The sequence below is a fragment of the Rhinoraja longicauda genome, chromosome 13 (assembly GCF_053455715.1).
Source record: "Rhinoraja longicauda isolate Sanriku21f chromosome 13, sRhiLon1.1, whole genome shotgun sequence".
Lineage (NCBI taxonomy): Eukaryota > Metazoa > Chordata > Chondrichthyes > Rajiformes > Arhynchobatidae > Rhinoraja > Rhinoraja longicauda.
In genome coordinates, this window is record NC_135965.1 from 31,346,837 (window position 1) to 31,467,926 (window position 121,090).

At 44.1% G+C, this 121,090-nt stretch overlaps 1 protein-coding gene across 1 annotated transcript; it reads right to left on the bottom strand.

Annotated features, from left to right (window-relative positions):
- Positions 1 to 9,434: 9,434 nt before the first annotated feature.
- Positions 9,435 to 107,836, bottom strand: inpp5d (inositol polyphosphate-5-phosphatase D). The gene is made up of 27 exons (XM_078410727.1): positions 107,616 to 107,836; positions 90,705 to 90,768; positions 71,385 to 71,529; positions 70,131 to 70,245; positions 68,587 to 68,727; positions 66,999 to 67,086; positions 57,221 to 57,301; positions 54,253 to 54,330; positions 53,860 to 53,983; positions 51,976 to 52,082; positions 50,729 to 50,831; positions 48,358 to 48,554; positions 47,283 to 47,400; positions 46,095 to 46,191; positions 44,395 to 44,533; positions 42,689 to 42,797; positions 41,560 to 41,648; positions 40,390 to 40,471; positions 39,311 to 39,400; positions 37,827 to 37,940; positions 36,241 to 36,320; positions 34,890 to 34,977; positions 31,235 to 31,378; positions 30,627 to 30,723; positions 26,639 to 26,758; positions 12,797 to 13,358; positions 9,435 to 10,544 (listed from the first exon to the last, which is right to left on the bottom strand). The coding sequence occupies exons 1-27, from the start codon at positions 107,771 to 107,773 to the stop codon at positions 10,542 to 10,544; spliced, it is 3,333 nt and encodes a 1,110-aa protein (XP_078266853.1). The 5' UTR covers positions 107,774 to 107,836; the 3' UTR covers positions 9,435 to 10,541.
- Positions 107,837 to 121,090: the final 13,254 nt, after the last annotated feature.

Sequence of the window (121,090 nt, forward strand, 5' to 3'; positions counted from 1 at the left end):
CTCTTTCCAGCTTAACAGCAGTGCAGTGGCAGAGTTGCTGCATTACAGTGGCAGAGATAGGAGTTTGATCCTGACCAGTGGTGTTCTACAGGGATCTGTGCCAGGACCTCTGTAGTCTGTGATATATGTTAGTGACATGGATTTAAATGTAGACGCATCGGTTCGTAAGTTTGCACCAACGATAATAACAAAACTGGTGGAGTTGCAGACAGTGAGGAAGGCTGTCAAAGGATGCAGTGGGATATAGATCAGTTGCAGATATGGGCAGAGAAATAGCAGATGGAGTTTAATCCAAACAAGTGTGAAGAGGTGCACTTTGGGAGGTCGAATGTAAGGGAAAATTATACAGTTAACGGCAAGACCCTTAACAGCATTGAAAGTACAGAGGAATCTTGGGGTCCAAGTCCATAACTCCCTGAAAGTGGTAGCACAAGTAGGGTGGTAAAGAAGGTGTATGGTATGCTTGCCTTCATCGGCTGAGGCATTGAGTATAAGAGTCAGGAAGTCATGCTGCAGCTTTATAAAATGTGGTTAGGCCTTATTTGGAGTATTGTATACAGTTCTGGTTGCTGTGTTACAGAAAGGATGTGGAGGCTTTGGAGAGAATGCATGAGAGTTTTATTAGAATAGAGTAGAGGATTAGAGGCTATCAGCTCTAAGGAGAGGTTGGACAAACTTGGATTGTTTTCCCAAGAGCGTTGGAGATTGAAGAAAGATCTAACAGAAATATATAAAATTAAGAGGCATAGAATAGACAGTCAGAACTTTTGTCCTCGGGTGTGTTGTGATATTGCTGGGACTACTTTGTGTATCCAAGAACTACTTTGTATGGCTGTGTATATAAGTGATGGGTGTGATTAGGCGGTCACTCTGGATGCAGGTGGCCACGGAATAAACAGCCTGGAGTTGAGCTCCAGCAATGTAACCTTTTTATACACGTGTACTTGTGGTCCTTCCAGAGTCACTAAAGGTACAACAGGTACCGGACCACGAAGTACAACAGGGTGGAAATGTCAAAGACTAGAGGTCATTGCTTTAAGGTCAGAGGGTGGCGCCGCGATGGCAGCCTCGCCAACAGTCTGTTTTTAAAAAACGTTTTTGTTATTTTTAGTGTGTTTTAAAAGTATGTGTTAATGTTCTCTGGTTTGTTTTATGTGGGGGGTGGGGGAGGGGGTCGGGGGAAACTTTTTTTCAATCTCTTACCTTGCTGGATATGCGATTGTTTTCCGGATCGTATCTCCGGTCGCTCTGTGGCCTAACATCATGGAGCTGGAGGCCTCGCTCGGGACTGACTTTGAGCCCCACTGCGTGACTGTGGACTTACCATCAGAGTGTGTGATCCCTTGCCTGGGATCGACGCTCCAATCGCGGCCTGCGGACTTCAGCACCGAGGAGCTCGCAGCCTCGGGTAGAGACCGATGTCGGGAAGCTTCAAAGAACGCGGAAGTTTCGACCAGCCCGACCCGGGGTAGATCACCCGGCGTGGGGACGTTGAGATTCCCCCCGATGCAGGAGCTTGATTGCCCCGAAGCGAGGGCCTGACCGCCGGTTTTGGGAGTATGATCGTCCCATCAACGGAAGGCTCGAAGCCCCCAACCGCGGGAGTACAAAGAAGGGAAGAGATTGAACTTTTTTTCGCCTTCCATCACAGTGAGGAATGTAGAGGAGTCACTGTGGTGGATGTTCATGGTAAAATGTATTTTGTGTGTTCTGGTGCTTTTTATTGGTATGACTGTATGGCAAATGAAATTCCTCATATGTTGCAAAACATACTTGGCTAATAAAGTATGATTATGATTATGAAATTTAAAGGATATGTGCAGGACATTTTTACACAGAGAATGATGGGTGCTTGGAACATGCTGCCAGGATGGAAGCAGTTACGATAGTGGCATTTAGGAGGCTTTTAGATAGGCACATAGATATGCAGTTAATGGAGGGACATTGATCACATGTAGACAGAGAAGATTAACTTGACATCTTGTTCGGCATAGATATTGTGAGCTAAAGGGCCAACACCTATGCAGTACAGTTCTATATTCAGTTGTGGAGAAAGTTGATGGAAACTACAGGAGCCAAAAAAAGCTTTCACTTTGAAAAACATGGGCTGATCAAGGAGAGCTAGCAAATATTCTGAACAAATCATATTGCACATGACTGAACTATTTGAGATACCAAAAACGTTTGATTGAGATACTGCAGCAGACAGTTGTGCAGTGTTATAGATTTGAACAATTCATCAAGGTGTTAGACAGGAAGCCTGTGACAAAAGAGGAAGGTTATAAATTTAAGGAAGAAGGTGGTGGCACAAATGCAGATTTGATTCAGTGATAGGAAGCAGGTGGTGGTGGCCTAGTATTTTTTTTTCAGGAAGTGCTTTGTGGCAGTGTACCACAAGGGTTAGGTTTGGTTTTATTACTCTTCAGTTTTGTATTAGCTCCAAACTTTGTAATGGTGCCACCAAATCCTGGAGAATCGTAAAGTTTATAAACAAAACAGAACTTGGCAGCATGGTAATGCTGAAATTGCAGGCTTCAGGATGACAGAGTGGAGTGGACAGAAATGTGGCAGATGGATCTGAATGTGAAGAAGTGTGAAATGATGGACATTGGAAGGACCACTATGTGCACTGCAAGACATGCAAAAATCTTAAATTTAGCAGAACAGAGTTCTTCCACAAGTGTTAACTTCCACAAACAAAAGTTACAGGACATGTTTAAGCAAAGTAATAGTTTGGTTAATTGCATTTCTAAAGGAGGAACTGAATATAAAAGTGTTTCTGTTAGGGCTCAGCTGGTTGACTGCAATATATGGGAGCAAATATCTGGAAATCTGAAAAGCTCTTAGAAAGCCTGGGTGATTAGTTTACTAGAGAAGAGGAGCTAGGTATGAAGAAAGATTCTAAAGTTTAGCTCCATATCTCTTGGAAAACCTTTGAGAGATGATCTAATAGATGTCTATGAAATAATGAGAGGTACATAGTACACGGCAGAAATACTGAGTGTACATAGTAAAAAAACATTCCTTCTGGCTAACTGGTTGTAAAATTAAAATTGAACAAAACCAAACTGAGAAATAAAGTGAAGCTTTCAGATCAGAGATCTTTACCTGGAAAGAAAGTAGGATCTACTCTGAAAAAGTGGATAGGTTCTTGACAACAATAAACTTTCAGGGTTTCTGACAAGAACTCACACATGTGGGACCAAGCATAACTATTCTTGAAAGAGCTAGCACATGATAATGGGCCAACCGAGCTTTCCCTGAGCCACAATTTTTTAATGTTTCTGTGAAACAAATCTTTTATACAATTTAACGCCACATGAAACAGCTATTTGTTTGCAGGTGTTCAAGTGGTTCTGTTTGAATTTTAATTCTCACTTCCTCAAGTCTTAAACCGTTCTTATATAGTGGTAATAAATGTGTGGTGCGTTCCGAACTTCAGAAGTCATCTTAATTTTTGCTGTGATCCAGACAACACCAAACATCTCGACCTACCATGGTGCAATTTTATCTCGCACCAGGTGAGAGTGTTCCCTGCATTTCTTAGGTGTAATACTGTCACTGTTTCCGCTGTGGCCTTATCGTGTAGTTATATTGTGCTTTTTGTTGTGGCATACAATCTGAGAGTGAACACACACATAAGTATTCAGAATTTAGTTGACTTGCTTGACTCTGCATCTTTGGCCAGGTCTTTTTGCTATAATTGGCTACCGAGTTCATTCATGCTCTATGTTAGCTCAACAAAAGAAAAAGGGGGAAAATGCAATGATATGATTCAAAAGCTTCTATCAGTTGCAAATGTTGAACTACTGAAATAAATCTGACCATCCCTGCTTAATCTTTAATATCGATGTAACAATACCTAAACAAATTGAAACCACAAAGATTTAAACTGCAAGTTTCCACACTAATTGTCATGTCTAGTTGAGATGATCAAGTCCTTGAGTTAATAGGAGCTAATACAAAACAGCAGGACAGGAACATGCAGGCATACATCTATGTATGTATGTATGCATGCATGTATGTGTGTTCCCAAATTACAGCCAAAACGGTGCCAGATAGTGCAACAATTTTAGGCCCACCTTACTCATCATTCGCCTGCGGTGTGCATTGATCAAGTTTCGTTACATTTAAAAGTAATTAACTTAATAAACTTTAATAAATGCGCAGCCCCCCCCCCCCCCCCCCCTCGCACAGCAGCGCCGGGAGGACCGGCTCCCATCCCGGTGTGCCCCCTGCCTGATCTTCCTCCCGTGGTGAAGCGCAGCGGCAGAGGGTCAAGGAAGATGGCCGCCGGCAGGACGAACAGGCGGCAGCGCCCTGCGGCCGCTCTCTATTTGGATAGCAGTAACAGGATCGGTCCGAGTTAGCATGGATTTACGAAGGGGAAATCATGCTTGACAAATCTTCTGGAATTTTTTGAGGATGTAAGTAGGAAAATGGACAAGGGAGAGCCAGTAGATGTAGTGTTCCTGGACTTTTAGAAGGCCTTTGATAAGGTCCCACATTGGAGATTAGTGGGCAAAATTAGAGCACATGGTATTGGGGTTAGGGTACTGACATGGATAGAAAATTGGTTGGCAGACAGGAAACAAAGAGCAGGGATTAGCGGGTCACTTTCACAATAGACAATAGACAATAGGTGCAGGAGTAGGCCATTCGGCCCTTTGAGCCAGCACCACCATTCAATGTGATCATGGCAGATCAGTTCTCAATCTCAATCAGTCAGTTCAATCAGTCAATCAATCAGTTCCTGCCTTCTCCCCATACCCCCTGACTCCGCTATCCTTAAGAGCTCTATCTAGCTCTCTCTTGAACGCATTCAGAGAATTGGCCTCCACTGCCTTCTGAGGCAAAGAATTCCACAGATTTACAACTCTCTGACTGAAATATTTTTTCCTCATCTCCATTCTAAATGGCCTATTCCTTATTCTTAAACTGTGGCCCCTGGTTCTGGACTCCCCCAACATTGGGAACATGTTTCCTGCCTCTAACGTGTCCAGCCCCTTAATAATCTTATATGTTTCGATAAGATCCCCTCTCATCCTTCTAAATTCCAGTGTATACAAGCCTAGTCGCGCCAGTCTTTCAACATATGACAGTCCCGCCATTCCGGGAATTAACGTAGTAAACCTACGCTGCACGCCCTCAATAGCAAGAATATCCTTCCTCAAATTTGGAGACCACAACTGCACACAGTACTCCAGGTGCGGTCTCACTAGGGCCCTGTACAACTGCAGAAGGACCTCTTTGCTCCTATACTCAACTCCTCTTGTTATGAAGGCCAACATTCCATTGGGTTTCTTCACTGCCTGCTGTACCTGCATGCTTCCTTTCAGTGACTGATGCACTAGGACACCCAGTTCTCGTTGTATGTCCCCTTTTCCTAACTTGACACCATTCAGATAATAATCTGCCTTCCTATTCTTACCACCAAAGTGGATAACCTCACACTTATCCACATTAAACTGCATCTGCCATGCACCCGCCCACTCACACAACCTGTCCAAGTCACCCTGCAACCTCATAGCATCTTCCTCACAGTTCACATTGCCACCCAGCTTTGTATCATCTGCAAATTTGCTAATGGTACTTTTAATCCCTTCATCCAATGGAAGGCAGTGACTAGTGGGGTACCGCAAGGCTCGGTGCTGGGACCGCAGCTATTAACAATATACATTCAAGTCTTAGATGAAGGGATTAAAAGTAACATTAGCAAATTTGCAGATGATACAAAGCTGGGTGGCAGTGAACTGTCAGGAGGATGCTATGAGGATGCAGGGTGACTTGGACAGGTTATGTGAGTGGGCAGATGCATGGCAAATAGAGTTTAATGTGGATAAATGTGAGGTTATCCACTTTGGTGGCAAGAACAGGAAAGCAGATTATTATCGGAATGGTGTCAAGTTAGGAAAAGGGGAAGTACAACGAGATCTGGGTGTTCATCAGTCACTGAAAGTAAGCATGCAGGTACAGCAGGCAGTGAGGAAAGCTAATGGCATGTTGGCCTTCATAACAAGAGGAGTTGAGTATAGGAACAGAGGTCCTTCCGCAATTGTACAGGGCCCTAGTGAGACCACGAGGTTAATTCCCGGGATGGCGGGACTGTCGTTTGTTGAAAGAATGGAGCGACTGGGCTTGTGTACACTGGAATTTGGAAGGATGAGAGGGTATCTTATTGAAATATATATTATTAAGGGATTGGACACGCTAGAGGCAGGAAATATGTTCATGATGTTGGGGGAGTCCAGAAACAGGGGCCACAGTTTAAGAATAAGGGGTAAGCCATTTAGAACGGAGATGAGGAAAACCTTTTTAACGCAGAGAGTTGTGAATCTGTGGAATTCTGTGCCTCGGAAGGCAATGGAGGCCAATTCTCTGGATGCTTTCAAGAGAGAGTTAGATGGAGCTCTTAAAAATAGTAGAGTCAAGGGATATGGGGAGAAGGCAGGAATGGGATACTGATTGTGGACGATCAGCCATGATCACAGTGAATGGCGGTGCTGGCTTGAAGGGCCAAATAGCCTACTCCTGCATCTATTGTCTATTGTCTGTCTATTGTCCTGCTGCTGGCCGCCGTGATGGCCTCCAGGGCCGGGGTGAGTGGCTCCCTCTCCCCTTTCCTCTCCCCCCTCGCCAGCCCCCGGCCCCGGGGGAGACTCCCCGGCTGGCAACGGGTCCACGGGTCGTCAGTTGGGGAGGGTTGCCGGGCCCGCAGGAGAAGTTTGGACCCAACGGCTCCACGGGTCATCTAGTTTAACATAATTCTAGATGATGGCTCTCTGTCCATTGAAGATCATCTGTCCATTGAAGATCATCCTGGCCCATTATCTCGGGTGTTCTTCAATTAGGTTGAACCACAGGAGATACTCTCCCCATCCACTGCAACAGGGTTAACTGGGAGTAACAGCCAGTTTTGTTGCTTTGTTATCTGGAGAATGTCCATTCGGTGGCGCCACCACAATGGCTGCCTTGCCACCAGTCTGTCTGTCCTTTCTACTGTTTTATTATTTTACGTATGTGTTAAAAATATGTTTCAGTGTTTCTTGGTTTGTTTTATGTGGGGGGGGGAGGGATTGGGGGAAACTTTGTTTTCAATCTCTTATCTCGACGGAGATGCGATTTTTCTCTGTCATATCTCCGTCCCCCCTGCAGCCTAACATTGGGAGGGGTGCGACCTTTCCTGGAGACCGGCCCGGCGCTTCGAACCATGGGCACGGCGCGGACTTTAACATTGGAGCTTGCGATCCTTTGTCAAGGATCGACTGTGGAGGGCTCCAACCGCGGGGCCTGTGGACTTTAACACCATGAAACCCGTGGTCTCTGGTAAGAAGAGGCCGATTCGGGAGCCCCAATGCCGCGGAGAGGTTTTTCAACCGTCCCGACGCAGTGAGTTTCGATTATCCTGACGCGAGGGCTTGCACATCGGACCGTCGGGAGAACAAAGAGGAAGTTAATTGAACTTTATTACCTTCCATCACAGTGAGGAATGTGGAATCCGTTGTGGTAGATGTTTATGTTAAATTTTATTTTATGTGGCTGTGTGTCTTGTTGCTTTTCACTTAGTATGGCTGTATGGTAACTCAAATTTCACTGTACCTTAATTGGTACATGTGACAATAAATTGATCTTGAATCTTGAATTAAAGAGAGGAAGTTAATGATGAACCACTCTCCTGTTTTGAAGTTCTGGGAGAGGAAGATTAAAAGGAGCCATAGTCTTTTTTTAAACAAAGTGATTGAGAGAGAGAAGGACATCTACAAATAGACTAGAATTTAGTGATACAGCATGGAAACAGGCTCTTCAACCTACCTAGTGAGCGCCAACCAGCAATCACCTCATACACTAGCATTATCCTACACACTAGGGACAATTTACCAGTTTTACTGAAGCCAATTAACCTATAAACCTGTACGTCTTTGGAATGGGGGAGGAAACCAGAGCACCCAGAGAAAACCCATGCGGTCACAGGGAGAACGCACAAACTCCATACAGACAGCACCCATAGTCAGGATCGAGCCTAGGTCTCTGGCACTGTACCAACTGGTAGCAACTCTACCACTATGCCACCGTGCCACAGAATACAGAATAGCTTTATTTGTCATCCGTTTTACCGAACGAGATTACTTTGCCAGCAGTACAAAAAACAAAAAAACACAAGACACACAACCCCAGCACAAACATCCACCACAGTGACTCCAAACACCCCCTCACTGTGATGGAGGCAAAAAAACTTCCTCTCTCTTCCCCCATGCCTCTCCCACGGACAGACAGCTAGACCCCTACCGAGGCGACCGACCCGCACAGCCCCCGCAAGGAGATGGAAAGTCCCCGCGGCCAAGCCGCGCCGGCACTGTTAAGTCCCGCGGCCGAGCCGCACCGGCGATGGAAGGCCCCGCGGCCGAGCCGCACCTGCGATGGAAGGCCCCGCGGCCGAGCCGCACCGGGAGCCAGGTTTCCTGTGGAGCCAGGTTTCAGTTGAATTTTTTCCACCTAAATATTACTGGAAAGACATCCATGAATAGGATTGGGCTCATTGCTGCTTTATATATATAGAGAGGAGCTAGAATCTGGGATTTCCCTGGACTACCCCTCTGTGCTCACATTATCGTTGAAGTACAGCAGCCTAATAATTCACCTTGGTCTCTGTTCCGCCAACGCTTTCAGTCTGCCTTTCAGAAAGGTTAGAGCGCATATTCAAGGATATGTAAAGGTGTTTTAATCCAGCAAGTAGTTGTGCACTTACAATTGCAATTTACTACACAAAAGTTCTCAGGAGTTCTGCTGGATGCAAACTCAGCAGGTTCTGTCCTTGCACTGCAATGTTTTACCAGTGAGAAAGGCTGCCTTGACTGGAGCATGTTATTCTGGATCACATGATCCAACTGGATGAGATGGGATCAAAGACAAAATGGAAATGCTTGATACAAGAGTACTTTATTTCATCCATGTTCTCTTCCATGCTGCTGTCATTGTACATTTAATACCATATCGACAGGCCAGCATTGAACCATCACAAAAAATGTCAAAATGTTGAAAAACATTATGGTATTGAAGAGAGGAAAGTATTGAAAGTCATCCATGAGGCTTATATTGGCTGCTGTTGGCAAATCCCCTGAAACATGAGACCACACAGGGACCAATACATCACAGACCGCTGACAGCCTCAGAGACTTACTAGGAAAATGAAAGATGCAGCAGAAGTAAAAGTGCTTCTTTCCATATTCAGCTGTTAATGCGACATCGGCAACACTCAAGAGTGTGAAGCCTCTAGACATGGATTGGCAGAGAGAAGCATGTGCTGGGACATGTGGGCATGTGCCAGGTTTTGAGGGGTAGGGCTGAGGGCATGGTAGGGCAATGTGAACAATGCCACTTGGGGAGATAAGGCACCCCCCAGCTCACCCCCCCCCACCCCCACCCCCATGCACTAATATGACAGAATGGACAGGAGGCTCAACATAGCTCATGTGGTGTTTCACGCTGGGCATCTCCCTTGCCTTGCTGACCTCCAGGCCTGAGGGGAGGAACTTCCAGGGTGATTTGTAAACCAGTCACAAAATGTGTAGGTACACTAGTATCATTATATGGTCTTTCTCTTTGGCACATAAATCTAACAGCTCCCCCAACCCCCGCCACTCCTTCCTTCTCCCCACACATTGGTTTTTGCGCTGGGGCCCCTCTTGCTGTGGCGCAGTGGGTATTGTTCTTATCTCTGAGGTTCAAGCCTCCTTGCAGTGCACTTGAGCAGTAGGGCAGATGGAGTCCTGAACTATCAGCCGTGGCCAACAAGATTTTAAACCAAAGTTCTGCGTGTCCATCTTGTGATGATGAAAAGTCTCCTGATAATATTTTGAAGAGAAGGGGTCTTCTTTATAATATTCGATCTCATATTTATTCCACAAGCGATACCTGAGATTGATTATTGCTGTTCCTGAGAATCTGCGATATGCAGTTTGTGTGCCAAATTTCCTTCATTATAATAGCGACTGCATTTCTCGATGTTCTTAAATTGTAAAAGGAGTCGTCAAGAAGAGTTCTTTCTTCTACTCTTAATGCATTCCAAACTGGCAGACTATTCTGCTGTCACAATGCACATTAATAGTGTGGTCGCGTGGCTGAGTTGAAAGGTGTGATTATCAGTGTTAATATGTGGCTCTCATGATGTTCTGGCTGGCTGTTCAGCAAACCAGGCAGAGTGGGGAAGTTGCAATAGACTTAGTTTGGATCCAATTGAAATGCTTGACATATCCCATGAATGAATTCCTGTTGTCCATTAAAAATAAATGCATGTTGAAGGTGGGAGAGTTGAGTGATTGGCTGTCTTAAACTGTAATCGAGTGCTTGGGCATCCTCACTCCAGGTTCTTGGCATCAGCACTGAATTCAGTCACACATATCTCAGGCATTCAGCTTGCTGTGAGAAGTCTTCTCAACAAAGAACCATAGCTTACATCTGTCAATGGAGTACGTGCAAACAGGAAAATGAAAACGCTTCACTTTTCTGAAAATTCCCGACAAGGATCACAAGCCGAATCTTGATCACTGCCAAAGAGAGCAAAAAAAAGCAAGGGAGTTGAGATCAGGCTTTCAATTCAATTCAATATTGATCTATTCTTTAGCTTCAAAGACCTTTGAAGACCAGTGGGGTTAGGAATTGGGAGAACAGCAGAACTTAACAGAAGATAAATACCTTCCTTAAGGAAAAGCTACCTTAACCAGCCTGAGCATATCTTTAGGTCATGTAAAAGTGAATCTCATACATGAGCTGTGCAGTGAAAGAGTCTTTCACAGTGTAAGCAAAGGACTGGACTACACTTCTTCCCACCCGGTCCCCTGCAAAACGTCTATCCCCTACTGCCAATTCCTACGTCTACGCCGCATCTGCACCCGGGATGAGGTGTTTCACACTAGGGCTTCCGAGATGTCCTCGTTCTTCAGGAAACGGGGCTTCCCCTCCTCCATTATAGATGAGGCTCTCACTAGGGTCTCTTCTATGTCCCGCAGCTCCACTCTTACTCCCCCTCCCCCCACTCGCAACAAGGACAGAATCCCCCTCGTTCTCACCTTCCACCCCACCAGCCAGCGTATCCAACATATCATCCACCAACATTTCCGTCACCTACAACGGGACCCCACCACTGGCCATATCTTCCCATCCCCTCCCCTCTCTGCGTTCCGCAGAGACCGTTCCCTCCGTAACTCCCTGGTCCACTCGTCCCTTCCTACCCAAACCACCCCAACCCCGGGCACTTTCCCCTGCAACCGCACGAGATGCAACACCTGTCCCTTTACCTCTCCCCTCAACTCCATCCAAGGACCCAAACAGTCTTTCCAGGTGAGACAAAGGTTCACCTGCATCTCCTCCAACCTCATCTATTGCATCCGCTGCTCTAGATGTCAACTCATTTACATCGGCGAAACCAAGCGCAGGCTCGGCGATCGCTTCGCTGAACACCTGCGCTCGGTCCGCATTAACAAAACTGATCTCCCGGTGGCCGAGCACTTCAACTCCCCCTCCCATTCCCAGTCTGACCTTTCTGTCATGGGCCTCCTCCAGTGCCATAGTGAGGCCCACCGGAAATTGGAGGAACAGCACCTCATATTTCGCCTGGGCAGTTTGCAGCCCAGTGGTATGAATGTCGACTTCTCCAACTTTAGATAGTCCCTCTGTCCCTCCCTTCCCCTCCCCCTTCCCAGATCTCCCTCTATCTTCCTGTCTCCACCTATATCCTTCCTTTGTCCCGCCCCCCTGACATCAGTCTGAAGAAGGGTCTCGACCCGAAACGTCACCCATTCCTTCTCTCCCGAGATGCTGCCTGACCTGCTGAGTTACTCCAGCATTTTGTGAATAAATCGATTTGTACCAGCATCTGCAGTTATTTTCTTATATATATATATAAGCAAAGGTATGTTCTCTTGCGATACAGAAAGAGGGAATATGATCCATCGAGCTAAACTGGTTCACAGAGCAATCCCATCAGTCCCATCCCCCCACCCTTTCCCTAAAGCCTGTTGTCTTTCACAGGCTCATTAACTCACACCTACCCTCCACCCTCCAAATCACCTGCCACCTACAACACTTTACATAACAACTTAACATACCAGTAAGTCTTTGACATGTGGGTGAAACTTTCAACATTCAGGGAAACCCACACAGTCACAGGGAGAACCTGCAAACTCCATACAGATAGCTCCCCAGTTCAGTGTTGAACTTGGATTCCTGGAGCTGTGAGGTAGCAGGACTAACTGCTGTGTCACCATGCTATTTATGACTGAAAGTCATGGACATGGCATCCACTGGTCATTGTTGAACACCATTGCATATGTCCTGCATCCTCCACTCTTCAACATATCAGATGCATGGAGAATTCAGAGCATAAATCCCTTATTTTCTTGCAACTCACAAGAGGGCCCTGATTTTCAGTTACATTTGATTTTAAGTTGTGCATTGCAGAAAAGATAAGGTTTCTAGGCCAGGGTTTCTTCAACCAACCCACATCCCAAACTGTAGGCATGTTGAAGAGTGGAGTCGAGGCCAGTGCTGTTAATACCTTGATTATAGGCCAGCATCAGGACATCCCAATAGAAATGGCATAGAAAGAGCAGGGATCTTGCGCAGAATTTCCAGCAATGAAATCAGCCATTCAGCTCAACTGGTCAATGCTAGTTCAGTGCTTCACCTACTCTACTTGCCATTTATGCTAGTTCTCAGGTAAAATAAAATATTCTTTTGAATACCACATGAGAGTCATGAGGGGACGGTTTTACATTTATGGAAGCCATATCGTACTCACCGACACGCTTGTCTGTTGTCCTACACCCGGGTTGCTACTTTTTTTGGTTTGAGTTGTGATCTCTGCGCTTTCCCTGTAGTCTTTCAGAGCATGCTGTTGCTCCAGCACCTTTGAGCTCTTGGCTGGCAGTGGGGGCCTGCTGTGTACGGGTGACCGGGCACTAGGCTGGCAGGCACCTGACCTGGAAGGGTCAACCGTGATCGCCGTTGGTTTGATGTGTGGCTTCTCCTGGGCTGAGCTCTTCATCGAGTCAGTGTAGGAGCGATTGCGGTTTGGCGGTGCTTGGGGGAGTACATGCCAGCTCGACTTTGGCACTGATTGCGGCACTTTACTGGTGGGGGGCTGGAATGAAGTGGAGACCTTCTCCACAGTCACTGAGGTCTCTTTCCTCAAGCCCCAGTGAGACCCTTGTTCTTTCTTCAAATCAGCGCTCAGCCTCGGTTCAAATGTTTCATACAAGGGATTATTGATCATCTCCATTGAACTCTGTTCACTTGGTGGGATCTCTAGCCTCTTTTGGCTTATTGGTGATGTTTTGTTCCGGGAATTTTCAGGAATGCTGCTGCTTGGTCAAGAAATAAAGAAGAGGACATTACAACATGGATCAAAGATAACATTGGTACATATAGACTGCTACAGGTGTTTGGTTTGCACACCACGCGTGTAGAATGCAATGCAGTACCTATGCATTTAATACAAGAAGAACAAATGTAGTGTACACCCATGCAGCATAATGATCACAGTTGAAATGCAATATGCAATAAAATGCAGCACAGTCTGCAAAGATATATAAAACACAGGTAAATGGTTCAGTGTGCACAGGTGTATTTGGCATATGTATAGATTGGGGTTTTGTGTACACAATAACATCTGTACAAGGCAAGATATGCACAGGTATGGTATACTATATACACAACTATGTAGTACAGTTTGTACAGACATTACACAGACACTATGCTCAGGTATATAGTAGCTTCCATTATTTGGTCAGGTATATAGAGCTTACGACCAAATAACGTAAGCTATTGCGTTTGGATCCTGTGGCTGAAAAAGCCAGCACTCCATATTATCCGAGCCACACTTTGTGTCTGCATCTTGGCACCTCCACTCTTTAGACACGTGGCTTCCTGACTAACTCTGAAACACAAGCATTCCTTCCTACCATCTCTCTTCACCTCCAAATTCTGTAATGTTTTACACATCACCTTTAACCTAGGAAACCATTCAAAAGTTTTATAAGAAGTGGGAAACAGACAAAAAAAAGTGACATTCTCAGGGTTTGGAGCAATCCTGGGGATTACGGAAGTTCAGCGACTTATTGAGAATCTTTCACAGAAACGTTAGTGTTCTTTCTGTAACTGCCTTTATTTCTCCTTCTGGTCAGCTCATCACCAAGATGTTGGGAACCTCAAGACCATGCATCAAGGACACACGGAAGCCCTGCTGACGACAAACTACTGATTGTATATTATGCTGATTCACTTCTTCGAAATTATGCCATGTGACATGCCATATGCTACCGTGCCAACAGGTGGCAACCTCTGCCAGCCCATGCTTCAATGGGTTGGATTGAGTAGTTGTGACTGGCTCCATCGGAGCTGCCAGCTTTCAGTCACTGCCAGGTAACTACGTCCTGGGCTTATGAAGATCTAACATAAACCCTGGATGTGGGCCTATCCCTTACACCACCAAGTGGAGTCTGGAGGTACGCCCCTCCCTCCTCCTCTCCCCCTCTCCTTTCTCCCTCCTCCCCTCCCTCCACCCCCCCTCCCTCCCCCTCCCCCTCCCTCACTCCCTCCTCCCACCCTCCTCCCCTCCCCCTTCCCCTCCCCCCATTCCCCTCCCCCCCCACTCCATTCCCCTCAACCCCCCTTATCCTCCCTCCTCCCCCCCACTCTCCCTCCCCCCCTCCCTCCCTCCCTCCCCCCTCCCTCCTTAGGAAATAGATCTAAACTTTAAAATGTGAATAACTTTAAAAATATAACACCGATTTCAATGAAACTTCTTCCATTAGCACCAAAGGCACGAAGGTGAGTAAGGTGGGCCTAAAATTGTCATACTATCGTGTACCGTTTTGGCTGTAGTTCAGGAATAAACAAATAAACAAACAAGAGTTTTAGTATATAGATAGTTGGGAGAGTTATTTATCTACTATTCACTGCATGGAGAGTCATTAGACAATAGACAATAGACAATAGGTGCAGGAGTAGTCCATTCGGCCCTTTGAGCCAGCACCACCATTCAATGTGATCATGGCTGATCATTCTCAATCTCTAGCAGACTACAGAGAGAGCTATTGATAGACTGATACAGGCATATGGTCCAGAATACCAAATTCATATTGATAGATATTGATATGAGGGGTTATCAATCAACTAAAGGTTGAATTATCAACAAATTACATGGAGAGTTATGAATGGACCTTGGGGAGGATTGATACACAGGAGGAATAACTGTTAAGGAAAAGCCAGCATGTAGTCACATGTAGGTAATTAATGGACTATATAGAGTGTTATTAATGAGATGCAGATGTCACCCTGCTATAGAAATGATGCCATTAAGCTGAAAAGAGAACAGAGAAGATTTATGAGGATGTTTCCAGGACTCAAGACCTGGGCTTTAGGGAGAGGTTGGGCAGGCTAGGACCTTATTTCTTGGAGCACAGGACACTGAGGGGTGATTTTATAGAGGTGTGTGAAATCATGATGGTAATAGATAGTGCAAGTGCACAGAGTCTGTCTAGAGTAGGGGAATCATGAATTAGAGGGCATGGGATTAAGGATTTAGAAGGAGAGAGAAAAGATTTAATAGGAATCTAAGGGGCAATTTTTTCACACAGTGGTAGTAGGTATATGGAACGAGCTGGTAGAGGAAGTAGTGGGGGCAGGAACAATACCAATATTCAATAGACATTTGGACTGGATATGAAAGGTTTAGAGGGATATGGGCCAAACGTGAGAAAATGGGACTATTTTAGATGGACTATCTTGGCCGACATGGACAAGGTGGAATGAAGGTCCTGTTTCCATGCTGACTCGAATAGACTATATGAACACGTATTAACCAACTTCATAAAGTTTTATTAATGGATTGGAAGGATAAATATTAATATGCATATGGAGAGTTATTGATGGGTTCCAGCGAGAGTTAGTAACTGACTACATTAGGAGCTATTAATTAACTATGTGGAAGATTATTTGTAAATTAATTGGATAGCTATTGGGAGGGTTATTTATGGATGACAGAGAGAACTATCAAATGAGTCACAGGGATAGTTATGAAGGGAATACATGGTGAGTTATGAATGGACAGTGGAGAGGGACATTAATTTACTGTAGGAAAGTGATTCATGGATTAATTGGAGCGTATGTAATATTATTATAGAGCTATACAGCAAGGAAATGGGCTCTTCAGCCCACTGTCTATGCCTACCAATTTGGTATTCTGGACCATATTCATGTAGTTGGCCCAATTCCCTCTAAACCCTTCCTATAAAATATATCTGTCAGGTTGACTATTGACTAAAGTCTCTTGACTTTAATAGATTGCGATGAGAATTATTAATAGACTAGAGAGATTAATGGATTGCATGGCGAGTTAGTAACCAACAATGGAAATTTATTGATGGATTTTTGGAACATTCATAATACACTATGAAGGTATATTAATGAGTTAAACAATGGCATTAATGAAATACATAAAAGGTTGTCATCAGTGGGGGTGAATGGACTGCAGACTGTTATTTATGGACTTCTTGGGTTTTGGTCGACCACAGGGAAAGTTATCAAAAGATCTCATGAAGGGCTATTAATAGATTGGAGGATTTTTGTTAAAGCTTCCTTCAGTCCATTAATAACTCATCAGGTTCATTTATAATATGCTGTGGCCTGTTGGTATTTCAGATGATGGCTTGGGTGGCATGGTGGTGCAGGGGCAGGGCTGAAGCCTTACAGCGCCAGACACCCAAGTTTAATCCTGACTTCGGGTGCTGTCTGTACAGAGTTTGTACATTCTCCCCGTGGGTTTTCCCCGGGTGCTCCGGTTTCCTCCCACACTCCAGACGTAAAGGTTTGTAGGTTAATTTGGCCTTTGTAAATTGTCCCTTGTGTGTAGGATATTGTTAGTGTATGGGGATCACTGGTTGGCGCGGATTCAGTGGGCCGAAGGGCTTGTGTCCGCGCTATATCTCCGAACTAATTACATGAACTGTTAAAGAACTGTAGGGACCTGTTAAGGTGAGTTAATTGAGCAAGGAGATGGGTATACAAGGACACAATAAGAGTTATTAATGGAGTGCAGGAAATGTTATTAACAAACTACATTAGGATTATATTATTCAACCACATTAATTATCTACATGGAAAGCTATATATGGATGACAGTTAGGTATTAGTGGACTACCAGAATAGGTATTACTGTCTACATGGAGATTTATTAGTAAACTACAGGCAACAGGGGGAATTAATGGTCCCTGGAGAATTATTCATGGATTTATGAAACTTATGGATCAAAGGAAGGCTGATAATTAATTATTAAAGGATTACCTGTTGAATTATTGCTGGACTATAGAGAGTGTTATTAATGGATGATAGGGGCAGTTTATAATGGTATATATATAAAGTTACTAATTGATTAAAAAAAGGGTTATTAATGGGATATGGGAAGCTATTAATGAGCTAGATGAAGGGTTATTAATGAAAAAAATGGAGAATTATTAATAGTCTTTGAGAAGAATGATTAATGATCAAAAGAGGGATTTTGTTAACAGATTATATTTTGGGTTATGAAGGCATTACAGCATTCAGTAGATTCTAGGCAGAATTATCAATGATATGAATAACTGGCTAAGCAGAGAGTTATGAATGTGCTTTATTAAGAATTATTATTGTCTGCAGAGTAACATTGACTGACTATAGAGTAATTAATGGGCTACTGGAGAAATTATTAAATTATGATTGGCGACTGGGGTAGTTATTAATGACTAACAGGGAGAATTATTAATTGAGTACTTGGATAGTTATTTGTATGCTACAGTGGGATTTATTAATGAAAGACCTGCAGAGTAAATGGAATACAGGTAGGAATTAATGGACCCATATAGTGTTTGAATATTCACCTATATGTAAGACTATTAACATGTTAACAGACTACATGGAGAGGTATTGACAAGCTACAGGAAAGGGTTATTAATGGAAACATGGAGATTCATTGATGGGTTGCAGGTAGTGTTATTAACAGATCACATCAGGAATTCTTAATGTTTTTTAAGAACCATTTAGCTGAAAACTTGCACTTGATCCACCAAGTCCTACTGGATCTCCTAGTTGCTAACCATTTTAACTCCCCTTCCCATTCCCATACTGACCTTTCCACCCTGGGCCTCCTCTAATGCCAGAGTGAGGCCACACACACAAACTGAAGGAACAGCACCTCATATTCCACTTGGGTAATTTACAACCCCCAATGATATCAACATCGAATTCTCTAATTTTAGGTAACCTCTATCAAACCCCTCCTTCTCCCTTCCCCTCCCCTGTGCCCCCCTCTGTGCTTGCACCTAATCCTCTTCTCTCTCTCCCCCCCCCCCCAGATTCCTTCCTCAGGCTTCACAATTTGCAACTCTTCAATCCTTTTGTCTCACACTCTCTATTTTAATCTCTACCCTTTGTTCCAACCATCTGTCTAACAAACCCCCCCCCCCCCACAGTTGTGTCTATGCTTTGCCGTTCCTCTCCTCTCTCCCAGCTTTCTTTCCCCCCCCTCCCTCCCCCCCCTCCCCGTCCCTCCCACCACCACCACCGCAATATATCTAAAGAAAGGTTCCAACCAAAACATCATCTATCCATGTTCTGCAGGAATGCTGCCTGACCCGCTGAGTTACTCCAGCGCCTTGTGTTCTAGCCTTATTAAAAGACCAGGGAAGGTTCTTATGGTAGTTCCCTGAGGGTCGCCACCAAGACGCTTGTGTATGTATAAGATCCTGAGAGCTAAAGCATCTGGAGCTATGCTTCTGGCAGGGTCACCCTTTGGGTGCAGGTCGAGGGGAAGGTTCCTGTCAAAGCTCGGCCCAAGATCTCAGTGATGAAATGGTGGCTGGCCAGCAGGTGGAGCACCACAACAGCTGAGAAGGCTGCAACAGGGAGAAATTCCCAATCATCGCGGAGTTAATCCCAGGTCTATTTCTGTCAAGGACTGGTGGCTGGCTATCTGTTCATCAGTCTCCCCACTTTCAAAGGTGTCACGTGCAGATGTCAACCTGGAGGGACATAACTAAGTCTGTAGCTCCAGGCTCATCCTCTTCCGCCATCTCAAGATCCACCGAAAGGACTCACACACTCGACTTCAGGTGACCTTTGATGACAATGGCATATGGGATAGAAGGAAAAGTGTTAATGAACTAAAAGGGGAATTACATTTTACTATATGGAGAATTTTTAAGGATCATAGTTAAGTTTAGTAATAAGAGTTTTGGTTGCAATATGTGTGGAGTAATTAATAAATCAAAAGGAGAGTTATTGGTGGACTACAGCAAGAGTTATTAATGGTCTATAGAGAGAATATTTGATGAACTAAAATCATGAATGGACAAGGATGATAGTTATTAATATTCAAGAGAAAGTTATTAATGGACTATAGGAAAGGATATTGATGGACAAAAGGGGGAGTTTTGATGAACTGTAGGGAGTGCTACTAATATATGTTGTTGATGGATTTGGAGAGCTATTAGTGAACCACATGGAGAATAATTGAAGAACAATGGGAGTAGTTATTAATATGGTTATTGAGTTAATGAATTATTAATAAATGAATTATTAATAGACTATCAGCAGAGTTATTGAGGGATTATCGGGAGTGCTATTAACAGACGCCCTCCTCACTGTGAGGGCAGCACAGTGGCCCAGCGTTAGAGTTGCTGCCTTACAGCGCCAGACATTGGGTTCGATCGGACCATAGGTGTTGTCTGTACAGAGTTTGTACATTCTCCCTATGACCACATGGTTTTCTCCCCACATTCCAAGGACGTGCAGGTTTGTAGGTTAATTGGCTTCTGTAAATTGTCCCTCGAGTGTAGGCTAGAACTAGTTTACGGGTGATCGTTGGTCAGCGCAGACTCAGTGAGCCGAAGGGCATGTTTCCACGCTGTATCTCCAAACTAAACTAAACTCCTCAGTTCATGAATCCCTTCCCACAAAAAAACACCCTTTTCCACAACCACAGCAGATGGAACAACTGCCCCTACTCCTACAACTCCTCTCTCACCTCCATCTAGGAACTCCAACAGCCCTTCCACGTGAGACAGACGTTTCTTCTCCCCCTCCCCCCCTATTTCCTGGTCCCGGTGCTCACCCATTCTCTCACTATCCTAGGTCCCCCCCCTCCCCAAAACCAGAGCTATTGATGGACAGCAAGAGCAGTCAGCAAGAAAGTCAGAGGGTGGTGAATCTGTGGAATTCATTGCCACAGGAGCCTGTGGAGGCCAAGTCAATGGATATTTTTAAGGCAGAGAGAGATAGATTCATGTTTCGTACTGGTGTCAGGGGTTATGGGGGAGAATGCAGGAGAATGGGGTTAGGTGGAAAAGATAGATCAGCCATGATTGAATTGACCGAATGGCCAAATTCTGCTCCTATCACTTTTGAACAATGGAGTAAAGGGGAATGGATTGACGGATGGTTTGTTATTAATGGACTGCAGATAGGCTAGTAATTGACTACGGGGGAAAATGAATGAATGAATGGGAGAATATTAATAGACTAATGCTCGGCATGGTGACGCAGCGGTAGAGTTGCTGCCTCACAGCGAATGCAGCGCCGGACATCAGGGTTCAATCCTGACTACAGGTGCTGTCTGTACGGAGTTTGTACATTCTCCCCGTGACCTGCGTGGGTTTTCTCCGAGATCTTTGGTTTCCTCCCACACTCCAAAGACGTAGAGGTATGTAGGTTAATTGGCTTGATAAATGTGAAAATTGTCCCTAGTGTGTAGGATAGTGTTAATAGGCGGGGATCGCTGGTCGGCACGGACCTGGTGGGCCAATGGGCCTGTTTCCGCGTTGTATCTCTAAACTAAACTAAACACGAAACTAATGGGGATTCAGTTGACAAACTATAATGTGAGATATTAATGCATTACACAAAGACTTTAAAGGGCTAAACCTAATTATTGCCAGATACAGTGAACTTTATAATGGCTACAGGGAGAGATGTTAATGTATAATATGGTTTAATGGGTTTAATGGAGAATTTTTAAAAGGCTTCAAGGAGAGCTATGATTGTAACAGTAAGTGTCAGTAATGGACTACATTTTGGTTATTAATATATTATACAGAGAGTTATTAGTGGGATTTGGGGGAGAGTTTTTAATGGACTAGGGTACTTTTAATAAGCTCCTTATTGTCATTATTCATGGCCTAAACAGAGTGATGTTAATGGAATACTTGGAAATTGATCAATAGGTAATAGGAAGAATTATTAATATGGGTAATGGGATTATTGCAATGCACTACAGTCAGTATTGTTTTATCAAAGAGTAATTATCAATGAGTGTGCAGGAATCATTTCATTTTGTTGCAAAAAAAGATAAAAACCAGAAAGTTTATATTAATGGAATACAGAAATAATTGTTAATAAGCTACTGGGAAAATTATTGATGTGCTAATTAGTTTTGTTAAAAGATTTTCGGGAGTGGCACTGGAGGTCAATAGACTGTTAGGTGGGTCATTAGTGGATACATAGGGAGGGTTATTTGCGCTGATATCTTGAACATAAATTTATTGAGCTCTTGGTCAGTCTTTGTCCCTCAGGCAGCATTACCACATATCAAGGTGCTCTTTGTCTCTGGGACCTATTGTGTGCAAGATGACTGTTGCATTGCATTATTGATTTTGTTCTGTTGCTGGTAATTGGTGGTAAAGATCTTTGAAAGAGATGGAAGACTCTAAATGTCTGTATGGTCTTTCTTTTGTAGATCCAGATACTGCTGTTTTGAGCAGAAACTCTGAGCATGATGAATCCCATTGCCCCGATTAATAATCATTCCTTTTACCTATCGATAAACGTCCATGCCTGAAGAAGGGTCTCAACCCAAAATGTCACCCATTCCTTCTCTCCAGAGACGTTGCCTGTCCTGCTGAGTTACTCCAGGATTTTGTGTCTAACTTTGAACATTTACAGTTTTCTCCGTCAGCCGTGTAAAATTCAAACTCTCTGCTGTGAAATCATTGCCCTGACTCTAGCTCACTTGTGGGTACCTCGGCTATGCTTCACATCACTCAGAACTGCGAATACATGGTATGAAGGGGATCCAAGAGCAGATCAAAAGATTGAGTCATGAGGCTTGAGGTTATGTTGTCCTTTTCGTTTGCTATATACCAAATGATTTGTGCCATTTTACAATGTTTAAGACAGGTTTTTTGTTGTTGTTTGGGCTTTGAGGAGGAGAACCCTGGTACGTTCCTCATTTGCTTTTCAAGTACGCACTTCAGGTAGACACAACCATGAATCCTACCCTTAAGAGGAAAAGAAGTAGGACCAGGAATAAACCTTTTACACCTTCTCTGTCATTTAATGAGATTATAATTAGTCTAATACCTGTGCATTATACTGCAGTCTTTTCATAAATCTTGATTTTCTTGGTAAAATTCCACCGTTGGGTTGTAAGCTACCCAAGCGGAATATGAGCTGCTGTTCCTCCAGTTTGCATGTGGGCTCACCCTGCCAATGGAGGTCCAGGCCAGAAAGGTCAATATGGGAACGGGAAGAGGCGCTAATATGGTTAACAGCCGGGAGATGCAGTGGACCTTTGTGGACCAAGTGCAAGTGTTTGGTGAAATGGTCGCCGAGTTTAGGCTTGGTCTCTCTGGTGTAAATGGGGCCACATTGGGATCACTAGATGCAGATGGTGAGGTTGGCCTTCTGTCTCAACTGGAATGACAGCTGGGTTTCCTGGATGGATGTGAGGGAAGAGGTACAGATACAGGTGTTACATCTCCTGCGCTTGATGGGGAGGAGGTGGTTTGGGTGGGAAGTGATGAATGAACCAAGGAGTTGCAGAGGGAGTGGTCTCTGCAGAAGGTGGAAAGGGGTGGGGATAGGAAAATATGACTGGTGGCGGGGTTGGAAGTGGAAAAAATGTTTCAGAATGATTTGTTGGATGTGGAGGCTCGTGAGGTGAAAGGTGACAAGCAGGGGAAACCTATTCTTCTTCTGTCTGTGGGGAGGGGGAGCAAGAGCAGAACTACAGACCATAACCCCCCCCACCCACCCTCCCCCACAATCAGTCTAATGAATGGTCCCGGCCCAAAGTGTCATCTATCCATGTTCTCAAGATATGCTGCCTGACCTGCTGAGTTATTCCAGAACTTTGTGTCTTTTGTAGTTTATTTTGTTCCGATATACTAAATATAACTAAATTACTCTAGAATTTGTGTCTTATTTCAGTTTTTCTTCCCTCGTGACTCCTTTTCATCAAAAATATTAACATTAAAGTTTGCCTTTTTATCTCAAATTGAGTAGTTTTGATGAATTAAATTTTTTAGGTATATTGAAAAAAAAATTCCAGTAATTTAGCAAGTGTCATGTTTTACATGATTCTCCTTCAATACACTTCTGAGTATCAGATTCACCCTCAAACTGACCTGTTTATTTTCTCCACTGTCTTAAGTTGTCAGTTGTTCTGGGACACATACATACATAAACTGCATATTTGCAGCTATCCCACCACTTAAAATGGCCTCTCCGGCTACCGACTGTCATCATCACTGCTAGCAGTTCCATTTGAGGAGGTTTCAGAGTGCTCCCCTCTCATTCCTCATCACACCTGTGGGACTGCCATCATACTCAAGGCTAGTCCTTTCTGCCTGATGGAGATCTTCCTGTTCACTGCTGCAGCCTTTCCTTATGCTTGAAGTTTCTTGGTGTGATTGAACCCCTCTATGCACTGCTGGGAAACCTGCCAGTACCTCCATTTGCCTCTGGCTGCAGCCGCTGTGTGCCTCCTGATGTGGTTGTGTGGGCACGGAACACATTGAACACATCAGTTTGTGAAAATGAAGGTTGCAAACCACACACCACATTGGTGTACATTGACAGTGACGCAGAGTGAAACATCATTTAAGGATGGCATGTATAAATTTAACGTACAATAATAAAGAGTCTGAGACACAAGTGTATTGTAGAATTGCAGTGCACAGTATTACAGTACAGGGGAATGAGGAGACTGAAACAAATATGTACAAACAGGAAGGAAGGGTCTGAGATCGAAATATAATACACACACATAACATACATTATATAAAAATGAAAAGCAAAAAACTGCACATGCTGGAAGTTTGAAATAAGGATCCAAAATGCTGGGAACACACAGCAGGGCAGATGGAGATAAAAATGGAGGTAACCTTTTGAGTCAGTAATCATCATTGGAACTGATGAAAGGCCATAAATCCAAGAGGTTAACTCTGTTCCTCTCTTCACAGATGCTGCCTGACCTGCTAAGCATTTTAAGCATTTTTTCTTCTTACAATACATAGACATCAAATTGCATAGATTCCTCAGACCAAGTAATATGGCCTAGTTGTTTCACAGGAGTCTCTGCTCACTCTACATGAGCAGCATCTTTTGTTTCTCCTTCCTGAGATTATCCAAATTTGAGGAAGGATATTCTTGCTATGGAGGGCGTGCAGCGTAGGTTCACTAGGTTAATTCCCGGAATGGCGGGACTGTCGTATGTTGAAAGGCTGGAGCGATTGGGCTTGTATACACTGGAATTTAGAAGGATGAAGGGGGGATCTTATTGAAACATATAAGATAATTAGGGGATTGGACACATTAGAGGCAGGAAACATGTTCCCAATGTTGGGGGAGTCCAGAACAAGGGGCCACAGTTTAAGAATAAGGGGTAGGCCATTTAGAACGGAGATGAGGAAGAACTTTTTCAGTCAGAGAGTGGTGAAGGTGTGGAATTCTCTGCCTCAGAAGGCAGTGGAGGCCAGTTCGTTGGATGCTTTCAAGAGAGAGCTGGATAGAGCTCTTAAGGATAGCGGAGTGAGGGGGTATGGGGAGAAGGCAGGAACGGGGTACTGATTGGGAGTGATCAGCCATGATCGCATTGAATGGCGGTGCTGGCTCGAAGGGCTGAATGGCCTTCTCCTGCACCTATTGTCTATTGTCTATTGTCTATTGAAATATCACGTTGTTATTTCCCTCGACAACTTGCAGGAATAAGTTCCATATAATCAGGGTGAAGGGGATTCTCCCAAATTACCTAATGCCTTAAACGTTCACGACCTAATATTCATAGCCCTTGTTTTTGTCTCCATGAGGGGATGCATTTTCTCCACTGAAAGTACTGAAAATGTGGTGACATTGAAAAAAGGCTCCAAGACATTGATACAGTATGCAAGCATTGCACATACAAAATAAATATTAAAAGCAATTATATACAAACAGAAAGTGAAGCGTAGAGAGTACACATACAAATTGAAGCTGAAACAAAACGTACAATGATAAATACTGCAAATGATATGAAACTAATAAATATAAATACACCAGTAAATACAATAACATCTGAGACAATCAATAGGGTTGAAATGTGGGTCTGCATTGGGACTGAGATACAAATAAACAGGGTGATATGACCCGAGGAATAGCCCTCTTTTGAGCCTATATAATAAATAAAATTATATAAATAAAACAGAACATCATAAATTATATTTTCATATAAAACAAACAGAATAGAATAAATGTTAAAAGGACAGAAATAAATAAGTTTTTGGTCAATTGCACTAAATGCTGGTGATATTCTCTCCCACTGGCCAATGAGTCTGATGGAACCGGATGTTTGAGAAGCAAATACAACTAATGGCCGATACTCTTGCACAAGTCACACAACTGCCCATAGTTGAATTTCATCCTCAAAATGAAGGGCTCAGAACAGGGACACAATGGATGTAAGATATATCCATCTCCAATGAAGGATCTGTTTCAAGAGAGAAAGCAGACCCGGGAAAATTGCAATCATAACTAAACAAGCACATTTTTCATGATGGGTGGCGTGTGAGACAGAGGTGCTTCCAGCTGCACTCTGGGTGAATTCCCAAGAGAGGGGAGGGTGAGCAAAGTAAAGGTACAGCTCGCTGAGTAACTTGAAAGGACTTGTGCAGTTGTGGGAAGAGGGCAAGGTTGTGCAAAGTGCTGGATTAATCTTGCATGCATCTTGCATCTGGATTAATCTTGAATATCCTCCTTCTGTGCGATGGGTATTTTGTAATTTTGATATAAATCTTATCTACCCCTCTGCTTCTTATCACACAATTCTCAATTCATCTGGAAACCATATTTGTCCCACATCCATAGTGCAACTGAAGATTAACTGGTTGATTAAAAATTGATCCTACTTCCACGCTGTCAAAATAAATCCAAAGCAAAACTCTGTCTACTATTATAATATTGCCAGAAAGTGGATTTATGCTACATAACCAGAAAATTTCCAGAAATTGGACTAATGTGCCTTTGTACATGATGGGTCTATAAAGAAGGCGTTCTGAGATTGTGAGTTGTTTTTGTTTGACACCAACTAGTTTCGGCTCTTTTTCTTAGCTACCTTGGCATGAAAATAGGACAGTGTGTGCAATGAGTGTTGACAGGAGATAGGCTGCACTGTTCTGTTCCATGCCTTCATGCCTGGCTATAGCTGGGCTAACCTAGCTCAGAGTATGGTTTTAATAAGACCCTAAACAAGTGTTGGGCCTTTCATCATTTGAATTTTATCCTAATCCAGGGTTCAAAAGTGAAAGGCTGATGTCAGCTAATGCCTTGGCTCCGTGTGGCTTCTCAGTTATAGTACCTTGAGGGCTTGCCATCATCCTTGGAACTGATCTCTGGAAGGCTTGGCAATGGGACTCGGACTCGGGCCTTGGCTGCTGCCTCTTCTGCCACCAGATTGGAGGAGGTTTTTGCGGCTAACCTGGTGCAAAGACGAAAGAACATGTTATTTCATGGAAAGGGATCAATTCCGGTTCACACTAATTTGAAATCAATTGAATCCATTGTCTGTGATGAAAACCCCTTAATCAAAATGTTTAGGACATCTTACACCTGCCTGACCTGGCAGCAGGGGTAGCTGTTCAAGATTTCTTCAGCAATTTCATTTGCAGATGGGTGCCATGCAGATATTCCCATCATTCCCTGCATATCCAGTGCCTATCAAAAAAGCCTCTTAAGTGCCACTATAGTATCTGCATCCACAACCACCTTTGACAGCACGCTTTAGCCACCCATCACTCTATGTCCTATAACATATAGTATAGGAATTTACTGTAATTCTATCTGCAGCGTAGTCTTGAAACCCTGGATCAACCGGTAGCGGAAAATGTGGTCACTTACGGAAAGCAATTAAGGACAATGGTACAATTGGAAAAACAACTAAATAAAGGGTTAACACAAATAAATGGACACCTTTTATTGAGAGAGAAGCAATGGAATGAAAGGTTGGACCAAGAGAGGTAAAGAAATTCCACAACCCCGTAGTGAGAGAGTGAGTGTGATTGAGCTTGAGAGCGAGTGAAAGCGAGAGTGGGAGAGTGGGAGAGTGGGAGAGTGGGAGAGTGGGAGAGTGGGAGAGTGGGAGAGTGGGAGAGTGGGAGAGTGGGAGAGAGGGAGAGAGGGAGAGAGGGAGAGAGGGAGAGAGGGAGAGAGGGAGAGAGGGAGAGAGGGAGAGAGGGAGAGAGGGAGAGAGGGAGAGAGGGAGAGAGGGAGAGAGGGAGAGTGGGAGAGAGGGAGAGAGGGAGAGAGGGAGAGAGTAAGTGTGAGAGTGTGAGTGTGAGAGTGAGAGTGATTTAGGGAACAAACTGAGTAGGAAAGAACTGCAGATATTGATTTAGTTCAAAGACGGACACAAAATGCTGGAGTAGCTCAGCTAGTCAGTCTGAAAAAGGGTTCCGACCCAAAACATCACTCAGTCAATAGACAATAGACAATAGGTGCAGGAGGAGGCCATTCGGCCCTTCGAGCCAGCACCGCCATTCAATGTGATCATGGCTGATCATTCTCAATCAGTACCCCGTTCCCGCCTTCTCCCCATACCCCCTGACTCCGCTATCCTTAAGAGCTCTATCCAGCTCTCTCTTGAATGCATTCAGAGAATTGGCCTCCACTGCCTTCTGAGGCAGATAATTCCACAGATTCACAACTCTCTGACTGAAAAAGTTTTTCCTCATCTCCGTTCTAAATGGCCTACCCCTTATTCTTAAACTGTGGCCCCTTGTTCTGGCCTCCCCCAACATTGGGAACATGTTTCCTGCCTCTAACGTGTCCAACCCCTTAATAATCTTATATGTTTCGATAAGATCCCCTCTCATCCTTCTAAATTCCAGTGTATATAAATCTTTCCAGTCGTTCCAGTCTTTCAACATATGACAGTCCCGCCATTCCGGGAATTAACCTAGTAAACCTACGCTGCACGCCTTCAATAGCAAGAATATCCTTCCTCAAATTTGGAGACTAAAACTGCACACAGTACTCCAGGTGCGGTCTCACTAGGGCCCTGTACAACTGCAGAAGGACCTCTTTGCTCCTATACTCAACTCCTCATGTTATGAAGGCCAACATTCCATTGGGTTTCTTCACTGCCTGCTGTACCTGCATGCTTCCTTTCAGTGACTGATGCACTAGGACACCCAGATCTCGTTGTACGTCCCCTGTTCTTAACTTGACACCATTCAGATAATACTCTGCCTTCCTATTCTTACCACCAAAGTGGATAACCTCACACTTATCCACATTAAACTGCATCTGCCATGCATCCGCCCACTCACACAACCTGTCCAAGTCACCCTGCAACCTCATAGCATCTTCCTCACAGTTCACACTACCACCCAGCTTTGTATCATCTGCAAATTTGCTAATGGTACTTTTAATCCCTTCATCCAAGTCATTAATGTATATTGTAAATAGCTGCGGTCCCAGCACCGAGCCTTGCGGTACCCCACTTGTTACTGCCTGCCATTCTGAAAGGGACCCATTTATCCCCACTCTTTGCTTTCTGTCTGTCAACCAATTTTCTATCCATGTCAGTACCCTACCTCCAATACCATGTGCTCTAATTTTGCCCACTAATCTCCTATGTGGAACCTTGTCAAAGAATTTCTGAAAGTCAAGGTACACCACATCCACTGGCTCTCCCCTGTCAATTTTCCTGGTTACATCCTCAAAGAATTCCAGAAGATCAGTCAAGTATGATTTCCCCTTCGTAAATCCATGCTGACTCGGAACAGTCCTTTTCTCCAGAGATGTGGCCTGACCCGCTAAGTTACTCCAGCACGTTGTGTTTATCTTTTTGTCTTTGATGACTAACCTTGACCAATTACTGTTTTCCTTTCTGCATTTTGTGGAAACGTTACTCAGAGGTGTGATCAAAGTTGTAAAGACAGCAATTGCATACCTCATTGATATAATCCCTTCAAGGTAGATTTTGACATTTTCACCCAACAAACAGCGAACAATAGCCTGTTTCTTTTCTTATCATTACTTTTTTGCATATCTTTCATTCATTGTTCTTTATCTCTCTACATCGTCATCTATATCCTTCATTTCTCTTATCCCTAACCAGTCTGAAGAAGAGTCTCGACCTGAAACGTCACCCATTCCTTCTCTCCAGAAATGCTGCCTGTCCCACTGAGTTAATCCAGCTTTTTGTGTCTATCTTAGATTTTGTCATTATTGGGACACTGTGGGTGTTGAAAGAAGCAAGTGCTTGTTGTGGGCAGAACAATTCTTACTGAAAGTGTTCTTCATGGTTTTGTGTCAAAGGAAACCTAAAAACCTCACCAACAGGCCAACTGTGGCAAAAAGATTCAACAAAATCTGAAGTATTAACACTGTTTTGCCAACAAGGGTGGGCTGACTTTTAGGAATTCAAATGAATTAATCAGTGGGCCCCCTCCATACTGACCCCTTTGAAACACATTGTCCTGATCAAAGTGAGGAAAGGTCAGTATAATAGTTTAACAAAGCCTTCCTCTGTTTACGAATATGCAGTAAAATAATCATGGTGAAGACACTATCTCATCATTCTTTTGGCTCTGCCATCTTGTCCATCTAAAAAGGGAAGATTGTTAAAACTGCTGATGTAGGCAGTGTCCTCATCTGTTGTAATGCACGGAGGCTGTTTGTCCATTACATTTCACCCAATGGAATATTGTGACGTGCCATTCAAGAGAGAGCTGGATAGAGCTCTTAAGGATAGCGGAGTCAGGGGGTATGGGGAGAAGGCAGGAACGGGGTACTGATTGAGAATGATCAGCCATGATCACATTGAATGGCGGTGCTGGCTCGAAGGGCCGAATGGCCTCCTCCTGCACCTATTGTCTATTGTCTATTGAAACAATAAAGATCTTAAGGTCAAGGAACAAATTCCAGACACATGCCTATTACCAAACACAGCTTTAGCCTCAATGCCAATGCCACATCAAAATGACCTCAATTGCGATCCCACATCTACTAGTACCCAACCTCGAGGCCAAATTCACTTTCATCATAATTTTAACTGAAACCTCAATACCAACACTGCAAACTGAACCTGAATCACAACCCCAAATCTACGTCAACATGAAGATAGGCACAAAAAGCTGGAGTAAATCAGCGGGTCAGGCAGCATCTCTGGAGAAAAGAAATAAGTGATGTTTCGGGTCGAGACCCTTCTTCTGACTCTACTTCGACATGTCCTGATTCAAAACCTCAAACCCGTCATTGCTCAATGCTTAAGCTTACATCCATCCTAACCCCAACTCAAATTCAAATAAAATCCCATCTTCCATTAACCGTATCGATCTTACCATCCCGAACGGTCCCCGGTTTTTTGAGGTTCCGTATGAGTATTTGTTTTGCTTTGTTTAATTGAAATCATCTCATCTTTTTCCAACTGTATAAAATCTGCAATTACAAAGCAAATTAAATTAAACACCAGAAAGAAATATAAAAATAAGGTTAATGTTAAACCTATTTAGAGAATGTCGTGCTTAATTGAGAAGATATTCTAAATGTAACTTCATTCCTGTACAGTACTGGGTCACAGAACCAGATTCAGTGTGTGGCCTTAGATGGGTAGTAGTGGGATCGGTAGAGAGGTAATGCAGTCTGTGCATTGCTCTGAAATTATAGTATTCCTTCTTTGGTTCATTCACCAGTAACCTTTGCTGCACAATGAATAAGAAATTGGGGCTTCCGAATTAGCCATGCCTTGCCAAACTCTGAGCACCTACTCCTTGCTCATACATGACTCTAATGAGTACTCTTGTAACCTTGTCGGTGCCACCAAAAGCTCTTTGTGTATTTTATGTATTGTATTCAGAAACAAAGAATTACACTGCACCTAGGTACATATGACAATAAAGTATCACTGAATCATTGAATAATTTCACAACGGGAAGCAGCTGAAAATTACCGTAAGTCCGCTCTCGCTGTTTCCCCTCGGAAATGGTCAGTTTGTACGAGCCGCTGAACTTGCCCGTCTCCTCCCCCCGGTGCTCCAGGGGGATGTTGAACGTGATCTCATTGGAGCCAGCTTGCAGAGCAATGCAGCCCTCACCTGGGCAGCAAAACACAAGGCAAAGTCTCAGCGTTATGCACCATGTTGGGAGAAATGAGAATCACTTTGGAGCTGCAGGGAAAAAGCAGGGCAACGACTCTTTAAGAACTCTTTAGTTCTCTTTCTCTAAGAACAGGAAAATCTGCATAAACCATATTAATAATTGTTATTCCTATTAACAATCAACAAAAAGGAGGCCACTCAGCCCATCCTAATGCTGGCTCTTTCAATGCATCTCACTTCCTTGCTCTCATCATTTGCTTGTCATTTTTTTGCTTAGTGAAGTATTTACCAAATTCCTCTTTGCAAGTTTTTCTTCCATCTCCTTGCTCCACCTTTCATTCCATGTTGTTTTGTGAAATAAATTTCCCCTCTCTTTTCACTTAAATGTTGGATCTTTAAAGCAAAATGATTTCACACTCACCCACCTCTGAGCTTCTGGGACAAGGCTCAGCACCTGATTGTCCTTCCCTGCACACACACTTTGGCCACCGTTCCAAATTTCACATCCATATCCCACAGCCTGAACAAGCTACCCGTTGGTTAACAGTGGCAGGACCATCACCCCAACAAAGCAACTCAGTTATGCATTTACCCTTTTACTGCAGAACACAATTGCAGGCAGCAACACCCAAGGTCAGTCGTTATCTTGTGGAGGGGACAGTAATCCCCATAAATGATCACTCCCAATAACACGAAGGTATCACAAAATGCTGGAATAACTCAGCAGGTCAGGCAGCATCTAGGAGAGAGGGAATGGGTGACGTTTTGGGTCGAGACCCTTCTTCAGACTGAAGAATGGTCTCGACCCAAAACGTCACCCATTCCCTCTCTCCTAGATGCTGCCTGACCTGCTGAGTTACTCCAGCATTTTGTGATACCTTCGATTTGTACCAGCATCTGCAGATATTTTCCTACACTCCCAATAACACAGTTGGACAATGATTGTGAAAGTGTGAAAGATGGCTGTACATCCATACCTAACCCCTTCTAATATCCCGTTTCCAGACCTCATAAGTGCCAACAGTGAAAGAAGCAGCCTCTTATCCTTCCGCCCCCCACCCCCCTTCTAGTTCCAGAACACTACTCTTATGTGTTCTCCTTTCAGATGACTGGGAGCTGCAATCTGGATAGATGACAGTAGAAGGGCAAGAGTGCAGGCACACACACTCATTTTACCATCCCCTACCACCATCTCATCACCAGATGTAACACTACATCTAATTTAGCAGTCAACTAAGATACAGGGCCCACACACAGTGAAGCAGAAGGTGCAAGCGAACTCCAGCCACGTGTGGTATTGGCACCCTAGAGAGCCAGAGGAAGGAATCCTGCTGCAGCATGCATACAAAGAGTTTAGCAGATGCTTAATATTAGCAGGCCTGAGAGCAACTTCAAAGAGTCTGCAATGATCCAGCATTAATCTTGCATGCAACTTGGTGTACAACTTTGCAACAATGATGCAGAAGTTCAGCACAACAGGTCCTCTTCCTTTGCATGATAACTCAGCTTCCATTGAAGCAAAAGCAGAAGGCATCCAAAGGCAGCGAGCGGCCTGCTCAACACTGGTGGTTTGGGCCTCTTCAAGGCTCCTGTTTAATGCAGAAAATCAGGCGGGAGAATTGGTCTCTGGGCAGATGCAGCTTTGTCCCTCTGCTTTCCACCAGCTCATCCTGCTTAAGGTGTTATCTGTTCATTCTCTGTTCTGTTATAGTGTACTCCAAGGAGAATCCCTAATAAATTGTTTGTCTCTGTGTACGTCCGAACTATGAACTGCCCAGATTGCACAAGGGATTTCAGGGCCTTCTTTTTGTTTTTGCACTATATTGTTATTTTTTAATTTTTTGAACTTCTTTTTGTTGTTAATTATGGTATCTACTGAGTACTATGTTTACATACCTTTTGTCTTGCTGCAAGTAAGAAATTTCATTGTTCTGTTTCGGGACATTTGACAATAAAACTCCCTTGATTCTTGAAGTGTTCGGTGCAGAGTTTTTTTTAACAAGGGACAGAGTCTTTCAACTTCTGCCACACCACACTCCAGATTTCAAGAAATCTGGAAAGCACTAAAGAAGGGGTGGCACAGTGGCCCAGCAGAAGAGTTGCTGCCTTACAGCGCCAGAGACCTAGGTTCAATCCTGACCCAGGTCAATCCTGACTATGAGTGCTGTCTGTATGGAGTTTGTACGTTCTCCCCGTGGTATTTTTTCCGGGAGTTCCCGTTTCCTCTCACATCCCAAAGATGTGCAGGCTTGTAGGCTAATTGGCTTGGTAACATTATAAATTGTCCCTACTTTGCGTAGGACAGTGTTAATATGTAGGGATCACTAGTCGGCCTGGACTCAGTGGGCCGAAGGGCCTGTTTTCATGCTGTATCTCTAAACTAAACTTACAATCATACCAACAACTTGAAACAAACAATAACTACATGTGGTCATGGATCCCCTCCGTGTCACTGAGTCCACGTTTAACACTGTGAAGTTACAGAGAACGTGTTAGCTGAGCTCTAATGAGTGCCTCACTGACTGACGCCACTGTCTGCCAACTTTGCTTACTTCTGGTGGGCATTAGCTCTGTATGCGCTGGCCATCCCACCAACAGAACCACCAGCATGACTTGCACCCAAATGTGCCTGTGTGCCACAGTACACAAACAACACCACTAGCTCCCCAAAGCAGCTGAATTTTAAGTTCTTGGTTTGAATCACATGGGAGAAAGCTTCTGCCAGCACTGAAGATGCAAAGGGATGTGTAGCCACATTGTACTCAAACCCCGGCAGGTACTGACTGCAGGCACCTCCAGTCCATGGTCCCACCGACACACATTGCCCCACACCATTAGAAATATGCTCTTTGTCTTCGTTATCCTCTCCCACCCTTACTGCAATTTAAAACCATCTTGTTTTCTTCTCTCTTTCCCAATTCTAAAGAGAGGTCTATTCAGAACAAGGGGCCACAGTTTGAGAATAAGGGGTAGGCCATTTAGAACGGAGATGAGGAAGAACTTTTTCAGTCAGAGGGTGGTGAAGGTGTGGAATTCTCTGCCTCAGAAGGCAGTGGAGGCCAGTTCGTTGGATGCTTTCAAGAGAGAGCTGGATAGAGCTCTTAAGGATAGCGGAGTCAGGGGGTATGGGGAGAAGGCAGGAACGGGGTACTGATTGATAGTGATCAGCCATGATCGCATTGAATGGCGGTGCTGGCTCGAAGGGCTGAATGGCCTACTCCTGCACCTATTGTCTATTGTCTATTGTCTATTGTCTTTGACTCTGTTTCGCTTTCCACAGATGCTGGCTGACCTGTTTGGTGTTTGTAGCATTTTTTATTTTTAATCAAGAAATAGAGGGATGGGTCTCAACAGGGCCACGTCATCTCCCCTCGTCAAGTTTCCCCACACTCCTTGCTGCACTGCTCTGCACAGAGACAGTGAGGTCTCCACCTGGTATCCCGGGGTAAGAACTGCTGTAAGGAAAGTTGCTGCTCATTGAGACTGTCCACATACACTTCGTGCTTACCGTATGATTCATAGCTATCGGTAGACTTGACACAGATGAGGATGTGTTGGTCCAATAAATACTCTGGGTCAGAGATAATGGGTATTAACTGTAGGGAGGTGGGAAAGATCCAATATAAATTTGCAGGCAATAAATAACCAGATCCAAGAGACATGGAACAATGAACATTTCATATATTGATCTGTTTCATTTATATCTTTTATCCCCCACTTTCAAAGGCATTGACCCCTGCTGGGGAATGGCTCCTGGGCATCCAGGTTGCCCTGGACCATCTATCAGCTGTCAAGCCACAGCTGTGAGTCCAGTTGTAGCATTGGTGCCGTCATTCTGCCTCACATCATCCATTAAACAATGCCAGGTCTCCAGCTAGGATTCTTGTGGCATACAGTCTAAAGAAGGGTCTCGACCCCAGAACATCACCCATTCCTTCTCTCGAGTCTGAAGAAAGGGTCTCGACCCGAAACGTCACCCATTCCTTCTCTCCAGAGATGCTGCCTGTCCCACTGAGTTACTCCAGCATTTTTTGTCTGCCTTCACACAGAGGTAATACTTGCCCAGGATGTTCAGGGAGAAACTCTCCGATCTGAAGCTCAGTTTGCTCATTCTGTGAGACGTTTAAGCTTCAGAAAGGGTTCAGCCACAACTTCAACCTCCTTGACCTACACGATCTCACAGTCTCTAAACATTTTAACTCCCCTTCCCATCCCCAGACTGACCTTTCTGTCCTGGGCTTCCTCCACTGTCAGAGTGAGGCCACATACAAATTGGAGGAACAGCACCTCATATTTTGCTTGGGCATCTTACAACCCAGTGGTATGACCATTGATTTCTCAAATTTCAAGTAATGCCTGCATTCCCTCTTCCCAAAACCCCCCCTCCACTGCCCTAGTCATTCTACTAGTTTCACTGTTCACATCCTTGTATCCCTTTGTTATCACCTCTTCCCCAGCCAACAATGGGCATTATGGGCTCTGCCTTTCCTTGGTCATCTGTTGCCAGCCCTGCTGCCTTTTCATACCTCCAATTCCCTCCGCTCTACTTTCAGTCTGAAGAAAGGTCCCGACCAAAACATCACCCATCCTGAGCTACAACAACCCTTTGTGTCTAACTTCAACCTTACTGCAAGGTAAAGACCCCCATGCTTACAGGCCCCCATGCTGTTTGTTATTTGCTGGCTTCAAGACCAGCTGTAACCAGCAATTAGTCCTATCATTCTATCCATATCTGTGTCTCATTTGGTTACTGGAGGATAGGACAACTGATTTTTAAAAGAACTGATTTCTTTAGAAAGATGAAATGCTAAACTCAGCCATTGATAACAATAATTAGAAGCTCAGCTAGTTCTAGTTACCTCAGGGAGAGTACTCCATATGACAGCAAGGTTCTCATCTCTCGGCTCTTGGTTCTCACCTTCGGCACTCTTTACAGGATCTAGAAGAAGCACAAAGCTAGTTTAGGTTCTCTCCTGATGCAGAATGAAATCCACAGAAGTAGCCAGATACTTTTCCAGAAGCATCAGTGACCAGACGCAGTGAATGTGAACAGACTCTACTCACCCAATAAAACACAGAAGGCAACCATCTGCCATCTATCGATAACATTGGCAATGGTTCTGTTACTGGTCTTACTATGACATGGAAAAGGCCATTCAACCCATCAGGACTCTGCTAGATGCCAGCAGCGCAATCTCACCAATAATATTTTTCTTCTTATATCTCCACAGACCTGCACGTTTATTCATCAACTACCCCTTCTTTTTCCACTTACCTACACTTACGGCTCATTTATAGCAGCCAATTAATCTACCAGCTCTTGTTTGGGTGTGGGAGAAAACTGGAGAAGCACATGGTTATGGAGAAGGTGAACACTTCACATTGACAGTGCCAGAGGTCAGGACCAGTTGTGATAACTGGGAGACAACTGAGTTAGCTGCTGTGTCATCACTCCCTGGAGGGATCTCTGGCAAGGAGACAATGGATGATGGTGGTGGGTGTGGGAGGACATTTCACAGGCACATTTGAAATTTCAATAAAGAAGAAAATTTAATGAAACTATTTAAATCGCTTTTGGAAAGAAAAAGTTTAAATCGAACCATTTCTGCGAGGTCCTGGCAGCAATGTACAGTGCAAATGGATAACAGACCAGGCCTACACACAGACCCAAGTAAAGATCTCCATCTGCTGCGTGGATTGGGTTTAAATTTGGTGGGGGGGGGGGGGGTCATTGAGAGACGGCATTGAAAGTTAAACTCAAGGATGGTCTGTGGTCTGGGTTTTAGTCATGTGATCTGCTGAGCGGGAACACTGATTAAATAAGGCCTCCCTGCTGTGCATCCCAAATTAAGCAGGTCTCCTTTACCCTGCACCTACACAAACCTCGGCTTGCTTTGGGCAAGTGGCTTATAGTCTTCATGGGCAGTGAATGCTCAAATAGTGGGTAAGTGATGTCATTGCATGTCTGACAGCATTAATTAGTACAGGTATCAGGGGTTATGGGGAGAAAGCAGGAGAATGGGGTTGCGAGGGAAGATAGATCAGCCATGATTGAATAGCAGAGTAGACTTGATGGGCTGAATGGTCTAAATCTGTTGTCACTGCAACATTCGGATCAGAACAAGTTTCCCAAATTGCCTGACCTAAAAACAATGGAGCAGTTTATGCTAAATAACAGGATTTCAGAATGAACTGCTTTGCTCAATGCCTGGACACGCTGCACTGTGCAAAGTATTTTTGCTTCTATTGCAATTTGTGAAATAATTTCACGTTATAAATAAGTAAATGTATAAAACTGCCTACAGATCTAGATACACAGCAACGGACAGAGGAACACACAGCATCCACTTTCACACTTGACTGCAGGTGGGAAACGGGAAACGAGGTGTGATCTGTGAAACAACGTCAGGCTTTGGGTGAGGGCCTCTTCTATGAGCATTCTTACTTTCTAAGCAACTGGAGTGGAATTCAATGAAGAACTTTGTCTTGGATTTAGTTTTCAACGTGGCTTCACACTTGAGGAAATCGATTGTGCCTGGAGAGTCAGCATTGTTGGGGTCTGAGGAGTAAAGTTGACGTTAGTGAGATATTAATCATCAACATCAATCATTATGTTAGTGGCTGCACACACGCCCTTCATTTTCATTACTCTGGGATTGTAGTTTTCCTTCATAGGTTTACAGAGGCAGAGCAATAATGGAAACCATTTATAGGCACAAAATGCTGGAGTAACTTTGTGGGTCAGACAGCATCCCTGGGAAAAAGGAATAGGTAACGTTTCGGGTCGGAACCCTTCTTCAGACTGAAAAAGTCTGATCAAGGGTTCTGATCTGAAATGTCACCCATTCCTTTTCTCTAGAGATGTTGCCTGATCCGTTGAGTTATTCCAGCATTTTGTGTCTATCTTCAGTATAAACCAGATTCAGCAGTTCCATTTTATCTCTCCCCCCTTAACTCTCCCCACCAGCCCACCCTCTGCCGTATAAACACACCCTGTCCTGGACCATCTATCTCCTCATGACTCTGATTCTTGATATAGAAGTGTAGTCTGTCTTCCTGTACTTCATCCATTAGCTACTTTTCATGTGAAAGTTTAGGATTACAAAATGTGTTCTACTACCCCAGAGAACACCATCGTACAAGAGGTAGTTAAAATGAAGACACTCAGTTCTCTGCTCCCATTGTCTTCTCGCCATTAGCAGGAGAGCAGGGATGCTGGACCTAATCTTAGGTTTCTTCACAAAGGAGATTTAAGCCAGGTTTGTCTGGACTTTTCCTGTTACTCTGCAGAGCTGCGCTCCTTCCAAATCGCCCCCAGATCCCACCTGTAGCCTTTGCTGTTGAATTTCTTCACCCTTGTGTAAGTCGAGAAGTGGGCAAGACCGGGTTCTAGCTGCAGTGTGGCTCAGACCACCGGGGATTCTGCTGGTTTATGGATAACGTAACAAGGAGCATAAAGAAAGCAAGGTTAAGCCATTCTCAAGCCTGTTCTATCACTCAACAAAATCACATGGGAATAGGTCAGATGAGATGGTGTGATGTTCTACCAGACCATACCTTGATTCCTTTAAATACAGATATCTATTAATCTTGACTGAAGAAAGATCTCAACCCAAAACGTCACCCATCCATTCCCTCTACTGATGCTGCCTGACCCACTGAGGTACTCCAGCACTTTGTGCTTTGCTCAAGATTCTAGCATCTGCAGTTTGTTGCATCTCCAATCTATCAATCTTTATTTTGAATACAGTCTATAACTGATCCTCCCCAATCCTTTCGGACTGTGAATTTAAAAAGTTCATCACCCTCTAAGAATCTTTCCTCAGCTCAGACCGAGCTGGCAGACCCGTTATTTTATTCCACATTCAGCGAGTGTCTGTATTCTGTTGAGCTTGAAAGTACACGTGAGATAGCACAACAGCTACTAACCAGTTTTAGAAACAAACTGTGTCGACACGCCCACCTCAAAGGTTGCAAACACTGGTGAATGATCGCTGGTGACAATATCCGTGGTGCACCCTGCAGTGGAAAAAACAACAATTAGACAACAGATCTTTATCACAGTAACTGCACAGTTAAAATAACAGTAGGAGTAGACTTAATGGGCCAAATGGTCTAATTCATCTCCTATAACTTATGAACAGTGAGACCCGAGATCCTCAGAATTATTTTGTAAAATGCTGTGCGATTGAAAATAGATTTAATCTCAAGTACAGTAAAATTTCATCCATTTACCCAGTGCCTTGCAGAAAAGTTGGCCCCTGATATCCAGCAAGATTTTCATTAACTTCATCAATGATGTTCATTAAAAATTTAATTCATGCAAATGAACTCCAAAATCCACCGTTTCTTCTGGTAGGGACATTTAGTTCATGTATACACAATAACTTGTTATAGAGTTGGCTTCTTGTTTTTCCAGCCACATTTCTGGGATTAAGGTAGAGCTGAATGTCATGCAATACGTGCACAAAAGACACCGGATAATCCTGGTCATGCCCAAACAATATCTCACTTGGAAGCCGCACGTCTAATTTTGAGGTGGATGGGTTTTCAATGGGAAATGGTTGTTATCACATGAAAACACGAATAAAACAGCTTTCTTATGTGAGTTGAGGGTCCAATTTCTCAGCTAAGACTTGGGCAGGATTCATGATCATTTCAAATTCCACATTGTGAGTAAATGGTCTTATAAATGTATATCTATCTTCTGTTGCGATGGTGAGTTTATGGAAAGTACCAGGCTTCGAGGGATATATGGACTACTGCTATCTCTGTGCATCTGTAAAACGTGATATTATGAATAATCTGAGTTTGTGTGCCCACATTTGTGCTTTTGAATGCAGGTCCTTTCACACTGGGGCCTATGGACTAGAGAGCATGGTTGCCTTAATACCAGATTTTCTTGTTTACTGTGTATTCAATGTTCTGCCACATTAATTATGGGACCTTTTAAGGAGCCGTGTTAAATGCAAGCAGTTTCAGGACAAACAGAAACAAAACGTCCTTACCGTATGACTGACACATTACATGAACGTTGGGGTAACTCTTCCACAGAACACGATCACACCAGGATGGTAGGTTGTACTTCAACTGGGGACAGAGAAAATTGTTACCAATTGCCAGGACCCATCCTTGCCAACATGTGCCCCCACATTCAACTCTCGCTCTAACCCAATTTACAGGTGATTATCTCCCAACGCCACAATTTGTTAGACCTCTCTAAACTCCTCCAACAACAGCTAATCTCAATAAGTAAGTATACCAGTATTTATATAGTTAATATAGGGAGTCCCAATTGGCATATTACTGCACAAGATTAATCATATCAACAAATGAATGGAAACATTTCAACTTCAAGCAACAAGCAATCCCTATAAATGGTGGGGATGCACGTTTGGAAAATACATGTGCCAAACTAATTCAGGATAATGAACCAGGAAGATATGTGAGCAATAGAGTTGTTGCATGATAGTATAAGAAAATAACTGCAGATGCTGGTACAAATCGAAGGTATTTATTCACAAAATGCTGGAGTAACTCAGCAGGTCAGGCAGCATCTCGGGAGAGAAGGAATGGGTGACGTTTCGGGTCGAGACCCTTCTTCAGACTGAAGAAGTTTGCATGGATAGGATAGATAGAGCTGGTCTCTTCGTATAACCCTTGTTATCCATGCCCCTTGGTTTGGTCAGTAGGACACATTTCTAATCAGTGAGCCACAATCCTACTGAATGGTGAAATGGGTTTGAGGGATTGAAATACTCCTGTTCCTACTTTCTATTGTCTAATTCCTTCTTTTTAATATTGAATGGTGTAGAAAGAACTTTACTCTGTGTCTAATCCACGGAATCATTGACTAGACACTGTAAAGGGAGCTCAATTCTGCATTTAATTCATCTAGTACTTCAGCTCGGAGTTTGACGGCGCAATGTACAATGAGCGAACAACATTTCTCCACCAGGTTTTGTCAAGAGAGTGCGAAGAAAGCTTTATTCTGTGAGCAGTCCATGCTCAACCTGTCCTGAGAAAGTACAATGGGACAATGGAGAAGAAGCCTCACCCAGCATCAAACACGCTTTAGCTCTCCTGAAATGGAGAGAGCTTCATTGCCACGTTCTAGCAGGCTCAAAATCAGTGCGGAAAATGCCACTAGTAGAAAGAGCAATGCTTCTAATACTCACTCCTGTGGCCTTCTGTTTGGTGTAGGTGTACGTGTCCCTCTTGTCACGTTCATACCGATAGGTTGGAGGAAAAGTAATCTCTTCTTCTTCTGCAACATGAAAAACGCTACCTTAATTTTGTAATGAGAGCACATACGGTGCTGGAATGTAATTATTCCTATAACATGAATCAACTGGAGCAAGTTCCATAATTCAAACAAAGAATTGGTTCCTGATATAGTTTAGTTTAGGGATACGGAGTGAAAACAGGCCCTTTGGCCCAACGTGTCCACACCAACCAGCGATGACCCATACACTAGTTCTATCCGACACACCAGGGACAATTTATAGAAGCCAATTGACCAACAAACCTGTATGTCTTTGGAATGTGGGAGGAAACTGGAGCACCCAGAGAAAACCCACACAGTCACAGGGAGAACATACAAACTCTATACAGACAACACCTGTAGTCAGGATCGAACCCGGGTCTCTGGCACTGTAAGGCAGCAACTCTCCCACTGTGCCACTGTTATATGGGTGGCACGGTGGCGCAGCGGTAGAGTTGCTGCCTTACAGCGAATGCAGCGCCTGAGACTCAGGTTCGATCCTGACTACGGGCGCCGTCTGTACGGAGTTTGTATGTTCTCCCCGTGACCTGCGTGGGTTTTCTCCGAGATCTTCGGTTTCCTCCCACACTCCAAAGACATACAGGTATGTAGGTTAATTGACTGGGTAAAATGTAAAAATTGTCCCTAGTGTGTGTAGGATAGTGTTAATGTGCGGGGATCGCTGGGCGGCACAGAAGTGGGCCGAAGGGCCTGTTTCCGCGCTGTATCTCTAAAATCTAAAAAAAAAATCTAAAAAAAAATCTGCTTGAAAGTGCTGTCCGTAATATTTATTTCTCTTCTGCATCCTACCCCTTCAAACTTCTGTTGTTTGGGTATTTATCACTTTTAATGTTGAATAGCATTATGGATTCTGCTTTGACTATCACTCCCAGCACTGCATTTAACCCCAATAAGCTATTACATAAAAATTTGCCTGAATGCTCCTTGTTCTCTTATGCTCGCTTTGACACACCTTCCCTGATCTTGAATATCTCTTCCTCCCCCCTGCTTCCCACCCATCGGCCCTTGCAACATGTTCTTACGGAACTGGAGGAAAATCTTCTTATCATTCTGCTCGATCGTCAGCTGGTCCTTGGGCAACAGTTCCTGGTACTGCTGCTGCTTGATCTTCTCTACAATATTCTCAGCTTCCTGCAAAATAGAGATTTAATCAAAATGGCACCCTGCACCAAAATGCCCCAGTCTAAAAAATGTTTTATCACCTAGAATTAAAACAATAACATGGGTCACACTAATGAGATTTGTGGAAATCCCAGAAAGAGTGCATCCTCAGTTGTAAAGTTGCCAAAACGCTGTTGTCTGCTTCTCCTGAGTAATACAGTACTGTGGATCGGCACAAAATGCTGGAGTAACTCAGCAGAACAGGCAGCATCTCTGGAGAGGATTGGGTGATGTTTCGGGTCGAGACTCTTCTTCAGACTGAGGGCCAAGGGAGAGGGAAACTAGAGATGTGGAAGGGTAAGGTGTGAAAACAACAGTTCAAAGCAGACGATCATAAGTGATAGCAGACAACTATCATAAGTGATAGCATTCGGCCCATCAAGTCTACTCCGCCATTCAGTCATGGCTGCTCTATCTCTCCCTCCTAAACCCATTCTCCTGCCTTCTCCCCATAACCTCTGACGATGATCAAGGAAATGTAGAATGGTTCATTGTTAGCTGAAGGGAAGGTGACAACGAGGCACACAATCAGTAAAATTGATCAGGACAGAGAAACTAGTTGGAGAACTGGGGTGGGGGAGGGACGGAGGGAGAGGGAAAGCAAGTGTTTTACTTGAGTTAGTGTCAGTACAATGTTCCTTATCATCTATTGCAAGTTCTTGCAGCAGCCAGCATTCAGCCTCACTGGTGTGATTGTTGCCAGTGTAAGGGGGCATTTGCAGTACAAGTGCCATTCTTCTCAGAGAGAGTTGTTACTGTCAGTGATTGGATTGGGATAGGTTGTATGAGAGTGTTCCTACAAGGTGAGGGGGACCTGAAAGGCTGGTGATGAACACCCACATGTTCATTGCGCAAGGAAGCCACTGTGACCCTCCAAACTATAGCTTGGACTAGTTGGCATGAGGTTACTAGAGAGATTGCAGCAAGGCCAAAAGTGCAGCCATTAAATGTCTGCAATTTAGGGAATATGTTGTCAACACTGTCCTTTCACACGTAGGTCACACACTGTGTGATACAGTGGATTGCTTACTGTAATGTCACACATCGGGACTGATAGAAAACAGAGAGTCGCGGTGCAAGAACATATTCAGGCTGGAGATCTGTGACCAGTGGAGTTCCACAGTGATCTGTGCTGGAGTGACTCAGCAGGACTTGACAAAATATTACATATTAATGACTTGCTTTGACAATATCAATGTCCTGCCTTTAAGAGACTCCAACAAGGATACCATTATATGGGTTTCACCTGATTCGTGTGGTTACATAAGCAGACTACAATCATGTTTACTTTCAGTGACTAATGTACAAGGACACCCAGGTCTCGTTACACCCCCCCCCCCCCCCCCCCTTTTCCTAATCGGACACCAGTCAGATAATAATCTGCCTTCCTGTTCTTGCCACCAAAGTGAATAACCTCACATTTATCCACATTATACTGCATCTGCCATGCATCTGCCCACTCACCCAACCTATCCAAGTTACTCTGCAGCCTCATGGCATCCTATGACTTCTCCCAGCCTATAGACTTCACCCAGCATGTGGCCCTCACCCAAGCCCTGGCCCTCACCTGTGTTGGGAGTTCCACTCTGTAGTTCAAGTCTCCGAGCCAGAAGAGATGCGTGAACCTATTAGTGATATCAAATGGACTCAAGTTTTTGTCTCCAAGGTTAACGAAACGCAGGATATTGATGTAGTTTTGGTTTCGTCTGTCAAAGGAGAAAAAAGCAATTTATTTAAAAAACAGACTTTTCACTTTCATGCTGGGGTTTGTAAAATGTAGCAACATGTCTCATCATATCAAACACAACTCTTTGAACAAGTTTCCATTCACTCCCATCCCCTTGGTCTTTCACAATAGCCCCACAAACATTTCCACTTCAAGTAGATTAATTGGCTTCTGTCAATTGTCCCTAGCGTTTAGGATGCAAAACTGGGATAATATAGAACTAGTGTACGGGAGATTGTTGGTCGGCATGGATTCAGTTGATTGTTGGGCTTGTTTCCACATTACATATCTAAACTAAACTAAACCAAACTAGGGCGAATTTCATGAATTTAAGCGAATTTCAGAATTTAATGCAAAATGGGCACATTTCATGAATGAACCCTACATTCAGCAGGGCGGGCTGGCCTTAGTCACATGTTTTGAGAAACAACCTTGGCCAGGCTCAATTGCTGGTCATGGCCATGAAGAGAAAAGCCTCCATTATATTGGGACTTTCACAAATACAGGGCATCCCCAAGTGAACAACAGCCAAAGAGGTATCTTTGAAGTGTCTCATAGTGCAAGAAACACAACAGGTGTTTTTTTTTGCATGACCTGGTCCCACCAATAGCTATGAATGATTTTGGCAAAATCAAAAGCTTGCTGTATGGAATGATATTCCATAATCAGGAGGCAGCTTCTCACAGTACTCTCAATGCAACACTTCCATATAATCTCCAAGGGGAACTCCACAAGATCTTTCTCCATCAAAATCAATGTCTACTTTACCATCTCATTAATTGGCAGGTAACCAAAGAGCATATGCCCAACACGGTAGCGCAGCGGTAGAGTTGCTGCTTTACAGCGAATGCAGCGCCGGAGACTCAGGTTCGATCCTGACTACGGGTGCTGCACTGTAAGGAGTTTGTACGTTCTCCCCGTGACCTGCGTGGGTTTTCTCCGAGATCTTCGGTTTCCTCCCACACTCCAAAGACGTACAGGTATGTAGGTTAATTGGCTGGGTAAATGTAAAAATTGTCCCTAGTGGGTGTAGGATAGTGTTAATGTACGGGGATCACTGGGCGGCACGGACTTGGAGGGCCGAAAAGGCCTGTTTCCGGCTGTATATATATGATATGATGATAATTAACTAGTTTATAAAGATCTACATAAGATAGTGCTTCACTGTGCCATGTTCACTTCCACCCCAATACATTTTAAAGAGATAGAAAATGCCAGCAGTGCCAAAGGTGTTTCAGCAATCCAGCTGGTATCAAGCAACTGAACCATCCTACCATGAGCAGTCCTGAGCTACTATCTACCTCATTGGAGACCTTCGAACTATCGCTGATCAGACTTTATTGCGTTATCTTGCACTAAACATTATTCACATTATTCCCTTTATCGTGCATTTGTACACTGTGGATGGCTCGATTGTGATCATGTATTGTCTTTCCACTGACTGGTTAGCATGCAACGAAAGCTTTTTCCCTGTACCTCGGTACACGTGACAATAAACTGAATTAAAGGTAGATTCCTCACACCTACTGCCTCCCTCTTACCTTAGCTTCTTCCCACCTCCGGAGGTTAGGTGACTGTTGATAAATCCAATGGATGTGCCATTAAACATGAAGGACACGCCCACAGCTCCTTTATTACCTGAAAGAAATACAATCAGTAAATACAATGAGTAAACCAACAGTTAACTCAACCAATCAAACTGGTAACAATCTACTTAAAGTTATCAGCAGTTGGACACCATGCATCAAATTACCAGCTATTCTTATACACCAAAGCTTCCTACATTTTGATCAAACAACTGAGTACCCTAGACCTAATTATCAGTCATCTGAATATGGAGGTGCCACAGCCAACTGCAGTACTCAGTGGTTGTTCAAAATGTGAACAGGGAAAACTGCAAACGTGGTACCCACAGAATTGACAGAGGCAAGTCATCCATGTCCCCAAGAGATTGCCTCAGAGAAGGGAGAACCTTAACCAAACAGTGCATTGAGTCAAGTGGAGAGCTCACCATGGGATTCTCATCGACCAAGGGAGCTGGCAATAACAAGTGGTGGCCACATTTAGTGCCACATACTAGTCATCTAAATGCCCTACTTCCCAAAAGTTCACAACTTCCCAAAGTTTGATGCAATGATTGATAAATTAGGAATAACAGTGGATCTGGCAGCATCTTTGGAGAGCATGGATACAGAGGATACAGCAGGCTGTCCGACCCACTGAGTTTGCACCAACCAGTGATTCCCGCACATTAACACTATCCTATGCACACTAGGGACAATTTTACATTTATACCAAGCCTATTAACCTGCAACCCTGTATGTCTTTGGAGTGTGGGTTGAAACTGAAGATCTCAGAGAAAACACACACAGGTCACGGGGAGAACGTACAAACTCCGTACAGACAAGCACCCGTAGTCAGGATCGAACCCGGGTCTCTGGCACTGTGAGGCAGGAACTCTACCCGCTACGCCACCGTGCCACCCACGTGGAAAAAAACTTGAAAAAAATTACAATGTTTTGGTTGGGACCCTTACTTCAGACTGATTGTGATGGGGGGGGGGGGAGAGAAAGCTGGAAGAAGAGGGACTGGAAAAAGCCTGGTGAGTGATAGGTATATTCTGTCTATACCAAGCCAACACAAAACCTGGTGAAGGTTCATTATGTTTTAAAACAGTACATCAAGTGTGCTCCCCAACACATTTCCCCAAATGTTCACAATTGTCGTACCAAGAGCATTGGCTATTCCAGTTTTGACGCTGCTAGTAGAAATGTGACTGATCCGATTTTCATGTTTTGGTTTTGCCAATATAACTATCCGGATATTCCATAAGGTCTGTGTTGATATCTGTGGAGAGAAAGGCTACTATTAGTAAGATAGCAATGAAAACTTAAGTTAATTTCTTGTGACATATTTTATTTGTTGTGCATGGGGTGTTGGGGGAGGGGCTGTTAACGCCAAGAATCCTGATAGCAAAAATATTGATACAGGTGCGATTGGTGGATATTGTGGTTGGATGGATACATGCCATTTGTGGACATTATTACTTTTTGTTCACTTATTTAGCACTTTGCACCCTTTGTGATATATTGGATGTGTGAATGGATAACTAATTGCAACATGATCCAATAGGGTGGTATTGAACACATTTATTTCCAGTGGTGATGTAGTTGATCGGCCTTCGTCATTTGCCCAGTTTTAAGGCCCGGAATGTTATGTCAAGTGATGAAGCAAGCCTATTATTATAATGTGGTCTATACATTGGTTTTGATATGCACTATTTTGGCCAGTGTAGATTAGGTCCCAATAACCATATCCTTGCACTCCAGCACTGAATAATAGCAGAATTGGTCAAGTGTCGGATCTAATCCTGCAACAGGCACTTCCGTTAGATTTATCAAATCATAAGTTTTGTTCAAACTGCAAAGGGTGGTTATATGAAATTTTCATTTCCAGCTTGTATCGGAACCACCCAATCCTGATTAAAGATCAGTAACCTGCATGTAGACTATTTGTCTATCTATAAATATAAACTGATTGTTGAGTATTTCAAGCATAATCTTTTTTTTAAATTATATTAGGCCACTCAATGATTGTGTTGGCTCAAAAATTCCATCAGTACATCCTAACCTGTTCACTGGCAAGTTTTTTTTCACTATTGGCCCTGATGCGAATATACTCGGGGGGAGGGGGGGTAGCACTGAACAGGTTAAAGCTTGGAGTAACACTGACTTAACTAGCCCCTCTGAAACCCTGTTTCCCTTCCCAATGGAAGAAAGGACAAATACATTTCATTGTACTCACGTGCTTAAACTTTATATAGGTGATGTCCTTCAGAGTGGATTTGAGCAGCTCCACCCACTCCTTCTCTCCTTGGGTATCTTCTTGAGTGCCAATGATGTAAATGTCATGAGGAATGTCGGCAGCTGTGTCATCCCGAGTTTTTCCCTGGCCTCGGCATTGGAACCATGATCGTATGTCCGCAGGAGGAGAGGCATTACCTGAGCAACAGGTTGAATTTATATAATTGTCATTATCAGGAAAAATTTGCCACCAAACCATATCCAGTTGAAAAGTGACTAAAGGCTTGTTTAAAGAGGTCAGTTTTAAGATAATTATTTGGCACCCTTAAGTCGGACATAATTGCACTGAAGTTGGTGCAGAGATTTAGCAAGTTGTTGCCTGGGATGGAGCATTAAGGTTACAAAAAGAGACAGGGTTGACTAGAATGGTCTGTTTTAGAGCAAAGGAAACTAAAGGGAGACCTAATAGAAGAGTACCACATTTTAATAGTGTGGTCTTTCGGAAACTTTTACCCATGGCAGAGATTTGATGGCATAGATTTAAACTAAGGGTGTAAGAGATTTAGAGGGGATCTGAAGGATTTTATTTCCCCGGTAGGTGATTGAAATCTGGAACACACTGCCTGAGTGGGTGTTGAAAGCAGATATTCCTACAATATTTAAGAATTGTCTTGGCCAACACTTGATCATGGAAACTGATGGGCCTGATGCTGGCAATGGTATGAATGGGTGGTCAATGATCAGCATGGACATGGTGTGCTGATGGGCCTGTTTCCATGCTATGTATGATCTGATGATTATAACGAGGTGGAGAGGTGTTGAGAAACCTAAACCTCCAGGCGCTGTCAGTTTGAAGGCCACCAAAAGAAATTGAGGATGAGGAAGAAGCAGAGTGGTCAGTGAATTGTAGAACTGGATGAGGCAGGAATGATAGATAAGAAAGAGAGACACACATGAGATTGCAGATGCTTGAATCCTGAGGGTTTTTTTAAAAGCGCTAGAGGAACTCAGTGGGTCAAGCAGCACCTGTGGAGGGAAATGGAAGGTGATGTTTTGGGTTGGGATCTTTTTTCAGACTGACGTTTTTGGTCTTTGTTTTTACTGATCGATGAGAAATATATGAATTCAATAAAGAGATCAAAGCACAATGATGTGAATCTTAAAAACAAGGTGTCGGTGAACTGGGATCTAAATAAGTTCAGTGAGCACAAGGGCAAAAGGAGAGTGCACAATTTTAAATAGTTTGGTATTGTTGGGCATTGCAGACAGGAAACTCTCAATCATCAGGCCCCAGTATTTTTCCTTGCCTGAATTCCAGGGAACCTCCAGTCATTCCAGTGGTCAAACATTTAAACCCATAAAACTGCACGCACTGGTGTAGTTTGGGCATTGGGAACGTGCTGGAATTCCTGGAGAATTGCGGTGAGCTACCTCAAATGACTGTAGCCCTCGTAGCACTCTCTGCTGTAGGAATTTGAAGCAGAAAGGTGAATCAACCATGTTCAGTCTGATGAGTCACCGAGATGGTGCAAAAATAGCAGGCACTAGTCATTTCTTTTTTACTGATAGCATACTTTTCATTCGGGATTTTTAAGTTTTCTGGGATCTGGAATCCAAAGTCAGTAACATTATTACTGCATTACTCTACCTGTAACTCAGCACCAGTTCCATGTTGTTATCTCAGCATCATCACTACACCTGTGGCTCAGTTCCACTATTACCCCCATAGCTTAGTGCCATTACCATACCTAGAGCGGAGATTGCTACACATCCCTCCCCAGGTGATTTTTTAAACTATAAAAAGTTTTTAAAAAATAAAAAAATGTCCAAGCTACAAAGAGCCAAGCAGTTCAAGCATATTTATTAAATATGGATTGATAGGTAAAAGGTACTAATGATGATCAGTTGAATAACAGTGAGCTGGGAGTGTGTTATGCAGATTAATAGTGAGCAGATCACCTCCAGTTTAAATTCCATTTGGAATATTTTGGAGGACCAAGAACCAGACAGCATGTTACATTGGATAATAGTGAGGTGGGAGTGTGTAATGCAGAATAATAGTGAACAGTGTCACACTGGATAATAGTGAGCTGTGGGCGTGTAACACAGGATAATCGTGAGCAGGCTGTTACACTTTATAACAGTGAGCTGTAAGTGTGCTATACAGAATAATAGTGAGCAGACAGTGTGATGCACTGGATAAGAGTAAGCTGAGAATCTGTTACTCAGGATGTATGATAACCAAGAACTTGTCACACTGATGAAATGAAGTCTGAGATTGTTACCGAAGGGAAAATGTTCTGCTTGCAGTTTTGCTGAACACCCAGAGAATGTACTGCTGTAAGAAACATTTTCTCTCCAGTGGCCCTTACCCATGTTCCAGGTTCCAATGAAGATGTTGATCATGTCTGGTTCTGCAAAATCTGAATGTTTATTCTTCATCAGTTGCAGAAGCTGGCAGAACCCTTCCCGCTTCTGTTAAAAGAGAGGTGATGTACAGAATAAATCAAAGTAGCACAAACAGCTCCACTCGGCTCTTCGGAATCCCCAATGGCCCAACTAACAGCCTTGAAAGGGCCAGTGAAGGTTGCCAAAGTAAGATAACACGTTTCCTTGTCCGTAGTTGCAGAGCAATAGTGGGGTCAGGTGCCAGGTTGCACAAACCTCTCTGCCCACAATGACCTCCACCCCCCCCCCCCACTCCAGTTCCGAACACCCACTCCCACTCAACTCCCAGTCCAGTTTATCTCTCACTCAGTGGTCAGCATCCTTCGACTCATCAGTCTGAAGGTGTTGAATTCACAAGATTCTTCAGAGAAACAGGTGCAGCAAGCCTCCAAAGCTCACTGATATTATGTAGAGGACTCTGGCTCAAACTCCTGCATCATATCAATTTCTTGATCATTAACAGCTCCATGCAGACATAGGATAAGAGGCAGTAAACTGATGGATGGAGCTTTGGTCTACACATAACTAACTAAAGTGGTACCTGATGTGGGTGTCTTGCTTAAGATTCAGCTTTCACCTAGAACAATAGTAAACCCTTGAACAAAGGAGTACAAAAAAGTACACACGTTTACTAGACACGTTTACTAGAGTACACACGTTTACTAGGATGTTAAGCCAACAAAGGGTAACCTAAAGCATTGCCAAAGAATTGTGCTGTCAGGGAAGGATGGAGGAGAAGGAGAAACAGAGTATTTAAGAAAACAATTCTAGAGGAATTGATCTGGATGAATAAAAGCATGACACAGTGTAATAATGTCTGAGATATGGGGTGAAGAGATGAGTTAACCTGCAGGATGAGGACATTCGCACTGTTATAGTGAGTCACAGAGCTTGGACTGTGTTCTATAGGAAGACATTGATCTGGGAATGTGTTACACAGGGTAACAAAGCTGGAAATGTATAATACAGTACAATGAGCTGGGAGTGTATTGCACAGTGTAAGAGAGCAGTGAATCTCTTACTTGGGATAACAGAGTTAGAGGCATTGACGGACCAGAAACTATTAGTCATGAAACCCGAGGTAAAGGATGACAAAGTTGGATGTAATCAGCCCAGACCTCACTTTGGGGTGATAAAATACACAGACAATGGTGGGGTGCTCAGAACAAACCTTAGAGTCTGTGAAGACGTACTCCTTCCTCTGTGTCTTCTTTATCTCCGAATCAATGACGATCACCAACTTGTTGTGGAACTTCTGCGATTTGATTAACTGCAAAACTGAAACAAATATTTCCCATAAAAAGGCCAGCTGTTCACTTCTTTTGAGAGTCACAGTGAGCCTTTGCCCTTCTGATGTTACCAAATGAAGACAGGACCCAGACAGCCTCAGACCCGCTCTATTTGGTATATCTTACAGAACCTAGTGTCATGAAATACATCCAATGATCCTGCCTTCAGATTGTTGTTAAAACAAGGATGAGGATGACATTAGTAATACAATGACCAAGTGTTCTCAAGCAGTCAGTGGTCAAGATATATCAGGAACAATACCAATACTCCAGATACTAAAACATGTTACTAACCACATAGCCGGTGGACATCAGTAACTCTGCAGATGTTCTAGGGTAGCTAATTGTGTGAGTGAACATGTAGATATGTTGAGACAATGCAAACTGTAATACAGTACATGCACTTAAGTGGTCTGTTGTGTTAATAACTGTGCAGGGTTCGCACTCTGTCTCTGATAAAGTTGAGGCTTAAAATGGAAATGGCACCCCGGGCGTTGAGATGTTCGCAATGATAGGCCAACAAATATTTGCTTATTGCAAGGACATTGTGCACCAAACCCAAGGTCCTTTAGATTGTGTCATGTACGTCAGGGCAGAACCTGCGATGATAAACAGGCAAGGCAAAAATGTAGGTGCAGGTAACTGGACTTGGGCAGATAAAGGCATTGGCTGGGGAGCTGGGATCACATAGTTTGGAGGAACTGAGTTCATGGGGAAGAAGGCATTGACTGCAGTGGGGAGGTGTGGGGGGGGGGGGGGGGGGTGAGGGGGGGAGGTGACGGGGACAATGCGAGGAACAAACTAGTTACTTCGGGGAATCAGGCAATGAAGGGGATTGGCCTAGTAATTTGGGAATGGAGCACTGTAAAGTCAATGAGGGATATGAGGTGGGAGGGGGGTTGTTGCAGACAACAGTGGTCTGGAGAGGGAGACCATAATCACAGCAAGTCTTTGCACTTTATTTTGGATTAGGATTGCTTTCATAATACACACACACATGCATATTTTATTGCATTGTAAGATTTCCAGGTCTGTGAGCAAGACATGAGCAGATGATTTGGACAGTTCAGTGATGAGGGAGGGCTGCACTGTTAGACATGCTGTCCTTTGGAAGTAAAAGTGAGGTATGCTTCACATTTAACTTAGGCAGAGAAACCACCGGCTGGCATTATTCAAGTCAGAGATGGGGACTATTTGCAAGTGTCAACAGTTGTCCATCACCCAAGATCTACAAACAGGTTGGCTGCTCATTGCCACAATCCCATCTGTGGATCTCGGTCATGCAACAACTGACTGCCATGGTGCTTCATTGGTGTTTCTGATTGTCACAGTGGTACACGAAGCACTATATAAACCATTCTTTCCTTTCACAGAAACCAAGGGTCATCAACACCTAGAGGTGTCTCGCACTGCCAAAAAGGTCAAAATGTCATGCAGAGAAATAAGATAACATTTGACAGCAATTCTACATATACCATGGTAAACGGGAGATGATAATAAAGCTAAAGGTGGCCTGGGCAAACCGAGGTATATCATTGAATGGAGACTGAGGGAGGACTGTTGCAACTGACTATGCTGGCTTGATGTGTGACGGTCTTTGTAGAATAATAATGGGAGCAAAACTGCCCTGAGAAGTCTGAATCCAGTGGAGGGCAGGTGTGTTTTATGTGTACTGGAAAAAAAAATCATGAGAAGAGATGGAAATATGTAATTCTGAAGGCTGCAGGCCACATTATATAAAGTAAGGTGAAAGTGAGCATCCTTACTTTTGTTGTGACTGTAAAACTTATCCTCTGGGCCATCCCTTGATTTCTTGACGATTAGTTTTCCATGCTCTACATCCACTTTCAAATGGAGTTTCAAGAATATTCCAAAACTTTCCAATTTCACCTGAAAAACAAAATGGAGTCATCCTCAGTAGTAAATCCAAAATCTCTGGCTGCTCACTCTCTTTCTCCTCACTTGAGCTCTCACCAATCCAGGTTACTGGAAGGGAAAAGGTACTTGAAGATGCAGTGTGTAGATTGTAAGAGCAGAGGATTGAGGGAGGTTTAGATGGTGAGGGTGCCTGACAAGATCTCCGGACATGAACGCACGTTCTCCATAAGCTCACTGTGCCACTGACTTTGTGAATGGTACTGAAAAATTCAATTACTTACCTCAAAGGTCACTGGTGATATTTGTGATTGCTGGTCTTCAACATCCGTGTCTGAAACTTCAGGCTCGTAATCCTTCACCTGCACAAGGGGAATTGGCAAAAGAATGAGGCTGAAATGAATCAATCGGTAGGCTCCCACTTATTTCAACTCCTGCCCATTCCCTCTGCTCCCTAAATTGCTGAATTTTGTTGGACACGTGGGCTGTGCCACCTTTGATGGCCTGGGTATATTAGGGAGTAATCATTTCACTGCTTGAGTAACTCAGCTTCTTGGACTAATAAGCTACAGGGCAAATTAATAGGCTGTGAAGCAAAAAACTGCAGATGCTGGAAATTAAAATAGAGGGCAGCATGGATGCACAGTGGTAGAGATGCTGCATAACAGCGCCAGAGACCCTGCATAACAGCGCCAGAGACCCGGGTTCGATCCTGACCACGGGTACTGTCTGTACAGAGTTTGTACATTCTCCCTGTGGGAACCGCATGGGTTTTCTCCGGGTGCTCCGGTTTCCTCCCACAATTCAAGAACGTACAGGTTTGTAGGTTAATTGGTCTTGGTAATGATTGTAAATTATCCCTGGTGTGTAGGATAGTGCTAGTGTACGGGGATCATTGGTCCGTGCGGACTCAATGGGCCGAAGGGCCTATTTCTGCAATGTGTATCTCTAAACTAAATAAACTAAAATGGTGGAAACACTCAGCTGGTCAGGTAGTTGATGTGGAGAGAGAAGAACAGAGATATGCAGCAGTTCAATGATCTTTCCTCAGAACACATGGTATTCTGGTGCTTGTTGTTCTGATAAAGAGTCATCAACCTGACACATTAAGTCCATTTCTTTCTCCACTGCCTAACCTTTTGAGTATATTTAGAATTGCCTGTTTTTATTTTCATAGTTTGTGCGTTTGATCTTTGCTTATTAAAGAAAATCTGACAATAAAATTCTGTTAACAGTGGAAGTAATATGGATGTTGAATGAACCCAAATGATTTACTCATGCACTTTGGAGAAGGTAATCAATATTACAGTCTGAACTAAATATGGCTTCAGTCTTTGAATTATCCATTAATTCACTGTAACATGTTTTTGAATGTAATGTAGTTAACCAATATCTCCTTGACCTTTCAGGCCTACTTTGCAGCTTTTGAAATAATTAATGACATTTCTCCTCCAACACCTTTCTACTGTTGTATCAACTCATGATGCCTTCCTTGTTTTGATCCATTCAAATTCACCTAGTCAATATCCAGTGAGCTGCAATGGTTCCGTGTCCTGCTCCTATATGTAATTTCTCATGAGGTTTCATAACCTTGGCCACTCTGTTTCTTATCAATGTGCAGAATTTACAAATAGCATTCAAAAGCACAAAGTGAGGGTCCAAATACCTGCCTACAATATTTGCCACCATCTCTCTTTAACTCTCTGTCTCCAAATTATTATTATAATTGTCTGGCATCAATTTCTGAATGAGCAGAGATTTCTTCCAAATGATGATTGTGTTACGAGAAGCCATGGTCTTTATTTCCTTTCACAATCTCGGTTCTCTTGCCCCCGAGTCTATCACCTGGCCTGGGACTGTTGGCAACCTTGGAGTCAGAGTCAGCTCCATCACCGACTCAACCCATTTTCACCTTTGTCGTAAAGTTAAAAAAACTCGATGCTGGTAAACAGAAAACGATCGAAATACTCGACTGGTTAAGCAGCACCTGAGCAACACAGAAAACGTTTCAGGTTGACTTCCAAAAGATCATTGATGTGAAGTGTCAGATCCTTTTCATTCTCCATAAATGTCTTGCGACCTATTGAGTATCTCCAGCATTTCCTGTTCCCAGGTTTAACCAGTTTTAAACCATTGTCCGTGCCTTTGGTATTCCTGGACTTGACGATTTCAATGTGCTTCTCATCAGCCTCTCCTTCGCTCCAGAGCTTTGAGGCCATCAAAGAATCTAGGACTTGTATCTTAACCCGTAATCGTCATTTTTGCCCTTCACTTCTGTTCTCACTAACCTATATTGACACCCAAAAGCTCATCCAAATATCGGCCTTTCTCCCGATCCAGCCTTAACGAGACACAAAGTGCTGGAGTAAGTCAGTGGGGCTGGCAACTTCTCTGGAGAACATAGATAGCTGAAAATTTTGGCCGTGAACATTCTTCATTCTGACCGGAACCATCACCTATCCATGTTCTCCAGAGAAGCTGCCTGACTCACTGAGCTTTTCAGCGCTTTATATCTTTCTTTGCAAATCAGCATCTGAAGTTCTTGGTGCAAATTTAGCCTGTTGGTCATCCTTGAACTTAATCGCTCCATCACTACTGGCAATGCACTTAACCATCAAGGCCTCAAACTCAGAAAATCTCTCCCCAATACCTCTTCGTAACATCAACATGATGCCTTATCTAATAACTGAGCAGGAAGCATTTTCATGAGAAGTCAAAATCCAGGCTCGGGACAGGCAAGGCCGATGGTACTGTTCCACTTAGTTCATCTGGTAAGGTGCGATAAAATAACAGAAATCCAGAATTGACAGGGAATACCCCTGGTATGAGATTTGGTGTTGTACTGGGTACATATTTCTGATATGCATAGTAAGTGATCAAATGAAACCAGTACAGTACATTCATCATCACTCAAGGTATGGAGCATTGGATCATTACTTAAAGAGCACTTTGCATGTTCCATGAAAAGGTAATGAGTAATTTCACCACTGAGACACTTGGTAGCAGACCAAGGCTCATTTGATGCAGTGACACCAAACTTAAAACTGTAGCTCATCCGCCATCAGTCTGTAATGCGAGTCAAAGCATGGCGGAGGGATGGAATACGAAGACTTTATTATTCAGCAAACAAGGTTGGAAAAGTTGACAATAATAAATTAAAGGGAATGGTTTGTGAAGAGAAACCCTGAGTAGGAGCGCTGTACCACAGTCACTATTCCACAATAAACCCGATCTTATTCAATGTTACATTACCTGGTTTTCCATGGATAAGAGTATTCTGTTCAGTTCTGTAGCTGTTGAAAGCAGTTTTTTAATATTGGCTTCAGAGGTGATCTATAAGCAACCATATTGATCATTAATCTTTGTTTCACAGCATTACATTTGTGGCATTAATGATGGCATTACATTTGTTTATCGGAACTTCATGTTTGATTTTTCACCCAATTTGCAAGATGAGCCAAACATGGAATTCGCAGAGTGAAAGTGTCCAACAGGTGAATCAACAGGTGAGCTGCTCACTTTAATTCTCTCTAACTCTCTCTCTCTGCCCCATCAGAGCAGAGATAAATATGAGCAATCATGTAGAAAAGGTGAGCAAGTTCACAGAGAACGTGGAAATGCATTCATTGATTTCTAATCTGCAAAGTTAATTAACGTGTGAAGTTAAGTAGTCACCAGAGATGTGGAAGATCACCTTATTGTCTTGGTTGACAAGATGACGCCACAAAGCAGTAATATTTTATATTAAACTCCTATTAAAATAATGAAATTAGCCGTTTATGATCATTTCCTCTCATGGTCTATCTGTTCCAGCACACTGGGACAGGAACAATTAAATTCTTACTTGCTGCAGCTTTACAGTTACATTAAAAGCAACAATGCAATGGGTAAATATACAATAGATTATCAGATATTCCATGTAAACCAAAGCACAATAGTAGCATTACAGGGTCTGAAGTAGGGTTCCAACCTGAAATGTCGCCTCTTCCTTTTCTCCAGAGATGCTGCCTGACCCCGCTGAGTTACTCCAGAATTTTGTGTCTATCTTTGGTATAAACCAGCATCTGCAGTTGATTCCAACCCATAATAGTAGCAGTTTGGTGCTAAGGTAAGATTATGGTGAGGGTTGTGCAGAGGTGGCTCAACCTTTTCAAGAACAAGCTTGAAGAGCTTAGTGTAAGGTTGCCGTTTCAAAGGGAAATCAGGGATTGCTGTGCTCTTTGTTCACTGAAATGTGGCTCAACTGACAGTGCTATACAACCTGAGGGTTTCTCCATTTATTGTATGGACTGTTTCGAGTCCTCAGGCAAGGGAAAGGTGCAGCAGCATTTGCATTTTGGTCAATGCTTTATGGTGCACTGACCTGATGGTCTTAGCGCAATTCTATTCTCCTGACCTGAAATACCTGTTTATAGACTGCGGGAATTCACCTCTACTATCTTGTCGGAAGTGTACATTTTACCCCAAGCCAACACCAAGGTGGCACTGGGCAAATTATACTTGGTCAACAACTCACTTCAACAGCAAACCTTGCTGCCCTGTTCATCATTGCCAGTGGCTCCAATCAAGCTATCAAAATTATGAAGGGCTAAAATAGGAGAGTCAGTCTTTTCTTCCCCCCAGGGCAGGGGAATGTGGAACTAGAGGACACGCATATAAGGTGAGAAGGAAAAAAATTAAAGGAGATCCGAGAGGCAGGTTTTTCACACAGAAGGTGGTGAATATTTTGAACGAGAACATAATGGAGGCAAATAGAATTTCAGGGTTTAAAAGGCATTTGGACAGGTACTTATATAGAAAAAGGCATAGAGGCATTCAGGCCTAATGCAGGCAAATGGGAGAGGCATGGATAGGCATCAAGGTCAGCATGGAAGAGGTAGGACTGTTTCTGTGCTGTATGATTCCTTGATTCAATGATTCTCTGAATTACAAATGTAAATGGGCAGTCATTTGTGATCAAGTATAAAAGGTCAAAGTGCCACTGCTCTCAAGAGGTGGGGAGAAGAAATATGACATCAAGAGCATCCATTATCTTAGCAGTGTTAATGTAGCAACGCTTCCTGGTTGAATTGTACAATGCTTCCTCGATGAATTCGTAACAAAAGAAAATGGTTCGTAACAACAGAAAATGGTCGCAAGCCATTTGGGAAATAAAAAGCAACTGACCAAAATTATTGTGTTCTTTAACAAGGAAAAAGGGATAGAGATCGAGGGACCTTGGCAGCTGAAAGTGAGGTCATAATTGTGCAGTTATTAAGATGGGGTATGTTGAAGAGCAAAACATAAAAATGCTAAAAGTAAACCTTTACAGTGCTGATGGAGCATGTAAATGTTCATAATTCATAAGTGAAAGCAGAATTAGGCCATCAAGTGTACTCTGCCGTTCAATCGAGGCTGATGAATCTCATCCTCCTAACCCCATTCTCCTGCCTTCTCTATCTCTGCTTTAAAGATATCCTCCACAGCCTTCTGTAGCAGAAGAAGTTGTGTGAGACCAATGAGACCCTGTACTATTTTTATTGAAGTCTATGTCACTGGTTGCTGTGCATCAAAGGGGAACAATGTGCAACGTTTCAAATGTGCTGCAGCAAGATTAAAAATGAGATTAGTGTTCCTCTCAAAGGGAGGCTGATTTGACGTTAGCCGCAGCAGGAATTGTCACTTACTGCTGTAGATCACATCAGTCATCCTTGCCTTACAATGTTGGCGGAAGGGAAGCCGTGGTAAACCTGATAGAAACAGGAATTCAAGTTCTGAGGGGAACTCAAAGGATTTCTTAGGAAAGGTCATTGAGCTGAAATGTTAATTCTGTTCCCCTCTGTGCAGGTGCTGCTTGATCTGCCGAACAATTTGAAGCATTTTCTGTAGTTATTTGAGGAAGTTTCACTTATTCCCTTTAGTTTATTTTAGTATAGTATAGAGATACAGCGCGGAAATAGGCCCTTTGGCCCACTGGGTCTGGGCTGACCAACGATCCCCGAACACCAGCACTATCCTACACACTGGCGACAATTTACAGTTATACCAAGCCAATGAACCTGTATGTCTGGAGATGTGGGAGGAAACCGGATCACCCGGAGAAAACCCATGCAGATCACAGGGAAAATGTGCAAACTCTGTACAGACAGCACCCTTAGTCAGGATCGAACCAGGGGTCTCCGGCGATGTAAAGCAGCAACTCTACCGCTGCGCCACCTTTCTTTTGGTAAAGAGATTTTGAATTGATCCAACTAAATGATTCTGAAGGAAATCAATTAAACTGATCCTGCCAAACTTTTCAATGGGGTGAAAGTTAACAGTTGCAAGTTTATTTCAGGAAATGTTTTAATGTTGATAGAGGGAAGTAAATACATTAAGAGAAGTGAGCAACATGGGGTGGGGAGGAGGGTGGTGGTTTGGAGAGGTATCTAAGTGGTTGATCATATCAATAGGTTTTTGTGTGGTTTCTAGAAGCAGAGAGACGAGAGAGTTGCAGGCAACTCAATTCAAGCCGTTATCAGTGAGGAGAAGGCTGGAGTCAGAATATTTTAGGATGCAGGATCTTACAGAGTGCGAACGGGCATCTGTTAGGAAATTAAATATTGCTAATGCTCAAGATGTTGTGCGACAAGGAGTTTATGAATATCAGTCTGGACAGGAGAACCACACAAAATGCAACACAAGATCGTCACTGAATGATTCTGCACAGGTTTAAATTAAACAAGTGAGGATATAGATAAAAGTTAAACAAATCAGAGTTTTTGTGCATACAAAGGAGGGGCATTGAAGTCAACAATGCAGATGGGGAGGTTAGCAGATTCATTAGTACATCTTGGTGGAAGAAGCCATAGAATGGTATAGAGAGCGGGTGGGTAAAGGGGAATGGTAGCAGGTTGAGTAGAGGGCAATGGTGGAGATGGTGTTGGGTAGAGGGGAGTAGTGGGAGGTTTGGTACAGAGGGGTGTGGAGAGGTTGGGCACAGGTTGGGTAAAGGGGAGAGGTGGTAGGTTGAGTACAGGGGAGAGGTGGTAGGTTGGATAGGGAGTGGTGGAAGTTGGGTGCAGGAGAGAGGTGACTGGTTAGGTGCAGGGGATGGGCATGCTTAGTGGGCTAGGAGACAGTTTTGAGGGACATGGCTTGAAGATGCATACACTGAATTGATGAATATTAGTCATACAGACATTGAACACAAAAGTAGGCCTTCAACCAACCAAGTCCATGCTGGCTATACTAGTTCCATTTACCAGCATTTGGTTGGTGGGCTTCCATGCTTGGCAATTTAATTGCTGATTCAGATAGTTTTCAACTGCTGCGAGAATACCTATTTTCAACACTTTCTTTCCGTGCATTTCAGATTGTATGAACTGCATGAAAAAAACAAAATCCACAGATTCCTACTAAATTTGTTACTGCTCACCTTAAACATATCCCCTCTCATCTAACATGCTTCCATTCTGGGGAAATGTTTCTCATTATCAATGGCACTCATTATATTGTACACCTCTACAACTTCCCCGTCAGCCTCTTCCATACCAAGGAAAACGACCCCAACCTACTGAGTCTCTCCTCATAACTGAAACATTCCATCCCAAACACCATTCTCGTAAATCTTCTCTGCACTCTCTCCACTGAATTCATGCCCTTCCTATGGCGAGGTGACCTAAATTGCACAGAATACTCCATCTGAGATCTAGCCAAAGTTTTCTAAAGTTGTACCATGATCTCCATGTTTTAATATTCTCTCCCCTGGCTAATAAAGGGACTGGCATCCTGTCTGCCTTCTTCGCCACATTGTCTACCTGTGCTATCACCTCAAGGGATCTATACACAAAGGACCACTTCCTCAATGCTCCCCTGGTCCCCTACCATTCCTGGCATGTACGCGAGTCTCATGAGATTCCTAAAGTGCATCTTTTCATACCTATTGGGATTAAATCCCCTCTGCCATTGCTCTGTCCACTTTATCAACTGATTGATATTGTTGTCACCCAAGAACATCCTCCTCACTATCAACACCACCAGCAACTTTCACGTCATCACAAACCTAGTGATCATACTCCTATATTCAAATACAACTTATTAATGTTATGACAAACAACATAGTTATTTAATCCCTGGACTGATCTCTGTGATACATCACTAGTCACAGGTTACCCATGACAGAAGTAACCCTCCAGCATCATCCTCTTGTTGAGTTTAGTTTATTGTCAGGTGTACAGAGGTACAGTGAAAAGATTTTGTCGCGAGCTAACCAGTCAGCAGAAAGACAATACATCGTTACAATCGAGCCATCCACAGTGTAGAGATACACGTTAAAGGGAATAACATGAAAAACGTTTAGTGCAAAACCAGTGAGGTCCTATCAAAGATAATCCGATGGTCTCCAATGAGGTAGATAGTAGTTCAGAACTGTTCTTTAGTTGTGGTAGGATGGCTCAGTTACCTGATAAGAGCTGGGAAGAAAGTGTACCTGAATCTAGAGATGTGCGTTTTTACGCTTCTGTACTTTTTACCCGATGAGAGAGGGGAGAAGAGGGAGTGGCCAGGGTGCAATGCATCCTTGATTTTGTTGGTGGCCTTGCTGAGGCAGCATGAGGTGTAAATGGAGTCAATGGAAGAGAGGTTGGTTTGTGTGATGGTTTGAGACTGCGTCCACAATTCGCTGCAAATTCTTGTCCCATATTACCAAGGCAAATTTGTATCCATTGCTAACGTCTTAGATCTAATGAGCTTTATGACTATTCTTCTGCATTGTACCTTGTTATTGTCCTTACTGATATGTTGAGGAGAATGGTTAATGGGGCTTGTGCATGGTAAGAATGTGATAAGTGTATGTGAGGGCCTAGGTAAAAGGATTTTCAAAAAACTTGGTTCTATCTACTTTGGTTTTTAGAAGTATAAGAAAATAACTGCAGATGCTGGTACAAATCGAAGGTATTTATTCACAAAATGCTGGAGTAACTCAGCAGGTCAGGCAGCATCTCAGGAGAGAAGGAATGGGGAGGGAGGCAGAATGGCACAGCTGGAGGAGTTGCTGCCTCACTGCGCTAGAGACCCACCTCGGGTGCTATCTGTGTGGGGTTTGCACGTATCCCTAATGACCATGCGGGTTTCCTATGGGTACTCGAATTTCCTCACACATCTCGAAGACATGCAAATTTGTAGGTTAACAGGCCTCTGTAAATTGTCCCTCCTGTGAAGGAACTGGATGCGGATGTGGGATAACATAGAACTAGTGTGAACGGGGATCAATGGTCAATGTGGACTTGGTTGGCCCAAGCTTCCACGCTGGATCTTTAAATCAATCAATCAATCTTATTGAAACCTGAGGGGCTTGGCTAGTTAAATGTCAAGATGTTTCCACTGGTGGGAGAAATTTGATTAGGGGCACAGAGTTGTAAAGTTAGTGAAGGAGAGGGAGTCATTTAAAACCAAGATGCTTACGACCTTTTATCTTGGAGGGTGGTGGATCTCTGGAATTCTCTGCACCAGCGGGTTTTGCAGGCTGGATCACTGAAGGTATTTAAAGAGGAAGTAGGAACAGTTTTGAAAGATCAGGGAAAGGGGAGCTGTGGGTAACTAGCACAGAAGAGATGAGGACTGGGACAGCTCAGCTAGGACCGAGTTGAATAGTGAGGTGGGCTTGAGGGGCCGAGGGGCTTTTTCTTTCTCTTTTTAAAAATGTTTTTATGTTCTATGTTCACAGGTTCACAAGTCACAGGAGCAGAGAGGTAGGCCATTTGGCCCATCGTCTACTCCACCATTCAATTATGGCTGATCTATCTTTCCCTCTCAACCCCATTCTCCTGCCTTCTCCCCATAACCCTTGACACCCTTACTAATCAAGACTGGGATATGTGGAATTGTTATATCAATTGGAGCAGAATTGTCAGGCCCAAGTGTACGAAGTTAAGTTTCCAGAAATTCTTCTGTTGACAGACTTGGTGGCATTTGAAAACCACAGAGTATTGATTTACGGATGGTTTGACTTGCTACCATGTGATGCTGCAGAAGAATACAAGTCCCGGCATGTCTCAAGAAAGATCTTGGGGCACTCAATCCCCTTGGTGGTACGGCAGCTTTTACAATGAAAGTTGAACAAACATGAACACCTGCCTTACAAGAATCACGAGAAAGAAAAACAGTTCCTGTCGAAACCATCTGGTCTGCAGTCTAGAACACAAGAGTGTAACACAAGAAGGAGAAGCAGAAGTGGGCCATTGGCCCTTCCTGTCTGCTCCCTCATTCAATAAGATTGTGGCTGATCTTTTACTTCAGTCCCACTAATGCCATAAACATCGATTCCCTTAATACTCAAGATTCTATCAATCACTCTCTTCAATATATTCTGCAGTTGAACCTCCATAATCCTCTTGGATGGAGAATTCCAAATTAATTTATTGGTAAAGAGAATTATTTTTTCTTCTCTGTCTTGAATAAAATAGGAAGTAGATTGGACTTTATTGCCTTTAATCACAGTGAGGAACGAGGGGAGTCTGCTGTGGTGGATGTTTATGTTAATTTTTATGTAGTTGTGTGTCTTGTTGCTTTTTTTAGTGTGGCTGGATGGTAATTCAAATTTCACCGTACCTTAAATGGCACATGTGACAATAAACTGACCTTGACCTTGAGACCTTGAAGAACTGACCTCTTAATTTTTGGCGGTATCACAAAAGGCTGGAGTAACTCAGCGGGTCAGGCAGCATCTCAAGAGAGAAGGAATGGGTGACGTTTCGGGTCGAGACTCTTAATTTTTGGCTGTGACTCTTGGTTCTAGACATTCTAACCAGGAGAAAGATCAATTCCACAACCATGCTGTCAAGTTTCTTTGGAGTGTGGTACACCTCAGTGAGATACCATCTTATTGTTCTAAGCTCTTAAGAATAGTGGCCTGTCCATTTTATCTCTCTTTATATGGCATCAATCCGATGAAATGTGTACGTAGAGTTGGAGTAGGGCCTGGGTCTCCTAAGGTCATAAGTGATAGGAGAAGAATTAGGCCATTTGGCCCATCAAGTCTACTCCACCATTCAATCATGGCTGATCTATCTCTCCCTACTAACCACATTCTCCTGCCTCCCCATAACCCCTGACACAAGTACTAATCTCGACCCGAAACAGGTCTGAAGAAGGGTCTCAACCCAAAACGTCACCCATTCTTTCTCTCCAGAGATGCTACCTGTCCTGCTGAGTTACTCCAACATTTTCTGCCTATCATCAATCTGACGAACTTTAGCTGTCCTCCCTTCCTTATATGGATGGACCAAACCTATACTCCAGGTTCCAGATGCAAACTTACTGGGGCCCTCTATAATGGCCGCAAGATATTCAAGTCCTCTTGCAGTAAAGTGCCTTCCTAATTGATTGTTTTACCTGTGTGTAAAAACCCTTAGTCCACTTTTAAAAATCTCATGTTGGATTACAGAGGCAGCCATCTTGTCCCTTTGTCGGTGCTGGAGGAGGATTCAACCACTGCAGCACAGTTGGGCTGAGAGCTCAGTAGACAGCAGAATGATCACAGCAGACCACTCTTCAAGGGACATGAGCAGGAACTAATTACTTCTGCAATCTAGCATGAAACTATCTTATAGAGAGAGAGCAATGGCACCTCTAATGACTCTGGCATTGCAATGTTTCTTGCAATTTGACTAACTCCCACTAACAATGGCCTGCTTCCTTTATCATCGTTACTTTTTTGCATAGCTTTCATTCATTTCTATATCTCTCTACATCACTGTCTACATCTCTCGTTTCCCTTTCCCCTGACTCTCAGTCTGAAGAAGGATCTCGACATGAAACATCACCTATTCCTTTCCTCCAGAGATGACCGTCTGACCCGCTGTTACTCCAGCCTTTTGTGTCTAACTCCCACTGAGGTGTGCGTTGGCGATTCAACTTACTCCCTGGTGTTATAACAGTAACTGTATTTCAAAAACTGTAAAGTGGTTTGGGTCTGAAGTGACAAACACACTATGGAATTGAAGGTCTTATTTTGTAACAAGTGATGTAACAAGGACAAAGCTGTCTTTGCCATTAGGGAGCATATGAGAAAGTGTATGGAAAGGAAGAAATGAATTAAAACAGAGGAAGAGCTGGACAAGAAAACATTTGCGCTGTCTTCGGGGGAGGGGGGGGGGATGGAAGAGAGATTTGCTGGTACTAGAAGGCACACAACAGTTATGAAACACCAGCTTTGTTTATTGGTGACTGAAAACAAGTCACCGCAGGTTGCAATTAAAGAAGAGATTGGGGAGGCATTCCAGCTGCTCCTTGTACATGGTTAATCTCGGGGGGGAGCGTTGGTTAGGTGTTTGTGTCTAGTGGATTGGGTTGTTGTCAGCCATAACCAGCAGCGAGACGCAAACAGAGTGAAAGTGAGGAACACGGCGCATGCAACTCACTTGGGACTTTGCAAGTGTTTTTCGACGACCTTACTTTCCGATCTAACGCGGACACAAAACAGGGAGCATTTCCAATATTTATCCCACGGGTAGGAAAACACGGTTGGTAAATAATCCATATATGGAGAAGACAGGGATTCTCCTTGGCATTCCTTCCATTGGCCGAGTTTAAATGTGCCATCTATGGAATCATTAAATTGTAAAATCCTTATAGCGAAGAAGGATGCCCCTTGCCCTATTTAGTCAATGCTAGCTTACTTGAAAAACCCAGTTGGACACATTTCATTGTAGCACTGCAAATGATATATCCAGAGGTCCCTACCCCATGTATTTTCATGGTGAAGACATTGTAATAACTATCGAAAATCTAGGTGTTAAAATAATCTCAGGCGAAAGCAATGAACACATTTTCCATCCAACATTGTTCTCCATTGTGGATTACTCAATGTTCATTTTCTTCATTAGTGGAGTTTAAATGTTCTATTTGAAACAAATATTAAACAGGTTCTGGAGGTTAAAATGTAATTGTCCTTGTCCTAAATTTTAAACTGCATCTTAAAGTGTATTTCCAAAACCCATTCAACGTTCGAATGGTCATTGTTTGCATTCAGCTCAACACTTTAACTGTACACGTCACCACAATACCAGACCTGGCTCTGCACACTTCCTCCAGGTAACGGCTGATTGTCAAGCAGTCGCTGTGATGTCTCAAGTGTCAACATCGTCTGGATTAGCTCACTGAAACAAATGCAAACCCAAATGATAGACAGAATGGTATTAACTACAACCACAACCCTTTATGTTATACCGTAAGCAAACAGAATAAATTGGAGTCATGCAGCACGAAGGGCAAGGCAGTAGAAGTATAAATGTTATGCTCTCTGCATGCAACTAGCGCATTGTCGAGAAATGCAATGATCACAGTAACAAAGAAGGCTTCTAATTCAACGCATGAAGGCGCTATATATTGTGATATTAAGCAAATGACTGATGTTTGATGTGTGCTGAATTAGCTGATTCTAATCAGGGTGCAATGATTGGGCTCAATCTTGTGAAACTAAACTCAGTCACGGGTTCTCTTCTTTCTCAGTGTCACTCCTGTTGGAATGCACAAGTAGAGGAAAGAAAGCTGGTTAATCTGATGAAGGTCATATTCTTGATCGGATGTATGAGAAGTCTTTTCATATCTGGTCTTGGGCACGCTGTCCTCCTGCTTTGCTTATGGTAAACCCTCTGCATTACGACTGAGTCCACTTCACAGTTTAAGGTGAGAAAGGCAACATTTGAAGGAGACTAGATCAAGTGGACCCATTGGGCCCAAACCTCTCCTGCATTGGTGCAGCACCCTCTCCTCCCCCCTCCCCCTGTCCCCGTCCCCCCTCCCCTCACCACTCCCCTCCCCCTTCCCCTCACCCCCTTCCCCTCACCCCCTTCCCCTCCCTCCCCCTCTCCCCATTCCATCCCCCTCAACCCCCCCTTATCCTCCCTCCTCCCACCCCCCTCCCTCCCTCCCTCTCCCCTTCCTCCCTAGGAGATAGATTAAAAAATTTAAATGTGAATAACAAAAAATATAGCACCGAATCCACTGAAACCAGCACCAAAGGGATGAAGGTGAGTAATGTGGGCCTACAATTGTTGCGCTATCGTGTACCGTTTTGGCTGTAGTGCTGGACAAGTTATTTTACACAGAGGGTTGTGGGTGCCTGGAACATGCTGCTGGGGTGGTGGTGGAGACAGATATAATAGTGGCATTTAAGACACTTTTGGAAAGGCATATGGATATGCAGGGAATGGGGGATATGGATTATGTGCAGGAGATAAGAAATGTCATGGCATCATGTTGTGCAATGACATTGTAGGCCGATGGTCCTTTTCTTGTGATGTTCTATGTAAGGGAATAAAGGGAAAGTGTTTCCCAAACTGACAGTTGGGGCAGTCCGTTTTCATCTTTGCAAGCTTTGTCTGCCCCTCCTCTCTTCCAGCTTTCTAAACTCCCCTCCTCCCCCCCCCAACACAATCTGCCTGAGGAAGAGTCCCAACCCAAAGCGTCACCTGTCCACGTTCTCCAGGGATGCTGCCTGACCTGCCGAGTTACTACACCACTTTGTGATATTTTTTTTTTTAACACAAGACAAAGAAGCAGAATCTGCCTCAAAGAACTAGCACTGAACCTGTTAAGATTTCACCTCAGTGACTGATCAATGGTTGATTCACACCATGAGTTTACACTCATCCTACCTGTTGAGACCTTTGGTGAGTAATCTGAGCAAGAGCCTCAGTTGCCACAAATCCGTGTTTGTACCATTTACATCTTCAGCATCCTTGAGCACATCCTTATCCACAAAGTTACGAAGGGCCTCATGAAAACCTTCTGGAACTCTGGAGTACAGGATAAGCAGACTGAGTCCATGGGATACACACGGCTACATTACATATACAATTAGTGGCTTGAAGTGCTTTATTTCATTTCCCCTCACAGGAACAGTGAGTTCCCTATTACATAGACATTCATCACTAATCAGTGACCGAAAGGTAGCTGTCATTGGGGATGGCATGACCGATACCAACAAAGCCCTCAGCACAGTGGGTGTTAGAGATTGCATAGAGAGACGTTAGACTCTGATATTATGGGATTTTATTCTTAATTTGTTTTCCAGGCCCTGTTGTCCTCGTTCCTCAAGTTGTTCAAAATATTTGCCCATTTGTAGGTCCACCTCTCGCCAGCGATTCCAGTATTTTCTGGGGACATTTCCCAGGAGCTACGTATTCAGTGGCCCACACACAATGGCTCCCCACCGACTCTGTTAACTTTATATAGGTTCACATGGTGACAATGGTGTTTGACGGGTGGATGAATAACAACTAGCTGTTAATATACTTGGGGCTAAAGGGCTGTCGTCACGGTGATGGGCTCATTAGGACAGAAAGGTGGTCTTCAACAGTGGATTGCCATATTCAGAAACACCCTAGCTGGTAGTGAAAGACGTGATCTCTGGAGTAGCTTGTCCCATCCTTCCCCTCATCTTCATTGGGCAGTGATGGGAAGCAATGAGAGGAAAACATCACCTTGAAGGGATGAACCTATGAAAGGGTTTCCTGGAAAGACAAGTTATTCCAAGTGACGTTGGCCTCGAGTTCAATAGACCAAAGTCCTATCACTCTATCATTTGATATCTTTTGATAGTTGATATCTTCCCCAGTGAATGACAATCTGAAGGATTGTTCCCGAAGGCCCTTTGAACCAAGCCAATATATTTTCATTGGGTTCATCCTTTGCTGTAGATATGCACTGGATGGTGGACATTACATTTTACATTGAAAGAATAATTAGACAAGCATTTGTTTAGGTATATCGCAGCGGAAGACAGTTCATTAGCCACAAGTGCCAGTAACTGTTCACACCGACATCCAACATCATTGTTACCACACTGTGCTACATCTGAGTACATGTGTGTATGATGGGAGGAAGGATAGTGTGTATGGGACAGTGGGCCCTCGTATGTCCTGGGGCAATGTCCTAGCAGATACTTGTTCACCTGGACAGGCTTAGACCTGGGACTGGGTTGAATCCTGCACAGCTTTTGAGATGGGGAAAGCAGGGACTGGAAGGTATACAGAGAATATCAGAGCTCAGCTTCTCCTAAGCAAGCACCCACTTCATAAGTTCAGAGGAGCAGAATTAGGACATTCGGCCCATCAAGTCTACTCCTCCATTCAATCAAGGCTCCCACCCACTCCAGGTCTGTCAGACCGCCATTCTCAGCGATTGAATGACTACTTACAGTGACAACGCTGCTGCGTCCACTCCTTCAAGGCGCTGTGCGAGTATCTTATTGACCAGGGACTGGCTTATATCACTGCTGGTCTGAGTGGGGGATTCCGTGACATCCGCAGCACCTTTAAAATACCAGGAAAGCAGCGATTAGGATCACCTCTACGCAATGATAGCAAATAACAGAATAAACCTTGGCTGAAGGAGACTGGAAACAGCCAATGAACCGAAGGAACATCTCCTGAGTTCTCTGAGTTGCACATGCAAGGGGGAGGGGCAGTAATTGGGTCATTGAGCTCAGCATTCTCCTCCTGTCCTTCAAGACAGATTACTTAGAAAAGTGCACTAATACAATTTGGCATTTGCTTTCATAGGTATTGCCAGCAAGTCAAGCAAAGCTCAATACCACATATGCACTCTACCTAAATCCAGCAGAGTTCTACATGACTGAGATCCTACAGTGGAAAACCCATTTCATGGCTGTTCCTATTGCAATCTACTCAAACAAATAAACTCATCTGAGCTACACCACTAGTTCATGCTCTTCAATTTTGGACAAGCATTTCCAAATAGAGTCAGCAGGCTGTTTAAACAAAGGCGCCACTGGAACTGAGATCTATCCTGCCTTCAATTACCAGAGGCACACACATGATTGCCTGCCCCGTCAGGGCAATGAGAGTCATTATGGTGCCCAACCTACTGCCCAGCCATTTTTGATTCACCTAACTTTGGCACAGACGGAGGGTCCCTCCTTGTCCCAATTACTCAGGACCTCATCAGGCCTATTAACTTCCGGAGGAACTACTGAACCAGAATTCACCTGGAACTCACTTACGTATGTGAGGCGTTCAACAGGGAATGATCAGAATTCACTGGCAGACACTGTGGCACAGCTGGTTGAGCCACTGCCTCACCGCACCAGTGAACTTGGTTTGACCTTGACAACAGATGCTGTCTTGGTGGAGTTGGCATGTTCTCCTTGAAACTGTGTGGGTTTCATCCTGGGGCTTTGGTTTCCTCACACATCTCCATTAAGCGTGTGTTGGCAGAATAATTGGCCACTGTAAACGGTTCCTAGTGCAGAGGTGAATGGCAGAATCTGAGGAGAGCTCATGGGACCGTAGAGAGAATAAAATTGGTTAGGGTAGGGTTAGAGTAAAAGAGGGTGCTTGCTGGTCAATGTGGTTTGGGTGGGCTGTGGGCCTGTTTCCTTGCTGGATCTCTGAATGACATTAATAGCAGTTTAAAAATCAGTCTCCTTTACCTGCTTCCATCTCTGGGCTCTCCAACTCCTCCACTCGCTCCACAGGGTACCGCAGGCGAGTCACCAACCCCATGTTCTCCAGCATGTAGAATTCAATCAAGTCGGGCATCTTTTCAAAATTCTTCGACTTGATTCCCGCGGAGGCCTGTGTACAGATATGCAGTGTTAACCTGAAGCATCAGTAGTTTTAGTCGTTGCACCTGTGGTGTTTACCCCCCACCTCCCCCCAAGGTCCCATTGTGCCCAGAGGCCTTTGGGTCACCCATTGAGTCACCCAAGATTGTTGATGTGCTCTGCTTCCAAAACACAAGGGCTGACTCCAGTCGACACCTGTTCCTTTTCCAGTGGAAAGGAAACATCATTAGCAAGCAATCAATAACAAAGCAGCCTGGGGCACATCTCACGAGGCCCTCGGGATTTATCCACCTTCCTATAGTCAAAGTTATATTTCTTCAAAACCTTCTGCCTAACTGGCAATCTCATCCCAAGAGAGAGCTCAGTGTGAGAGTCTTTTTCAGGAGTTTGGTGTCAGGCATGGGAACATTGTGGTGGTCAGCTGAACATAGCTAACAAAGGAACTTGGGCATCAGTGTTGGTGATTTTGGTTTGCAGATTCTACCCATGCATTTGGAGGATTATACAAAGGCAGCAATGCTATTCTTTTTCCAGCGCCTGATGTTCATCATCCAAGTCATAGAAGCATATAGGGTGGTTGGGATTGCTGCCGACTGGCTGGCTATGAATTTCATACCAGGTCTGGAGTATTGTACTGGTGGTCACTTTGTGACACAGTTGTGTATAGGTAGAAAAACAAGAATACAGACATGATGGCTCCAGATGTGTGTAACATTGGCGTATATTACATGTAGATACTGGTCAGTCACTCTATATTTCCAGGATTATGTCCTCCTGGATACTGTATGTAACACTGGAATATAGTTCTGTCACTGTGTAACAGTGAATCTGCACAATGAGTAGAGATAAGTCAATATGTATCAGTAGGTTGCTCTACACTGGGTACAGATCTGTCATTGTGCAACAGTGGGGTACAGTTTGCAGAAGTCTGAAGAAGGGCCTGGACCCAAAACATCACCAATTCCTTCTATTCAGAGATGCTGCCTGTCCCGCTGAATTACCCCAGCATTTTGTGTCTATCTTCGGTATAAACGAGTATCTGCAGTTCCTTCCTGCACAGCGGAGTGCAGTTGGTCTTTAATGCTGGGATATATGCCGAGAGAGTAGGGGATTTGTGACTGGGTAACACCCTGTGACCCTGGGGGACGTAACAGCTGCTACATATGTGCCGCAGGTCCAACTGGGGATTCAAATATCTCTTTTTAAATGGCTGGTACAAGCATAACGAGCTGTAAGATTCTCGAATGACCATCCCTGCCCTTGCCTTTGTTCCAGATTTTACTCTGGTCAGAGACAGGCACTTGCATGTGACAGTGAGGGACTCGTAGATGCGGCTGACCCCATCCCCGGGCACTTTCCCCTGTGACCACGCGAGATGCAACACTTGTCCCATTACCCCCCCCTCAACTCCATCCAAGGACCTAAACAGTCTTTCCAGGTGAGACAGAGGTTCACCTGCACCTCATCCAACCTCATCTATTGCATCCGCTTCTCCAGATGTCAACTTATTTACATCGGCGAAACCAAACGCAGGCTCGTCGATCGCTTCGCTCAACACCTGCGCTCGGTCCGCGTTAACCAATCTGATCTCCTGGTGGCCGAGCACTTCAACTCCCCCTCCCATTCCCAGTCTGACCTTTCTGTCATGGGCCTCCTCCAGTGCCATAGTGAGGCCCACCGGAAATTGGAGGAACAGCAACTCATATTTCGCCTGGGCAGCTTGCAGCCCAGTGGTATGAACATCGACTTCTCCAACTTTAGATAGTTCCTCTGTCCCTCGCTTCCCCTCCCCCTTCCCAGATCTCCCTCTATCTTCCTGTCTCCACCTATATCCTTCCTTTGTCCCGCCCCCCCTGACATCAGTCTGAAGAAGGGTCTCGACCCGAAACGTCGCCCATTCCTTCTCTCCCGAGATGCTGCCTGACCTGCTGAGTTACTCCAGCATTTTGTGAATAAATACCTGTCATTTACAATGATTTTTGCATGGGGTCAGGGAGGAAATTTGCCCAATTTCCCGACTTACATGGGCGAGAAATGCTTGTGCCATGACAGTCAGCATGTTTACAAAGAAAAGTAGCGCTTTTGCCTTTTCCCCAAGTGTTCTGTAGTTTTCCATTTAGAATTGACCTCTGAATGTAACTATGAATTACATTCCTCTGAATGTCTTTGAGATCTGCATTGCCTTCAATAAAATAACCATATTTTCAGAACAGAAGCTGCAGTATATTTTCTACTTCGTCTTTAACTCATTGGGCTTCATAAGGCATTCCTTACAGGCCCTGCTCACCTGCTCGCCAACTACTAACCGCATCCGCAAGAAGCCTCAACCACAGGCTTCACCCACAAGATGGATCACCAAAAATCCCCTGGCACAATCCGCACCTACATTAAGTTCCATCAAAATCCCCACCACAAAAGCCCCAGCCACATCCCTTTATGCCAGAACATAATAACCCCTAATAGCCAGTGATCAATTCTTCCCACTAAAATCCATGATGGCTTGCTTGGAAAATGCAGAAAGGCATGTTCCAAAGAGTTCAAAAGTGCATTGTAAATTGTAATGAAAGTGCATTGTAAATGAAAATAAGAAACAGTGCTTCATACAACCCTGTTGATATGCTTCATACAAGCAAGTTGATTTCATTTAGTGGTTTCCTTATACAACCAGGTCTGGATAAGGAAACCACTAATTGAAATCAACGGGTTTGGCACAGGTGAATGTGCGTGTCTCCCAACAAAGGGCGAGTTTGAATAATCACTTACCTGAACAATTCAAAAAGAAACCTAAACATTTAAATGAGGAGAGTAACAGAGGAGAAAATAGTTTTGCTCTGGTAGCAGCAATGGCAATAATTTCCTATTGATTTTGAATTGTCATCAAATAAAGATTGTTCATACACTTTAGTTCAAATAAAAACGCTGCTATCAGCTTCAGAAGTCCCTGCTCTGAAAGAAAATGCCACCCTGGGAATACCGGACAAGGCTTGGATAGTAACTGCCTGCATGGTGTTGGAAGGGAATACCAGAGGGAGGCAGAGAGTTTTGTGATTTGTCGCCCTTAGTCAGAGCAGGAAAATTAGCAATGAGTCTTATTTTAGATGTCACATGTCAAGCATTAAACATGATTTCTAATCAGTTGAACCAGATGCATCTGCAGTCAAATAAGCCCTTTTACTAAAAATAAACCTGGTGAAATTGAGCTGTGGTTTCTAATTATAGATCAATTTCTTCATTTGTTGGGTATCTCGTAGAATATGAAATGGTTTAGTATTTGCTCTCTGTCCTTAGGAGTTAGAAACATGTATGGCCAAGGCCACCACTGAAGGCTTGGCTCACTCGCTCTGGTTTACTGCTGCAAAAGTGCTTGATGATTTTTCAGATACAATACCATGGACGCACCCATAATTGGGTGCAGAAGCCCCCTTCTACTAGACATAGCACATGATATGTTCACCTAGTGCGAAGCTGCAGGCAATGAGGCTTTTAAAGGAACACCAGGGCACTTCCCTCAGTGTGCAGGTGAATGTTTGTCCAAGGCCAAGACAGGTAGGTTCCTAGGTTTTCAAGCCAAGCTGGGGTTGAGGCTAAATGCCAAATCAGCTGCAATTTTGTGGAGGCACAAGAAGATAGCTTGCTCCTACTTGTTGTCTAATTATCTAGAATTTCCTTTGCTCATTTCTGTACATGCGAAAATAAAGTACCTTTGAACCATTGATTAAAGAATTTTCTGGGCTACTTTCACACCACTTTATATGAGGTAATGTATAATTAGGCTGGTTGATTCCTTAGGTTGCAACAATGGCCACATCTCATGGTCCAAGTGGGTAAAAGGTGCCACAGAAATATAAATAAGAAAAGCTACGAATCATTTTGCTGAATACCAAGAATAAAGAAACTAAGCCTACCAAAAATTAAAGTAAGTTTATGAAGAATCACTCTGTACGCTAATCGTAATGAGAAGGGGAAAGTGTATTCAGTAGTATCTCCTGATTATTAGTTTAGCTTAGAGGTGCAGCACAGAAACATGCCCTTCGGCCCACCGAGTCTGCACCGACCAGCCATCCCCACACATTAACACTATTCTACACCCACTTGGGACAAATTTTACATTTATACCAAGCCAATTAACCCACAAACCTGTACGTCTTTGGAGTGAGAGAGGAAACCAACGATCTCGGAGAAAACCCACGCGGTCACGGGGAGAACGTAGAAATTCCGAACATACAAACAGTCGGGATCGAACCCGGGTCTTTGCGCTGTAAGCAGTGTAAGGCAGCAACTCTACCGCTGCACCATTGTGTAACTGTGACCCACAACTTTCATTTGACATCCTATTTGTATTAAAAAATCTAGACTAATTCAGAGTATGAATGCATAGGCCAGAATGAAGAAATTATATTTATATTTATTATGATGAAAGATTGGCCCTACAATGCAGTCCAGTGGAAGGAAACAGTGCAAGGAAGCGGATAAGATCTTACATGACTGTGCTGAGTCAGAGGACTAGTTCATATTCATGCAGTCTGCAGCCAATTTGAATGAGCTTGCTTCTGCCGTGACTGTCTTCATCAGTATATGCTTGCCAAAGGTGTAAAAGAATGCGTGCGAAAGAAGACTATCTGATTATTCTGCAACTGGAAACCATGGATGAGCCATGAGATCCAGTCCATGGTGAAGTCCAAATCTGTGGCCTTCAGGTCGGATGATCCCAAACTGTGCAAGCAATGTATGTACGACCTTCACAAAGCCATCAATGATGCCAAGAGAAAATTCAAGACCAAGACAGAGCTCCAGTTTAACCACAAAAACACCAGTCGATTGTGGCAAGGCGTGCATGCTATAAAGTGCATTTGGGCTGTACTGCTGACAACAATATGTCCTTCCCTGGTGCATGGTTTGAACAGAAGGTCATTGGAATATCACCAGGTGGCGTCGACAATGGCTGCCTCTCCAACAGTCTGTCTCGTTTTTTTCCTTCTTTGTTGTTTTTAGTTTGTTGTAAAATGTATATTTTAGTGTACTTTTAGTTTTGTATTATGTGGGGGGTGGTGTGGTTGGGGAAATTTATTTTATCTCTTTCCTCGACGGAGATGTGACTTTTTCCATGTCTTATCTCCATCCGCACTGCGGCCTAACATCATTGAGCTGGCGGCCTCTTGCGGAGAATCGAATTCGGGAGCTCCAACCGCGGGAGCCTGCAGGCTTCAACATCGTGGAGCTCGTGGTCCCTTGATTAGGGACCGATTTCGGGAGCTCCAAGCCCCAGGAGCTTCACCACCCCGATCGCAGGAGCTTCACCACCCCGATCGCGGGAGCTTCGATCGCCCTGACTGCGGATAGTTCGACTCCCCCGACCGCGGGAGAAAAAGGAGGAAAGAAGATAGACTTTATTGCCTTCCATCACAGTGAGGAAAATGGAGGAGCCGCTGCGGTGGATGTTTATGTCAAATTTTATGTAGTTGTGTGTCTTGTTGCTTTTTTGGTATGACTGTATGGCAAACCAAATTCCTCGTATGTTGCAAAACATATTTGGCTAATAAATTACGATTATGATTATGATTTTGAATAATGTCACACGCCTCAACAGCTTTGAGTCACCTGCACCCACGTCAGATCGGCCTTCATGAAAGTCAACCCACTTGAAGCCACAAGCACAATCCCCGTCAGAATCAAACTTATTGACTGCAGGTCCATCTTCAACACCATAATTCCAACCAAACTCATGTCCAAACTCCTGGACCCATAGCCCAACACCCACCTTTGCGATTGCATTCTTAACTTCCTGCCCCACAGAAAGCAATCAGTAAGGATACATGACAAAACATCCTCTGAAATAAGTCTCAACACCACTGTCCCACAAGGATGCATTCTCTGCCCCTTACTACACTCACAACTGCACAGCCAAATTCTGCACTAACTCCATTTAAAAGTTTACAAATGACCTGATAATGGACCTGATTGCGAAAGACGAGAAGGCAAAGAACAGGAAGAAGATAGAGAGCTTAATAACGTGGTGTCAAGACAACAATCTCTCCCTCAATGCCAGAAAAACAAAGGCGCTAGATATCGACTTCAGGAAGTCGGATCGAGTACACGCCTCAGTCGGCCTCAATGGTGCTGAACTGGAGATGGTCGAGAGCTTCAAGTTCTTAGGTGTAAATATCAGCGACAATTTGTCCTGGTCCAACCACAATGACATTATGGTTAAGACAGTACACTAATGCATCCACTTCCTCAGATGAGTAAGGAAATTTGACAAATCCGCAATTGCTCTCACCAATCTCGACAAAAGCACCCTAGAAAGCATTCTATCAGGATACAACACAGCTTGGTTTGGCTAATGGTCTGCCCAAGACCACAAGAAATTGCAGAGTCGCGGACAAAGCTCTGTCCCTCACACTACCCAACCTTCCTCAAACCCCCCCCCCCCCATTAACTTTATCGACACTTCATGCAGCCTCAGGAAAACAGTCAACATCATCAGGGGCACCTTGGTCGGCATGGACAAATTCGAGCCACGTTCCTTGTTCCATCCTGTGTGATTTTATAACTCTCCGACATACCCTAGTCATTCCCCCTTCTCCTCTCTCCCATCGGACAAAAGGTACAAATGTTTGAAAGCAGATACAAGAGCAGATACAAGAGCAGATCCAAGAGCAGATTCTTTCCCACTATATTTAGACTGCTAAATGCACTTCTCATAAGCTAAGGATATATTACTGATCTCCTAATCTACTCTTTGTAGCCTTGCACTTTTTTTGTTTGCACTTTCTCTGTAGCTGTAGTAACACTATACACTATATTCTGCACAAAATGCTGGAGTAACTCAGGTCTCAGGTAACTGAAGTCTGAAGAACGGTCTCGACACGAAACATCACCCATTCCTTCTCTCCAGAGATGCTGCCTGTCCCGCTGAATTACTCTCTGCACTCTGTTTTCCTTCTCTTTTTGTACCACCTGTGGTCACTATTTATGGTTTGTTTGTACTCATGTGTGATATGCTTTACCTGGATAGCACACAAAAAACCTTTTCACTGCATCTCAGTACATGTGTCAATAACAATAAACCAAACAAAGCTTTATAGGCTTTTAAACAGACCACGGAAAGTGACCTCATAGAACCATAAGCCTATAAGCAGACAGGAAAAGGTTATCAAGGGAACGCCTTACAATTGCATGGATGTGGCCAATTAACCTACAACCCTGCATATCTTTAGAATGTGGGAGGAAACCAGAGCACCTGGTGAAAACCTGCTCGGTCACAGGGAGAATGTACAAACCCCATATAGACAGCACCCATAGTCAGGATGGAACCCAGGTCTCCTGCACTGTGAGGCAGCAACTCTACAGCTGTGCCACTGTGCCACCCAAACTGCTCCCACATTATGATAAAACCTGTAGGACCAGTAGAAATGCCACAGAAAGTACTCAGCCATAGTGAAGCTATAAATAGCAGTGCGAATAGGAAGGAAAGTTCAACGGGTATTGCACTGGTGAAACCACAACTCCAGATGCAAACTTAAATTGCTCAGGTACCACCAAGCCTGCCTCTCATCACAACTTTTACCGTGGCTGTGTCACACAATGATTGCTACTGTATCTTAGATTTTGGTTTAGTTAAACAGACTGGAGGAAAAGACAACCACAGATGCTCAACCACATACAATAAAACTAGTTGGAGCATTTTTACTGAACACTTAGTATTAAGGATATCAAATGTCTTTGTAGTATCTTTAAAGTTTCAAGTAGTTTCTTCCACACCCAACTTTCATGGCAATTTCAACCAAACCAAATGATTGGCCTCTATAAGTAAATCCCATTGGTCTTGATCTGATTGAAAAGCTCGTTTTCCACCAAGCAGACACACTTTGAAACTCAGAGAATGCTGTTAAGAACCTGTTCTCTCTCAATTATTCTTTTTCTCTCCAATGTCTGACTCTGAAGGTCCTAATACTTTGAAGAAGGGTCCCGACCTGATACATTGTCTGTCCATTTTCGTAACAGGTACTGTTGACCCGTGGAGTTCCTCCACAGTATATTTTATACTCACGATTGCAACATCTGCAGTCTCTCCATGTATCTCCCCAAATATCTTTTGAACGTTGTTATCGTACCTGCCACAACTGTTTTCCCTGGCAGCTCATTCCAAATACCCACCACACTTTGTGTGAAGAAGTTGCCCCTCAGGTTCCTGTTAAATATTTCCCCTCTCATCTTAAACCCATGCCCTGTAGTTCTTGCTTCCTATCCATGAAATATACTTTGTGCATTAACCCTATTTATTCTCCTCATGACTCCCCCCACTCCTCTACAAGATCATCCCTCAGCCTCCTATACTCTAATAAAGCTCTACCTTGCCCAACCTCTCCCTATAGCTCAGTCCCTCAAGACCTGGCAACATCCTTGTAAATTCTTCCTGCACTTTCCAACAATGGCATCTTTCCTATAGCAGGGGGAACAAAACTGAACACAATACTCCAAGCATGGCCTCATCGGTAACTGCAACAAATGTAACATTAAGTTCCTTCTGACCCTTTACGCAACTCCTTTCATTGTCGCCTTTTTTTTCTCCTGGGTAGCTTAGCACTTGCTTTCCCTCTCTCTCCATCGCCTCCCCCTTCCCGGATCCCCCACCAATCTTACTGTCTTGGACTACATTCTATCTCTATCCCGCCCACTCTCCTGAAGAAGGGTCTCGACCCGAAACATCACCCATTCCTTCTCTCCAGAGATGCTGCCTGACCCGCTGAGTTACTCCAGCTCTCCACATGTTGTGGTGCATACTGGTCCTGGAAGATGATCAACACACCAGTGGACTTGGCCTTGTCCATTTCCAGAGACATCCATGCAGGAACATATCCTTGGAGAGGAGAGCCAGTTGGGATAGATGGACTCCCCCAGTGGTCCACTGTCTGGGCCTGTGAATGGCCATCTTGGTCAGGCCCAAAAGCAGACCAACTTGCCGCCCTCATAATGGTTGCCCAAAGTTCAGGGGGTTGGCACTGAAGTGTGGGCAGAACTAGTGGAGCAGCCCACTTAAACAGAGATGCATTTTGTATATACAAGACAGGTCACCTGAGAGTTTGTGAAGTATTGGAAAAGTCTATTGCACTGGTCTGCACTGAGTAACCTACCTATGGGGTCCCAAATGGAAAACAAGGAGGTATCCCATTGAGGAGCCCTCCGTGGAAAGCCCACTCACTCAATATGTTACAGTGTCCAGACTGCAAGCAAAAAGAAACTGCTTGTTGTAAGGTAGAATGGGCCCCAAGAGCTTTTCCAAGAAAGGGCTCAAGTTGTACTGGGTACAGGATCCCTGGCGACCCCTGGTACCACAGCAGAGGCCAGCAGGCCTGTTTGGGACCTTTAGGAACCATTTCGACAATCCTGTCCAGCAGCCCTGCTGAGTGATAATTTTCACTTCCAACTCTCACCAGTTTGCCAGCCAGGCTTCCGACGCAAGATGCAACTGGTCACCCCTGAGAGTGGACATTTTAAAATTTAGAATTTAACATTTAGAGACATAGCAATGGAAGCAGGCCCTTTGGATCACCAAGTCCACGCTGACTATCGACATCTCATTCCCACTAGTTCTATGTTATGCCACTTTCTCATTCATTCTCTGCACATGAGGGGCAATTTCACACGGGCCAATTAACCTACAATTCTTTGGGATGTGGGAGAGAGCTGACGCACCCAGAGGAACCCCACATGGTCACAGCGAGCACACTCCGCACAGACGGCACCCGGGGTCTCTGGCGCTATGAGACAGTAGCTCATCAAACTGTGCCACTGTGCAGAGTGCTCCATTTCTTCTCTTCCCTCAGGGAGTCTACATTCCTATGACCTCCCGGAATAGAACCTTTCTCCAACTGAACACCATGAAGGATGCAGTGGAAACGATCTGCTGGCATTCACACTTCCTCTCCAAGGCAACACAATCTGTCACTGTGAGGAGGATGTTATTGGCATTAGGCAAGGGACAACCTCATACCTGGCCTGCACTGAGACTAACTCCTCACCCACCTCTTCTAAAGATGTAGGATTCTCCCAGATTGCTTTCTGAACACTGCTTTCCAAAACAAAAGCCCCACTATCATAATCCCTTGAGCATTATCCATACACTCCAGGCAATTTTGGGAGGGCTATGTGCAAAGGCCAAAAGGGTATGCAAAGGTTTTGCACATATTCTCGTCAAGGCTCAGTACCCAGGGAGGTGAACTTGCCTCTTTTAACCTGTGCCAAGGAAAGAGAGGTTAGTTTCTTAACGAGGGAGTGATTGACTCACTAAAAATGTTGACTGTCTTGTGTTAGAAAAATTGCAAACTATGAAGTTAAATTAAACTCTGTGGATAAAGAATTGTGGGATGTAAACTCAGGTCACAGGCCTGTAGGCCCATTAATTTTACTACTTCGCCATCAAAGCCCAAAGAAAGACTCATATTCATACAGCACCTTTAACACTTCCAAGATACCTTTAAAAAGCTCCTCAGTTCTGTCAAGCTAGTTTTAATCTTGGAAAATTGGTGCAGTGCAGACCAATTTAAAAAAATCAAAGATCCAATAATCAACTTTTTGTTTAATGGGAATCACAGTCAGATTATTATAGAAGAATACCAAGAGACATCTCATTGAGCAATTTAAACAGTGAAGTGCTCGCTTAGCATGGTTGGATCATTAGTCTAGACTGGTGAGCGGTGTGGGATGTGAATGCAACTCTGAGTTGGAGGCAAGAGAGCTATCACTGAGCCACAGGCCACATGGCTGGTGAAACTGGACGGCCCATTAGACAGCTATCCCATGGATTGATGAACAAGACTTGAGGCAATTGTGGTTTGCATGATGCTCATTGCAACGAAACCACCAGCATTTTTCAGCGACAAAAAAAAACTCGTCAGAGAGGCTGAAACGTTAAAGTTGCAAAGGATTGCTTTTAGCTCTCGAAGCTGCTTGCAGTCACAGGAAGGGGAACAATAAACAAAATACAGCTGCCAAATGGAGTTAAATAACTGCTGTTGCAGGAGTTGGAGTTTCTACTCAGATAAACGAGCATCCTGTAACAAAGAAAACAGCTGTACTGTATATTGATCTTAAGTTTAAAAAAAGGAATAAACTTTCAGGCTAAATAAGTTTCCGTTTTTCGACCAGCCCATTTGAAATTAAGCAGAATCCAAATGTGAAAAAGTACAGAAGGTTTTTGTGAAAGCGACAAAATGAAGGGTTCATGCTCCCACTTGATATAAAATGGCCGATGGAGGTGCCATCGGATTGGAGTGAAACATTCTTCATGGTTCAGCGCTTGCAGGGCAGTTGATTGAACAATTAACCACTGCCGCTCCAAATGAACAGGTACACATAATGTCAGATTGCCAGATGCAGGACTTGTTATTCCAACTAGCAAGAAAAAAAGCAAACCATCATGTAAATATGTTTGTGGACTCTCAAGGGATAAAAAGTCACTCCTACTTATAACAAATAAATCCCACTACAATGCCATCTCCAAACGGTGTTCTGAAACTTAAGGAAAAACAATGTGATACTCCAAGGACCATAAAGCCATTCAATGCAGACAGGAGAGCCTGCAGAAGCTAGAATCTGGTGGAGGTTTTTAACCTGAAACGTCAACATACACTTTTTGCCTCCACAGATGCCGTTTGACTCGCTAAGTTCTTCTAGCATTCTTTTTTCTGTACCATATAGTTATACTCAGTTTTCATAGAACAATGTGTAGGAAGGAACTGCAGATGCTGGTTTAAACCAAAGATAGATACAAAATGCTGCAGTAACTCAGCGAGACAGGCAGCATTTCTGGATAGAAGGAATGGGTGATGTTTTGAGTCGAGACCCTTTGCATAGAACAATGGTCATTCTAGTAGGCTTAAATGTCTTCAGTTGCTTTGACAATGACCTTCCCTCCATTACATCAGAAGGGGATATTTGCTGCTGATTGAACAGTTCTCAGTTTCATTTTCATGTTGTTGGCAAGTAGTGACAGATATCTGCCCTATACCAGTACCAAGCAATGGCAGTTTCCAACAAGAGAGTCTAAGAAACGCTTCCTGACATTACCATTGCTTCATACCTCACCATCAGAACTATAACAGAATTAACCACAAAAATACGAGGGTAGGACAGATGTTAGATAAAAGCAATAGGAAATCAGCTACCAAGCCCAAAGCCAGTCCACTATCTATAAAGTACAATTTCGTAATGTAGTGGAATATACTCCATTGCCGGGATGAGTTCAATTCAAGCATTCAAAACAACTTAATCTCATCTGGGAAAAACCTGTTTCACTGGCACTCCATCAACCATTAAAAACATTCACTGCTCACACTATTGGTGTAGTGGCTATAGTGAGTAACATCTACAAAGTGTACTGCTGCTGCTTGTTCGGGTTTCTTTGCAAAACCTTAACTCTAGAAGGCCAGAGGCAGAAAGCAATTGAGATCTTCATCTCCAAGTCCTACGCTACCCAGACTTGGAAAAATTTTGGTCTTCCGTTGTGGTCACTGCTCTACATTTTGTATTTTCCTACTCTAGCAGCATGAAGGGAAGCTCGTCATAAGTCCTGGCAAGGTTCAAGTTAGTGCAACAACACTTTGAAGGGCAATTAGAGATGAGAATACATTTTGGCCTTGAAGACCAATGCCCATGTTGCATGAATAAATGTAAAGACACTTTTGCACTGAGCTTTTGTATGTGATGTATCTGACGAGAGCTTGGTAGGAAGTGGTCTTAATAATTAGAGCTCCAAATTTTTCTTTGGGATTTCTCTAGATTTGTTGCAATAACAGAGTTGAAAACTCAAAATAAATGGAAGTTAATGAAATAACTGCTGTGGCTATCCAGAAAAACGTTCTAGTAACTAAGGACTCTTTTTGTTTTTATTTTGGAACATGAAGGTACAGGAGTCTTAAATTCTTGACCAGATTCTTCCCTACACCATTAAACTACTGAAGCCCACAAACGCCAACTAAACCTTGAACCATGAACTGTCTCGACTGCAATAGGGACTTTGGCTTTTTTGTTTTGCACTAATTTGTTTTTTTTTAAACTTATTGAACTTTTTTTGGTTGTTTATTATGTCATCTATTGAGTACTGCGTTCACAGAAGTGTTATTCTGCTGCGTACAAATTTCATTGTTCTGTTTCAGTGCATATGACAATTAAACATTCTTAATCTCATGAATACGAGCTGCATTGCTAATTCTGGCCATTCTTTGATGTATTCTTAGATCAAGACGTAAAGCTGGAATAAGCAACAGCTAGTATTTAGAGAAATGGTGAGAGTTGCATTATTACATCGAGCGAAGTGCTGGGTGAAAGCAAAGACTATCCCATGTGTAGTCTGCAAGTGACTTGTGGAACAGTCATTGCACCTGGGATGCTTCAATTCATGTGAGGCACTGAGAAAAAGGCAGGAAATCATTGAACAAGAGATTATGTTTGCAAGTCTTCCCGAGCAGTTGGCCCACAAATGTACTGGAAGAATGGAGACACAAGGGACTGTGGATGCTGGAATCCTGAGTAAAAACCTCTGAAGATGGCACCTGTCCCATCTGTCCATTTCCCTCCGCAGATGCTGAGTTCCTCCAAAAGTATTTTTTTGTGTTTTAAGAATGCCTGACTCTTAACACTTTGATATTATTGTTTATTGATGAAGAGGAAATGGACCAAAACTATAGTAATTTCCCCTCATAAAGTCACGGAGTAAAAGCGGATTGGTACATGGACCTCCCCAGTTTATGAATGCCTGAATTACGTATGGCCATACATATGAACGAGCTTTTGGGAGACGGGTGGGCTTGATGTGCCTGCAGGCATCGTCTGCTGGGTGGGAACTCTGTTTGCGGCTGCACTTACATCGAACTGTTCTCAGGGACGGAACCATGCCATAATCAGTGGAGGTTCTATATCTAAATATTACATGGATGAAATCAGACTCAGCAAAGATAGACATAAAATGCTGGAGTAACTCAGCAGGTCAGGCAGCATCTCTGGAGAAAGGGAATAGGTCACTTTTTGGGTGGAGACCCTTCTTCAGACTCAGACGAAGGGTCTACCTGAAACGTCACCTATTTCTTTTCCAGAGATGCTGCCTTCCCACTAAGTTACTCCAGTGTTTTGTGTCTATCTTCGGTGTAAACCAGCATCTACAGCTCCTTCCTACTTATTCACTACAGCAGTGAAATCATTCAACTAGATGGAAGAGATATACATAATCAATTCCTCTCTGGCAGAGAATATTGTCACTATGCAAATATTCCATAAATAAACTCTCCCAAATGTCTCAATTAGATTCCAGTCTATAACTCACTCATTTGGTACCTCTCCGTATATTAACCATTCAAGCAACTTGATTAGATTTCAGCCTGTTACTCAACCTCTCCATTATGTGCAAACTGCTCAAGATCTCCATTGAAGTTGGACATAACTTTTGTTATTTTTCCCCCACTGAAATCTTAGAATTTGTGGCTGGAAAAGGCTGGACCAGTGTTCCTGTTCAAGTACAAGAGACACAGCCAAAATGTATGAGCTGGAGCATGGAGACAAAAACTTGGAGGGGGAAGGGAGGCAAAGGAACTGCACTGTAAAAGTTAAGTAACGCAGCAAATCTCATCGGTTTTGTTCAGCTGCAGACCATGTCAGACAAAATACAAATGCATCTTCCGCTTTTGCAGAAGCTCTTTGCGAGTAGCTTGGAATCAATGCCTTAGCAACTTCCTCAAAGTGCTGAAGCAGAACACTCAAGTCAGGTCAGGTTTATTGTCATACACACAAATACAAATGAGTGAGAAGTACAATGAAAATCTTTCTTGCAGCATCCTCACAGGCACGTTGACTCAGATAAATTCACAAAATAGAACGGATACCCAAATTCTATAACAAGGTGAAATTAATAATACCGTGTAGAAAAAAGAGCCATTGCAAAACACAATTAGAAAACGAGTCTACGGTAGTGCATGAGGTGGTTCGAAATGTTCCATTGCTGAGATAGGATTGTAGTTGTGGAAGTCAGCTCAAGAATTGGATGGTTGGAGGAAAAATGCTGTTCCTGAACCTGTTGGTGTGGGACTTCAGGCTTCTGTACCTCCTGTCCTATAGCAGTGAGGAGAGAGCACGGCACAGATGGGGATCCTCATTAATAGATGACGCCTTCTTGATGCTTTGGTCACACAGATGCTTTCAATGATGGGGAAGGCTCGGTTTGTGAGGGGCAGGACTGAGTCCATCACCCTCGCACCATGATAGTACCAATCAAAATAAACATTCTACGATGCATATCTGTAGAAGTTTGTTAAAATATTCAGTGACATACCAAATCTCTTTAAACTTCTTAGGAGGTATAGGCACTGGAGCATATGGTGTAATCCATGTCCTCTTGAATAGGACAGGATGGACAGGATGGACAGGTCATCCAAGATGTTAAAGGTCTGGAATTGGAAGCTGTTTACTCTCTCCACCACCCACCCATTAATGAAAACTGGCATTGGTATCCCGACTTCCACCTTCTGAAGTCAAGTTCCTTCACTTTGTTGGCGTCAAGCAAGAGGATTTTGTTGCGGCACCACTCAACCAGGTGTTCTATCTCTCTCCTGTATGCCGACTCATCACTATCACCAATTCAGCCAACAACAGAGGTGTCATTGGTGAATCAATAGACAATAGGTGCAGGAGTAGGCCATTCAGCCCTTCGAGCCAGCACCGCCATTCAATGCGATCATGGCTGATCACTCTCAATCAGTACCCCGTTCCTGCCTTCTCCCCATACCCCCTCACTCCGCTATCCTTAAGCATCCAACGAACTGGCCTCCACTGGCCTCCACTGCCTTCTGAGGCAGAGAATTCCACACCTTCACCTTCACCACTCTCTGACTGAAAAAGTTATTCCTCATCTCCGTTCTAAATGGCCTACCCCTTATTCTTAAACAGTGGCCCCTTGTTCTGGACTCCCCCAACATTGGGAACATGTTTCCTGCCTCTAATGTGTCCAATCCCCTAATTATCTTATATGTTTCAATAAGATCCCCCCTCATCCTTCTAAATTCCAGTGTATACAAACCTAATTGCTCCAGCCTTTCAACATACGACAGTCCCGCCATTCCGGGAATTAACCTAGTGAACCTATGCTGCACGCCCTCAATAGCAAGAATATCCTTCCTCAAATTTGGAGACCAAAACTGCACACAGTACTCCAGGTGCGGTCTCACCAGGGCCCGGTACAACTGTAGAAGGACCTCTTTGCTCCTACAGTTGTACCGGGCCCTGGTACATGACATTGAAAAGAGGATAGATCAGGGAGCTAAGCACACATCCCTGAGGTACACTTCTGTTGATAGTCACTGAGGTGAGATGTTGTACCAATCAGTTCCGATTAAGATCTACCGATGACAAAGTCACAGATCCAGTTGCAAAGAGATGTACAGAGGCCCGGGTTTATGAGCTTAGTGATAAGTCTAGAGCGGATGATTGTGTTGAACACCAAGCTATAGTTGATGTACGTGTGTTCCTGTTATCCAGACAGTCCAGAGCAGAATGGAGCCCCAGTGAATTAGCATCTGCTGCTGATCTGTTGCAGTGATGCGCAAATTGTATCAGATCCAGGTCATTTCACCACATAACCAACATCTTAAAGCAGTTCATTACGAAGGATGCGAGTGTTATTTGACGCTAGTCATTGGGGCAGGTTACCTTGCTCCTCTTGGGTATTGGTCCGCCCTTTTGATTCAGGTAGAAATCTCAGACCGCAGAGAGAGGTTGAAGAGGTCCTTGAATACGCCAGACAAAAGGGTGGAAGTGAACTCATCATGTAAGTTATAGCATGGCCAGAATTGGTGCAATTACCACCTATAGTAAGTGGAGGTACAGTTAAAGATAGGGTGTCACTTAGATTCAATCATTCTGTGCTTGGCTGCAGCAGAGAATAACGGCCCATTTTTAGTTTTCAAGTTTGCTGAAAGTATTAAATTTAGTGAGGGGAAATGTACAAAGTTGTTTGGAAAAAACTCCAACCAGATATCTGGCAGGTGTTGACTAACACAGAAGAAAAGTTGTGTATTCTGGAAATAAAATCTGAAATATATTTATATTAAATATTCAAAATGTAAAAATAAAGAACTGGAGATGCGGTAGGCCTTGACAGACTACCCAAACCATCAAAACCACCCCCTCCTCAAGTACATTCACCTGCAACCACTGGAGATGTAACACCTGTCCCTAAACCTCCTCCCTCACCTCCATCCAGGGACCCCAGCAGTCCTTCCAGATGAGACAGAGGTTCACGAGCACCTCCTCCAACCTCGTCTACTGCATCAGGTGTTCCCAATGTGGCGTCCTGTACATTGATGAGACGAAGCGCAGTCTCGCAACCGTCTCACCAAACACTTGCGGTCAGTCTGCTAAGGCCTACGATACACTATGCAGTACACCATACCCAGAGCAATATGTTCCCTCACCCTCCCTGACCCAGGTCATGTCAAGCAACCCAACTTTTAAATGGAGTTTGAATGGAGGAGAGCTAAATTGTGGTGGTATTCCCAAATGTCCTTTAGCTGCATTTACTTGCTCTAGTTTTCCTCTGAGAACTTGGTGAGAGATTGATCCATTTTTAAATATATTTGGGTGGGGGGCGGGGGGGGGGGGGGGGGCGGGGATGAATTCTCACATCTATAAATATTTGTTCAACAATTTTTCTCCACATTTACTGTTGTAAATGGGTCGCCTAATAGCTTCAGTTTTTCTTTGTCAACTATCACTTCGCAGCAATAGCCACTGGGCAGAACCATGAAGTGAATTGCTGAAGTCGTTCTTCCAACTTGATCACCAGACCTTTCTCTTAAAGCAGGAATTTTTCATGACTGTGGTGAATTCACCATTAGAGCTCACTGACATATAATTTGCTTAAGGATACCATTCTTCCTTATGAATCAAAAACAATGGGTTCAACTCAAGCATACACAAGTCTAGGCCTACATGTTGTTGGTACAGAGAGAGTGCTGCATTATGGAACTATCTTTCAGACAGGTCCATGCTTTCCATTTCAGATGGTCTTGAACACCACCCCCCCCCCCCCCCCCCCCCACCCCCACCCACCCCCTTGCCCTCTAAAAGAGCTGGGGAATTCTCCCTCACGTCTCGTGCATTATTTATCTCTCGAAAGAAAATAAAACACAGTTTGAAAACAAATTAGTTTGTGGGTGAAAATATTCAACAAATCAGCCGCTGCTGGATTCTTACAAAAAGAGTGAACACACTTTGACTTGTCAATCTGTCTATGAAAATATGTGGGATGTCCTGTGGTTATGAAAAGCATTGCAAAAATGCAAGTCGCTTCATTTCTTATTGTTCAAATGGATTCTGTTAAAAAAGAAAATGTCTTGCCAGGAGGCCATTTGACATAAAGCAACCCATAACGTTCTATTGAAAAAATTCCCATAGCTGCTATATAAATGTAAGTGGTTGTTTCCACAGAATCAACCAGTGACTATCCGCTGACATAAGTGCAGTGATTGCGCAGTCATAACTCTGACTTCAACTGCAAACCCATTTTGATGTGGCTCCACAGTATCTAACCACTTTAGAGACGTTTCGTCGTTTCTTCCTTCATTCTGTTTCTTGCCAGGACAGCTGCTATTCACACACACACGTGTTTTACAAGCAGGCAGCATTTTGTGAACTGAAGTACTCCAACTCCATTTGGCTGTTCCAGTAAACATTTACAATGCACCTGCACCAATAGATCCCGAAATGAACTGCTAAAGTACAATGAGAACACAAAGCTTTCGGCACCAACTCTATGTTAAACTGTATGACCATCCTCCCCTCATTATTTCCAAACAGCCTCCTGAGGGACTCACACAACCTTGGAGCAAAAACAACAAAACTTCTCCTCAGGTCTCAAATGGTGATCATTCAAATCTTGATATCAAAGTCAAGAAATGAGTCACACCCAATTCTCGCAGAACGTGAATTGTTCTACTGGTTATGCAAGAGGTCCATCCTCACTCACTATCACAAACTTTTAGTACCATTTATTATAACATTGGTTGCTGTATCTTTGATGTGTGGTCCATATTTGGAATGAGTCTCATCTTATGATCTTTCACATACCTCTGCTCTCCAACATTTAAAAGGTCACAAATTTGATTGCAGTTCAGGATTTAGTTTAATGTGATCACCTACCTGAATGGACAATAAATTGTCTTCATTTATAAAAATCCTATAAGTGTAGATGGATTTTTCATACCTAGAAGAAACAAGGAAACAAGAAAATGATGCTTGGTTCAAATGGATTATTCACAATTACCTTAGAGCACCTACCTGACCACACTTGGCCAACTCCCACCCCCACCAAAGAAGGGTCGAACATCTCACCAATTTGGTCGCACCTCGTACTTTTTCCATATCGGTTTTCAATCACCTCTACAAGTGAGATTGTTAGTATTCCCACTGGGAAATTGGCCTGTCGATGTGGAATCCTTCCTATCAGTTTACAAGCTTGGTGTTACATGGCAGGAGTAATACAGTAGGCATTCCTGCTATACAGACCTCTCGCTGCCTGGGTCTGATCATGATCTGGGACAATGACTTGTGGAAAATCCATTTTCTTCCCAAGACTACATGAATTTCCCGAGTGCTCTGGCTTCCTTTTGCGTCCCAAAGACATGCCCGTGGGCTAATGGGCGACTATAGAAACATAGAAAATAGGTGCAGGAGTAGACCATTCGGCCTTCGAGCCAGCACCACCATTCAATATGATCATGGCTGATCATCCAAAATCAGTACCCTATTCCTGCATTTTCCCCATATCCCTTATTCCGTTAACCCCAAGAGCTAAATCTAACTCCTGAAAACATCCAGTGATTGGCCTCCACTGCCTTCTGCGGCAGAGAATTCCACAGATTCATAACTCTCTGGGTGAAAAGGTTTTTCCTCATTTTAGTCCTAAATGGCCTACCCCTTATTCTTAAACAATGACCCCTGGTTCTGAACTCCCCCAACATCGGGAACAATTTCCTGCATCTAGCCTGTCCAATCCCTTCAGAATTTTATATGCTTCTGTAAGATCCCCTCTCATCCTTCTAAATTCCAGTGAATACATGCCCAGTCTACCCATTCTTTCATCATATGTCAGTCCGCCATCCCGGGAATTAACCTGGTGACCCTACGCTGCACTCCAATGGGAGCTTTTGACTGGAAAGAATAGATTACTGGGACATAAATAAGGAGCTGAGACTAATGGGATTGCTCTGAAAACTGGCGTAGACTCGGTTGATCCCAACATCTTCAAGGCAGAAATGAAGGCTAACTGTAACTATACCAGTCAACAAAATGTTAGTGACATCAATGTCGAAATTTGTTTCACAGCCAAGGTGAATCTTTGGGCAAAAATGAGAATGTGATTTAAATTTTCATTTTCATTGGTTTTACACATTCAATATAACTTACTGTGGGCTAGGAATATTATAATACAGAGAAAGGTGACAACCAACCTCTGCAAAATAAGATGCTGCCCATGTAGGATAGGAGATAAATGGGCAGATATATATTTTTTATTTGTTGCGGAACAAATGTCAAACAGAACATTGAGAGAATGTTGTAATGCCCTTAGACTATGGAAACGTGTCTTCAAATGGGAATAAGTGGGTTACTGCTTTAATAATGTTTTAATGCAAATCAGAAAATAGTATGTCATTTAGTACCTCACTCAACTCTAATGTGGAACAAGTATAGTTCTTAAATCTGGAACCAAGCTCAAACGCACTACTTTATGTTGAGAATCAACCATGGTAGTTATAGACCAAGGCCATTACCTAAAAGCCATGATCATGTTATATATACAAGCCAAGTAGACAGGCATTAGAAAGTTACAAGCAGGTGATTGTTAAGGGGGAGAATCTTCCAAAGACACCAAACTACATCAGAATATAAGACAGAGAAGTGCACCATGGGAACTACACTCATCCCCCTGCAGGACCTATACATCAGGAGGTGCAGATCCAGAGCAAGCAAGATCATGAGGGACCCCTGCCACCCCAGTAACGGACTGTTCCAGATGCTACGATCAGGCAAACGCCTCCGCTGTCACGCTGCGAAAACGGAGAGGATGAGACGGAGCTTCTTCCCACAGGCCATCAGGACTGTCAACTTTTATAACCCCAGAGACTAAATTTTTGTCGACACTAATAGTAATTTATTAACTTTATTTATATGCTGTAACTGTAATTCTTTTTGTGCACAACCCGCAGGCATTGCCACTTTCATTTCACTGCACATCGTGTATATGTATGTGACAAATAAATTTGACTTGACTTGACTTGAAAGGATAATATAGGCCTCTGTATTCTCCTAGACCCAGTTGGAAGGATAATCCTACTGTACCACACAATCCCAGTGCGTGAGACCACCACATCAGAGCTCATCCATTCATTCTGTCCAGATCTCAGTGTCAGAATAAAGAGAAATCCTAAACGTGAACTCAGACAAAACAAAAGTCCTTGCAAAGTTCACATTAAAAATGATACATCATTAACGTACAACAATTCATTCCTTGCAAAAGAAAGGAAAGGCACAAAATGCTGGAGTAACTCAGTGAATCAGGCAGCTTCCCTGCAGTACATGGAACTCCAGAGATTTGTGTCTTTCCTTGGTAAACCAGCATCTGCAGTTCTGTGTTTCTACTTGCAAAGGAAAGTGTTGGTTGTAGGTTAATTGGCTGGGTAAATGTAAAAATTGTCCCTAGTGGGTGTAGGATAGTGTTAATGTACAGGGATCGCTGGGCGGCACGGACTTGGTGGGCCGAAAAGGCCTGTTTCCGGCTGTATATATATGATATGATATGATATGATATGATATGATATGATATGACTCTTGTCAACAGCTTTCTTTGGTAGTGTGGTGTTTGTTATATAATGGAGGGAAGTTCCTTTTCAACCTCTAAAGCCTTTAAGGTTTTTTGTTTTAAGCTTTAATAAACGCACCCTGGATTTACCTTTCAAGTTAAGTAACTGTTTCCTCCTCTGATATTATTAATTACCTTGGTAGTGAAGAGCTTTATATCACTGAAAAACACAAAAACTGCAATTGCTGAAAATCTGTAATAAAAACAAGAAATGCTGGAAACATTTCACTCATTCTTCAGATGTTGGCTGAGAAAAAGTTTACATTTCCTGTGAAAGACCCATTGTCAGACTTATTACTTCTGACAAAATGTCTTTACCTTGTACTGTAAACTCTACTTTTCCTTCCTCAGATGCAGCCTGACCTGTTGAGTGTTTCCAGCTTTCTGCTTTCATTATAGTTGTCATTCTTTCTTCTACATTTATAACACAAGGGCCTGGAAAAGTGTGCTTCTGTATTATTTTAAGCCTTTCAGAAGGGTTTGGACACATTATACAAATCTGGCCATCATTATCAGCATTGTTGGTGCATTGTCAATGCAACCTTCTATGCTGTGTAATGCTCCAGTACAGAAAGAACTTGCATTTATTGATAGTCTTTGACAACCATCCACACCAAGAGGTATTTAGAGCGACACGTTAAAGGGCAAGGTAAGGAAAGATACAGTCCTAAAATAGGCAAATAAGATTAGTAAATAGACAAAAAGATTGGCATGGATATGGTGGGCTGATGGGTTTCTGTGCTGTTTAACTATAACAATATTATTCTCTGATTCCTTAATGAAGTCCTGATACAGGAGAAATGTAATTTCTACCTAGCAAAGTTTTTCAAAAATCAACAGGGTAATGAGCAGATACTTGAGGGAATTCATTTGGCCAGGACACCAGGAATACATCACCAAGTCCCTTTCAGTTATAGTGGAAGGAGAATGTTTACACTATACCAAGAGAATGGACAAAACTCGTGTTTGAGGTAAAGATTTCACCTGAAAGTTGACACTCGAACCACACTCCATCAGATCTGCTGTTTGTATTCTTCAGAGGACAGAAAGGGTTGTTTTGGAAAATTCTGGAAGGTTCCATTGCAACAAACAGCAGATGGTATTGATCTTAATCCCAAATTGGATTATTTCCGAGTTGTCCAGCTTTGGCCCATAGATCCAGGTGCACAAATCACAGAACATGCAGGTACACTAAACAATGTAATAGCCTTTATTTGTAAGCAGGGTACTGTACAAGAACTTAGAAATCCAACTGCAATTCTACTACCCTTTTGTTAGCCGTTAGCTAAAATTAGCTGTTCCTAATACTCCTAAGAACCTAATACTCCCACTGCAATGCAAGCTTTGTTTCTATAAAGCTTTTGCATCGTTTCTTGTTTTTTATATTCTCTAATAGAAAATGGGATCTTTAAATTGACCTACAACTTTCAAAATCTTCACCATCAAACCATACAGTTGAAACAAATCCCATTAAAATGTAGTTGAAATTGCCTTTCCTCATACTTACTGCAATGTCACTGCACATTTCTGTATTAAATTAAACCTGCCATGCGGTAGCCCATATTACCAATTCATCCCTGAATTCTGTCATTATCTTTCTTCATGTTTTTAACATTTCCAAGCTTAGTGTCATCAGCAAATTCTGATAATATTCCCATAAATCCTAACCAGGATATTACTTTGTATCAAACTTTACAGTGTTTCCCTACATGTGTGCACATGTCTTTCCCAACTCGTTGTACTGTGGGAAGAACAGCTTTCATTTCTCACTATCACTTCCCCTTCTCCATCTGTCAGTGTGATTTGCCTTTTGTTCCTCTTCCCAGAGGGTTATTTGCATTTCATTATGTGGAGCTGAATAAAGTTGGTTCTCCAACAAGATGACCTTGTCAAATTCTTAAGTCTGTACAAAATGCAATAGCACCCAAACCCACACTTGCACTCACATATTTGCAAAACTCCTCAAATTAACAAAACTCCTCAAATCAACCGTTATCAAAATTGTGGCATGACAGTTTAGTTTGGTGTGGGAATTGTAAATGAAATATTGCACTGTTATGGAGGTTAATGTTGCAACACAGTGATAAACATTGCATATCACACCTGACAGAATAATCCTATCGTTGTATAATCAAGAAGGTCTTTCTCTTGGCTCCTAAATGAAAATATTTAAACATCTCTTCCAACTCTAACCAATCTCTTGCGGTGTTGACCTGATAGATAATGACGATTGTATCTAGTAAAAGTTTCAACCAGATTCTGATGGTCTTATGCATGCCTGAAGTTGTGCATGTTAACAAAGGACTACACAGGAATAACTCTCCATCTAACTTCTGAGGTGAGCAAATCATTTCCAGGGAGTTTCCAAGTAGCAAAAACGATTTGCAGTCCTTTTGTTTAATCTATGGCCTGAAGATTGTATAATCAAACTTTTAGAATGAAGTTTGAATTCATTAATTAATTCAGGCATAAATTTCAAGAGTGTAATCACTGATAATGGAAGGTGCCAAAATCTTGCTTTGGTGAGAAACAGTCCATATTATACACCGATCAGCCAAAACATTATGACCACTGACAGGTGAAGTGAATAACATTGATTACCTGTTACAATGGCACCTGTCAATGGGTGGGATATATTAGGCAGCAAGTGAACAGTCAGTTCTTGAAGTAGATGTGTTGGATGCAGGAGAAATGAGCAGGAGTAAAGACCTGAGCGACTTCAACAAGGGCCAAATTGTTATGGCCAGACGACTAGGTCATCTCTGAATTGGCAAGGCTTGTGGGATGCTCCCAGTCAGCAGTGGTGAATACCTACCGACAGTGGTCCGAGGAGGGACAAACCGCAAAAAATAGCAACAGGATGTTGGGCACCCAAGGCTTGTCGATGCGCGAGGGCAATGAAGGCTTTCCCATCTGGTCTGAACCGACAGAAGGTCTACTGTGGCACAAGTCACAGAAAATTTTAATGGTGGTCACGGGAGAAATGTGTCACAATACACAGTGCATCGCACCCTGCTGTGTATGGGGCTGCACATGGAGGACCAACAGCATATTAGGCAGGTGGTCATAATGTTTTGGCTGGTCTGTGTACATCAACTGTGGCTCTTTGGTACATTCTTGGTTTCTGGTTGGAGGATTTTGAGTTCAAAACTCACTGCAAAAAAACAAAACAGAACCACACAATCCAGACTGATAATCCCAATACAGTCCTGCACATTAGAACACTTTTAAATACACACACAAAAAAAAATCAATATCAAAATCTCAGGAAAGCATTTTGATATAGTGCAGGGAATTTCTCCATGGTATCATAGCTAATATTTATCCCTCAATTAAGATCTCTCAGATGAATGCACTCTGTCATAAATCATATTGTTATTTGTCTAAATTTACTGCCACATTTATTACATTACAGGAGCCATTAGTTTTGAAGATACTGTGAAATGCTTTTGGCTTTCAAGTAAAACCACCTTATCTATGAATCTTTCTTAAGCACATTAATCGCTCGGATCTCAGGAGAATAGAGAAAAAATGAAACCCGGGATGGTATATATTAATTGCAAGACAGCAGTATTTTTTTCAGCTTTTCTGTAAATTTTAAGAAGGGACATTCCATGTTGCTGATACCAATTATTCATCAAACTTAAGTTGTGTGAACAGTTGGATGATGCAAGACATTGCCATCATTGGTTTTCTTTGCTTGGTTATCTTTCGATAACATAAAATATATAATCTCAAGATGCCAACTCGGAGAGAAAGGACACACACCTTGAAAAATGGTGCAGGGATTGAATACACAAAGGTACATTGAATACCTGTTCATGGTGTTGCAGGTTACGCATTAAGCCAATCCTTTACTTTAATTGACTAATTTTCATTAATTTACATTGTAATTAATTTACATCAATATATAACTAAGCGTTTAGTGATTGTTATTTATTATATAATTATTTGTTATGTTGTTGCATTAAAGTGCCTACAAATCTACAGCAAATATGAATTTTATTGTTCTTTTCCCCAGTACATATGGCAATTAAACACACGACTCTTGGCTTTGCAGTTTTGCAGCCAATATTACCCATTGAGTTCATACATTCTTTCAGAAATAGTTCAGGGTTATAATGCTTTGGGCAAAAGCTGAGTGCTCAAGAGTGTGTCAATGATAGCCGCCATTAGGTACACTGGCGTGCTGGCTGCAAATGCTGTCGAGATTGTCTTTATCCACAATGGTTAGCAAAAACAAATAATTGCAGAGGTCAATGCCAGGTAGCACAGCTGCCTTACAATGCTAAATACCCAGGTTTGATCCCAACTAAGGGTTCTGGCTGTATAGAGTCTGTACATTCTCCCTGTGATGGCATGGGTTTTCTCCAGATTCTCCAGGTTTGCTCCCACATTCTAAAGACATGCAGGTTTGTGGGTTAATTGGCCTCTGTAAATTGTCCCTAGTGTGTTTTGGATAGAACTAGTGTGTGGGTGATTGTTGGTCAGTGCAGACCCGGTGGAATAAATGACCTGTTTGCAAGCTGCGTCCCTAAACTAAACTAAATATGGTTGACCACAGGAAGGAATTTGACGTAGGTTCAAGTGTAGTGAATTGATCACCACCTTGCAGACCATGAACTGCACCACTATCGTGATCACTCTCTGTACCAATGCTACTAAACCTTAACCCAACTCTCACACACAGCATGCACGGAAGCCACACAGTCACAACTCAGCTCATGCACATGACCAGTTGCAAACTCACTCGTACATTTCCCCTTTCTTGCAGGAGAAAGTGGCTCATAACAGCAGAAGCAAAGAGTCATAGAGATACAAAACAGAAACAGGCCCTTCAAAGTCAAAGTCAAAGTCAATTTTATTGTCAATCCTCAGCCAGTTTACACAGACAGAAAATCGAGTTGAGTTATTGATGACCATCCACCGTTACCACTAATCCTATTTTATTCCCCCCCACATCCTCACCTTCCCCGGGCCCTATCACTTACCTATCACAAGGGGCATATGTAATGGCCAATTAACCTGTACACTTTTGGGATGTAGAAGGTAACCTCCAGATTTAGGGACAGTTTCTTCCCTGGTGTTATCAGGCAACTGAACCATCCTATCACCAACTAGAGAGTGGTCTTGACCTACCATCTACCTCATTGGAGACCCTCAGACTATCTTCAATTGGACTTTACTGGACTTCATCTTGCACTAAACATTATTCCCTTTATCCTGTGTCTGTACACCATATGCAAGGCTTGATTGTAATCATGTATAGTCTTTCTGTTGACTGGATAACACGCAACAAAAAAGCTTTTCGCAGTACCCCGGTATACGTGACAATAAACTAAATTAAACTAAACCAGAGCACCCAGTGGAACCCCACACAGTCACAGGGAGAACATGCAAACTTCACACAGACAGAATGAAGTCAGGATCAATCTTGGGTCCTCAGCACTGAGAGTGGCTCCACTAGCTGCACCATCCTCCAAATACTTTGATCTATATGTTTTATAGAAGTTCATGAAAAGGGACAGAGATATATCAAATCCTTCCTTCCCCACCCCTCTAATCTCTTCTCAAAGCTGCTTTGTGCTTTTCCTACCACCTCCTCTTTCTCCTCAGCACCAACCAACTCTAGCTGTTACCATTTGAAATATTCCGTAACCAGAATCTTCCTGGTCAATGAAGAACATGGAAGATGATGACACAATCATCTAACCCAAGTGCTTAAGCAAGCAAATAGTAATTGAGATCATTTTGTGGCTTGAATAAAGGCACCATCAGCATGCGGCAAAATATCAAGACTAAAGTAGTCTGAAGAAGGGTCTTGACCCGAAACATCACCCATTCCTTCTCTCCTGAGATGCTGCCTGACCTGCTGAGTTACTCCAGCATTTTGTGTCGACCTTCGATTTGAACCAGCATCTGCTGTTATTTTCCTACAAGACTAAAGTACAGATGGCCAGAGTAGGGAGTGCAAGTAGGAGCCAAATGATGATTTCACTGGTCAGGATATAGAGGGAAGGTAGATGGGATTCATAACTACAGGCTGCAAGAACCTCAAGCCTTCCTCATTCTCCAGGGTGGATCTTCACCAACACCATTGTGGCTACTAACCAAACACTGCCTTTGAGAAGGCAGTTATAAGAAGGCGTTCCACACCTTGGACACCATTCACTCCAATAGAGGGCTAGATCAGCCATGATTAAATGGAATGGCAGAGTAGGCTCAATGGCTTTGTATTTTCTTGTGTCACGATAATCCCTTGCAGGTTTTGCAGATCATTGGGTATATGATCATGAGAGGAATAGATTGGGCAAATGCAGTCTTTTGGGGAATTGAGAACCAGAGGACATTAGGGTGATATGGAGGTGTGGTGGTGGGGGGGGGGGGGGGGGATTTAATAGCTGTTTAATACACAAAAGATGGTAGGTATATGGAGGACGTAGTTGAGGCTGGTACTATCACAACATTTAAAAACATTTGGACAGGTACAAGGATAGGATAGGTTTAGAGGGATAAGGGCCAAACGCAAGCAGGTGGGACTAGTATAGATGGGGCATGTTAGATGGAGTGGGCAGGTTGGGCCGAAGGGGGGTTTTCCACGCTGTATGACCCTATGACAAGAAAATAAGGAGAGACAAAAGACACATAAAAGACACGGGCATAGCATCATGCTTCAATTTATAAATTTAGGAACTGATGCACGTTTTCTAAAGGCTTTTATTTTTGTGCTGTTAGAATGGTTGGCAAATAGAAAGGCCAGTACCATGGGACTATTAGTAAATGAAGAGGCTGTTCAGGTTGTTGGTATTTCTCATGAATTGTTAATTATATGAATTATCATACAGCACATCATCCATGACCTCCTGTACCTTGGGGAACTCTGCAATCTGAAACAATGTAGAAATGGAATGTCCCCGATGTAGTCCATTCCTCATCCATTCTTCCAGTTGATTACTTCTACTTGATTACAGTGGCCAAGAGCTACCCGGGCAGGGGCTGCCGAGAATGTTGCGGGATCTGGGGGGGAGGGGGGGGGGGCGCTGGGATCAAAGGGGGGACAGCTGGGGGGTGGGGTGTGCCTGCTGCCACGTGCAGTGGCAGGCAGAAGGAATGGTGAGAACTTTTGTCGGCACCAGACACGTGGCGACTCTCGTGCACTGCCTGGGTGAAATCTGCTGTACGATTTTACCGGGTTGTACGCAAAACAAAGCATTTCACTGCACCTAGGTGCATGTGACAATAAAGTGTTCTTGAATCAATGAATCATTGATTGAATTACTTCCTATTCCTTCCCAAATTTCTGCTTCTCGGGTTCTCTACTATAAAGGGGAGGCATCATCTGTCAGTGTCCAGGCCATGCAGTGTGCAACACACTACCACAATTCTCAGCCAAGCACTGCATTATCGAGGGCAGCACAACTAGTACAGCCACTGCCTTCGAGCACCAAAGACCAAAGTTCAATCCTGGGCACAGTAACATAGCTTGTAGAGCTGCTGCTTCAGAGACACAGGTTCAAAGCCCGCTTTGAGTGCTGTCTGTGGAATTTCCTTGTTCTCCCAGTGACTGGCACGGTGGCTCAGTGATAGAGTTGCTCCCTTACAGCGCCAGAGACCTGGGTTTGATCCTGACTACTGGGGGTGCTGTCCGTATAGAATTTGTACGTTCTCTTCGTGACCTTCGTGGGTTTTCTCCGGGTGTTCCGGCAACCTTCCTCCCACACTCCAAAGACGTACAGGCTTGTAGGATAATTGTCCCTAGAGTGTGTCGGATAGTATTAACGTGTGAGGATCGCTGATTGGCGCGGACTTGGTGGGTCAAAAGTCTTGTTTCCACGCTGCATGTCTAAACTAAACTAGACTGTGTGGGTTTCCTCCCATAGTCCAAAGACAGTGGGTTGGAAGTGAATTGGCCACTGTAAATTGTCCCAAGCGTGTATGGGAGTGGTGAAAAAATACAAAGGAATATAAAGGCATGGCACGGATAAGATGCAGACAATGGTGGAACTGGGTTGAGGACCTGAATGGCCAACCCTATTTCCTGGGTTCCAGTGATGAAAGAGAATGAAAACTAAAAGTTCCAGTGACAGGCTCAAGAGCAGAACTGACAGAGGTCATATACATTCATCAGCATCTTTGTGGCAGCTACAATATAATCCAGAAGCTATGATTAACAGATAGAGGAATCACTCATACTACAACCATGAAGCTACACAACACAGGGGAAGCAAGCCTTATGCCAATCGTGAATCATAATGTAACTGTTTTGACTTAAACCTGCTTCACTATATCATTCCAGGCAAGGCACACACAAACCAGAAGTCACCACAAATTTTGCGTGCAGATGAAAAACAGTGCGTGCAGATAAGGCCAACTCCTTAGTCATGCATGTCAACATAATTACACAAGTCTGCAGCATATGTTCTACTGGTCAGTTCCACTATTTGTGCTGCACCCAGCAACCAAACTAAAGCAAAAGCAGATTGCTATACACCACATCTACTTTAACAGGAAGGGCTCTGAAAAAGATGGTAAAGCCAAATGTTGGTTGGCCAATGTAGATACCCTGAAAATATTTCCATTATGGTTGGGGGGGGGGGGGGGGGGGTGATGGGTTGGGGGAGGGGGGTGGGTGGGGGTTGGGTTGAGGGAGGGGGGTAGGGGGGGGAGTCAGATCTAGGCAGCATGGACACGAAAAAATCCTTCCCTCTGAAGATTCTGACTCCTTATAACCATATAACCATATAACAATTACAGCACGGAAACAGGCCCGTTCGGCCCTACCAGTCCACGCCGACCACTTTCTCTGACCTAGTCTCATCTACCTGCTCTCAGACCATAACCCTCCAATCCCCTCCCATCCATATACCTATCCAATTTACTCTTAAATAATAAAATCAAGCCTGCCTCCACCACTTCCACCGGAAGCTCATTCCACACAGCCACCACCCTCTGAGTAAAGAAGTTACCCCTCATGTTACCCCTAAACTTTTGTCCCTTAATTCTGAAGTTATGTCCTCTTGTTGGAATCTTCCCCACTCTCAAAGGGAAAAGCCTACCCACGTCAACTCTGTCCGTCCCTCTTAAAATTTTAAAAACCTCTATCAAGTCCCCCCTCAACCTTCTACGCTCCAAAGAATAAAGACCCAACCTGTTCAACCTCTCTCTGTAGCTCAAGTGCTGAAACCCAGGCAACATTCTAGTAAATCTCCTCTGTACCCTCTCCATTTTGTCGACATCCTTCCTATAATTTGGCGACCAAATTTGTAACACTTGTAACACTTTATCCTAGAGTGCTATGGATACCGAATTATTAACTATATTTAAGGTAAAATTAGATTTTCAGACTATTATGGGTATCAGCAGTAGTAGCAATCTATCAGGCAAATTGCAGCAAAAGTACAAATCAGCTGTGATCTTATAGCGTGAAGGGTCAGGTTTGAGGAATCTATGGTCTACTGCTTCCATTCCTCACATTCTTTGAAAACGATGTGCCCTCTCTTGCTAAGGGATAAAAAAAACTGCAGATGCTGGTTTAAATCGAAGGTAGACACAAAATGCTGGAGTAACTCAGCAGGTCAGGCAGCATCTCGGGAGAGAAGGAATGGGTGACGTTTCAGGTCGAGACCGTCCTTCAGTCTGCCCTCTCTTGCTGCTCTTCACCCAACCTTAACATCACATTCTTCTATCCTTTTCTTTTCTTCCCCCTTTGCTTGTATTTAGAAGAAATGTAATTTGTATGTGACAGTTCTGCATTCTTGCAGAGAAGAGGCTTCGTTTTGGTTCACTTTAGTTTAGAGATACAGCGCAGAAACACGCCCTTCGGCCCAGAGTCCACGATGACCAGCAATCACCCTATACACCAACACTATCCTACACACACCAGGGACAATTTCCAATCTTTACCAAAGCCAATCAGCCCAAACACCTGCGTGTCTTTGGAGTGTGGGAGGAAACTGGAGCGCCCGCAGAAAACCCATACAGTTACAGTGAGAACGTACAAACTCCTTGCAGACAGCACCCATAGTCAGGCTCGAACCCGGGTCTCTGGTGCTTTAAGGCAGCAACTCCACCACTGAGCCACCGTGCCTCTTCTTCTCAACTTCCGCTTAGAATTATTAATGACCATGTTATCTTTATCACATCTATTTTTGTTCTCATGACAAGTGAAAGCATTATCTCCACAAACTTATTATAACTTAAAAGAACATCTGGTCAACACAGAATACAACCCCAACCTGTTAAGCTATTCTTGAGAAGTAAAGACTCACAATTCTGGTTTCCTTCCTGTAAAACCTTACTGCATGCTCTCCTGTCCTTTATATATTTTCAATAAAATACAAACCAGAATTATACATGGTTACTCCCAAGTGTGATCAAACCACGTAATCAAGCATTCTTTCCGATCATTCCAGAAATAAACTACAGAAATTGCTTCTTTTATAAATATAATTTAGCTTTGTTAACCCATGTCACTACTTTTAACAATTTGTGCATCACTACCCTAAGATCACTTTGCTCCACGATTCCATTTAGTCTCTTGCTATGCAAGGAATACATACCTCTCCATTAAAAAAAAAAATCATTCACCAATTACATGCCCATTTTTCACATTTATCAATGTCATCTTACATGCATCAGGAAGCAGAGGTTCTCTCGGAAACAAATTGGCAATTATTTACCGACACTAAAGGGAAAAGGTGCATACAAGTTCAGAACATACTTTGTGGGTCTGTGTAGATGGGACCTGAATGGGCATGTGATCAACTGGGATGGGCAAGGGGAAGAACAGTGTTAGGGGCCTCTGAGATGACGAGCAATTTGCTATGGTTACTGATGGAGAGACATCTGAAGTAGTATTTGAAGATAGACACAAAATGTTGGAGTAACTGAGCGGGTCAGGCGGCATCTCTGTGGTATGAATATTGATTTCTCTAATTTCAGGTAGCTCCTGCATTCCCACTCTCTCCCCGCCCCTCCTCCACCCTGGTAGTCCTGCTGATTTCCTTGTCCGCATCCATATATCCCTTTATTATCACCTCTTCCACAGCGAACAATGGACCATTGTGGGCTCCACCTTTCCTTGGTCCGTCAGTGCTGGCTCTGATTTGTTCTGAACCTTTTCATACCTCTAGTTTCCCTCTCCCCTGACTCTCAGTCTGAAGAAGGGTCTCGACCCGAAAGGTCATCTGCGTGACCTTGTGCCCTTTTGTATAAACCAGCATCTGCAGTTCCAAGTTTCAGCTAGATATATTAAAACCAGTGAAACCATTATTCAATACTGATTAAGAACGAGCTTGTATTTGAAATCAATTTACCACATTGCACAGAGACATCTCAAAAAGCACATTTTATTTTTGGGAAACTCAGAGCTGCACGGCGACTAAACAGCAAAGGTACTACCGCTTAACACGGGATGGTCTTAAAAGGGAGGTGTTGTCAGTGCTGGAGAGAGCAATGCTGGACCGGCTATGGAACCTCGCCAACGGTGAAGGAGCACCTTGCTCAGATCAACCAGCTGAGCTGTTCAGGGGCTGCACCGCGCCCCAACGTACACTCTGCAAGGTGGTGGTGTGGGGGGAGAGAGAGAGGTGGGGTGGGGGGAGAGAGAGAGGTGGGGTGGGGGGAGAGAGAGAGGTGGGGTGGGGGGAGAGAGAGAGGTGGGGTGGGGGGAGAGAGAGAGGTGGGGTGGGGGGAGAGAGAGAGGTGGGGTGGGGGGAGAGAGAGAGGTGGGGTGGGGGGAGAGAGAGAGGTGGGGTGGGGGGAGAGAGAGAGGTGGGGTGGGGGGAGAGAGAGAGGTGGGGTGGGGGGAGAGAGAGAGGTGGGGTGGGGGGAGAGAGAGAGGTGGGGTGGGGGAGAGAGAGAGGTGGGGTGGGGGGAGAGAGAGGTGGGGGGAGAGAGAGAGGGGTGGGGGAGAGAGAGGTGGGGTGGGGGAGAGAGAGAGGTGGGGTGGGGGGAGAGAGAGAGGTGGGGTGGGAGAGAGAGGTGGGGATGGGGGGGGGGAGAGAGAGGGGTGGGGTGGGGGAGAGAGAGGTGGGGTGGGGGGAGAGAGAGAGGTGGGGTGGGGGGAGAGAGAGAGGTGGGGTGGGGGGAGAGAGAGAGGTGGGGTGGGAGAGAGAGGTGGGGATGGGGGGGGAGAGAGAGGTGGGGTGGCGGGAGAGAGAGAGGTGGGGGTGGGGGGAGAGAGAGAGGTGGGGTGGGGGGAGAGAGAGAGGTGGGGTGGGGGGAGAGAGAGAGGTGGGGTGGGGGGAGAGAGAGAGGTGGGGTGGGAGAGAGAGGTGGGGATGGGGGGGGAGAGAGAGGTGGGGTGGGGGGAGAGAGAGAGGTGGGGTGGGGGAGAGAGAGAGGTGGGGTGGGGGGAGAGAGAGAGGTGGGGTGGGGGAGAGAGAGAGGTGGGTGGGGGGAGAGAGAGAGGTGGGGTGGGAGAGAGAGGTGGGGATGGGGGGGGGAGAGAGAGGTGGGGTGGGAGAGAGAGAGGTGGGGTGGGAGAGAGAGGGTGGGGATGGGGGGGGGGGGGGGGAAGAGAGAGAGAGAGAGAGAGAGAGAGAGAGAGAGAGAGAGAGAGAGAGAGAGAGAGGAGAGAGAGAGAGAGAGAGAGAGAGAGAGAGAGAGAGGCAGCACTGCATCCAATCTCGCAAATAGGAGGCAGGGAGGAGAGGGGAAAGGTGGGAGGGATGGAAGGGGGACGGGAAGCTGTACCGCATCCCAACAAATCATCCTGAAAGGAGGAAAAGGCACCGCACCACACACAGCACAATATTCTGCAAAGGGGAGAGGATGAGGGATGCACAATGTTTCCCATTAAAACACCCTGCGTGGAAAGGAGGGGGAAGAGAGAGTGGGAGTGGGAGTGGGAGTGGGAGTGGGAGTGGGAGTGGGAGTGGGAGTGGGAGTGGGAGTGGAAGTGGGAGGGGGGGGGGGGGGGGTGTGAAGGGCGAGGGGCTGCAGTTCATCCCTACACACACACACCCTGCGGCGAAGGGAGAGGAGCTGAGGATTGAGACCAGGGATCTCGTCCAGCCTGAGACAGGAGTCTGGCCGCAGATCAACAGGGAAACAGAAAGCCCATCTGCACTGCGGGAGGGACGTGACCTGGGACCAGGGGACGGGTTCTGTCGGTGTAGCCCCCTCTCTCTCTCTCTCTCTCCCTCTCTCTCTCTCTCTCTCTCTCTCTCTCCCTCTCTCTCTCTCTCTCTCTCTCTCTCTTCCTTTCCCCCTCCCCCGGCTTGAGGCGGGTGGTGTCGGGGCAGCGGCAGCGGCTAAGGGCTGATCGGACAGAGCGAGGGGTTAGCGCTCTCCCCCGGCGTCAGGTTCCCCACACCCGGTGCGCCCACAGCCCAGCCCAGCCCAGTCCAGCACAGCCTTTCCCAGCCCAGTCCAGCCCAGCTCTGCCCGGTCCAGCCCAGCCTTGCCCGGTCCAGCCCAGCCTTGCCCGGTCCAGCCCAGCCTTGCCCGGTCCAGCCCAGCCTTGCCCCAGTCCAGCCCAGCCTTGCCCCAGTCCAGCCCAGCACAGCCTTGCCCGGTCCAGCCCAGCCTTGCCCGGTCCAGCCTTGCCCAGCCCAGTCCAGCCCAGCCTTGCCCGGTCCAGCCCAGCACAGCCTTGCTCCGTCCAGCCCAGCCCAGCCCAGCCCAGCCCAGCCTTGCCCCAGTCCAGCCCAGCTCAGCCTTGCCCGGTCCAGCCCAGCCTTGCCCAGTCCAGCCCAGCCTTGCCCAGTCCAGCTCAGCCTTGCCCAGTCCAGCCCAGCCTTGCCCAGTCCAGCCCAGCCTTGCCCAGTCCAGCCCAGCCTTGCCCAGTCCAGCCTTGCCCAGTCCAGCCCAGCCTTGCCCAGTCCAGCCCAGCCTTGCCCAGTCCAGCCCAGCCCTGCCCAGTCCAGCCCAGCCTTGCCCAGTCCAGCCCAGCCTTGCCCAGTCCAGCCCAGCCTTGCCCAGTCCAGCCCAGCCTTGCCCAGCCCAGCCCAGCCTTGTCCAGCCCAGCCCAGCCTTGCCCAGTCCAGCCCAGCCTTGCCCAGTCCAGCCCAGCCTTGCCCAGTCCAGCCCAGCCTTGCCCGGTCCAGCCCAGCCCAGCCTTGCCCGGTCCAGCCCAGCCCAGCCTTGCCCGGTCCAGCCCAGCCCAGCCTTGCCCGGTCCAGCCCAGCCTTGCCCGGTCCAGCCCAGCCTTGCCCGGCCCAGCCCGCCACTCGGTTGCGGTAACTTACAGCACACATAGGGCGAGCGCGCCTCCGACCGACTCGCTCTGACGGACCAGAAAGCTGCCGTCCTGGGCAGCCTTGGCCAGCAGCTTCTCCGCCATGGGGCGGGAGATGTCTTCATGGTACCACCGGTCGCTCATCCTCCCTCCCTTTATTCCATCCATGTATCCGCTGCCTCGCTCAAAGAAAGTAGCGAGTGTCCGCGCCCCGAAACACTGCACTGTTTGCAGCCGCGAGAAAGACAGTGCGAGCTCCACTTCCTCAATGGTACTTGTCAGACAGAGACAAACAACACGTGTGTTTAGTATATTTCAAGTACAACACCCCATCAGTCCAATCATCTCCAGCCTCGATAGCAGCCCATAAACCGTCCACTTCTCCTTTCACTAACATTTAATCAGCCCACTTAACCTGGTAACTCGAGATATTGTCAGGTACATGTACATGTACAGGTACAGGTACAGCGATACTCTTGCAACAGCACACAGGCGCACGACACTCGCGCACACACATTAAACGTAAATTACTAATAAACTCGACAGGACTGAAAAGAAAAAAAAGATTGTGCGAAACAAAAAGCACAAAGGCATTAGTGCAAAACACAATGAGAAATCATGGTGGTGCAAAGAAGTGTTTCTTAGCCAAGGTAGGAATAGGAATGCGCAGCTCAGCTCAAGAACATGATGGTTGGAGAAAAGGAGCTGATCCTGAACCTACTCCATCCCAGTGTATCTCTTTCATACTTCCCAATTTCCTTGACATTTGTTGTAAATCGAGCAGTTCAGCCTTTAATGTCAAAGCCTTTAACTTTACATCTTCTGTACCATTTGGTCTCAGTCACAAAACCTTGATGCCCACATTGTCTATTGAAACAGAGTTATCCACACAACCACCTGCTAATGGACATACTCACTGTTCTCTTCAGATTGATGGCACTTTCTTTGCAATGTGCATCAACTGAGGAGACCAAATTGCCTATAGATGCACTGCCCTCAATAATGTGATAAATTCAATCTGGTCAAGTGGCACCCCTTCAGTCCACTCTGAACATCCAACAAAGGGAAGGGAAATAACATAAACAAGTGCTCAGTTTGGGTGTTACAAGGATTACTGGTTCCAGACCCCAGACCTCAGTACAAGTTCAAGATATAGACAGAAAGTTGAACTTCAGATGAGAGGTAATCGTCCAGCATTAACTCCAAAGTAATACTTGACCATGTGTTCCATCAATTTATTCACAAAATGCTGGAGTAACTCAGCAGGTCAGGCAGCATCTCAGGAGAGAAGGAATGGGTGACATTTCGGGTCGAGACCCTTCTTCACCCATTCCTTCTCTCCTGACCTGTTGAGTTACTCCAGCATTTTGTGAATAAATACCTTCGATTTGTACCAGTATCTGCAGTTATTTTCTTATACTATGTGTTGCATCAAGGTTGCTTGAACAAGTGAAATCCAGAGAAAGCAGAAAGAAAACTGCCCACTGACCTAAGACGGATTTTTCAAATCTGCCTCTTCTACCACCTAATTTTCCATCCAAGTCACGCACCTTTCTGACTTGGAAATATATTGCTACTCCTGCATTGTTGCTGGATTGTGGTCCTTGAAAGGCTTTTCATCACTCACACCACAAGTGTTCAAGAAGGTCACTCACCACCATCCTCTCGTAGGAAGAATGGTCTCATCATTTCTGGTCTTGTCAATGGATGTCCACATCCTGTGAATGATTACATTTTTATCCACAAATGCATGATACTTCCAGTTCATTTTTTTTAAATAAAAAAAAATCCTCGTCCTCATTTACTCTTGTTTTCCAATTAAACAAAATATTAATAGATTTTGTGTAATACCAAATGCCTTATTATTATTATTATCTGTCTTCTAGCTGGCATTAAATGCATTTCAATAACACGAACATAGAACATAGAACAGTACAGCACAGGAACTTTGGTCCACAATGTTACAATAGACAATAGACAATAGACAATAGGTGCAGGAGTAGGCCATTCAGCCCTTCGAGCCAGCACCGCCATTCAATGCGATCATGGCTGATCACTCTCAATCAGTACCCCGTTCCTGCCTTCTCCCCATACCCCCTCACTCCGCTATCCTTAAGAGCTCTATCCAGCTCTCTCTTGAAAGCATCCAACGAATTGGCCTCCACTGCCTTCTGAGGCAGGGAATTCCACACCTTCACCACTCTCTGACTGAAAAAGTTCTTCCTCATCTCCGTTGTAAATGTGCCAAACATGATGTCAAGCTAAACTGATCTCATCTGCTTGTACATGATCCATATTCTTCTATTCCTTGCATTTCCATGTGCCTATTTAAAAGTCTCTTTCACCACTATCATACCTGCCTCCACCACCAACCCGAGCAATGCGTTCCAGGCCCCGACTACTCGGTGTAAAGAACTTGCCCAGCACCCCCTCTCACCTTACAGCTACGGCCTCTAATGTTGGACATTTTCGTCCTTGGGAAAAGGTTCTGGCTGTCTACCCTATCTATACCTCTCATAATTTAAATACACTGATATAGCAATAGGTGCATTCTCTTTACCAATATTATTTCCTCAACACTCAGCCAGGTTTTTTCCTTACGTGTAATAAATATTCAGTCCAACAAACTATATGCCAGTCATATATGGCATATGCCATATGCCAATGGTTATGGCATAACCATTGTCAACCATTCCTGTGAGGAAAGATGTATATTCATCATGAAATTTCTCATTCTTGCCAAACTTGCATTTCGGGTTCTGGATGCGTTGCTCTGCAATGCAATGGTTATTGGGCATGCTGGCGTATTCTTGCTTGAAAGTTAAGTCTAGACAATAGTGTCCGTCTGTCATTTTTGCTGAACGATTCACAATATCCAAGAACTTTACATCTTCTCTGGACATTTCCTCTGTTTCCTTGCTGGTTCTTTCACTGAAGTCGTGATTGTATTGTTTGACCAATAGCTCCTCTAGGTTTGCAATGGATATTCAATAGATAACAGCAGCAGGGCAGCCATTTACATCCCTGCTCTCGTTGCCTCTTCTCAGGGGACCATAGATGACCCACCCCAGTAGGGTCCTCACAGTGTATGGTCCATCCCCTTGGTTGTTGACCAGCTCCAATACCTTTGAAGCATTTGTCCCGATGAGTCGGTCAATGCCAGAGTCTATTTCAGGAATCTTGATATCCTTCATGTAAGGCCATTGTGTCAGGTCTTCTTGTCTGGGAATGTTTAGCAGAGAAACAGGCATGGTCTTATGTGTGAACACGTCAGATAGTTGAATAAAATTGTCTTTGTTCAGACTAGATATTTCCAAACTTGTTTTGGGGCGGAACCCTTCATCAGACCGAAAGAGATTGGAAGAGTGCTGAGGTAGAACATTTTATTGAATGGCAGAGCAGGCATAAGGGCTCAAATGACTACCATAGCTTGTTTTCTTTAAGTTACAAGCAAGAGTGCCCATGTGGCATCTCAAGCAAGCTTTCTTTTCATTTATTTATTTGAGGGATGGAGACATTACTAGTAATGCCAGCATTTATTCAGCATCTCTAAATCTCCATATTGCTGAGTCAGGAGTCATATATAGATCCGACTGGGTGGAAGGACCGATTTTTTTGCCTCAAGAAACGTTATTAAGCCAGGTGAGTTTTAATGACATCACATAGATTTATGGTTACAGTCACTGAGACAAGCCTTATGAAAATAATGCAGTGTTATTTAATTAAATTAATTTAAATTTCTCAGTTGCCATGATAGGATTTAAACGCACGCTTCTTTGATCCAAAGTTCCACAACACTGGCTGTCAGTCTAGCAACTTAAACATAGTGTCTGTCATTCAATATGATCATAATGCATCGTCTGACCAATATTTACTTTGATGCTCATCTCTAAGGCTCTTGAACCTTTGGTGTCAATTTGTAGTGAAATGACTCAGGAAGTTTAAATAGTTGTAATTCAAGAGGCTCTGCAATTATTTTCCAGCATGGTTCGACATGATTGGCTGGCATGCATGAAGGCTGGTGCTGTTCCAGTAATTAGGGTTATGTTTATGAAGCTAATCCACTTGAACCCAATAACCTCAGGTATAGCTCATAATACAAGTCACATACTAAACAACACGTTCCTTGTTGTGCATCTCATACTAAACAACCTGCCGCCTCCTGCGTGACACACTGACAAATACAATTAACCATTTCCCTCCTTCAATTTAACTCATCCCACACAAAGCAGCTCGTTTGACCAGTGTGGACCAACTGGCAAATCAGGAGACCACATATGTAGAAAGGAACTGCAGGTGCTGGTGTATACCGAAGATAGATACAAAGTGCTGGAGTAACACTGCAAGTCAGGCAGCATCTCTGAAGAAAAATGATGGGTGATGTTTTGGGTCGGGACACTTCATCGGTCTGAAGAGGGGTCCCGACCCAAATCGTCATCCGTTCTTTTTCTCCAGAGATGCTGCCTGACCCCCTGAGTTACTCCACCACTTTGTGTCTATCTTCAGGAGACCACATGCCAGTTTTCATTGATGGGTCAGTGCTGGAGAGTGTTAGCAGCCTCAAATTCCTGGGTGACACCCACTAATTTGCTCATTCGCAGTCTCGTTTCATTTAGATAACAGCCTGCCTTTTGATTTCTCTTAATGACATGCATAATTTCATACTTTCCCTGCATTAAACTCTATCTGTCCACTTTTTCCCCACTCGTTCAATTTGTTCTGATGCAGAGTTACAATATCCTCCGTAAAATAACCTTCCACCTATTGTCTTATCATTATCAACCTTACTATTCACCCCCTCCTCCAGCTCACTAATATCATTAGAAAATTTAGTTACAGTAATTAATACAAATAGGGAATAATATAAATCGACCAAAAACCAATCTCTGAGCTACTCTAGGTGTTACATCCTTCCAACCTGAAAAGACCCATTTACTCTAATTCTCTGTATTCTAGATGATAACCCGTTCTCAGTCCATACAAACACATGTACTCCAAATCCAAGGCATAGCTATGGGCACTTGCATGGGCCACAGCTATGCCTGCCTCTGTAGGTTACGTCAACCAATCACTGTTCCAAACATACACCGGTCCTGTCCCCAAGCTCTACCTCAGCTATATTGACGATTGCATTGGTGCTACCTCCTGCACCCATGCAGAACTCACTGACTTCATTAACTTTACTACTAATTTCCATCCTGCACTCAGATTCACTGGACCATCTCCAACATCTCCCTACCTTTTTGATTCCTAACACATGTAATCCAGTACCTAACATACTTCATCTCTCATGCAGCACCTTGTACCTCATATTTACAGGTTCCCCTCTGTTGGCTCGTCTTATTACATCCGAAAGAACGCAAACAGATTTGTCAAACATGATTTACTTTTATAAAACTACTTAGAAACTAGTTTAATTAAATGAAGCGTTCCAGAACCATTAGCTAATTTTTCTTTGATTATTGACTGGCATTTTCCCAACAGTAGATATTAAACCAAATGACATTGAGTTTCTGGCATTCTTGGACATGTCTCCGTTCTTGGACACGGGATTACTTTTGCTGCTTCCCCGTGCACTGTTCCCTTCCCAGGATTCAGTGAGTTTCATAAAACGTAACTAATGGGTCCATTTCCTCTGCAACCACTTCCTTTACAATGCAAGAGTGCAGGCTATCAGGCACAGGCGATCTGTCTGCATTTAATCCCATGAGACTTTTTCTGATGTGTAGGAAGGGAGTGCAGATGCTGTTTTAAACTGAAGATAGACACAAAATGCTGTTGTAACTCAGCGGGACAAGCAGCATCACTGGAGAGAAGGAATGGGTGACATTTCGGCTCGAGACTCTTACCTTATTCCCTAATGATGAAAATGGTTACAGGTGCTTTCATGCTATTGTTGCCAGCCCATCTGTTATCTTACAAATATTTGCAATGTTCTACAAAGTGATGTAAAAAAATGGTTTAATGTATCTACCATTTCCTTGTATACTAATATTAATTCCCCAAACTCACTGGATATCCAACAACTTACTTTAACCACTCTCTTATCTTTTATGCAACAACAGAAATTCTTTCTGTTTATTTTGATGTGTAATGCAATTTTCCTTCAAAAGTAATTTTCTCCTTTATATTGCAAAAAAAAGAAAACCACTAGAGGAACTCACTTAGGTAGCAACTGTGGTCAGAATGGACAGGCGTTGTTTTGGGTCAGGACCCTGCTTCAGTCTAACCTGATATTATCTCCTTCACAGATGCTGCTTGGTCTGCTGAGCTTCTCCAGGTGAGACAGAGGTTCACCTGCACCTCCTCCAACCTCATCTATTGTATCCGCTGCTCTAGATGTCAACTTCTTTACATCGGCGAAACCAAACACAGGCTCGGCGATCGTTTCGCTCAACACCTTCGCTCAGTCCGCCTTAACCAACCTGATCCCCCGGTGGCTGAGCACTTCAACTCCCCCTCCCACTCCCAGTCTGACCTATCTGTCATGGGCCTCCTCCAGTGCCATAGTGAGGCCCACCAGAAATTGGAGGAACAGCACCTCATATTTCGCTTGGGCAGCTTGCAGCCCAGCAGTATGAACATTGACTTCTCCAACTTTAGATAGTTCCTCTGTTCCTCTTCTCTCCCCCCCACCCCCCCTCCTCCTTCCCAGTTCTCCCTCTAACTTCCTGTCTCCACCTATATCCATCCTTTGTCCCGCCCCCCGGACATCAGTTCACCCATTCCTTCTCTCCTGAGATGCTGCCTGACCTGCTGAGTTACTCCAGCATTTTGTGAATAATCAGTCTAACCTTATATCATCTCCTTCACAGATGCTGCTTGGTCTGCTGAGCTTCTCCAGCAGATTATTCCAGTATTTGCAGTTTCTTGTTTCTCCTTTCTTTTGAGCTTTTTAGTCTTTTGCTGGTGATTCCTGACAAACACCCAGATTTTGAGCCTGTCTCTAGCTCTTGCCACTTTCCATGCCCTCCTCTTTGATTTAACATTATCCTTGATCTCCTGTGCTAAACATTGAAAGTTCCTCTTTCTCATGGAATCTGTACTAATCGGGATGAATTTCTGCCGATCTATCTGAAGTAGCTGCTTAAACACCAGCCGCTGTTCATTTATTGACTTATCTCTTTGACCATTTACCCAGTCCACTCAAGGTAACTTCACCTTGGTATCATTGTAGCTGTCCTTATTTAAGCTGAAGAGTTAAATTTTGGCCCTGAGGTATTCATTCCCAAACTCAATCTGGATTTCTACCATGTTGAGATTGCTACTTCCTGGAATTTCTTATTAATCCTTCCTCATTACACATGACCAAATCTAAATAGTCGGTTCCCAGGTGCGCTACATAATATATTGCTACAAGGAGCAATTTGTGACACATTCCACAAATCCTTCTTCTGCGATACCCTTGCCAGTTTGATTTGTCTAAACATGATGTAGATTAAAATCTACCATGATAAATATAGTTCTGTCATATATGTGTTTGATATTACCCCATTTATTCTATGCCCTATTGAGAGGCTACACTTTAGTATCGAGATATCACACAGAATAGTGAAAGGCTTGGATAGTGGATATGGAGAGGATGTTTCCATTAGTGGGAGAGTCTAGAACTAGAGGTCATAGCCTCAGAATTAAAGGACGTTCTTTTAGGATGGAGATGAGAAGAAATTTATTTTGTCAGAGTGTGGTGAATCTGTGGAATTCTTTGCCACAGAAGGCTGTGGAGGCCAAGTCAGTAGATATTTTTAAGGCAGAGATAGATAGATTCTTGATTAGTGCAGGTGTCAGCGGTTATGGGCAGAAGGCAGGAGAATGGGGTTAGGAGGGAGAGATAGATCAGCCATGATTGAATGGCGGAGTAGACTTGATGGGCCGAATGGCCTAATTCTACCCCGATCCCTAATGACATTATGACTGGGTTTGATTGATTGATTGAAAGATACAGCATAGAAACAGTCCCTTCAGCCTAGATTTCCCTATGTAGCAATTTCCTGGTATTTGCCCTTCACGGCCCATCCAACTCCGTCTTGCTCTCTACTTCAACCTCTCTGTTTTGCTGTTTATCTCTATGTCTGGATGGAACATTGTGGGCATTGTTTCCCTTTTGCATTGTTACCTGGAAATGTTGCCACTGTGGAAAGTTTGCTGATGCTCACATACTCACTGTTGGAAAGCTGCCAAGATGTTGCACCTGTGATCCAAATACTGAGCAGTGGCTTGGATGATAATTAAGCAAGTCAATGGCGTGACTGGGGATAGACTTTTGAATTCTGGGTGATTGGGCATAATTAAATTTGGACCAGAACTGTTGACAAAGTAAGATCCAGGTGTCAAGAGTGGACGAGGAGCCAGTAGGAAGGAGTCAGGTTTGAAGAAACGAGGGTTTGAGCAGCGATGGCCCAAGGCTCACCTTTAGATGTGATCAAAAAATAAACACAAAGTGCTGGAGTAACTCGGTGGGTCAGGCAACATCTCTGGAGAAAAAGGATTGGGTGATATTCCGGGTCGGGACTCTTCTTCAGACTGTTGTATGCAGTTCTGGTTGCTGCATTACAGGAGGGATGTGATGACCTTCGAGAGAATGCAGATGTTTGCCAGCATGGTGCCTAGATTAGAGGGTAATTAGCTTAAAGGAAGGGTTGGACAAACATGAATTGTTTTCTCTGGAGCCTAGGAGGCTGAGGAGCAGCCCATTGGAACACAGAAAATTAAGAGAGATATACTGTAGATAGAGCAAATAGTCTGTCTTTTCCCCATGTGGAAATGTCAAATACTAAAGGACAAGGTGAGGGGGGATGTTTAAAGGAGATCGCTAAAGCAAGTTTTTTTTGGGTGCCTGGAATGCACGGCCAGGGGAAATGGTGGAAGCAGTTATGATCAGAAGGTTTAAGTGCCATGTAGACAGATACTTGAACTGATAGAGAATGGAGAGATACAGACCATGTGCAGGAAGATGGAATTGACATCAATTGATTAAAAACACTACTCTGCCTTGGTATTTGATGGATTGCATGCAGTCAATATAGTGGAATGTGTCTGAGCATTGGCCTGGATGCTAAAATCTTAGAAGTCCTGTGAAATGAAGAGGTTCTGTTTGAGGGTAAATAACCTGAAGTGTTAACCCTGTTTTTCTCATCACGGATGTATTTAGTGTTTCCGGATTGTTGTTGCTTCTTGCATCCACTCCATTTTCTTTCTGTGTGTAGTTGCATTCACTTCCTAATTAAATATCGGTACTATTTCTGAAGTAGAAATAATCCACTTTCAAAGATTGCCCTGTGTTTTGTGCAATAGAGTCATAGAGTCACAGTTACAGCATCATAAAGGGCAGGACCAGACCTTTCGGCCCACCATGTCTATGATGATTGCACTGATTGGGCGGCATGGTGGCGTAGTGGTAGAACTACTGCCTTACAGCGCCAGAGACCCGGGTTTGATCCTGACTTCAGGTGCTTGGCTGTATGGAGTTCGTACGCTCTCCCCATGACCTGCGTGGCGTTTCTCCGAGACCGTCAGTTTCCACCTACACTCCAAAGGTGTACAGGTTTGTAGGTTAAATGGCTTAGTATAAATGTAAATTGTTCCTAGTGGGTGTAGGATAGTGTTAACATGCAGGGATTGCTGCTCGGCGCTGAGTCAGTGTGCTGAAGAAGGGCCTGTTTCCGTGCTGTATCTCTAAACAAAACTAAACTAAACTAAACTGGAGGGAACCCAATGTAATATTGAAAGTCAAACTATGATTTGCTTTTCATTTGGAAATCTTAACTATATTATCTCTGAATTACTATTCACTGTTCATGATTGAGGATAAATTGAGGTAGGGGAAATGGTCATGTCTGGTGAGAGGAAAGAATATGCACATGGTAATGTGATCCGATGCAGCAGCTTGACCTGAAAATTTGACTTTCCCTTTCTCTATAGATGCTGCTGTTCCTCTGAGTTCCTCCAACAACTTGGTTTTTACTCTAGATTCCAACATCTGTTTTCTCTAGTGTCTCCAAAAAACTTGTCTTACCTCTGCTAATAGAACAGTTACAAGCATTGGATAGCTAGTGATTGGGACTGGGATCCGTGCCTGGTTTTTCTTCTTTCCCTAACCATAATAAGGTGCAAATAGTTTACCACTTGGGCCAATTCAGCTTTAAATACGTTTTGACCTTCCTGGTCCTTTTGGCCCTAGGTCTTGCTCAGTTTAGCTCCTGCCTGGCTCCTGTGAATGTCTTCCACAAAGACTGGCCATGTGATTGAGTGTGGCATGATTAAATGCCAGCCTTACTTAGTTCAGTTTAGTTTAGAGACAATGCAGTGACTCTGCCACATGCAGTGACTCTACCACCTTATGGCTCGGAATACAAAATGCAAGGAAACAAAGCTGCATGCAAATGCCAACATTAGCATACAGCATATAAGTTCAGTGACCCTTTATGGAAGAGTGTCTGATCCATGGGAAGGACAATTGTTGGTAACAACTCCAGCAGCAGCTCCCAAACCCATATGTTTTACCACCAAGGATGAATGGGGTTTCAGGGATTGTGAACATCACTGATTGCAGATTCATAGAGTCATGGAGTGATGCAGTGGGGAAACAGACCCTTCGGCCCAACTTGCCCGCACCAGCCAACATGTCCCAGCGACAATAGTCCCACCTGCCTGCGTTTTGTCGATATCCCTCCAAACTTGCCCTATCCATGTCTAACTGTTTCTTAAATGTTGGGATAGTCCCTGCCTCAACTACCTCCTCTGGCAGCTTGTTCCATACACCCATTACCCTTTGTGTGAAAAAGTTACCATTCAGATTCCTATTAAATCTTTTCCCCTTCACCTTGAACCTATGTCCTCTGGTCCTCGATTCACCTACTCTGGGTAAGAGACTCTGTGCATCTACCCGACTCTGTGCATCTATCCTCTCATATTCCTTTCTAAACTGTACATTATCCCTCCCCTTGCAAATGTATCGCTGGTTTTTCATTGTGGCAGCCTCCAAATGCTGGAATACCCTACCAATAAGCAGCAAGGGAGTATCTCCCTGCGTCCTTTTCTGCTTTACCGGCCATTTACCAGTCACACGCTGGAGAAACAAGATCAGGTTTCCCCTTGCAAATAATCCATTATTTGATTTTCAGTTGCAAGGACTGACAGAGATGCTTAGCAGATCAGACGTCTTATATCTATTAATTTGCAGGATGTTGACACCACTAAAAAGGGCAGGATTTAAAGCCCTTCCTGAACTGTCCTTGATGAAGTGTGATAAGCAGCAACCACCGTGGTCTATTTGATGCCAGCATTCCATCAGAGCGGTTGAGCGTTTAGAGTGAAGACGGAACAAGCAAGAAAGTTTCTATGTTGGGATGGTGTGTGATTCGGAGGTAAAACTGCAGGAGGTGGCGTTCCCACTGCTTCCCCTATCATTCTTGCTGTTAGTCACAGATTTAGGAACTGCCGTTAGGCAACCACTGAACTCACCACATGGACCAAGAACTAAATTCCAGGAATGAGATGGGAGTGTCTATCCTATAACATTAAGGCAACATTTGACTTAGTGTGGTTTCAAGAAGCTCCGGTGGAACTGAAGACAATGGGTATAAAGGAGGAAATACACCAATGGTTGGAGTCTTATTTCACTGAAAGGGGAAGATAATTTTCTCAAAAGCTAGCATTTATAAGGAAGGCAAACGCAATGCTAGCATTTATTTCAAGAGAGCTACAATACATAAACAGGGATGTAATGCTGACGCTCTTTAAGGCAACGGTCAGGCTGCATTTAGAGTATTGTGAGCAATTTTGGGCACCATATCTGAGGATGTACTGGCTCTGGAGAAGGTCCAGAGGAGGTTTATAAGAATGATTCCAGGAATGAGGGGGTTAACATATGATGAGCATTTGACAGCACTGGGCCTGTACTCGCTGGAGTTTAGAAGGATGAGGGGGAACCGCATTGAAACTTACCGAATAGTGAAAGGCTTGGATAGAGTGGATGTGGAGAGGATGTTCCCACAAGTGGGAGAGTCTAGGACGAGATCATAGCCTCAGAATTAAAGGACGTTCCTTTAGGAAGGAGATGAGGAGGAATTACTTTAGTCAGATGGTGAATCTGTGGAAGTCTTTCCACAGAAGGCTATGGAGACCAAGTCAATGGATATGTTAAGACAAAGTTAGATAGATTCTTGGTTAGTATGGTGTCAGGGGCTATGGGGAGATGGCAGGACAATAGGGTCAGGAGGGAGAGGTAAATCTGCAATGATTGAATGGCGGAGTAGACTCGATGGGCCGAATAGTCTACTTCTGCTCCAATCACTTATGACCTTATGAGCTATCAGCTACTTCATTGATGATCTTCCATCCATCAGAAAGTCAGAGTGGAGATATTTTGCAGACACCATTACTCTGTTCTTAGCGACATGAATCCTCCACACAACAATCAGGGGTTTTGAAGGTTCCTTATGGTTTCAGATCCATCTCGACCCTGTTTTGAACAAATCATGCCACCTCATTAATAGGAAGCAATGGATAATACTGTGATATAACAAAGCACATCTGCAGGACTGACCAGTCACAGTGATAAAGGCTGCTTCATTGTGTGTGGCACAGTGGTGCAGCGATAGAGTTGCTGCTTTACAATGCCAGAGACCTGGGTTTGATTCTGGCTATGGGTGCTCCGGTTTCCTCCCACACTCCAAAGATGTACAGATTTGTAGGTGAATTGGCTTCGATAAAAAATGTAAATTGTCCCTAGTGGTAGTGTACGGGGATCACTGGTCGGCACGGAGTTGGTGGGCCTAAGGGCCTGTTTCCACGCTCTTTCTCTAAACTAAACTAGGGGCGTGGCTGTGTTCTGCAGCTGCGGCTCACCGGCAGTCTCTCTGTTTTTTTGTTGTTTTTTTGTCATTGTCGTCGTTAAATGTACGTTTTGTTTTATTTTTAACTCTGTGTATGTGGGGGGGTGGTGAGGGGGTTGGGGGAAACCTTTTTTCAAATCTCCTCCTCAATGGAGATGCGACCTTTACCGTGTCGTATCTCCGTTCTCGCTACGGCCTAACACCGTGGAGTCGGCGGCCTCCAGCTGGGATCGACCTCAAAGACTCCGGTCGCAGGGCCTGGACTTACCATCTCGGAGGCTTCGGCCGTGGGCCCTGCAGACCGCAACATCGGGAGTTCGCAGGTCCCTGGCTGGCGACCGGCTTTTGGGAGCTCCAGCCGTAGCAGCTTCGACCGCCCCGAAGCGCGAGGTACGATCGACCCGCTCGCAGGCCCTTCATCACCCTGCGTGGCTCGGCCGCAGCACTTTCCATCGCCCGGTGGGGGCTCAGGACCTTCATCGGCCTGCTCGGCTCGGCCCTGGGACTTTCCATCGCCCAGTGGGGGCTCAGGACTTTCATCGGCCTGCTCGGCTCGGCCCTGGGACTTTCCATCGCCCGGTGGGGGCTTCAAAAAGCTGGGAGCCTCGATCACCTCGTGGCACCACGGGACAAGAATGAGGAGGAGATA

Coding starts and splice junctions, on each gene's coding strand:
- inpp5d (XM_078410727.1), bottom strand. CDS start 107,773: ATGGATGGAATAAAGGGAGGGAGGATGAGCGACCGGTGGTACCATGAA. Junction 57,302..66,998: donor GAGGAAGTGTGCAGAGCCAG/GTCTGGTATTGT, acceptor GGTTGCTTATAG/ATCACCTCTGAAGCCAATAT. Junction 37,941..39,310: donor ACAGTTTGTTTCTAAAACTG/GTTAGTAGCTGT, acceptor TTTACTCCTCAG/ACCCCAACAATGCTGACTCT.